General features: G+C 41.6%; 2 protein-coding genes across 5 annotated transcripts; both read right to left on the bottom strand.

Annotated features, from left to right (window-relative positions):
- Positions 1-11,948: 11,948 nt before the first annotated feature.
- LOC120533407 (gastrula zinc finger protein XlCGF26.1-like) lies at positions 11,949-79,392 on the bottom strand. Of its 4 annotated transcripts, none has more exons than XM_039760271.1 (3): positions 68,139-68,187; positions 19,893-20,323; positions 11,949-14,465 (listed from the first exon to the last, which is right to left on the bottom strand). In XM_039760271.1, exons 2-3 carry the CDS (start codon positions 20,251-20,253, stop codon positions 13,237-13,239), a joined length of 1,590 nt encoding a protein of 529 aa, XP_039616205.1. In that variant the 5' UTR covers positions 20,254-20,323; positions 68,139-68,187; the 3' UTR covers positions 11,949-13,236. The 4 variants fall into 4 exon arrangements, with proteins under 4 accessions (XP_039616205.1, XP_039616204.1, XP_039616206.1 ...); XM_039760270.1 differs by lacking the exon at positions 68,139-68,187 and adding an exon at positions 34,881-35,284; XM_039760272.1 differs by lacking the exons at positions 11,949-14,465; positions 19,893-20,323 and adding exons at positions 50,794-54,043; positions 79,226-79,392 and having other exon boundaries at positions 68,139-68,598.
- A 9,944-nt stretch (positions 79,393-89,336) lies between these two features.
- LOC120534726 (gastrula zinc finger protein XlCGF7.1-like) lies at positions 89,337-92,530 on the bottom strand. Its single transcript, XM_039762311.1, has 2 exons — positions 92,524-92,530; positions 89,337-91,507 (listed from the first exon to the last, which is right to left on the bottom strand). The coding sequence occupies exons 1-2, from the start codon at positions 92,528-92,530 to the stop codon at positions 90,903-90,905; spliced, it is 612 nt and encodes a 203-aa protein (XP_039618245.1). The 3' UTR covers positions 89,337-90,902.
- Positions 92,531-138,801: the final 46,271 nt, after the last annotated feature.

Here is a 138,801-nt window from a genome sequence, read left to right on the forward strand (position 1 = left end):
GAGGTTTTTGCAAATTTATTAAAAAAAACTGAGAAATCCCATGTCCATAAGTATTCACAGCCTTTGCTCAATACTTTGTCGATGCACCTTTGGCAGCAATTCCAGCCTCAAGTCTTTTTGAATATGATGCCACATGCTTGGCACAACTATCCTTGGCCAGTTTCGCCCATTCCTCTTTGCAGCACCTCTTAAGCTACATCAGGTTGGATGGGAAGCGTCGGTGCACAGCCATTTTAAGATCTCTCCAGAGATGTTCAATCGGATTCAAGTCTGGGCTCTGGCTGGGCCACTCAAGGACATTCACAGAGTTGTCCTGAAGCCACTCCTTTGATATCTTGGCTGTGTGCTTAGTGTCGTTGTCCTGCTGAAAGATGAACCGTCGCCCCAGTCTGAGGTCAAGAGCGCTCTGGAGCAGGTTTTCATCCAGGATGTCTCTGTACATTACTGCAGTCATCTTTCCCTTTATCCCGACTAGTCTCCCAGTTCCTGCCCCCCACAGCATGATGCTGCCACCACCATGCTTCACTATAGGGATGGTATTGGCCTGGTGATGAGCGGTGCCTGGTTTCCTCCAAACGTGACGCCTGGCATTCACACCAAAGAGTTCAATCTTTGTCTCATCAGACCAGAGAATTTTATTTTTCATGGTCTGAGAGTCCTTCAGGTGCCTTTTGGCAAACTCCAGGCGGGCTGCCATGTGCCTTTTACTAAGTAGTGGCTTCCGTCTGACCACTCTACCATTTAGGCCTGATTGGTGGATTGCTGAAGAGATGGTTGTCCTTCTGGAAGGTTCTCTTCTCTCCACAGAGGACCTCTGGAGCTCTGACAGAGTGAACATCAGGTTCTTGGTCACCTCCCTGACTAAGGCCCTTCTCCCCCGATCGCTCAGTTTAGATGGCCGGCCAGCTCTAGGAAGAGTCCTGGTGGTTTTGAACTTCTTCCACTTACAGATGATGGAGGCCACTGTGCTCATTGGGACCTTAAAGGCAGCAGACATTTTTCTGTAACCTTCCCCAGATTTGTGGCTCGAGACAATCCTGTCTTTGAGGTCTACAGACAATTCCTTTGACTTCATGCTTGGTTTGTGCTCTGACATGAACTGTCAACTGTGGGACCTTCTATAGACAGGTGTGTGTCTTTCCAAATCCTGTCCAGTCAACTGAATTTACCACAGGTGGACTCCAATGAAGCTGCAGAAACATCTCAAGGATGATCAGGGGAAACAGGATGCACCTGAGCTCAATTTGGAGCTTCATGGCAAAGGCTGTGAATACTTATGTACATGTGCTTTCTCAATTTTTTATTTTTAATAAATTTGCAAAAATCTCAAGTAAACTTTTTTCACGTTGTCATTATGGGGTGTTGTGTGTAGAATTCTGAGGAAAAAAATGAATTTAATCCATTTTGGAATAAGGCTGTAACATAACAAAATGTGGAAAAAGTGATGCGCTGTGAATACTTTCCAGGTGCAGTGTATATATATATATACTGTATACTGTATACACACACACAGTGGGTATAGAAAATATTCCCATTATTTTTGCTTTGCAGCCTTAAATGAACACACACAAACTAATTTTTTCCAGCTTTACTTACTCAATGCAATCTGTAACATCCAAGTGAAAGACATCACAGCTACAGTTCAGAAAAATTATAAAAAAAATCAAAAACAAGACCTACTGAGATTAATAAAGGACCCCCCAATGTCAATGTCATTTTGTTGAACCCCCTTGTGCTTTAATGACAGCCTTGAGTCTGTTGATTCTTCTCTATCAGCTTTGCACATCTCGATTGAGCCCACTCAATATTTTCCCCCCACTCTTCTTTACAGTTTAACTGTTCAAGTTCGGTCACATTGGATGGTGAGTGTTGGTGGTCTGCTATCTTCAGATCTTTCAACAGATTTTCACTGTGATTTAGCTATGAGCTCTGGCTGACCACACCAGGACATTCACCTTTTTCTCCTTCAGCCACTGTGTGCTCCATTTTGCTGTGTTCTTCAGGTGGTTGTCCTATTAAAAGGTGAACATTCTGCCCATCTTCAGCTTTCTGGCTGAGGGTAGCAGGTTTTCCTCCAGAATTTGATGGTATTTTGCCCCATCCATTGATCCTTCTACCCTAACGAGAGCCCCAGGCCCCCCACAACAGGATGCTGCCCCCTCCATGCTTTACTGTAAGTATGGTGTGTTGTGGATGGTGAGCTGCATTGGTGGACTGTTTGGTGTTGAGGCCAAATAGTTGGATTTTGGTCACATCTGACCATAAGACCTTTTTCCACTTGGCATCAGAATCTTCAAGGTGCATTCTTGCTGTAACACGAATGTAAGTTTAATGTCACTGTGCTCTGTGTAAGAAATTGTTGTATAGATTCATCACATGTGCAGGCAGAGCTAGGCACTGCATTTAGGAACCACTAGTCTACCAGTTTGGAGAATGAAGGGGACAACTGCGAGGGTAGGCATTGTGCTATTCCTGTATTTTGGAGATGGGGTTCCTTTCCTTGTTTGGAGACCAGAGAGGGGCCTGCACTTGGAGCAGACAGTATAAATATGATGGAAGAAGTCAAACCCTTCGAAGCCGATGGATGGATGATGTCATCCGTCCAGAAAATCCTTTCAGCACAGTGACGAAAATGACAAACTATACACAAAATGTTGTCATGGCTTCCTTTCATCTGTTATGCCGCGTAAATCATCATTAAAGAAAGCTAAGTTATTCAGTGATTTTTACCACTGTATCACTATGAGAGGGATATCGCCTTTTACATTCTATCTACTGTATATAGTTTTTGGTTACTTAAAACACCACAATTGAAAAGAACTTATTCCAATTAGGGAGCTTTTGCTTCTAAAAGGAAACACTTGCAAAGCTCAAACGAGCCTTCATGTGGCCTTTCTTGAGAAGTGCGACCCTCCTGAACAAGCCACAATGGTGGTGCATTCACACAATGACCACTCTCTGCCACAAAATCTTGTAACTCCTTCAAAGTGGCCATTGACCTCTCAGTAGCCTCTCTTACCAGTTTGCTCCTTGCTCTTCCATCCAGTTTGGAGGGACGGCTGGATCCAGGCAGGGTCCTAGTAATACCAAACACTTACCACTTCTTTATGATGGACTTTACTGGGCTCCTTGGGATTGATTAAGCCTTTGAGATGTTTTTTCTCCATCTCCTGTCCTATGTCTGTCCACAACTTTATCCCTGAGATCTATTCAAAGTGGCTTGCCACCCATAGTCAGTTGCTCTACCAAGCAAGGGAATGAATGGACCAAGAACAGCTTCGCTAATCACACTCATTACAACTGATCACAGGTTTGAGGAAGCCAGTAACCGCAATGGAAATGGTGGGCACTGACACCTGATGGAGTTTAAGGGGGGTGGGGGGTCCTTTATTAATCTCTGTAGGTCTTGTTTTTCATTTCTTATAATTCTTCTGAACTGTAGCTGTGATATCTTTCACTTGGATGTTACAAATTGCATTAAGTAGGTAAAGCTGAGAAGAATTTTTTTTTGTGTGTTTTCATTTAAGGCTGTAAAGCAAAGAAAATGGGAATATTTCAAAGAAAATTTCATAGAAACGAATCCCACCCCCCTTTGAAATATTCCCATTTTCTTTGCTTTACAAATAAATCCCAGACACATCTACCCTCCATACAAGTCCCAGGTTTTTCCTAGATCGGACGATTTTTTCTTGCATTTCCCCCAAGCAAGATTTGTCCTACTCCTCTTTTACTTTCATATTTCATACAGATGTATGAATGTTTTTCTATCATGCAAAGAACCGCATACATATGAAATAAGTGAACATGTAGTGTGGTGTGCAGCGCGACTCTGGGCACCTTCAGATTTCAACTTGATGTCTTCATGTATATATATATACACACATACAGTGGGTACGGAAAGTATTCAGACCCCCTTCAATTTTCCACTCTTTGTTATATTGCAGCCATTTGCTAAAATCATTTAAATTATTTTTTTCCCTCATTAATGTACACACAGCACCCCATATTGACAGACAAAAAAAGAATTTTTTAAATTGTTGCAGATTTATTAAAAAAGGAAAACTGAAATATCACATGGTCCTAAGTATTCAGACCCTTTGCTCAGTATTTAGTAGAAGCACCCTTTTGAGCTCATACAGCCGTGAGTCTTCTTGGGAAAGATGCAACAAGTTTTTCACACCTGGATTTGGGGATCCTCTGCCATTCCTCCTTGCAGATCCTCTCCAGTTCTGTCAGGTTTGATGGTAAACGTTGGTGGACAGCCATTTTTAGGTCTCTCCAGAGATGCTCCATTGGGTTTAAGTCAGGGCTCTGGCTGGGCCATTCAAGAACAGTCACAGAGTTGTTGTGAAGCCACTCCTTCGTTATTTTAGCTGTGTGCTTAGGGTCATTGTCTTGTTGGAAGGTAAACCTTCGGCCCAGTCTGAGGTCGCCAGAGGGTGCCTTAAACCTCGTGGGACCTGGAAATAGTTACTTCCGCCACACTCGACAAGATGGCGGAGGAACCTGCCAGGGATGCCAGGAGTGCTTCCGGTGCAAAGGGCAGCACTTCCGCCACACCAGGAAGTGCTGCCGGATGGACGTTGTGAGCACATCTGGGCAGGAATAAAAGGGGCCACCTTCCAGCAATCTGGGAGCTAGAGTCAGGAGAGGGAGCAGGACGAAGCTCCCAGAAGGAGATTGGCGGCTAAGGACTGAGAGAAAGAAAGTTCATTTTGGGTGATTATTGCTGTGTGCTTTGTGTTGTGTTAGGAACTGTCTTTATTTATGTTAAATAAACGTGTGGCTTTTATAAAGATGTGGTCTCCGACTGGTGGTGTCCGAGCAAGTCTCACAATACACACACACATACATTTTATATATTTACTAGCAAAATACCCGCGCTTCGCAGCGGAGAAGTAGTGTGTTAAAGAAGTTATGAAAATGAAAAGCAAACATTTTAAAAATAACGTAAGATGATTGTTAATGTAATTGTTTTGTCATTGATATGAGTGTTGTTGTCATATCTATCTATTTATATATATATATAGCAAAATAGCTGCGATTGGCAGCGGAGAAGTAAAAAGAAAAGGAAACATTTTAATAATAACGTAACATGATTGACAATGTAATTGTTTTGTAATTGTCATGAGTGTTGCTGGCATATATATATATATATATATATATATATATATATATATATATACACACACAGACACATATAAAAACATATATATACATATAAACATATATATATATACACATCTATACACATATATATATACAGTTATATATATACATATACACATCTACATATATATATTAGGGGTGGGACTTGATTAATCGTATGTAATCGCACACGTAAATTTGCCCCAAATCGCAAATGTTTTTTTTATTTTTTATTTAAAACGGTTTTAGTGGGCGACAGAATCAAATAATAGACATGGACATGAATATTGTAAACTGAAGCTGTTTTAATTTCTGAAAAAAAGCTTTTAAACTGCATTTGAATTCAAAACAGAAACAAAAATATCATCCCTGGTTAAAATTGAGTAGACTTAAAAATAAAGTGGTAGTTTAAGTACTTTAAGTACATTTTCAGAATAGTATTGTCTTTAAATAATAATAACCAAAATTTCACCATAAAGTGCAGTTTTTCTTCTTAAAAAAATAAGTCAGAAACATAAAAGGTAATTTGACCAACTTACTCTTTAAACTCTGAGTAACCTTAGCCAAAATTATTTTGTACATTAGGCTAAAACAGTGTGATCATTGAACATTTTGTAATTAGATGTAATTAGAATTACTAACGGTCACGGAAGTCCAATGATCCCCAGTAAGAGCCACAAAGTCCGCTTTCTGTAATGCATCTAATTTTGCTTGCTTTTCAGTGTGCACAAAACCATGCTTTTATCAAGGCTTCTCGGGTAGTCGAAATGATCAGTCGTAGGAACGCGCTTTATTCCGACTCTAACATTTTTGTAGCTGTGATGTGTGCATCAGTGTAATGGATGTACCAGGAAATCATGCATTGACAAAAGTTCCCGTTTGCTTGGAATTGAAAGTGTGATTAAATGCGTTATTTTTTAACGCGTTATGGAGTACATGCATCGAAGCTTCTCAACTGTGCTTGTGCTAAGAAAGGGAAAATTTTAAAAATAACGTAACATGATTCTGCGTTAACCTAATATTTTTTCATACGTCCCAAACCAAAGAGATGGGAAGGTAAAATGAATCAGTTAGCGCGCGTACATAGTCAGTACATCCCCTCTCGGGAATCGAACCTTCGGCGTTAGAGGCGAAGACTCTACAATTGCGCCACCGCTTGTCTATGCTAAAGTATTTATTGTAGATCGAGCTATAGATATACATTTATATATATATATACCCGTGTATCGCAGTGGAGAAGTAGAAGTCATGAAAAAGAAAAGGGAACATTTTAAAAATAACGTAACATGATTGTCAATATACAGTAATTGTTTTGTGAGTGTTATTGAATGTTGCTGTCATCAAGGATTTGATTATCATTATTTCTTTCAATCAGGCTCGTATTTGTACGATGTGTTCAAGTTACATTCCGTGTTTGTCAATCGTTGTAAAGATAAGAGGTTTCATTCATCGATTAGTTCCTTACTGCATCAATAAACAGCTCGTCTTCCTTTTTATCTGTGATGTGACAAACTGCATGCACGGGTTTTTTGTTTTTTTTTACACTGTCTTCCTTTAGCGGGACATTCACTTTTTCCACCGTGTGCTTTGTTTCCACAGTAGCTGCATTTATGAATATGCTTATCAGACGCTTCATATTTTTGCTGCCTTTTCAATTGTGTAATTCGGTTTTTGTTCAGCGCTCTTTGGAACTGTTGCCTTTTATCTGTGCACTGCGTCAGTTCACGTGAGCCACTCGGTGTACTTGCATCGAAGGTTCCCAGCTGTGCTGGTGCCATCTCGTGCTATGTCCATAGCTTTATTTAATGTTACCTTAGTCCTGGCACTTAAAACTTTCTCTCGCAGTTTCGCTGAGTTTGTGTCAAACACCACCCTGACCATCTCATCTTCCTCTCCATAAGCACAGTCCTTCACCCGTGAATATTTACCCGTGGCAGTTTGCTATTGGATTGCCGCTGACGGACGGCCTTATATGGGCAGGCACTAAATTACAAACGCCAGCGCAGCCTGTCTATGAACTTAATTTAAAGTGTAGGTTTACATCGTGCTTTGTTTCCGAAGTAGCAGAACTCATGAATATGGTTGTATATGTCACTCGCTCACTTCTTATTGTTTCGCTGCCTTCTCAATTATATAATGCATGTTTTCTTGAGCGCTTTTTGAGGTCTTCCTGGTTTTCTATGTACTGCGTGATTACGTGGGAGGCGTGATGATGTCACACGAAACTCCGCCCCACGGCGTTGAAGCTCATCTCCATTACAGTAAATGGAGAAAAACTGCTTCCAGTTATGACCATTATGCGTAGAATTTCGATATAAAACCTGCCCAACTTTTGTAAGGAAGCTGTAAGGAATCAACCTGCCAAATTTCAGCCTTCCACCCACACGGGAAGTTGGAGAATTAGTGATGAGTCAGTGAGTGAGTGAGTGAGTGAGTGAGTGAGTGAGGGCTTTGCCTTTTATTAGTATAGATATATATATATATATATATATATATATATATATATATATATATATATATATATATATATATATAATGTATGTATGTGGTCAGGGATACCAGGGGCAACGACCCGGCTGGGACGCCGTGAGGGACCGGATGTGAGTCTGCGCCCACCCTGGATCACGTGGGGGCCACCATCCTGGTTGCTTTGGGGGCCACGGGTTGAGGGCATGGAAGCCCCACCCTGTAGGGGCCTGTGGTCACCGCCAGGAGGCGCCCCAATGCCTTGGGGACCTGTTACCTGGTGTGGCGGAAGTGCTGGGGGGAAGATTTAAAAGGACACCCAGAGAGCTGCCAGGAGAACAGCCGGCACTTCCGCCACGCTGGGGGCGTGGCCAACAGGGGAATGCCGGGAATCACCTGGAGCTCATCCGGGGACTATAAAAGGGGCCGTCTCCCTTCATTCAGGGCTGGAGTCGGGTGGAAGAAGGACGAAGCAGAAGAGGTGTGGAGGCGGCCCGAAGAAAGGCATTGTGAGGCCAGGACTGTGTGTTGGGGTGTGTGCACTACTTTGGACTCGGTCTTAGTGACCATTCATTGTAAATATAAATAATAAACACGTGGTGGTGATTAAGAACATGTCCGCCTGTCTGTGTCTGGGTCGGCTCCACAATATACACACACACACATTATATATATATATATATATATATATATATATATATATATATATATATATATATACATACATGCTCGATTACAACGTTCACAGGTTGAATCTTGCCCTGGACACATTTTGGACAATTTCAAATGAAATAGATGTGCTTGATATAAAATTTTTTTTTTTTTTATTAATTTTATTATAATCAATACATAGTAATCAAGTTTTTACAAAAAAAGAATTATGCTAAGAACAGATCGATCCCCACCCTTGAGAGAGAGAGCAAGCCAAACGTGTAAAATTTAAGGCTTTTAAAAATACCTAAATCAACAAATTCTCTGTGCTTTATAAACTCATTTCAAAATATTACTGTTAGATCCTGCCATGTTTTGAAAAAGTCTGCACAGATCCTCTAACTGAGTATTTGATTTTTCCAATTTTAAATAATATAACACATCAGTTTCCCACTGACTTAAAAGAGGAGAGTTTGGGTTCTTCCAGTTTATCAGAGTAAGTCTGCGTGCCAACAGTGTAGTGAATGCAATCACAATTTGTTTGTCCTTCTCCACTTTAAGACCCTCTGGAAGAACCCCAAACACAGCTGTTAATGGGTTAGGAGGGATTGTGAGTCCAAGACTGTCTGAGAGGTAATTAAAATTTTTGTCCAGAATAATGTTAATTTGGTGCAGGCCCAGAACATGTGACCTAGTGAGGCTGGGGCTTGGTTGCAACGTTACAGGTTGGATCATGCCCTGGAAACATTTTGGAGAGTTTTAGTCGAGACAGATGTGCTCGATATATAATTTTGAGTTGTATAATTGTATGCTTTGCATATGGAGCTTGAGTGAATTCTCTGCATTGCTACTTTCCACTCCTTTTCTGATATATTAATTGAGAGGTCATTTTCCCAGTGTCCTCTTGGATCTTTGAAAGGAAGGGATTGTAAAAGGATTTTATATATTGTAGAGATGGAGTCTAACTCCTTGAAATTGAGCAATAATTTTTCCAGCGTGGATGAGGGTGCAAGATGAGGAAAATCTGGAAGGTTCTGTTTAACAAAGTTCCTGATTTGAAGATAGTGAAAGAAATTTGTAGCTGGAATGTTAAATTTGGAATGTAATTGTTCATAGGATGCAAAGGCGTTGTCTATATAAAGATCTCTAAGCAAGTTAATTCCAAATTTTTCCAGATATTAAAAACTGCATATGTTTGTGAGGGTTGAAAGAGGTGGTTCTTTTGCAGGGTGCCACAGAAAGAAGCTTCTCCGTCTTAAAATGCTTTCTACATTGGTTCCAGATTCTAAGTGAGTGGAGCACAATTGGGTTATTAGTGTATTGCCGATAGCGTGTGTTTATTGGAGCAGAGCAAGGAATACAAAGAAGTACTGCAGGATTTTACTTCTATTGCGGTCCATGCCTGTGTATGTTCTTCTATTTGTGTCCAGGTTCTTATCGACTGTATATTTGCCCAGTAATAAAACTGGAAGTTAGGTAGAGCCATGCCACCTTCTGCCTTTTGTCTTTGTAGGGTCGCTCTTTTGATGCGTGGATGTTTAGAATTCCAAATAAATGAGGTTATTGTTGAATCTAATTGCTTAAAGAACGATTTATTAATGTATATTGGTATGTTTTGAAATAAAAAGGAGCTTAGGAAGAATATTCATCTTAACAGTGTTAATTCTTCCAGCTAGTGTGAGATGAAGGGTTGACCATCTATGCAAGTCTTGTTTAATTTTTTCCATGCAGACGACGAAATTTTGTTGATAAGAGCTTTATGTTTACTTGTGATGTTTACCGAGGTATTTAAACTGTTCTGCAATGATAAAAGGAAGGGTGTCTAATCTAATATTATATGCTTGCGAATTCACGGAAAGAGTACACTTTTATTCAGATTAATTCTGAGACCAGAGAGCTTTTGAAATTCTGTGAGTGCTGCTAAGACTGCAGGCACAGAATTTTCTGGGTCCGATATATACAGTACCATGTCATCTGCATATAATGAGATTTTCTGTTCCAGTCCTTCTCTGCTAATCCCCTTTATCTGATCAGTATTTCGACAATGTATTGCCAGTGGTTCAATGGCAATTGCAAACAGCAGTGGTGACAAAGGGCATCCTTGTCTTGTGCCACGTTCTAGTTTAAAGTAGTCTGAGCAAATGTTATTGATGCAAACTGAAGCTTCTGGGTTAGTATACAGTAATTTAATCCATGCACAAATGTTGGGCCAAACCCAAACTTCTCCAAAATAGTAAAAGGTATTTCCATTCAATCATGTCGAATGCTTTTCTGCATCCAATGATAATAATATTTCTGGGGTGTTTGATTTAGTTGGTGAGTATATTACATTAAACAGGCGTCGAAGATTTGAAGATAAGTGTCGGCCCCTAATAAATCCAGTTTGGTCTTGTGATATTACTGAGGGAGCACTTTCTCCATCCTTCTAGCTATGATTTTAGAGAGTATTTTAACGTCGTTATTCAGAAGTGAAATTGGTCTGTATGATGCACATTGTAATAAGTCCTTATTTTGTTTTGGAAAGACAGTGATTAGTGCTTGGTGAAAGGTTTGCGGGAGAGATTGGTTATCTCTGGCTTCTGTAAATGTTGCTAATAGGAGGGGAGCTAGCTGAGCGGAGAATTTCTTGTAAAACTCTGCAGGGTAGCCGTCAGGGCCTGCTGCTTTTCCACCTTGGAGTGACTTTATAGCATCCAGTAATTCTGATAATGACAGAGGTTTATCGAGTTCCTCCACACTAAAAGCGTCAATTTGTGGTATCTGTAATTTATCCAGAAATGCATTAGATTGTATATTGTCTTCTTTAAACTCAGTAGTATATAGGGATTTATAGTAGTCTCTAAAAGTGTACATTATATTTTTGTGTTCGATGATTTTATCTCCATTCGTGTTAGTAATTACGAGATTGCGTTATGTACATCTTGCTTGTGAATTTGTTGCTAAAAGCTTATTAGCTTTCTCTCCATGTTCATAATAATGATGTCTGGATTTGTAAATTAGTTGTTCGGTTTCTTTAGTTGTCAAGAGGTTTAATTCTGAATGTAGAGCCTGCCTCCTCTTATGTAGAGTCTCGCTTGGTAGTCTGGCATGTTCTTCATCTATTTTAGTAATTTCACTTTTTATCTCTGCTACTTTCTTCGCTTCGGATTTATTTCTGTGGGAAAGATATGAGATAATCTGTCCTCTTAAGAAGGCCTTAAGAGTTTCCCAGATATAAGATTTTAAGTTGAATAATTGCATGTTTTGCTCATATGGAACTCGAGAGAATTCTGTGCATGGCTGCCTAATCATATATTTAAGACAGAATCAAGCTAATCATGCCATTGAATTTTGATGTCTATGGTGAGCACCGTTCTCATTCTGCTGATGTACTCTTTGACAAGTATTTGTCTTTGTGATGTATATCTGCACATTTACTACTTATCATGTACTTAAACAGGGCGGCATGGTGGCGCTGCTGCCTCGCAGTTAAGAGACCCGGGTTCGCTTCCCGGGTCCTCCCTGCGTGGAGTTTGCATGTTCTCCCCGTGTCTGCATGGGTTTCCTCCCAAAGTCCAAAGACATGCTGGTTAGGTGGACTGGCGATTCTGAATTGGCCTTGGTGTTTGGGTGTGTTTGTGTGTGTCCTGCGGTGGGTTGGCACCCTGCCCGGGATTGGTTCCTGCCTTGTGCCCTGTGTTGGCTGGGATTGGCTCCAGCAGACCCCCGTGACCCTGTGTTTGGATTCAGCGGGTTGGAAAATGGATGGATGTACTTAAACATTTCTTCTGGATCTAAATAACTGATGATACACTCTTGATCAAGATCGATCATTTCAGTAATATTTTTTCCCCGTTGATGAAAGTTACTTTGGCACATTTGTTGAGCCTAAATGTCATTCTAAATGGTGTCTGCCAGTTCTTTTAGCGAATGTGTCTGAAGCCCCACAACTTACTGGGTTATGGAGCTGTGTAGCTTAAGGGCGTCTATAAACACAAGGCAAGTGGCTATCTGTGGGTCAGCAAGTGCTGATGTTGAATCCATGACTGAGGTTATTAAGGAGGTTTAATGCCAGACAGAGCAACAATGAAGAGACCGAATCCCCTTGAAATACTCCTTTCCTTATTTTAATATTTGGAATTGTAATCTGCCATTTGTCAAAGTGAAGCTGCAGGATTGTTTGCCAGTGTGGCTAAGTGGTTCTGTTAACATGTATCAGATGAAGAGCGGATTTTGCACAGTCACAGGCATTTGAGGATCCAAAAGTGTGCCACGCTATCAAAGGCCTTTTTGGTTTTTTTTGTAATTTGATACTGATTAGAGACATGGACATGGCAAGTAAAGGGTGTTAGGCCTCCAATTAAGACTTCACTGCCCTGGCCAGGCCTCCTTTGTCTGCCTGGAGGCCTCACCTCCAATGGCCTTCCCTCAGGAACAAAAGGTATTTTAGCATCAAAAACAAACTTAAACATCCCCAAAATATATCAAAATGTAGGAGGGTAACCGTAAACCTCAGCTTGTGTACAGAAGGACAATGAAGAATCTTTATAAATCAAGGATTTGTTATTAGAAAAAAAAAACCACTCCATTGAATGAAAATGTGTAAAATGTTGTACCCAAAATGGTTCTCCATAGCAAACACAGTCCTGAATCAAAATCCTTAAGACAAAACCAAGAGATCAAAACAAACAGCTACTATCCAATACAGAATCAGTAAAACTCAAAGAGTCCATCCAGCCAAAAAGGAATGCTTGACTGCTGGATCCTGCCTCTGGCTCTAAACATAAAGTTAGGAGACATCATCAATACCTACAGTTCAGCTGTTACTGTTATATGCGGGCTAAGACTTGACACAATCTCTCTCCTTCCATGTAGGCTGAGCAGGGTCTTCATTTTTTTTTCTTTCCCCGTGTGAACTCTGGTATGTTGCATAAGACTAAACATAAGTTAAAATTCTTTCAAGCCATGGGAATTTCTTTGAGCCTCTGAAGATTACGGTTTTCTAAAAATGTTGGCCACACTCAGAACAGCGGTGGGACTTCTCTCTGTGTGAAGTTTTGCATGTTTCTGTAGACCGGCGAGTCGCGTGAATTGTTTGCCACATTCAGAACAGCTGTACTGCTTCTCTCCTGTGTGAATTTTTTGGTGTCTCTTAAGATTGGTGATGCGCGAGAATTTTCTACCACATTCAGAACAGCAAAATGGCTTCTCTCCAGTATGAACTAGCCTGTGGCTTTGAAGAGAGCTCCTGTCGGAGAATTGCTTGCCACAATCAGAACAGCAATACGGCTTCTCTCCCGTGTGAACTCTTGTGTGGCTCTGAAGATTCCTCTTGTCACTGAATCGTTTGCCGCATTCGGAGCAGCAGTATGGCTTTTCTCCAGTGTGTGTTCTTATATGATACTTAAGACTGCTAGTCCGTGAGAATCGTTTGCCACATTCCAAACAACAAAATGGCTTCTCTCCAGTGTGAATCCTAATATGCTTCTGAAGAGTACTTTTCTGACAAAACTGTTTGTCACATTCAGAACAGCAGTATGGCTTCTCTTCCATATACATTTTTTTGTGCTTCAAAAGATTGCATCTTCGTGAAAACAGTCTCCCACATTCTGAACAGCAATACGGCTTCTCTCCAGTGTGAATTTTTATGTGGCTTTGAAGATTACAGCTCTTCAAGAATTGTTTCCCACATACTGAACAGCGATGTGGCTTCTTTCCCATATGCATGCTTTTGTGGCTCAACAGACTGCTCCTCTTCAAAAACTGTTTCCCACATTCACAACAGCAATATGGCTTCTCGGCTGTGTGGATTGTTGTGTGTCTTTGCAGATTGTTGATTTGTGAGAATTGTTTGCCACATTCTGAGCAGGAGTATGGCTTCTCTCCAGTGTGAATTCTTATGTGCCGATTAAGACTGCTAGTGTTTAAGAATTGTTTGCCACATTCCAAACAGGAATATGGCTTCTCGGTGGTGTGGATTCTAATGTGCTTCTGAAGACTACTCTTGTCACAAAACTGTTTCCCACATTCACAACAGCAATACGGCTTCTCTCCTGTGTGAATTTTTCTGTGTCTCTGAAGATTGGTGATTAGAGAGAATCGTTTGCCACATGAAAGACACCAAAATGGCTTCTCTCTGGTGTGAACTCTTATGTGATCCTGAAGGTTTCGACGATGAGAAAATCGTTTGCCACATTCTGAGCAGCAGTAAAATTTGTCTCCTAAATGAAGTTTAAAAGGAAAAGGAAAATATTATTTTCAATCTGCTCTCCTAGTATTTAAATTAAAGTCACCATTTAATAAACTTGAATTCTGGAACAACCTTTTTAAAACATAAACTAGAGTTTCTCAACCTTTAAGTATTTGTGACCCGAGTTTTCATAACAGTTTTAATCGCACCCCCCTATTGTTTTTTTGAAAGACGCCCACCAATACCAATTTGTTCTTTTTTAATTAATGATATATCACAGATGCATATTTTATTATACCTACTTAACTTTTATCGACATTTATATATCTCTGTATTTAATTTTCTATTATCAGAATGTCATTTAAGTTAATTTGGTTTCAATAGATGTATTTTTCATATTTTTGATTCTCGTTTTGTTTTTTGCACATTTTCGCGCCCCGCCCCACTGACATAAGCAATCGTGAGACTTAAGTTGCACATTTAAAGACACTCAGCATAGTTAACTACTCAACAATCACTGCAAACTAAACAGATCACGTGTGATAGGCATAACTGACAAAATGATTGAATCATAAAAACAGCAGGAGAGATATTTTTCTGCATGCCTTCATTTCAAGCTGCAAAGCATGAAAATGTGAATATTCTGAAGAGGGGATTCCTTTCTATACCCACTGCATTTACTTTATTCATTCCCTCTCTCTTGTTACTGTGGGGGACCCCTTAACCGAACTGACCAAGAGATGCCATTGGTCCCAGCTTCTCTTGGACCTGAGGATGCCACTTCCTCCTCTACTTCTCTCTACGTCAGTTTTTTCCTTCTAGTGAAGCAACACCTGCACTCACTGCCAGGGTGGCATGGTACCAACATTCAGACTTTACAATGCTTGCTAACCACGTTTTCCTTGAGCTTTGCTGAACTTTTGTCCTTCTACTTCAAAGGTCATTATCCCATGTCTCTTCCCTGTCCAGGACACCTTCTTTTTCACTTGTCCAGTCTCACGATTAGTCAGCGCCCATTGTTTCAGCGGACGACTTTCATTGGAATAAACCGGAAAGCCCTAAACAGCCATGTGGGCCCCACCTCTGTGCTGTGCCAACCATATACGTGGTGAGTCAGCATATCGTACTCTCACAGTTTTTAAAATGGTATAATACCAGCTTTTCGTTAAGAAGATGGCTGCATTAGAGGCTTGGCAGAGCATCACCAGAGAAGACCCCCAGCACCTTCTGGTGTCTATGAATCACAGACGTCAAGCAGTCATTGCATGTGAGGGCTATGCGACAAAGCCCTAAATATGAGAACAGCTTTAATAAACCCGTCAACTGCTGTGTCCTAAACATTATGGTGTATGACTGACTGACCTATTGGGTCAGCAATTTGTTTAAGCCACGGGTGTCGAACTCTGGGCCTGGAGGGTCGCAGCGGCTGCAGGTTTTCATTCTAACCCTAATCAGTGACCAGTTTTCACTGATAATTCACATTTTAATAACCCTGTTAGAAAGATTCAGTCCTCTGGTGTCTATGAATCACAGACGTCAAGCAGTCATTGCATGTGACGGATATGCGACAAAGCCCTAAATATGATAACGGCTTTAATAAACCCGTCAACTGCTGTGTCCTAAACATTATGGTGCACTAAAATGTGGGGAGCGTGAAGAAGAAGTGTTGTACGACTGAAATGTCTGCAAATCCCCTTAAATGAAAGTCTGCAATGTGTGCTTTAATCACGATGTCTAAATTGTCTGATTTGTTATTTTAAACTGTGGAGCAGAGGGGGGAAATCAAAGAAAAAAAATGAGATCATCATGGAGGGCAGTGTAGATACAAGGAGAGTCCCTCGAAAGAGGCCCCAGATATTCTTTAACAACTTTCACTAGGACAGAGCAATCTGAACGAAACAAACATGCCATGTGTTCCTCAGCATATGAAGCTTCAAACAAGTTGAGATGCCACGGCGTCAGAGCGATGAGGTAGGCGCCGCATAGCCATTTGTAACTTCAGGGTGCATACGGCCCGTACCCCTTCACTCTGTCATTTCATCAGGATGGTGGCGTACAATATTGAGCAGCGCATCTTCATGGTATGAACTTATTGGAGGGCGGCACAGTGGCAAACTGGTAGCTCTGCTGCCTCACAGTAAGGAGACCTGGGTTTGCTTCCCAGGAACTCCCTGCGTGGAGTTTGCATGTTCTCCCCGTGTCTGCGTGGGTTTCCTCCCACAGTCCAAAGACATGCAGGTTAGGTGCACTGGTGATCCTAAATTGTCCCGTGTGTGTCCTGGGGTGGGCTGGCACCCTGCCCCCAGGTTTTGTTCCTGCCTACTGCCCTGTGTTGGCTGGGATTGGCTTCAGCAGACCCCCGTGAGCCTGTAGTTAAGATATAGCGGGTTTGACAATGACTGACTGACTGACTGACTGACTGGCCTATTGGGGCAGCAATTCGTTTAAGCCACGGGTGTCGAACTCCAGGCCTGGAGGGCTGCAGCGGGTACAGGTTTTCATTCTGACCCTTTACCTAATCAGTGACCTGTTTTCACTGCTAATTCACATTTTAATAGCCCTGTTAGAAGGATTTGGGCCTCTGAATTGATTCATTTCCTCATTAAAATGCAGCCAAACAGAAATGAGACGTGAAACGAGCCATCAGATGACCGGCTAAACTGGGGCTTCAAACTCCAACCAGTTTCTTAATGAGAAGCCAATTCTTGCTGTTAATTAAACTGGTTATTTAATTCCACGGCTTGTTGTTGCTCTCGTTCTGCCAAAGCTGACATTTCAAAACTGTTGATTTTCTGTTTTTCATAAGAACATCGTCAAAGAGTTTGGGTGAGTTGAGAGATCAACCTTACTGAGACCGTCACCTTTCTTTATTTTCAGATATTGTGTGATGTGGTGGCTTGTTTTGTGCCTCATTGTTGTTTGGCTGCTAATTAAGGAAAAAGAAACAACTAAAGTCCTGAGTCAAGTTAATTAAGAGAAGTAATCAGCAGCAGAAACTGGTCACTAATTAAGAAGATGGTTAGAATGAAAACCTGCAGCCACTGCGGCACTCGAAGCCTGAAGTTCGCCACCCCTGGTTTAAGCGATGTCAGAATCAACTGGATGTTCCCGAGTTAATAAAAGGTTAGTGCCAGCAAGATGGAGCAACGGGTCACATATCAGCAAGGAGGGTGGCAGACATCGAGTCCTTCTTCAGCAACAGGGTCATTTCAAAGGGGGCTTTGGCAACCACGGTCACTGGATCGGACACCACCAAACTTCTTCCTTCAAAGGAACAGTCAATCAGAAAAGGCCTCACATGGAAGTTTTCAAGGAAATCATTCAACGTGAAATTTCTGCTATTCCTCCCTGAAGAGACGCTTGCCAATACAGTGGAACCTCGGTTTACGAGTAACTTGGTTTACGAGTGTTTTGCAAGACGAGCAAAAATTTTAATAAATTTTGACTTGATAAGCAGCGATGTCTTGCAATGCGAGTAGTATGGATACACTTTGTCTGCTGAGTGTCATGTGATCACAACTGAGCTGATGGTTCTTCTCTCTCTCTCCTTATCTCGCTCACTCGCTCGCCCAGCGCGTCTCTCTCTCTCATCTCACTCACTCGCTTGCCCAGCGCGTCTCTCTCTCTCTCTCTCTCTCTCTCCTTATCTCACTCACTCGCTCGCCCAGCACGTCTCTCTCTCTCTCTCTCTCTCTCTCTCTCTATCTCACTCTCTCTCTCTCTCTCCCAGCTCTCTCTCTCGATCTTCTTATGTCGCTCGCTCGCTCGCCGCCGCGTCTCTCTCTCTCTCTCTCCTTATATCGCTCGCTCGCCCGTCTCTCACTCTGGCAATCGTTTCCTATTCTCCATCTGAGTCTGTTTGCCTCACTCATATAGTCATCATCCGTACGAGCGTATACTGTTTACTACAGCATTGTGACTGTGTGTGTGTGTGCGCGCTGTGAAGTGCGAGTCCCCATCTTGCGCCACAAAACACGAAGCTGAGTCTCAGTACTTTAACAACACCAGCCGCCTTCAGCTTGAAACAGCAACAGCGCTGTTATTTATTGCAGCGGGATGTTTATAATGTTCCTTGTATAAGCCCATTGACGGCAGGCGCTTATAGCATGTCTGTGATCTTTTTAAATGTGTTTATACGGCGAACTGCTACAGCGCTGGGAGACTGCGATTGCTTTGGGACGCTATTCCGCGTGTCGCCCCGTTGGGTGGAATCCCGCATGAGTTTAGAAACTCACACCAGCCATGATTCTTTTTAAAGGTAAAAGTGCAGGTTAATTTGTATTATGTATTTTACTTTATATTTTGTCTTAATCATTTTTATATGAATAGTTTTGGGTTGTGGAATGAATCATCTGAGTTTCCATTATTTCTTATGGGGAAATTCACTTTGATATACGAGTGCTTTGGAGTGCGAGCACTTTCTGGAACGAATTATGCTCACAAACCGAGGTTCCACTGTACATTCAGGAACATGGAGCGCCGCATTGAAATGTGTCTGGCAGAAAATAGAAACCACTTCCAGCATCGCATGTAAGGCAATCGATTACACAGACGTCAAGATATAGAGCGGACAGCCTAACAGGAGTTTCAACAGTATAATATTCAGGGTCTCTTTCGAGTGAAGCTCCCTGTGTAATGTAAACTGGTGCAGACTTACCGATGAATGGAAGGTTCATGCATGGGGGCTGAGGAATGAAGCAACCGTAGGACAGGTGTGAGGGGTCTGCTGTTTGCTTCAGAATTGTTCTGGTACTGGTATTGGGGTCCAAGAGTGGAGTTTACAGTTTTTATGCTGATCCAACACTAACCTACTTGCTACTGTATTATTATCGGCAAAAAAAACCAAAAAAAACGGGTCAGCTAATTTCCTTTTTTTCCATATCAATGATTTCATTTCAATCCAATCAGTTAGCATTTTTTGCAGTGTTTTGCTTTTACTTTGCTTTGCTATGTGAAGATCGGACCACGTTGATAGGAGGAATTAACGGTTAAAGGGTTCACAGAGTTTGTCTTGCAGCTGTATTTTTGTATAGCCGAGGACAGGAGGACAACAGTCGCACAAAGAAAGAAAAGCAAACTGCTAACCCTTATAACATTAACACGCAGGAACTATTAAGCCACATTAAGAATTAAAAAAAGCACATCAATTTCACAAGTTTTTCAAAAAAAGATCTCACCTTTGAAGCCCCTACAGATTTTATTTTTTATTTTTTTCTCCAGCCTCCAGAGTTTTTTTTTTTGTTTCTTCTGTCCACCCTGTCCATCGGACATTACTCTTATTCTATGTTAATTAATGTTGACTTATGTTTATTTTTTATTGTGTCTTCTATTTCTCTATTCATTTTGTAAAGCACTTTGAGCTACATTTTTTTGTATGAATATGTGCTATATAAATAAATGTTGATTGATTGATTGATTGAAGCCCATAACTCTCAGCCTTGCACAGTTTTATACTTACTTCCTCCATACTTCCTTGTAGATGGTGGCTGATGTTCCCGAGTTTCCTCAGTCGTCTTTGTGTCTGGCTGTGAAGACTCAGAATTCTCCTTGATAGAAAGCTGCGGAGATGAACAGTCCCTGATTTGAGTAGAGACAAACCCGCTCACCGCTCCATCCCGACACCCACAATGAAGGTCGTCTTCCTCGACACTCTCCCCACTTTTACGCTTGTGTGCCTCAAAGCTGACAGATTCCTCTTCTTTAATGCCCACTGGCCCCGGTTCACAGTCCTCATCCTTAATGCAGAGACTCTCCTGTGTCGGGTAGACAGACTCCCATTCACATTCCTCTTCCTTAACACTTATGGGTCTCTGCTCCATGATATTCGTGTCGGCCTCACATCTTTCATGTCCCTCTCGGTTTTACGGTAAATAGCAGCAGCTTTTCTCTCTGTGGAAAGAACAGGATGTTATTCCATCAAAACTGCACTATTCAGATACTAAAGACATTAAAATTTCATTTTCCTACACCTCTTATGTCAAGTCAGACAGCACGTTGACTGTAACTAAACCCTGGAGATGCTGGAAGCTGTTGGGGAGAACAGGACGTTGGCAAAGCTGGATGTCATCATGAAAAATGCCCACTAGGTGGCGCTCTCTCATTTGGAGCACTTATGAGCCACAGGCTCATTTCACCAGTCTGCTAAGAAGCATCTCTGGGGGTCTTTTCTGCCCACTGCTTCAGTGACAAATTCAATGCTTCTTCCCAAAGTATTTGTTAAATAAATACATAAATTAAAATAAACATATTTATTTATGGAGCTTGCATGCTCTCCCCGTGTCTGCGTGGGTTTCCTCTGGGTACTCTGGTTTCCTCCCACAGTCCAAAGACATGCAGGTTAAGTGCATTGACGATCCTAAATTTCATGAAGTGTCTGGAAAGACTGGTCCTCAAGTACATCAAGGCTGCTCTCCCACCCACTCTAGACCCTCACCAATACGTGTTTGGGTCCCACAGGTCAATAGACGAGGCCATTTCTGCTGGAAGAGCAAGGGACATACACATGGCTGCTGTCTGTGGATTACAGTACTGCTTTAAACACCATCGCACCCAGCAGACTGTATTCCAAGATGTCCCACCTAGGCCTCCACCATGACATCTGCCTATGGATACAGGACTTTTCAACCAGTTTCCTCCCACAGCCCAAAGACATGCAGGTTAGGTGCACTGGCGAGCCTAAACTGTCCCTAGTGTGTGTGTGTCCTGCGGTGGGCTGGCACCGTGCCAGGGCTTTGTTTCCTGACTAGTGCCCTGTGCTGGCTGGGACTGGCTCCAGCAGACCCCCGTAACCCTGTAATTAGGATATAGTGGGTTGAATAATGGATGGATCTTATTCAGCTTTGAAAGTCACTAATTTATTATTCGGCCTCTAGGGGGCAATCTCACCACAATAACCGTATCTGTTTTTTCCGGTCACCGGTGACCTTTTGTTTGTGCGTACTGCTTTTAGCAGAGGACAAATCCAGCAGAAGGCTAAAACGTTAAAAATGAAACAGTGGCTGGCCGCAATAAAAAGTAGGCAACGGAAATACTCGTAATGTAACTGACAGCAACGAAGATGTCACGGTAGTGGAAACCGAATCCACCGCTGAATCCGATGAGCCATCAAAATGACATGCAGCGAGCGCGGGATGTCGTTAATGTACTGTATATTAGCTGGGAGCCAATCACGTGGTAGGCCGTGCGGCAAAAAGGTAGGGGGACCGGGGGCGGCCCTTCTGCCTTGAAATGAATCCTCTGTTAATGGAAATAAGGACTGAAACCGCCAAAAGGAGAGGTCAGTTTCGAAAGTTCCTTACGGCATAATGGAGAAGGAACTGTGATGACTGGTACATAAAATACGGGTTAGCTTTTATTGTAGTAAATGGCGAGCAACGTCCACAATGCGTTATATGTTCTGAGGTACCTGCAAATGTCAGTCAGTCTGAAACCCGTTAAATTAACAAGACGCTTGACTACGACGCACCCAAACCTCAAAGATAAACCCGCTGCCTTTTTTCAGGATCAGGGTTGACAAGCCAAAAATGAAAACTATGCTCAGCCAAACCACCGCCCCGGCAGTTTAAAGCACTGACGGCTCCATTTGAAGCGGCGTATTTGCTTGCTAAAGCGAAAAAAAAAAAAAAAACAAATACGATTGCAGAGGTTCTAATTCGTCCAGCAGCGATGGCGATTTCTAGAACTTTGCAAGGAGATATTGAGAAAATTCCACCAGCCGGTAACACAATTAGAAGTTTTCCATTCTATCGTACATCAAAAGCAAGTGCGGCTCACGTTTACTAACCGTGGAGGGCAATTTCAGACTAGCTGTGTCCGTCTTTGAACCCCGAAGTCATAAGATGATGTGTGTCAGAAACAAGCGTAACCATCTCGCTGAATAAAGTAAGTTCTTGGCTTAAATCATTTGATGAATATAAACAACCTGCCTTATGAACTCGTGTGTAGCGTGGATAAGCCGATATTATTATGATGTGGGCATCCTGATGATTGAGGGGAAGGGGGGCTCGACTCCAAAGTACACGCGAAGGGGTTTGAAAAGCCATGATTCAAATGACCAGTTCATTAAGGATTACTCCATAAAACTCTAATTATGTAATTACCAGTAACGGCGCACTGCATGATAACGTGCAGTCAATCCACTTGACTTGAACATTCCTAGTTTTTCCTCCTCTTTCTTTCTCTGTACGTTTTCCATTCGTTTGCTCAGATGTTGATGCGCTTGCTTCTTCTCTTCTAACGTCGGCATCTTTTCGCGTTAAAACTGATTAAGTCAGTGTTTGTGTTGCAATTACTTAGTATTTTTTTTATTTTTCGCTTAACCCGTTGTAGACAATTGTCATGAAATCGCTTCAAACCGCTTCCGGCCTGAACGCAGCGCCGAGGTGGCGTATGTATACCGAAATGCCAGTTAATGCGTATTCGATACGTACCAAGGATCGTATTGGAAGCGCCAGTCACGCCATCTAGCAGTCATAGTGGGAAAGAAATCCTCCTGATAGAATTAAGCGAAGTTTTGGCGTAGCCGTGCACGTGGATTTTGGTTGCTAATTTCGAGAAATCGTCCAAATTTGAGGTACGCTGTACTACGATAAAAACACGTACCAGCTTATTGTTTGCTTGTGTGTTATATTCAAATTAACAATCTCCACGCATCTGCTTGACAGCAAAAAACACATTTCTTTTTTGAAGTTATTGTAAACTAGCAAAATACCCGCGCTTCGCAGCGGAGAAGTAGTGTGTTAAAGAAGCAATGAAAAAGAAAAGGAAACATTTTGAAAATAACGTAACATGATTGTCAATGTAATTGTTTTGTCACTGTTGTGAGTGATGAGTGTTGTTGTCATATATATATATTTACACACACACACATAAACATATATATATATATATATATACATATCTATACATATACACATATATACATACATATATATATCTACATATATACACATACATATACATACACACATACATACATACACACACATATATACACACAAATACATATATATATATATATATATATATATATATATATATATATATAGCTATTTCGTTTCAGTGCAATACGCTGCTTGTTAAAACGGATAACTCCCGCTCTTACGTGCAAGTCTGCGTGGATATTATGAACTATCAGTATTTGTTCAAGTTCTATTTAAATTTTAAATAGAAGGAATTTTTATTTAGTCGACAGAAATATCTTTGGTAGGAATGGTAAAACAGACAGGAATATTATTCGTGAATAAATCAACTCAAACCTTAAACAACTTATAATATTTTGCTCTCCATAAAAATATATCCTGTCTAAATTATACAAGTTAGAAATAAAGTAAACGTTAAAAGAACAAACATTCAAATTTCTTTACTCTTACGTAATTTTATATAAAAAATAAACTTAGATTTTAAATATCCCAAAAGATTTTGCTCTCCATAAAAATATATCCTGTCAAAATTATACAAATTCAAATATGAACATGCTGCATAACAAAACCTGGAAATATAAATAAAATGTGTTCCTTTCAGCAATAACAAATCAAATCATTCAGTTGTCTTTGCTCATATGTCATTTTAGAGCTGGACGCCTGGCATCTTTTTTTGGCCACAAGTTCGTTTCTGTTTGGTGTGAGGTTCTTTGTTGTGGAGATTCTCAGGATGGACTGCAGGTGCTCATCAGTGAGGCGACTCCTGTGTGCTGTTTTGTTAGTCTTTATCACTGAGAAGAGCTTCTCACTATGGCAAGCCAAATTAACATTTAGAGATATCTCAAAATGAATTTTGGATATCTTAAAATGTAATTTACTTTTTAAGATATCTGAAACTCGCTTTGAGATATCTTAAAACAATTTCCTTTACATTTTAAGATATCTGCAATACATTTTGAGATATCTCAAATGTATTTCAAGATATCTCAAATACAGTTTCAGATATCTCAAAATAATTGTGTCTGCATTTCAAGATATCTCAAATGAATTTTCAGATATCTTAAATTGACCTTTCATGCATTTTAAGATATCTTAAATGCATTTCAAGATATCTCAAAATCATTTCCTGTCAAATTGCCTATTATTTCAATGGGACTACTTGTTTATTATAAGATATCTCAAAATGTATTTGAGATATCTTGAAATGTGCAGGAAGTCATTTTAAGATATCTTGAAATGTATTTGAGATATCTGAAAATGGACAGGAAGCTGTTTTAAGATATCTGGAAATGTATTTGAGATATCTTAAATTGTATTGTAGATATCTGAAAATGCTATTGAGATATCTTGAAATAATTGAGTGTCCTTTTAAAGATATCTTAAAATGCATTTTAGATATCTTGAAATACAATTTGAGATATCTTGAAATACATTGTTAGATATCTGAAATGGAGCAGAGACCCATTTTAAGATATCATGAAATTAATTTTAGATATCTAAAATGTATTTCAGATATCTGAAAAAAAAATGAATTTCAAGATATCTTGAATGCTTTTTAAGATATCTAAATTATATTTCGAGATATCTCAAAATAACTTCCTTCTCATTTTAAGATATCCGAAATGCATTTTCAGATATCTTAAAATGACTTCCAGCACATTTCAAGATATCTCAAATACATTTCAAGATATCTTAAAATAACTTCCTGTGTATTTCAAGATATCTCAAATTCATTTTGGGATATCTCGAAATAGACAGGAAGTCCCATTGAAAGAATAGGAAATGTTACAGGAAGTGATTTTGAGATATCTCAAAATGTATTTGAGATATCTTGAAATGCACAGGAAGTTATTTTAAGATATCTCGAAATGTATTTGCGATATCTCAAAATGCACAGGAACGTATTTCAAGATATCTCGAATTGCATTAAAGATATCTTAAAATGCATTTCAGATATTTCAAAATCTACAGCATATCATTTCAAGATATCTTGAAATCTATTTAAGATATCATAAAATGCTTTTAGATATCTTAAAATAGATGCATTTTAGATATCTGTAAGTCAATTTGAGATATCTAAAATGCATTTCCAGATATCTTAAAATTCATTTTGAGATATCTCTAAATGTTAATTCGGCTTGCCATATTCTCACACAGATATGTGCTACCAAACATGCACAAGGTTCGAGCCGCATGTAGACGGACTTTTTTTGTTCTTCAAAGTCACCAAAGTGCCGTGCAAACTCAGTGCGCAGTGCGCTCAGTTTATCAGCAAAGTGCGTATTTGGGAACACCGTAGTGACGACTTGGTTTAACATTACTTGGCAACAGGGAAAGTGGGGCAAGTTGCACTGGTGCATTTGTGTCTCCCATAAAAGCAGCTTCACTTGAAATCACTTTGTGATTGTGCACGGGTAAAAACGTCCGCTGAAGTGTCAGGTTCTTATTTAATTCTTCTGCTTTCTGTATCTTCTGCATTGCATTCAGGTTACCCTGATGTTTTGTCTCATAGTGCCGTCTTAGATTAAATTCTGTAATTACAGCCACATTAGCTCCACAAATGAGACACACGGGTTCAGTAAACATATACTCAGCCTCCCATCGCTTTTTAAAGGCTCTATTTTCAGAATGAACTTTTCTCTCCAGCATCGCGTGAGCTAGCTTCGCAATAAGTGTTCGGCAAGGCAGCTGAAGCGCTGCATTATGGGATCTGTAGTTTATTGTGTTACCAGCGCTTCATATACCCGGGCTTTAATAACAATAATACAGTATATAAAATGATCTCGCGGGCCGGATATAATTACACGCCGTGCCGGATGTGGCCCGTGGCCCTTGAGTTTGACACATATGGACTAAATAGAACTTGAAAAGATATATTTTTTCAAATGTGATCGCGCAATTCAGATAGAGTTGACGCGCACTACAGCCTGCATCCTCCCCTCGCTCTTACTTTTTTACCGTTCATCTAATGAATACACTGAGTATGGCTTTACCAAAACAATCATTGATGGCGAATAAAGTATCCATTATTCGAGTATGTAGATCGGGTTATATATATATATATATATATATATATATATACCCGCGTATCGCAGCGGAGAAGTAGTGTGTTAAAAAGCTAGAAAAGAAAAGGGAACATTTTAAAAATAACGTAACATGACTGTCAATATACAGTATTTGTTTTGTGAGTGTTACTGAGTGTTGCTGTCATCAAGGATTTGATTATCATTATTTCTTTCAATCAGGCTCGTATTTGTAGGATGTGTTGTGTTCAAGTTACATGCCGTGTTTGTCAATCGTTGTAAAGGTGACAGGTTTCTTTCATCGATTCGTTTCTTACTGCATCAATAAACAGCTCGTCTTCTTCTTTATCTGAGACCTGACACACTGCATGCACGGGTTTTTTACACTGTCTTCCTTTATCGGGACATTGACTTTTTCCAACGTGTGCTTTGTTTCCGCAGTAGTTGGATTTATGAATATGCTTGTATGTATCAAACGCTTCATATTTTTGCTGCCTTTTCAATTGTGTAATTCGGTTTTTGTTCAGCGCTCTTTGGAACTGTTGCCTTTTATCTGTGCACTGCGTCAGTTCACGTGAGCCGCTCGGTGTACATGCAACGAAGGTTCCCAGCTGTGCTGGTGCCATCTCGTGCTATGTCCATGGCTGTATTTAATGTTACCTTAGTCCTGGCACTTAAAACTTTCTCTCGCAGTTTCGCTGAGTTTTGTCAAACACCACCCTGACCATCTCATCTTCCTCTCCATAAACACAGTCCTTCACCCGTGAATATTTAGTGGCAGTTTGCTATTGGATTGCCGCTGACGGACGGCCTTATATGGGCAGGCACTAAATTACAAACGCCAGCGGCAGCCTGTCTATGAACTTAATTTAAAGTGTAGGTTTACATCGTGCTTTGTTTCCGAAGTAGCAGAACTCATGAATATGGTTGTATATGTCACTTTCGCTTCTTATTGTTTCGCTGCCTTCTCAATTATATAATGCATGTTTTCTTCAGCGCTTTTTGAGGTCTTCCTGGTTTTCTATGTACTGCGTGATTACGTGGGAGGCGTGATGATGTCACACGAAACTCCGCCCCCACGGCGTTCAAGGTCATCTCCATTACAGTAAATGGAGAAAAACAGCTTCCAGTTATGACCGTTACGCGTAGAATTTCGAAATGAAACCTGCCCAACTTTTGTAAGGAAGCTGTAAGGAATGAACCTGCCAAATTTCAGCCTTCCACCCACACGGGAAGTTGGAGAATTAGTGATGAGTGAGTGAGTGAGTCAGTGAGTGAGGGCTTTGCCTTTTATTAGTATAGATAAATTTAGGCAACAAAGGGTTAAGTCTTCAATCTGCCTCAGGAATGATTTAAGATATGAAGTGATGACGAAGGTGGCAGGGAATGAGAACGGCGACCGTACGCATGCGCCGCACTGCCGAGAGTTGATTCTGCAATAAAATAAAATAAAAATAAAAAGAGGAATAACCTTGGAGGCCAATCATCACCCCGATAGCGGACAGTAGAGGTCACGTATGTGCACCAAATTTCAGGTCAAACGGTTTGCGAGCTACGGGTGATTTAAAATCCTGGACAGACAAACGGAGAGTTTCGGTAGCGGATTATAGAAGAAGATTTAGCACTTAACAGACTCTCTAGCGTGCGTGTCTGTCTGCAGCACACAAGTAAAAGAAAGAGAAGAAAAGGACTGGGCTTTGGTGCTTTAAACTGTGCTGTTCCAGGTGGGAAACGGGGGAAGCGTTTCCCACGAGAGACTAAAGTGTGTTGTGCGCTGCATTTGTGCGTCTCTGCCTGTCCGTGTCTGGGTTTCGGGGCGGCTGGAGCGCCGCTGGTTTGCGCGGATGGCAGACATCAGGAAGAGCTGGAATTCGACTTCACGGGTTTTAACAGAAAGCATCAAAGGAGTTTCACGAATCAAACCCTTAATTTGTGTGCCCTTCTTGAGGCCAATAAATTACTTACATGGCTGCTCACTACGACTACGGGGGGTTTACCGTCACTGTCACGGAGACGAGTAATGAGATCTGCACTTTAGTGACCTGACGGCAGCCTGCATGTAACTGAGCTGTTCAGCACAGGGGAGCGGCTTCACAAGAATACAAACCGCCGTGTATTTATGAGTATTTCCAACCTCAATCATTAAGAACTAAAACACTGCAATGGAGTAACAAGATCTGTACGTTAGTGAAGCGATGACAGCCTGCATTTCAAAGATAAATTTGGAATTTTTCAAGTTGCAATTACGCCTTTACATTTATTTTAATTGGCTGACGCTTTTATCCAAGGCGACTTGCAGCATTTATGATACAACTGGCGACATTTCTTTGGGTTTTCCCAGGCGGGTGAAGTGACTTGCTCAGGGTCACACTGGGTTGTCAGTAGTGGGATTTGAACTCACAGCCTCGGGGTTTGAAGCCCAAAGCCTTCAACACTACACCACACTGCCGGCTACAGTCATGTTTTGACCAGTTTGCCACATGAAACGGTGCTTTATAGTGCAGCACATTTTAATATACTAACTATACCCTGCCTGACCAATGATTTCCGGGTTCAACAAAAACACTGGGCTGTTCAATGAGGCAGGACCCCCACACCGTAACTGAAGTCAAAGGACTTCATAATAAAATCCATTTCTGAATTTCCACGCCAAGTCAAAGAGAACTAAAACATGGAAACGTGTGTAGTAAGGCACCCAGTAAACCAGCACCATGGTGTAGTTTTGATTATTTAATGTAATGTTGTCTGACCCTTTAATCCAATTTTTTTTTTTGGTTTGTATCCGGGCGGCACGGTGGCACAGTGGGTAGCGCTGCTGCCTCGCAGTAAGGAGACCAGGGTTCGTTTCCCAGGTCCTGTTCTGCGTTTGCATGTTCTCCCCGTGTCTGTGTGGGTTTCCTCCCACGGTCCAAAGACATGAAGTTTAGGAGCACTGGTGATCCTAAATTGTTCCTAGTGTGTGCCCTGCAGTGGGATTTGTTCCTGCCTTGCACCCCATGTTGGCTGGGATTGGCTCCAGCAGACCCCCCGTGACCCTGTAGTTAGGATATAGCAGGTTGGACACTGACTGACTGTTTGTATCCACAGCCATTTGAACCCCGCAGTTTGAGCATTCACAGAAGGTCACTTATAACAGAGGAGTTGTGTGTCTGCTCAAGGTTTACAAATAAAACTGCCTGGATAAAGTCACTTAGTGACGGAGGATGGCAGTGACGTGATAAGGAACTTAAAACAAAAAATGGAAGACTTTGCTTTAAATTTTGAACAACAGGACTTCAGCTTCATTTACAACAACTGAACACAAGATTTCACCTCGTGGAAGTAAACACGGCACACAAACTCACGACGCCTTCCGTACTTTTATAATCAGCGCAATAATAAACTCCTCTTAAACCGCAGCTCCCCTCAGTGTTGTGACCTTGAGGTGGTGGAGGCCCCGTGTGCCTCGGTCATCCATTTCACTCCACCAACTGAAGTTTCTGTGCTCCTCTTTGACCAGTGCACCATGGGAAATCCTAAGGGGAGGAGCCACACAAAGAACAGCCAATGATTGAAGCTCATGAATATTCAGATTGAATCAAAGACCACCTGGCACAAAAGAGGAAAGCCAGGCCTGGGTGTGGTGGGGTACATGGAGGTGACCGACACAGCCTGTTGGGTCCAGCACAATAGCAGTCATAGTACGATAATGAGCCTCCACCATGGTGCAGTACAAAACCAGCATAAGAAGAAGTCACTGTGATATGGGAAGAAACCCAGAATGCCAGTGCAGGAAACAGCTAAAGGCCCCCATAGGGTCACTCATTCTTGGGTCTACGACTACACGGAGTCAAGTTAGATTCATCAGTCCAATACACCTGTGCATCTTTAATAATAATGCTTTACATTTATATAGAGCCTGCGGTGGGCTGGCACTCTGCCCGGGGTTTGTTTCCTGTCTTGTGCCCTGGGTTGGCTGGGATTAGCTCTAGCAGACCCCCGTGACCCTTTAGTTAGGATATAGCAGGTTGGATAATGGATGGATGGATGGCTTTATAAAGCGCTTTTCTCACTACTCAAAGCACTTTGATATTGTGAGTTAAGAGCCACTTCAACCACCACTAATGTGCAGCATCCACCTGGAGGATGGGACAACAGCCATTTTTGTGCCAGTATGCTCACCACACATTAGCTGTTAGGTGGTCAAATGGTGAGAAAGACAGCCAATTAAAAGAGGGGGAATAATTAGGGGTCCAGAATTACCAGGCCATGATGGGCACTTTAGTCTGGATATTGGGATACAATACTGCACTTTATGAAGGGATCTTGTGCGCCTCCGTGCCAACAGTGTTGTTCCACGATCTAAAAATTTGTGCTCCTCTTTTGACCAGTGTGCCATGGGAAATCCTATGGGGAAGAACTGCCCATTTATGACCACAGAGTGCCAGGCCCTCGGTTTAACACCTCATCTTAAGAGTGTGTGGTGAGGGAAAAAGAATAATAAAAAAAGCTCACAGGGCACAATGAACACTCCACACAGAGAAGCTCAGATTCGGTCTACTGGAGGTACGAGGTTGTAACGCTGACCTCAAATCTCCATTCATTTCTACTCATCAACATGCACTGCTGCTTTGGGCTTTAGCACTGAAACATAAGAGTTTTCCACATTTGACATTGACTAAAGGAATACAAAAATAAATAAAAAGTTCCACTCAAGCAATTCATGTCAAGGTGTGCTATTGAAATTGGATTAAGGGCGTTTTACAATGTTTGACGGTGTAACTGTGTAACTCCACACATGCCGATGATGATGGCCAAACATAATATTCAGTTTACAGTTCCCGGGTGGAGTTAATAAACAGAAGTCATAAGGGTACATAAGGGTAGTCTGTCAGTTCTGCGATCCAAATTCAAAGAGTTAGGTACCAAGCTGAGGAGCAGAACTGACAAGGTAGTCTTCTCCGAAGTTCTGCCTGTGCCACGCGCCAGTCCAGGTAAGATTGAGGAGATTAGAAGGCTTAACGCGTGGCTCAAATCTTGGTGCAGGGTAGAAGGGTATAGGTTTATGGGGCATTGGGACTCCTTTTGGAACAGATGGGACCTGTTCCGCCGTGACGGGTTACATCTGAACCGGAGGGGCACCAATGTATTGGGGAGGCGTATGTGTAGGCTAGTCGAGGATTGTTTAAACTAGGGAATGGGGGGGCAGGGAGTTTAGGACAGGCCAGATTTAGATCTATACGTGGAAGAACAAACAATGGTGTAGAAATAAAAATGCATAGTAATGTAAATTTTAAGCAAACACGTAAAGATAGAAGGATTAACACATTAAAAATAGCTTGCCTTAATGCTAGAAGTATCAAAAATAAGGTAAGTGAGTTGGAGTTGTATGTAGCAGAGCATAATTATGATATTATAGCAATAACGGAAACCTGGCTAAATAACAAAGATGGGGATGAGTGTAACATAGAGGGATACACATTTTTTAGGAAGGATAGACAGAACAGAAAAGGAGGTGGGGTTGCTGTTTATGCCAAACAGGAATTAAATGTAAGTCATCTTCAGTTGGATGATGAGCCCCATCTTAGTGAGGACATGTGGCTTCGCCTGGAAAATATTAGGGAAAAGGTCTCATTTTAGGAGTGTGTTATAGACCACCCAATTCAGACAGTAATTTCAACACACATCTTTTAGTAATATCAAAAGGCAAGTTTACAGGGGATATTATAGTCATGGGGACTTTAATTATCCAAATATTAACTGGGATAACCTTACAGATGGAGGAGCACAAGAGCAGGAGTTTTAGAAGTAATCAGCGACTGTTTTTAACACAGCATGTTAAAGCACCAACAAGGGGTGAAGCCTGTCTGGATTTAGTATTCTGTAATAATCAGGATAGAATTGAGGGTGTAGAGGTGATTGAACCACTAGGGTCAAGTGACCATAATGTAATACAATTCTCAGTATTTTGTAAGAGTACAGATGCAAAGACTAAAATTGTTAAGTTGAACTTTAGTAGGGCTAATTTTGAGCAGATGCGACAAAGTCTAAGTAGGATAGACTGGGATAAGCTTTTAAATGTGGAGACAGTCGAGGAGCAGTGGAACAGGTTTAAAATGTTTTACATGTAATGCAGGACAGATACATACCTAAATTTGGAAGTAATAGGAAACTAAAAAACTCCACGATGGATTAATAAAGATTTAAAAAGAAGTTGCAAAGGAAAAACTGCTGTATAAGGCATATAAGACTAATGACTGCAAAGAGAACCGTAGAGCGTATGAGAACATGAGGGCAACCATTAAGAAGGATATCAGAGAGGCTAAAAGACAGTTGGAGAGGAATATAGCAGATAAGGGAAAGAAGACCCCAAGAGATTCTTTCAGTATTTTAGTAGTAAAAGAACAGTTAAGGAGGAGGTCAAGTTCATCAGGAATAGTAAAGGGAATTAAAAGATACAGACAATGAAATAGCAGATGCCCTAAACTTACATTTTTCTGAGGTGTTTACAAGTGAGCAAGTGGATAACCTGCCAGAGGTAAACACAACTACTAAGGAGGTACTGAGGGATTTGGAAATTGTAGAGGGAGAAGTGCTGCTCAGATTAAATAAGATGAAATCAAACAAATCACCAGGCCCAGATAATATTTATCCTCGTGTTCTTAAGGAGGCTAGTGAGTACATATATAAACCCTTGACACATATTTTTAGGAAGTCACTGTGCACTGGAGAGATTCCAAAGGACTGGAAAATGGCAAATATCATCCCATTATATAAAAAGGGTGACAGGGCAGATCCAAGCAACTATAGGCCAGTAAGCTTAACAAGCATCACAGGAAAATTAATGGAAGGAATTATTAAGGATAAGATTGAGCAACACATGACAAGGACAGGAGTTATTCTGAACAGTCAGCATGGGTTCAGAAGGGGAGGTCGTGTTTTACTAACATGTTGGAATTCTATGAGGAGGCAACAAAAGGATACGATCAAAGTGGAGCTTATGATATTATTTATCTGGACTTTCAGAAAGCATTTGATAAGGTGCCACATGAGAGGTTGGGCATCAAGTTAAAAGAAGTGGGAATTCAGGGTGATGTTTTTAGATGGGTGCAGAATTGGCTCAGACACAGGAAGCAGAGGGTGATGGTGCGAGGAACCTCATCAGAACTGGCGATGTTAAGAGTGGTGTTCCACAGGGGTCAGTGCTAGGGCCGCTGCTATTTTTAATATATATAAATGATTTAGATAGGAATATAAGTAACAAGCTGGTTAAGTTTGCAGATGATACCAAGATAGGTGGATTAGCAGATAATTTGGAATCCGTTATATCATTACAGAAGGACTTGGATAGCATACAGGCTTGGGCAGATTTGTGGCAGATGAAATTTAATGTCAGTAAATGTAAAGTATTACACATAGGAAGTAAAAATATTAGGTTTGAATACACAATGGGCGGTCGAAAAATCGAGAGAACACCTTATGAGAAGGATTTAGGAGTCATAGTGGACTCCAAGCTATCAACTTCCAAACAGTGTTCAGAAGCCATTAAGAAGGCTAACAGAATGTTAGGTTATATAGCACGATCTGTGGAGTACAAGTCCAAGGAGGTTATGCTCAACCTTTATAATGCACTGGTGAGGCCTCATCTTGAGTACTGTGTGCAGTTTTGGTCTCCAGGCTACAAAAGGACATAGCAGCACTAGAAAAGGTCCAGAGAAGAGCGACTAGGCTGATTCAGGGCTACAGGGGTTGAATTATGAGGAAAGATTAAAAGAGCTGAGCCTTTACAGTTTAAGCAAAAGAAGATTAAGAGGTGACATGATTGAAGTGTTTAAAATTATGAAGGGAATTAGTACAGTGGATCGAGACTTGTATTTTAAAATGAGCTCATCAAGAACACGGGGACACAGTTGGAAACTTGTTAAGGGTAAATTTCGCACAAACATTAGGAAGTTTTTCTTTACACAAAGAACGATAGACACTTGGAATAAGTTACCAAGTAGTGTGGTAGACAGTAAGACGTTAGGGACTTTCAAAACTCGACTTGATGTTTTCTTGGAGGAAGCAAGTGGATAGGACTGGCAAGCTTTGTTTGGCTGAATGGCCTGTTCTCGTCTAGATTGTTCTAATTCTAATTCTAATTCTAAAGTCACACTTGTCTCTCTTTCTGTTTATTTGTATTCGTTCTCAGTTCTTATCCATTCCGACTCTCCTTCAGTAGCCTACGTTGTTCTCTTTTACTAATCAGACGTGTAAAGCCTCGCTGCTCTTTTAACGGTGATCACCAACGCCGCTCCGGTCTTTCAGCTGAACTCCTCGAGAAGGGCGCCGCCCAAGGCGTAAACGGAATGGAATGGATAGCTGGTGACAACGGTGTGTTTGGGCGATTGTTTAGCATAAATGGGATTCGATAACGTGAAGTGAATCAGGGGAATGCAGCCGAGCTTAGTCCGGTGGATTTGTTAACGGACACGAATACGTCTTGGAGCGAATGAAAACTGTCACATCCATAAAATGCCTTACCCTTTCTAAAGTCGTCCGCACTCCTGCCCGATTCCCTCGAGTGCAGCCTCTCCTTTCATGCCCTGCCCAGTGACAGGCGGCAGCGTGAATTCACAACCCGTCGCTCTTGATGACGTCTCGCGGCACTCGCCACAGGCACCGCCTACCCAATTTGCATGCGCATGCAAAAACTGGCATTTAAACGCGCCGTGACTTGCAAGTGCAAAGCCGTGTAAAGGGATGTTGAATATACTAAGATGCTGTATGTATGTGTGGATATGACTGGGGAGCTACCAGAAAATCTTGAATGTCTATCTGTATCTGTTTAATAAGGTCAGTCTTCGAGGACGGATGTGTGGTTTATGGTTCTGCTGCATTTCAAGATTAAAATGTCAGTCAGTCAGTCATTGTCCAACTCGCTATATCAGGGGTGTTGAACTCCAGGCCTGGAGGGCCGCAGTGGCTGCAGGTTTTCATTCTAACCCTTTTCCTAATCAGTGACCAGTTTTGACTGCTAATTAACTTTAATAGCCCTGTTCTTAAGGATTCATTCCTCTGAATTGATTCCTTTCTTCATTAAATAGCAGCCAAACAGAAATGAGGCATGAAACGAGCCAACAGATGACCAGCTAAATCGGGGCTTCAAACTCCAACCAGTTTCACACTGAGAAGCCGATTGTCGCTGTTAATTAAACTCCTTATTTAATTCCATGGCTTGCTGCTGCACTCATTCTGCCACAGCAGACATTTCCAGAACTGCTGATTTTTTTTTTTTTTCTCTAAGACCACCCTCACAATGTTTTGGTGAGCTGAGAGATCAGCCTTACTGAGACCTCCACCTTTCTTTATTTTCACATATTTTGTGATGGGCACAGGTGAGCTGGTCATGTGGATTCTTGTTTTGTGGCTCGTTATTGTTTGGCTGCTAATTAAAAAAAAGGAAACAACTAAGGGGCCTGAGTCTGGGTAATTAAAATTAAGGCAAAAGAAGGTATCTAGCAGCAAAAACTGGTCACAAATTAAGATGGTCAGAATGAAAACCTGCAGCCACTGTGGCCCTCCAGGACCGGAGTCCGACACCTGTGCGCTATATCCTAACACAGGGTCACGGGGGTCTGCTGGAGCCAATCCCAGCCAACTCAGGGTGTAAGGCAGGAGCAAATACCGGGAAGGTTACCAGCCCAACGCGGTGCACACACACACCAAGCACACACTAGGGACATTTTAGGATCACCAATGCACCTAACCTGCATGTCTGTGGACTGTGGGAGGAAACCCACGCAGACACGGGGAGAACATGCAAACTCCACGCAGGGAGGAAGCGAACCTGCAGGTCTACTTACTTCAAAGCAGCAGCGCCTTCCACTGCACCACAAGTTTAAAATGTTTAGAGGTAATACAAGCACGGCACTAAGAATGTGCGACGAGATTCTCCCCAGTTTCAGCCATATTGTTTGAAATGAGAGAAATATCGGCACAGCTTCGCAAATTGCAATTAATGTTGAAATATTGGAACAATTTAAGAGGGCATGGCAATAATCATTTCCATGTGGTGAATGATTGTTGGGAATATCACAAAAAAGTATAATTAGCTTTGGACTGGTAGGATCATGTCATGCAGGAAGTGTGGGTCACCTGTAGCTTTAGGTAGAACACCACCATGGTTGTCTTCATCACCAATAGTTGATCGAAATTTGTGTGATTTAACAAAAGAAAATCAATTTGTTATACCACAATGGAAGATAGTTAATCAATATATTAATAAGAAATTTTTGGAACTATTTCAATTTTTACAGATATTTCTAAAGAAACTACAACTGGAAAGGCTGGAGTAGCTGCTTATGTATTAAAAGAACTTAAAATCATCAGTCTGTATATACAGTGCAATTGGTGGCTGTCTTTCTAGGTTTGCAGTGGGTTGAAGAAATGATGCCAAATGCAGTTGTTATACGTTCAGATTTATATGCAGGACAGGCGAGTGCAAAATGGACAGACTAATTGTAGATTGGATTTGTTATTGGAAGTTAATCAGATTTTTGTTTCGCCTGCAAAATATGTGGTTTCCTTATGCGTTCCTGCACATGAAAGCCTTGAAGAGAATAAAAGGGTGGGCGGCGCGGCTAAAGAGGCTGTAAAAGGGTCTGAGGTGGATTTAGATAACTCAGTAAAGCCGAAGCTATAAGGATCGATAAGATCAAGAATTATAGGATTATGGCAAAGCCTATGGAACAATGGGAGTAAGGGGAGGCATTTGTAGGAAATACATACAACGTTACATTTGTGGGAGAAAGTGGAAAAAACAAGAAGGGAAATAAATGATTCTGTCGCGATAAAGAATTGGATACACAAGGCTAAATATTTCATTATATCGAATAGGAGAACACCTATTTGGATTTTGAAGGTATACTGTGATCAACAAGGGCGCGATGGTAGCACTGCTGCCTCGTAGTTAGGAGACCTGCGGGTTCGCTTCCCGGGTCCTCCCGGCATTGGAGTTTGCATGTTCTCCCCGTGTCTGCTTGGGTTTCCTCTCACAGTCCAAAGACATGCAGGTTAGGCGCACTTGTGATCCTAAATAGTCCCTAGTGTGTGCTTGGTGTGTATGTGTGTGTGCCCTGCCTGGGGTTTGTTCCTGCCTTGCGCCATGTGCTGGCTGGGATTGGCTCCAGCAGACCCCCGTGACCCTGTAGTTAGGATATAGCGGGTTTGACAATGACTGACTGCTCAGCAAGAAACTTTAGAACATACTTATAATTAATCATTAATTAATAATTAAACAGATTTATAGTCATATTTCACTGAGAAGGAAACAACTTCAGGCAGCAATTCAAGAAATGATTAATAGTTTTATCCTGTAAGGTTTGATCAATTATGAAAGTGAACCGTAGCTCGTGTCATAGCGCGATTTTTCCGTACTTAACAACTATGGGGCTTTATGGCTAATTTAGTTTGTGTTCTAAACCAAGTTTTTTCCCCCTCATATTCTGCACCACACTCCAGGGCAGGCAGTGGCAGTAATGCACCATAAATGGGTCTGCTAACGCCATAAAAAGACAAAAGAAAAAGAAGCGCACAGCAAATCGGGCTAGTAACGTGCGTCGTATAATATCACATATTGTATTTGTAATTTTGTACTTGTATAATTGCGAATAAAAAGTATTAAAAATGTAAATGAAAAATACATCTTTCCAGGATCGCCGAAGCGCATCATCCTTTGTACTCCCTGTCCTCATCATCACTTTCACTTTCCTAATCTTCTTCGTCTCCCACAACCTCCAAACCCGCCTTCCCCCTCCTCTTCTTCTCCTTCTTTGGCCAACAGTAGCCCAATTTTTGCCAGCACCTTGTTGGCTAACCGTACCGGTCGCAGCCGATGTTAATCCGGGCTTCGACCGATCCGGTATGAAAATCTGTGTTGGTTTCCACGTATTGATCGGGTAAAGCTTACACTTTATGCCCTTCCTGGCGTAACCTTCCCCATTTCCCCGGGCTTGGGACCGGCAAGAAGAAACACACCGGTTTGTGCTTCCCCCTTGGCTGGGTGCGTGCAAACTGAGCGGTGTGGCATTTTTATGATGAGGTGGCTCGGGCATTTGATCAGGATGGCTCCTGGACGCCTCCCTGGTGAGGTATTCCGGGCACGTCTAACCGGGAGGAGGCCCCGGGGAAGACCCCTCGCTGGAGGGAATATGTCTCTCAGCTGGCCTGGAAACGCCTCCGGGAGAAGAGAGGGAAGTCTGGGCATCTCTGCTCAAGCTGCTGCCCCCGCGACCTGATCTCGGATAAACGGAAGAGGATGGATGAATGGATGGATGGTATTTTTTAAGTGAAAAGAGAACGCATGCGCGATTCAAAAACGCCCGGAGGCTCATCAGCGGCGGTAATTCTACGCGCCCGCCATAACGGAGCGGTCAGATCCGCTTGTAAACCTTACAGACAAGTATGGAGATTTTCTGATGTTAAATTCAGTTGTAACTTTATTATTTCTCGACTGATTTTCACATAAGTTGTGTCAGTTTTCTCGAGAGAACGTGCACATAGTAATTTAAGACCACATTCAGCAGACTGTAACGTAGGTGCCGTGCGCCGCAATGAATGGAGCCTCTGCTCTTTACATGGCTCTTTGACGTCATTTACTATCCTTAAAAGGACTGCTGGCCTTTTCGGAGTATTAGTTGCAAAAACAGGAGACTTTGCAGGCTTGCCTTTTAAATAAGCACCCCTGCCACTGGTCACATAATGCCAGCTCATAGTTGGGTGACGCATCTCTGGCTGATGTGACTTGTCAGCGACGTTACAATGCAAAATAGAGATACCTAATATACAAAACACATAATAATAATAATAATAATAATAATAATAATAATAATAATAATATGAAGAAGAATACACTACAGGTCGCAAAATAAATACACACTCACCTAAAGGATTATTAGGACCACCATACTAATACGGTGTTTGACCCCCTTTCGCCTTCAGAACTGCCTTAATTCTACGTGGCATTGATTCAACAAGGTGCTGAAAGCATTCTTTAGAAATGTTGGCCCATACTGATAGGATAGCATCTTGCAGTTGATGGAGATTTGTGGGATGCACATCCAGGGCACGAAGCTCCCGTTCCACCACATCCCAAAGATGCTCTATTGGGTTGAGATATGGTGGCTGTGGGGGCCATTTTAGTACAGTGAACTCATTGTCATGTTCAAGAAACCAATTTGAAATGATTCGAGCTTTGTGACATGGTGCATTATCCTGCTGGAAGTAGCCATCAGAGGATGGGTACATGGTGGTAATGAAGGGATGGACATGGTCAGAAACAATGCTCAGGTAGCCCGTGGCATTTAAACGATGCCCAATTGGCACTAAGGGGCCTAAAGTGTGCCAAGAAAACATCCCCCACACCATTACACCAGCACCACCAGCCTGCACAGTGGTAACAAGGCATGATGGATCCATGTTCTCATTCTGTTTACGCCAAATTCTGACTCTACCATTTGAATGTCTCAACAGAAATCGAGACTCATCAGGCAACATTTTTCCAGTCTTCAAACTGTCCAATTTTGGTGAGCTCATGCAAATTGTAGCCTCTTTTTCCTATTTGTAGTGGAGATGAGTGGTACCCGGTGGGGTCTTCTGCTGTTGTAGCCCATCCGCCTCAAGGTTGTGCGTGTTGTGGCTTCATAAATGCTTTGCTGCATACCTCGGTTGTAACGAGTGGTTATTTCAGTCAAAGTTGCTCTTCTATCAGCTTGAATCAGTCGGCCCATTCTCCTCTGACCTCTAGCATCAACAAGACATTTTCGCCCACAGGACTGCCGCATGCTGGATGTTTTTCCCTTTTCACACCATTCTTTGTAAACCCTAGAAATGGTTGTGCGTGAAAATCCCAGTAACTGAGCAGATTGTGAAATACTCAGACCGGCCCGCCTGGCACCAACAACCATGCCACGCTCCAAATTGCTTAAATCTCCTTTCTTTCCCATTCTGACATTCAGTTTGGAGTTCAGGAGATTGTCTTGACCAGGACCACACCCCTAAATGCATTGAAGCAACTGCCATGTGATTGGTTGATTACATAATTGCATTAATGAGAAATTGAACAGGTGTTCCTAATAATCGTTTAGGTGAGTGTATGTCCAGTTCTATTCTGATTTTAAGCAATTTGTATTTATTTATTTTTTTGTTTATTCATTCATTCCATGATAAGCTGATGGCTTTATCATTAGTATTATTTATTTAGATTTTCTTTGCCTGATATCACAGCCTGCGTTTGTTTGTCCTGAACTGCTGGTTATTCAATTAGAATTGCGAGTCTAATGTAGAATTCACCTTAAACTCAAATCGCTAGGACGCATTTTACATGTGCCTAGTGTCCTAACAAATGCATAGAAATGCGGTCTGTACTCAAGGATTAAAATATCACACTATCATAAAAGGTCTTACCCACAAAATTGAAACAAAGTAAAGTTGAGCATTAGGTGAGCGCGACAGTGACGCACGTTCATAAAGAAAGGTCTTAGTTAATCGCTGTGCCCTCAGGGGTCTGACAGCTATACCTGTTAACATCACTTGGCATTAAAATTCGCGTTAACTTTGCACTTCTTTTACTTTCTCTTACCGTAATGCTTCGTGTATCCTGTATTATTTAAGTATTTCTTTCTAATGTTACATATATCCTGCTGTTCTTCCTGAGACTTTGTGATGCAGCTTGAGCATGGGAATGGCGCTATATATGTAAAATGCATTATTATTATTATTACTATAATGAGTGTGACATTTGTACCTTTATAATAGCACACATTTTGTACCCGAACTGTAGTACACTTCCCATACCCCCTGACTGAACGACGCAAACAGCGTGCAGTGGAAGACGAAAGAAGCACAGCGTCGGTCGGAGGTCCGAGTCTTTCCAAGGAGCTGTCAAACGTGCGCGTCAGAGGAACACATTCCCGGCTCAACGCAGGTTGGCACTACCCAGTAGTTGTGAGAGGGTGCGTTGTCGCTAACAGCCTTGTCTTTTTTTCGGCAAGGAACATAACCCCGCCCCTTCCAGCCGCACGAATCGTCAGTACACCGGACTTAAACCTTCAGCCATTCAAACGCCACATTGACAGCAGACGCTTCAGATGTCCGCTCCTAATGATTGATTTGGAGTTTATAGAATTTAGCAGTCGTCGCTTCGCAGGGTCATTCTGGCTAACATTTTCTTCCACTCTTTGCAGACACGCGCCGTGAAAACTTTGGGCACGCGCGCGAGCTACGGGACGCCCAAGTCAAGCAAAGCATTTCTGAGGATGATTCTCCAATCAAAACGCAGCACCCGCTAGAGCCCGCCCTCTCAGCTTTGACGAGTCAAAGTGACAGTTTTAAATTCCAGTCGCATGCGTTTGCAGGAATATTATGAACAAAAAATTAACTTAATAAATAAGCAACAACAAAATATTCCGTGACACGTTTATTTATTTGCGCTTAAATTTCATGCACTTTTTCTTTATTTGTTATCACATTTCACCGCACTTTTATTTATTTTGTCTCAAATATTCCTCCATACGGTCAAAACGATGCACCTTTCAAATGAGAAATCGACCTTTCTAACATGGCGGCTCTACTGACGTGCCTGGCTGCAGCGAGTGACGCTTCCGTGTGTAAAGATCTATGCGCGTAGCACCGCTACCTTCTCACACACAGGTTTCTTTCACAATAACACAATTTTCTCCTCCACTCCGCCCAGGTGAGTTTTGTCCTACTCCTCCCCTTCTATCACAGAAATGTTTGAAAGTTTTCCTTCACACAAAGAACCAAGTAAGTGACCAAGAATTGTGGTGGACAGTACAGACAGTGCGCGTTAGGGACCTTCAGATCTCCACCCAATTTTTTTTTTTTTTTTGGACAATCACGGTGAATTGGATGGACGAGCTTGTTGGACTGAATGTGTTCTAATATTGTTCATGTAGTTCACTTCTTTTGATGACCTCAACTCTCCCGCACATTTATTGTTCACATGGAAAAGAAGAAGGTGGGCGGTGGTCCGAGTACAGTCTCAGAGCTTCTTCTGTTAACTGAATCTTAGCATCTTTCGACCTTGAAGGACCTACGTAGAATCAGACTGACTTGCTTTGTGTCCCTGCAGTGTGCCGATGAAACTAACAGACTCAAAAGTGAAAAAAAGGACCTTTCAGATAAGTTAAAAGTTATTCATTCATTTTCCGATCCTCCTCATTTCCACATAGTCAGTCTCTTGCTGCTCTATCACATTTCATTTTTTCTTTGTTCCTTCATTCTATAGGCCCACATCCTCAATGTCCTCTTCGCATTCTGGTGCAGCACCTACTCAGCTCATTGCAGAAGGTGGCGAAGATGGCACAGCATATTACTGACACTCAGCTGCATTTTCTTCAGGACATTTCGACAACTAGGTGGCGCCACTGAGCCTAAATCCTGGACACAAACACAGTTCAAAATAGAGGTTTGTATTATAAAAGAACTTCACAAAGGCTGCACTGTCGCTTGTCTTCTCCCTCCAGTAAATGTTGCCTTCTTTCAGTGTTGCTGCCCTCTGACTCAACTGGAGGAGGCTGGACGGCTTCCTTTTTTGTTGGACCTTGGTGTATTTCTGCTGCCAGGACATAAACCAATGAAATCATTTCCAGATCAAGTGGAAGTGTCAAAGAACTGGGATCATGACTCCCTACTGCTCCCTCTGGTGGCACCCATGAGACCCACTAGGAAAGATTGATGGTGCTACAATTCCCATCATGCTCTGCAGGTGACAATATGGTTATTGAGGTGCCTGGGATGCTGCCAACTAGCTTATAGGGGATAAACATATTCCAGAGTAGGAGCTTTCCCTCATTGATCCTTTGTTTTGTCCTCCCATCCAGGTAAGGGTCCCATACCTATCCCCGGCTGGGATGCCAGTTCATTACTGTTCTTCTGTTCCAACCTAGCTTTTCAACAAGGATCCCACCTGGTATAGGGTTACTGGGTCCTCCTCCTGAAGGTACGCCATGGGGGAGTGCCCGCAGATGAGCACCTAGCAGCCAGGCATGGCATGGAGCTGAGTGAAGAATAGCCCAAAATCACAACATGGGACTGCCCTCCTTTGTGTCCACTACTGGAATAAGGAATAGGGTCCAGGTGTGATGTGATCTGAGTAATGGTCAAAGGCAGAGGTCTTGTCAGAACAAACTTAGTCACGCAAACTGAATCCTGGGAAGTGGAATGGCACCACTCTTGGTTGGAAGAAGCTGAAGTTGGTAAGGAGGAGGAGAGCTATCAACAAGATATACTTGAGCTCATGTCTGCAGACCGACCCGACTCACTTGATTCTGGAACCAAACCTTTTGAAAGAGGTTGGACTCTCCTTTACTCTGGAGTTGCCCAGGGTGAAAGACATCAAGTGAGTGTGGTCTTCTTATTGAACCCCTGCTTGGTCGATATCATGTTGAAGTTTGTTTTAAAGAATTATAGGGCCGTGTTTGTGTGGATGAAGTTCATGGAGGGGAGGACTCTGACTGCTGTTTGTGCTTATGCACCAAATGGCGACTTGAACTACCTGGCCTTCTAGGAGCACTCAGGTGGAGACTCCATAGTTCTGCTGAGTGACTTCAATGCCCATGTGGCTAATGATGGGAAGACTTGGAGAGGTGCGACTGGGAGCAATGGACTACCTTATCTAAACCTGAGTGGCGATTTGTTATTGGACTAATGTGCTAGGTAAGGTTTGTTCATTATGGGCACCTACTCAAACATAAGGTGGCTCATAAGTGTACTTGGTACCAGAGCTCCTTAAGGAAAAGATCTAAGGTTGATTTCATAATCACATCATCAGATTTTCATCCATATGTTCTGGACACCTGAGTGTCGAAACAGACAGAGCTGTCAACTGATAACCATCTGGTGTTAAGTTGGCTCAGATGGACAGACCTGGAAAGCCCAAACAAGCAGTGAGGGTGGACTGGGAACATCTAGGGCAGTGTTTCCCAAACTCAGTCCTGGGGACCCCCTGTGGCTGCAGGTTTTTGTTCCAACCAGCTTCTGTTATTAATTGAACTCCTGGGCTAATTAAGTGGTGTTATTTCCCAAGTTCTGTGTTTAGGGAACAATATAGAAATTAGGAAACTAAGTTTGCTAAAAAAAAAAAAAATATTAAAATGTACCAAGCAGTTATATGGGAATAATATATTCTTTTTTTTTTTTATTATTTTCATCTTGATTTTCATTCTACTTTTCAAGGTATTCTAATTGTTTAATTAATCCATTATTTACTAATTAGTGGGTCTGACGCTAAAGTAGTTGCAGCCTTTGATTGTTCAGTGTTGTTTGCCTGGGTGTCTGTTCTGCTCATTTTTAATTGTGATCAATAAGATACAACGAAGGGGAAAAACTGCACAAAGAAAGGGCAAAATATAATGAAATCAACAAAAGAGAGTTAAGCATTTAAATCTATAGCAAAAGCAGAAATATTTCTAAATGTCTTATAAATGTAAAAATAATGCTGCTGTGCTTTTCTGAATGTAGAATAAAAGAAAAATAATCCTAGCTAATTCATTAAATTAAATGAGATCAGTGTTATCAGGTGTTGTCACTGATTAGGAATCTGGTTGGAACAAAAACATGCAGCCACAGGGGGTCCCCAGGACCGAGTTTGGGAAACACTGATCTAGGGGATGCTCCTGTCCAGAAGACTTTCATCTTCATCCTCTGAAAGAGCTTTTCACACATCCAAGGGCAGGCCTAGGACGAGTCTGAATGGGTCTTGTTCAAAGCCTCCATACAGCTGTCAAGAGGTGCCCATTGAGATGGAAACCCAAGGAACCCAATGGTGGACACCAGAGACAAGGGATGCTATCAGGTTGATGGTTATGGTTAGCATGGGAGTCTCATGAAGCAGCAGAAGGGAACCTAAAAGCCATAAAGCCTACAGCTTTGGCCATCAATAAAACACCATACCGGGTACTTGAGGAGTTTGGAAAGCTATGATTGAATAGGCTGAAAGAGCTTCTGACAAACAAATCAAGTGACAAAGAAGGTGAAGGCAGAGCTTCATTGAGGCTGTTCTCAGCAAGAGTGGGGAAGTGCTGACCTAAACTGAGAATGGAGTCTGGTGGCATTAGGAACACTTTGAGGCTCTATCCTGGGTCCACTGCTCTTTTCGATTTACATGCTTCCGTTAGGTCAGATTATCTTGGGGCATAACGTGAACTACTGCAGCTATGCTGACGAGACACAGCTGTACTTATCAATAGCACCTGATGACCCCGACTCTTGATTCACTGACGCAAAGTCTTACTTCTGTTTCTGAATGGATGAGTAGTAATTTTCTCAAACTAAATAAGGAGAAAACATAGCAAAAGTTAGACCTCTTATATCATTGAAAGATGCTGAGAAATTACTTCACGCTTTTGTTTTCAGTCGACTAGATTACTGTAATGCTCTCCTCGCAGGACCACCCAAAAAAGACATAAATCGATTGCAACGAGTGCAGAATGCAGCTGCTAGAATCTTAACTAGGAAAAGGAAATCCGAGCACATTTCTCCAGTTCTGATGTCACTACACTGGTTACCTGTGTCATTTAGAATTGACTTTAAAATACTGCTTATGGTTTACAAAGCCTTAAATAATCTGTTCCATTTTATATTTCAGAATGTCTCTCACCTTACACTCCAAATCGTAACCTTAGATCTTCAAATGAGTGTCTGCTTAGAATTCCAAAAGCAAAACTTAAAAGAAGTGGTGAGGTGGCCTAAAATATGGAATAGCCTGCCAATAGGAATTCACCAGGCTAATACGGTGGAGCACTTTAAAACACTGCTGAAAACACATTACTTTAACATGGCTTTCTCATAACTTCATTTTAGTGTAATCCTGATGTTCTGTATATTCAATTAGTTATCATCATCATCATCATTCCTGGTGGCTCTGTAATCCGTACTCACCCCTACTTTCTCTTCCGTTCTTTTTCTGTGGTGGTGATCTGTGCCCCCACCACCTAATCAAAGCACCATGATGTCCCTACATTAACGGATGGAAGGCCAAATGTCCACATGACCGTCATCATCAAGTTTTTCCATGTGAACCCTGAATACCATTAAGACTGACTGAGGTCATTTATGCGAGGTAGAATGCCTAGATGGGGCTGGGAGGTCTCATGGCCTTGGAACCCCTGCAAATTTTATTTTTTCTCCAGCCTTCTGGAGTTTTTTTTTTCTTTTGGTTTTTCTGTCCTCTCTAGCCATCAGACCTTACTTTTACTCTATGTTAATTAGTGTTCCTTAATTCAATATTTTAATTTATTTTGTCTCTTTTCGTTTTCTTCAACATGTAAAGAACTTTGAGCGACATCATTTGTATGAAAATGTGCTATAGAAATAAATGTTGTTGTTGTTGAGGAGATCCAGAACCTGACAGACATGCCTTCTTTGGAGGGGGCAAAGCCAGAAGCCGATGGGAGATCAATACCCAGTTCCCCAAGGGAGGTCACGGAGGTTAGTTAAGTGACTCTGCAGTCGCAAGGCCCTTGGGGTGCAGGAGTTCTACTCAGAAATGCTGAAGGCTCCCAACATTGTTGGACTGTCATGGCTGACATGCCTTTTCAGTGTTGTGTGCTCATCAAGAACAGAGCCTCTGAAGTGGCAAACCAATTGGTCCCAATTGTTTTTTTTTTTTTTTAAAAAAAGGGGCACTAGATGGTGTGCTCCATATATCACGGGAAATCACACTCCTCAGCCTACCTGGAAAAGTTTATGCCAAGGATACTAAAAAGGAGACTCCACTCAGTCATGGAACCTCAGATCCAGGAGGAGCAATGTGGAGTCCGTTCAGGCTGTGGAACAGTGGGCCAGCTCTTTACCCTAATGAAGATTCTGGATTATGTCCAATTGGTTTACATGTGTTTCATGGACTTAGAGAAGGCGTATGACCGGGTTCCTTGTGGGATTCTGGGAGCACTATTAAGGGCTATTAGGTCCCCGTATAGTCACAGTGAGAGCTGTGTTCACATACTTGGGAAACATCAGCACCATTTGCAGTAGGTGTAGGTCTCCCTCAGGGCTATCCGGTTTGTGATTTTCATGGACAGGATATCAAGGCACGGGTGGGGGTCCAGTTTGATGGCCTTAGAATTGTATAAGCGGTTTATGCAGATGACATGGTCCTGTTGGCTTCATTGTGCTGTAAACTGCAGCATGTGTTGAGAAGTGGCAGGGAAGTGGATCAGCACCTCCAAATCTGAGGCTACGGTCCTCAGTAGGAAAAAAGGTGGAGTGTCCGCTCTGAGTTGAGGATGTGTTACTGCCTCTAGTGGAGGAGCTTAAAATACCTCAGAGTCTTGTTCATGAGTGAGGGGAACAGTGATGGTGAGACTGACAGATAGATATGGGCAGCAGGTACAGTTAGGCAGTCAGCATATATCGATCAGTAGTGGCAAAGAAGGAGCCGAGTCAGAAGGTGAAGCTCTCGATTTACCAGGCAATCTACGTCCCTACCCTCAGTTATGATCATGATCTTTGGGTAATGACTGAAAGAATGAGATCATAGCTGCTTTAGGGGTAGGTCACCCCACACTCTCCTCTAGCATTTAGACTTTTATTAAATGAACCAGAACAGAATCCCAACTATGGTGCCCATATGGTTACAGTCAGGGCTGACTGCTACTCTAGCGGAGTACGTCTCTTTCTTTAAAATTTAGAACTTGTAGGAAGTGAGGAGAGATTTAACTCAATAATCCATTTTGCCCTCTGCAATGCCAGTAGTTAATGAAATAATTCAGTAAGGCTCCTACTTTCTTTACATTACCTTTCTGTTGTATGGGGAGGGGGTCTCCAGCCATTAGGCGTGTATCAAGAGAACTGAAGTACACTCTAAGAAACAGAACAACAGAATGCATTGTGTCACACACGTGCACATGGGAGGCAGCGAGGTGCACGGACTTTTTCTTTCAATCCTCTGCAGACCATTAATGGGAAATCCCACAGGGTTCCAGCACCCGTGATGACGCCACTTCCTGCCCAGACTGTCACTTCCGGGGTTCTTTTGATGCCCTAAACCACCTTGTGCCGAGTCTACTGCTGTCTTATACAATCACGATTAGGCGTTCATCCTTTGGTCTAATGAGCCACAGATGGGTAAGTTCTGAGTCCACATGAGGCTGTTGGAAGAAGGTGGCACACTTCTCACTATATTGATATTGATTGACTTCCCAATTTGTTTCATTTTGCTGATATAACTATGATTTTTTTTCTTTCTTGCTGCTTAGAGTATTGTACTGTTCATCATCTTTGCACAAGATGAGGGAGTTTGTTACTTTCTCTTGTATCCGGAAGAGCTGAACTAGTTTAATTATGGATGACGTTTGAGGCTTAAATGGTGAACTATGATTAGTACATTTGAGTCCTTGCAGTTCATGGTGTAACTTTTTATTCCAATTACTGATTATCTGTAAGTGTAGTCAGTTTCAATTAGACCCATACCTCCTTCTGATCTCTGGACACTGATTCCTGGAATGGAGTTTTGGAAATACATTGGTAACACATGCAGCGATTTTCCTGTTTTGGTGTCCTGTTTATGGAGCTCACTTTGTGGTCAGCTGATGATACCACAACTGTAAGACAGGACAGGGTTTGCAAATTCATGAATAGCTTGCTTTCTGTGATGTGAAGTGAGGGAGGTCTAAGGGCTCATTTATAATTCTCGCGACGCATGCTGCAGCGGACGCTCCTGCTACGCAAGCGTTGAAGTGTTTATACTTGCGCGCGTACTTTACGTAAATCTGGAGGAGTCCACCAGGTGGCAGTGTGAGATATTATCATGGTGAGAACATGTTTGGCTTCTCTGTGTTGTGAATTGCCTAAAACACCTATTAAATTCCGATAACACCTTACCGCAATATCTGTGATGGTCAAGGATGTTTATTGATTAAATCCATCAATCCAGGGATGTGTCCATTCCAACAAGCATTGGGCACGACTGAGAAACAATCCCTGGACGAGGTCTCCGCTCATCGCAAGGTGAATACAAGCACACATACACTAGCGCCATTTTAGCGCACCAAATCCCCAAATCTGCTTATCTTTGGAAGGAAACCGAGCACAGTGTGGAATACAAGCAGGAAATACCAGCAACGTAACTCCCTGCGAGACAGCAGTGCTATCGCTCCGCCACCGTGACACCCACATGTGTGTATTTATTAACAGTATTCATTATTTAAACGAAATTATATGTAAAATGTAACATGCACACTTTAATGCATTTCATCATGAAAGTGATATCAAGTATGAATCTAAAGATTCTAAATGTGCAGAGAGTTGGAATATACATTTCATTTGTTCTGTGTGGTGATCTTTTGCTGCTTGCCGCAGCTGTCAGGTCCAAGAAGCTCGTAGCGGTTAAAAACTGGGATGACGTTACTGACGGTCTGCTTTAATGATAAAGTAAACTACTACGAGGTTAAAGTGGACAATTCGAGATTAAAGCGAAATTTCCACTTTAATCACAAAATAAACGTTTTCACCGTGTCCTTTATTTTTTTCTCAGTGGTTCAAATATAACGCTATACATTATGTTGCTGTTGTTAAGTTGCAAAAATAAAAAAATATACGGCACAAAAGATGGTATGTGAGACTTTTAAAATGTTATCGTGTTATTACATTCGGGAACTATCTACATGTGACAGAAAGCCTCTATGCCGATCCTACGGGATGGATGCTTCGATGTGGTGAAGCAAAATGCCGACATACAAATGCATTCGTGGTGCTTTTATATTCAAGCGTCGCATATTCCCGATCGTAATGACACGATACATTTTAAAAGTCTCAGTGCCGTCTATTTTTTTTTTTTTTTTTTTTTTTGCAACTTCACATCGGCAACATAATGTATAGCGCTGTATTTGAGCCACTGAGAAAAAAATAAAAGACACGGTGAAAACGTGTATTTTGTGATTAAAGTGGAAATTTCGGCTTTAATCTCGAAATGTCCACTTTAACCTCGTAGTTTACTTTATTATTAAAGCAGACCGTCAGAACGCTCATCCCAGTTTTTAATCGCTACAAGCTTCTTGGACCTGACAGCAGGTAAAGTAAAAAAATAAAAAGTAGACGGCACAAAAGATGGTATGTGAGACTTTTAAAATGTATCGTGTCATTACGATCGGGAATATGCGACGCTTGAATATAAAAGCACCACGAATGCATCTGTATGTCGGCATTTTGCTTCAACACTTTGAACCATTCATCAAACAGCAAAGCGCGCACATCGATCCCCGAAGGATCTCCATAGAGGCTTGCTGTCACATGTAGATAGTAAACAGAGACTCTGACGCCACGCTCCGACTTTTAGCACACCGCGCCCGACTTTTGCTGGTACTGCAACTCGCGCACGCGTCACGTTAATTTCTGAGGTCCTGCTCAGAGGACGCGTGAAATGAACGCTGGGAACGCGTGGCAGCCATGATGCGGACGCGTACGCGTTCTGAGCGTGAAGTATAAATGAGCCCTTAAGGATTGTGTTTTATTCTACCGACGTGTTCCTTGACAGTCTGTCAGAGTGTTTTGTGATTTGTCATGAATGTCCAGGTATTTGTAGAACACCACACTCCTGTTTGAAATTGAAGTTTGCAGTTGAGGTTAGCATTCTGTTGATGAAGGTGGCCTTGGCACACTTGCCAATCCCAAATGCCATTCTGATGTCATCTGAAAACATTTTTACTAAGTGCAGCTTCTCCTTCAGGTCCCGGCTGCAGGAGCCATACAGCTTCAACCTGTCAGTAAATGGGAGGTAAGGGACTATCTGAGGTTCTGGATCATCATATTAAATCTATGGCTGAGGTCATCGAGGAGGGTGCTTAATGGGTTTAATGCTAGGCAGAACAGTAAAGGTGATAATGAGTCTCCTTGACAAATTCCTCATTTGAGTTTTATGTTGGGGATGGTGACCTGTGCCTGTTCTTGGTGAAGCTGTAGGGTTGTTTGCCAGTGCTTCGTGGTAGTTGAGATGATGTTTATCAAAATGGCATGGACTTTGTAAGAATCCAAGAATGAGGTATACTGCAAAATGCTTTTTGTAATCTCTCCATACCACACTCAGGTCTCTGCCTTTTTACCCCAACATTCCATGATGACTTTGTTCAACAGGAGCTGGTTTTTGGTTCCATAAGACTTTCTCTTGTTTTTCCTTTGTTCTTCTGCCATCAAGCTATTCTGGTCCAGGTGTGTGTAAATTCACTCTGCGTCGATTGCTGTAAATAGTTTGTAGATGGTGGGAAAGCAGGTTGTAAAGGCAGTAACTTTTTGGAATATTTGGACTTTGGGAGTAGGAAAGGAATCTCCGTTATAAGCCACTCTGGTGCTGTCTCTGGATTCTCCATTATTGTATTTTTGCAGTCGGCCTTATCCTGGTGCAGGGATGTTAGGTGCTCTATCCAAAAATTTGGTACACCATCTAAATCAGGTGCCTTCCAGTTAGCAGCAGTACTTCCTGTGTTTGTTTGTCACCTCTTCTGCAGTTAGTTCACTCCATGGCATTTATTTTGCTCAAATGATTTCTGTTTCCATTTCTAGTTTGCTTATCTGTTTTAAAGCTGATTATCACCATTTTTTTCTCCAGAATTATTCATCTATTTTTTTGTCTTGTGCTCGAGTTACTTTCAGAGGGTCTTACCCACTTAACATTCTGCAGAGCATTTTTTGGGGTTTTCCTTAAATAGTCTGTTCTGTACCCCCTTTGTGTTTCTGATTAATATTTTCTTAGTTTTTGTGCTTCTACCAAAATTGTCTGCAATTGTGAAGGTGAGGTCCTCGTATGTTCATAAGCAATTCTGTAATTTCAGCTGTTCTATTTTACCAGAACTTTGTGATCTCACTACTGTAGGCTTTAATTAATGCCACCTCTTTGCGTGAGGTCTTCACTTTTTCTTCAATTTGCTCCATCCAAGGAGGAGTGTAGTTTTGCTGTTCCTTCCTTACTTTTATTTATTTTTTTGTGCTGTTACTTTAGAGGTGATGAGTGTTGCTGCACAATACTGGATCCTGTTTACTGGATCCTCTTTTACTGTAGTTAAGTCCATTTTGTGCTCTTGGTTCTGCTTCATCTCCAAAATGTCCTTATTCACCTTGCCTATTAAAGATTGTACAGTTCGGTTTAGTGCTCTTCTTGGTCACCGCTCTTTTTTAGAGACTTCTATGTACTTCTTTATGTTGATCTCCTCCTCAGTTTCTTGAATGCCTGTCCTCTAATGATGGTGTTACGTCTGTTTTGGTCATTCTTTCTCATTAGCTTGTTTGCTCTTCTTTGAGTTTCAGGAACTTTCTGTTGGTGTTCCGTTTATTGTCTCCTCTCCCTCTAACATTGAGGATGAGTTCTCTTTAGACTTTTATAGTCTATTCCAGTTTCCATTACTTCCACCCCTCCCAAAAAACCTCTCTCTTTGTTGTTAGAATCTCACTATGTAAAAATCGATTGTTTTTCTTAATTTTCTACTTTTGACTGTAAAGAATTTTTCAAGTATTTCCATTCATTTTCTGGTGTTTGTTTCTGGATTTGTTTACAAATGTGTCCATTCTCTCATTGTTTTTAATAAATCTGCCTGCTGAAGCTTTAAAGTTGGTGTACCTACTGCACCATACAAGATCCCTCCTTTTCTCATCATCTCAGGTCTTCTCCCTTTTGGTTCTCGTACTGATTTGATCTTGACCTTTCTCACATATTACTTCTTCTTTTGCTCTTCTTTGCAGATATTCTAATTTCTCCCGAGTTATTTTCTTACTTCCTTTAATATATCCAATTAGAGACCTTAGGTTTGCGTCTGTTATGTTATTTAACTTGGAACTTGAGATTATGTTTCTGAATTGCAGTTTTATGCGAGCCCTCCTGGTATATCCCATTGTTGGAAATTCAGGGTCTGTTGCATAAAAGTAGCAGTACATAATCTCCTCTTTATCTTCGATTGACCACTTGGTTGTATCAAGTCCTCTTATTTTTTTGGTCAACGTACAATCTTTTGGCCTCATCTGTTCTCTTGTGTGAATTTTTGAGTGGCTCCGAAGATTGCTCTTTTCACTGAATTGTTTGCCACATTCCAAGCAGCAATATGGTTTTTCTCCAGTGTGTGTTCTTTTGTGGCGTACAAGACTGTTTGTTCGTAGGAATCGTTTTCCACATTCCAAACAGCAATGGGGCTTCTCTGTACTGTGGATTCTAGTGTGGCTCTGAAGACTACTCTTGTCAAAAAATTGTTTGCCACATTCAGAACAGCAATAGGGCTTCTCTCCCGTATGAATTACTTTATGTCTTTGAAGATTGTCGATTCTCGCAAATTTCTTTCCACATTCAGAACAGCAATAGGGCTTCTCTCCTGTGTGAAGTCTTAAGTGTTCCTGAAAATTCTTCCTGTAAAATATTTGTTTGCCACATTCCAAGCAGCAATATGGTGTCTTCCCCGTGTGAATTCTTTTGTGGCACTGAAGATTGTGAATTTGAGAGAATCGTTTGCCACATTCCAAGCAAGAATATGGCTTCTCGGCAGTGTGGATTCTAGTGTGGCACTGAAGACTGCTCTTGTAACAAAACTGTTTGCCACATTCAGAACAGCAATACGGCTTCTCTCCGGTGTGAACTCTCAAGTGTCTTGTAAGATTACTCTTGTAAGAGAAGTGTCTGCCACATTCAGAACAGCAGTGAGTTATGTCACCTGAATGAATTTTAAAAGGAAAAAAAGAATGTCAATAGTAGGGAAGCCGATGGAAAGTAACTCCTAACATTAAATAAATGCTGGTTGAAATTTGGAACAACATTTTAAAAGCATAAGCAATCAGAAGACTTAAGCTGCACATGAAAAAATGCTTACAGTGATAATTAAATATTCGGCACATGCGTGCAATCATTGAAACCAAGGAACTAAAACAGTAAACTAAACAGATCACATGTGACAGACCCAATTTACAAGGAAAGTCACAGGTGAAACCAGTTTTGTGACACGTTAGTATCATTTATAATTTCCAGTATAATGTTAGTAGATGTGTACTGTCGTGATTTTTCTAAGGTAGCCATAGTAAAATTTGCAGTTTTACTGCAATTCTGTGAAACAGACTGCATTCCAGCTTTCTCCACCCAAATCCAAGTGGTGGCTCTGACAGACACATGGATTCTTCCCAAAGACACAACCACACACCAACGGGACTTTTCTCAACTTCACCTACACCTGCCGTTCCACTGGTAGGGTTTGGAGTGGCAACTGTCCTTGTGCCAAAGAACTGGAGAGTCTCTCTCCTGGACACAGCATGCAACAATACTACCTTTGAAAACCACCTAATTACTGTTATTTATAGCAGGGATGGCCAACTCTGATCCTGGGAGGCTGCAGTGGCTGCAGGTTTTTCTTCCAACCAGTTGCTTAATTAAAAGCCAATCCTCACCATTAACAGAACTTATTTAATTGCATGGCTTGTTAGTGTTTAAAACTCTACCATGTCAGTTCATTCTTAAAGGACAGATTTTTTTTTTTCCTATCATACCTGTATCATCCAAGTGATTTGAAACCTAAAACGGAGGAGTCATTTTCAGTTCTTCACCTCCTCTTCAGTTTCTTTCTACATACTTAATTAAACCAAATAGTGAATAATGAATACACACGGGTGGAAATGGAGACCAGCTAGATGGAGAACTGCTGGTTTGTTTGTCATTTGCATCTAATTGGTAAGAAGGAACAGTTAAAGCACTAAATTCAGCTGTTTAAGACTATAATAAGCAATTAAGGGTTCAAAATCTTAAGCGAGAAGACTAATATAAAGTAGAAAAATGTCACTTTGAGGAATACCTGCTTCATCAGCAACGAATGATTTCTTGTGAAGCAGTTGGCTTGGAACAAAAACCTGAAGCCACCAGGATAGATGTTGCTCAGCTCTGATTTAACGGCTCCGAGTCTTAACCCTTAACCGCAACCGGCTATATTTGGTTCCCAGTGCAATTTACCAGCACGCCACAGCTGATCAGTCCATGCTGTACATTTGTTGAGCAGACCCTCATAACCACTGTCCAGAACCCGAATGAACAGCATCACTGTCCTTGGGATTCAGCTGTTGCACTAGACTAGCCTGTTAGCATCAGTGTTGACGATTTACTGAATTTCATCAATGGCGTCACTTACACCTTGTACAGAGAATAATAGATTGTTGCAGTAGTTTTTACAGTTTATTGGCAGTGTGTAAAATGATCAGTGTTGCAGTAATTGTGATGCTCTTGGCATGGAAAAAAAAGTGTGTTCCATTAAAATTGCACTTTTTCTTGGTGAATTGTGACGTTTATTTTAAAAGTGCAGCAAAACGTATTTGGTGTCCGGGAGTGCATTAACCCCCAACATGTGGCAGTTTAAATGTTAAAAGTTAATTAGCAGGATAAACTGGTCACTAATTAAGAAAATAGTTGGAATGAAAACCTGTTGCCAATGTGGCTCTCCAGAATCGGAGATTTACAGCATCCCACCCTGGACAGTCACCTTGACATGGTTGATGGCGCTTGTGCACCTTAATGATGTTCAGAGATAGAGCATCTGGAGCTTTGTGCTCCTAGTAGAGTCTCCTTAGATCAGGGGTGGGGAATGTCAGTCCTGGACAGCCGCAGTGGCTGCAGGGTTTTGTTCCAACCAAGTTTCTTAATGACAAGTCAATTATTGCCATTGAAGTACTTACTTCTTAAGTGACATTTTGAGGCTTCATTTTAGTGGTCTCGCTTGTTAAGGTTCCCCACCCTTAATTGCTTATTTCACTCTTAAACATCTGCCCGATTTTCCTCATCTCCCACCTTCCTCTATGTTGGAAAAAATATTGCTCAGTTTTGAGGACAGCATTTCTGCAATATACAGTATAAAACTATTTTACAGTCCCTCCCTTTCAAAGATCCAAGAGAACACTGGGAAAAGGATCCCTCACTGAACATCTTAGAAAAGGAGTGGAAGGTAGCAATGCAGAGAATTCACTCGAGCTCCATATGCACAAAGCATACAATTATTCAACTCAAACTTATATATCAAGCACATCTCACCTAAAACTGTCCAAAATGTTTCCAGTTCCAGCCTCACTGGGTCCCATGTTTTGGGCCTGCACCAAATTAACATCATTCTGGACAAAAATCTTCAAGTTCCTTTCAGACAGCCTTGCGGTCACAATCCCTCCAAACCCATTAACAGCTGTGTTTGGTGGGCTCACAGAGGGGCTTAAAGTGGAGAAGGACAAACTGATTGCATTCACTACACTATTGGCATGCAGACTTATTTTGCTAAACTGGAAGAATCCTCACTCTCCTCTTTTAAGTCAGCGGGTAACTGATGTTATATACTATTTGAAATTGGGAAAAATCTAATTCTCACTTAGAGGATCTGTGCAGACCTTTTTCAAAACCTGGCAGGATCTAATCAATAATATTTTAGAATAAGATTTTAAAGCACTGAGATAGCAGATTCTCTCCCCGTTTCTTTTTCTTCTCCATTTATCTTTATCTGCCTATTAAACTCATCAATTTATTTAACTTTTACTAGCTTTAAGTTTTACTCCATTGGCCTCGATCTCTTTCTCAGGGGTGGGGGGGTTGATTTGTTTTCAATCCTATTTTTTGAAAAAATTGATCTATTTGTATGGAATGATTACAATAAAATCAATAAACTAAATAAAAAAATAAACATCTGCATTCCCGGTTTTTAATTGCTCCTTATTAGCAATAAGATGCAAATGATAAAGGAGCCAGCAGTTCTCAGTCTAACTTATTTCCATTTACACCCATGTGGAGTCATTATGCACTATTTGGCTTAGATATAAAACACTTAATAGAAAAATGTGACTAACTGAAGATGATCTGTTTCAGGCTTCAGATCATTTGGATGATACCCTTGAAAAAGAAAAAAAAATCCACTATATAAGAACACAACATTGCAGACTAGCAAGCTATAAAATTAAACAAGATTTGAGGATTGGTGCCCAAATAAGCAATTGGGTTGGAACGAAAACTTGTAACCACTGTGGTCCTACAGGACTGGCATTGCTCTCCCTTGCCTTACATGAACAGGTTTGAGCTGAAAGATCAGATAAAGAACTGTTCAACATTGATCCCCGTGAACATATAAATAAATAATTAAAGAAACAGTGTATCCTGCCCAGGATATGGTTACGGAGACCTGCTTCTGGAGCCAAACATTAAGATGGTGCTTGCTGGCAAGTGTCTGGTGATTTGGCATCTCACATAACCCAACCAGGTTCAGACCAAAATGGCAATACAGAGCCATTTTTTGGGCTCATCGTGTGCAACACAGAGTGAAAATAGACCTAGACAGACTAGACCCTGGTAATGACGACTGGCTTTGGGATCTTGGAACCTTACCTCTCCAGTAGGGAAGGAGTCTGAGCTCATGCAGGTGGTGGAAAAGTACCAGCTAGATTTAGTTTGCACCACCGGGTGCATATAGCATGGATTCTGGAATAAAGCTTCTTGATTGAGGGTGGTCTCTCTCTCTCTCTCTCTCTCACTCTCTCCTACTCTGGAGTTCCCATGTGCTAAAGACCTTGGGTGGGTGTTGGGATACTCACAAGCACCCACCTGAAAGCTGCAAAAAAAATAAATACTCTGTCTATGTGTACACACCAACCATCATTCAGAGTATTCAGCCTTCTTAGAGAGGGTGGGTGAGGTGCTTGAGTGGGAGCCGCTCACTGACTCGGTAGTCTTACTGGGTGACATCAATGCTAACGTTCTACCTGGAGGCGTGTGACTTGGAGGAATGGCCTGCCAGATTTGAACCAGAATGACGAGAGTTTGTTAAGTGTCTGTGTTAGTCATGGATTGTCAATAACAAACTATGCTCAAACACAAGGAGACTCTTATGTTTAAATTGGTTACCACAACACCTTGGGGTGAAGGACGACGATTGGCTTTATAGAGATGCCATCTGACTGGAGGCCAAATAATTTGGACACACTGCAGAAGAGAGGAGCAGAGCCGTCAATTGTTCACCATTTAGTAGTTAGTAGGATTCAAAGCAAGTTATGCTTGCAGTTAAGGTTTCCTGGTTATGTTTTGCGATAAGTTAAACTCCTCCCTCTGAAAGTGCTTTTCTCATGTGCAATGCGAGGTCTGGGACATCCAAGTCCAAATGGGTCCTGTTTAACACCTCAGTTGTGGAAGCGGCTGCTAAAAACTCTGGTCTTAAAATGGTTGAAGCATTTAATGGTGGCAACCCCAGGACCCGATGGTGGATACCAGAGTTGAGGGATGCTATCAGAATGAAGGAGGCAATCTTCAGGGAAATGCTCTTTGTGGTGTCTCTTAACTTGGTCCCGAGGTAGTTTCTCGGGGGGCTGGGGGTATAGGACTGCTGCAAAAGTGCTTGTGGAAGCAGATGATGGAGAGTTGATAGAGAAAGAGTATGGCTTTGACGTTATTTTGGCATGACCTTGACCAGACTATGTTAAGCATGGATGGAGAGGTGCAGACCTCTTCCTACCAAATTGTCGAGCAGTGGAAGGAACACTTTGTGAAACTCCTGTCCCCAGTGGACATGCCCTCTTAACAGAAAGCAGCATCGGACATGTCTGGGGGAGAGTCCCATAGGTGTTGTGGTGGTCGGAGGACTATGTGGTGGTAAGGCTGGTGGGGTAGATCAAATCCGACCGGAGATCTTGAAAGCACTGAACATTGTTGGCATAGCGTTGATAACATGTCTATTCAATGTTGCGTGGAAGGTGAATAAAGCACAATTGGAATAGCGGACTGGTGTGGTTGTCCGATATTTTAGAAAGGGGACAGAGGGATCACACTCCTCACTCAGTCTTCCAAGTACAGCATATGAAATAGTGCTGGATGTAAGAATCCATCTGATAATTGAGCCAAAGAGACATCAATGCAAATTTAATCCTGGCTGTGGAACAGTAGATCATTTTTTCTCCCTGGCGCAACTGCTGGAGGGTGCACTGAAGTATGATAACCACAAATGCACGTGTTTTGCAGATTTGGGAAAAGCATATGACCATGTTCCTGAGCATGAGTTGTTAGAGAGATACTTTATTAATCCCAAGGGGAAATTCACATTATAATTATTTTATCATTTTATAGGAAAAAAAGTTTATGGAGGATTTGCATATTGAATCTCACTGTACCATAAAATGACAATAAAGGAATTCAATTCAATAGAAGAGAAGTGCGTATTTACAGATCATGACGACTGGCTTCTAAGTCAATTTGTGATGTCCAGGAGTCATCCTCATTTAGCTGTGCAGTGTTAGAATACTAGAATGTAAACTTTATATCATTTTTATGATGAAATCCATTAAAGTATACAAATTATATTTTACAGATAAATTATTAACTTCATTTAAATAATGTATACTGTTAACAAGAGAAAGTGCAGTGAAGTAGCGGTAGCAACAAGCTGGCGTCCCATGCAGGGATTGTTCCTGCCTCACGCTTGACGATTGCTGAGCCTGGCACAACCCTGGATTGATAAAACAATTAAGCATGTATAACAATGGTTTTTCAATGTCCCATAAAAGTTTTGAAGAATCTGCATTCTAAGCTTACAGCTTGTTTTACATTTATTACAGAGCTTATTGTGTGCCGATTGGATACTTGGATAAAGAAAATGGAAAGACAGGAATTGGGTGTGGGTATGTTTGACAGAGCCAGTGCTGCTGCATTTAATTAGTCCATTTAGGGTCATGTGTGTCCCAGCAAGTATCTTACAGGAGGCAGGAACAATCCTTGGACGGGGGAGGCAAGAACAATCCTTGGATGGGGCATCAGCTTATTGTTACCACTGGGCCACCGTGCCTTCACCTGTTTAATTATTAACTGTATATTACTACAGTAGTTAAATGAAGTACATAGATTGGCTCCAGCAGACCCCCCGTGACCCTGTGTTAGGATATAACGGGTTGGATAATGACTGACTGACATTATTTAAATGAAGTTAATGATTTATCTGGAAGAAGTAAAATGCATACTTTAATGGATTTCATCATAAAAATGGCTCAACTGAAAAGGCTATTTATATTGATTTGCATATTCAAATATGCAAAATTCTGGTAGGAGTGGGGGTGGGACAACAGGCACATGCCTGTGCGTTACACTTCACGCTAAGTGGGATTAATGGAATGGAAGTTGGCTTACACACAGTTTTGTGCATCTGAAGTTTTTTTTGCGTGCATGCACATTTCCACTTTTGTCCGTACACCATGTTTTAGTGCGAATTCTACGCACAGCGTTATACATGAAGCCTCAGGTCCTTTTGTTTTTGTTATTTTTGAGTTAATGCAGAGAAATGGGGCTTTCCAATGTCAAGCAAATCAACACAGCCGCAAAAGCATACTGCAGCTTGGGCAGTGTTGTCAAATCCTTTGCGAGCAGTCTTCCTTTCCTTCCACACACCCGGCCAAAAAATAAAAACTATTTATAAACTCTAAAAACCAAATACGTTTTTAGTAAGTTATTAAGAAAAAAGAAAAAAAAAACCCACATGAAACAGATCAGGGGATTCCAAACTCAATCCTGGGGACGCACTGTGGCTGCAGGATTTTCTTCCAACCAGCTTCCGTTTTTCATTGGACTCTTAGCCTAAATAAGTGAGTCGTTATTACTCAGTTTCTGTGTTTTGGAGATAATAAAGAAATTGCAAACTAAGTTTGGTCATTTTTTTATTAAAATGTAATTAGCAGTTAAATTTCAACCTCATTTTCATTCTGCTTTTCCAGGTGTTCTGGTTATTTGATTAATTACTAATTGGTGAGTCTGACACTGAAGGAGTTGCTGCTTTCATCATCCTGGGTGTCTGCTCACTATTGGGGTTAAATGAAGTGAGCAAATGAAGAGGAAAAGGGGAAAATAATAGGAAAACAACTGAAGAGAGTTAGCTTTAGAAAAAAATAGAAAGATTTCGAATTGTATTATAAATGTAAAAACCATACTGTTGTGTTTTTTCTGAATGCTGAATAAGAGTAAAAAAAAAGACCAGCTAGTTAAATGAGATCAGTCGTTATCGATTATCACCACTGATTGTGAATCTGGTTGGAACAAAAACCTGCAGCCACAGTGGGTCCCCAGGATCGAGTTTGGGAACCACTGAAATAGGTCATATTTAACAAAAATAAAAAAAATAAAAAATAAAATCAGCTGTTTTACTTATCATTCCCTATTGTGATGTCACATCAAAGAGAGAGACTTGGGCAGCCAGAATTTGGCAAAGCATGCACTCCATTGTACGGTGTACACCACATGTGGCAATTAATCAAAATGGATGAATAGTAATTTTCTCAAGTTAAATAAAGAGAAAACTGAAATCTTAGTGATTAGCAATAATGGATACAATGAGGCTATTAGAAATAAACTGGATACATTAGGATTAAAAGTCAAGACGGAGGTAAAAAGCTTAGGGGTGATTGTTGACTGTAATCTGAATTTTAAATCACATATTAATCAGATCACTAGGACAGCATTTTTCACTTAAGAAACATAAGTAAAGTTAGACCTCTTATATCACTGAAAGATGCTGAGAAATTAGTTCACGCGTTTGTTTTCAGTCGACTAGATTACTGTAACGCACTCCTCTCAGGACTACCCAAAAAAGACATAAATCGTTTGCAACGAGTGCAGAATGCAGCTGCTAGAATCCTAACTAGGAAAAGAAAATCAGAACACATCACACCAGTCTTAGCCTCACTACACTGGTTACCTGTGTCATTCAGGATTGACTTTAAAATTCTGCTTATGGTTTATAAAGCCTTAAATAATCTCGCCCCATCTTATATATCGGAATGTCTGACACCTTATATTCCAAATCGTAACCTCAGATCCTCAAATGAGTGTCTCCTTAGAATTCCAAGAACAAAACTTAAAAGAAGTGGTGAGGCGGCCTTCTGCTGTTATGCACCTAAAATCTGGAATAGCCTGCCAATAGGAATTCGCCAGGCTGATACAGTAGAGCACTTTAAAACACTGCTGAAAACACATTACTTTAACATGGCCTTCTCATAACTTCATTTTAATCTTAATTTAACTTAATCCTGATACTCTGTATGTTCAATCTCCTCAAAATAACTATTCATGGTGGCTCTAAAATCCGTACTGACCCCTACTCTCTTTTCTGTTTCTTTTTCCGGTTTCTTTGTGGTGGTGGCCTGCGCCACCTCCACCTACTCAAAGCTTCATGATGCTCCAACAATGATGGACGGATTAAAAGGAAGAAGTCTATGTGACCGTCATCATCATCAAGCCCTTCCGTGAGAATCCTAAATCCAAAGAGGACTGTTTCATTTATGTTAGGTAGAATGCCCAGAGGGGACTGGGCGGTCTCATGGTCTGGAATCCCTACAGATTTTATTTTTTCTCCAGCCGTCAGGAGTTTTTTTGTTTTTTCTGTCCCCCCTGGCCATTGACCCTTACTCTTATTCGATGTTAATGTTGATTTATTTTGTTTTATAATTGTGTCTTTCATTTTTCTATTCTTTAATATGTAAAGCACTTTGAGCTACTGTTTGTATGAAAATGTGCTATAGAAATAAATGTTGTTGTTGTTGTAATCTGACACAAGGTGATTGCACTATTTAAAACCTGTCAACTTGCATATCATCGCCAAGTTTACAAGACCAATCAACAATAAAACAGAGAGGAAGGAAAAGACAACCTGAGGTGGCACAGCTGGGATGATACTTAATACGATAGGAGGATCCTACCGCTCCAGCTGGACAGCCAGAAACCGGTTTATCTGTAACTGGGCTTACCATGCCTGCTGTTGGTTACATTCATTACCACTTGATGTCTTTGTTGAGGGATTATGGTTCGCCACCTTCCCCTCCCTGCCACACATACACATACTTAAGATGGGCATTACAAGCGGCAGGTTCTACCACTCCAGCTAAACGGCCAGCTCCTAACAAAGAGCAAATGACCTGCAGAAACCTCTAGAACTTGACAAGGTCTCTGTCACTATGTTTAATAACATGGAAGACACAAGCAGGGCTGTGGAGTCAAAGTCGGAGACAATTTTGCCTACCTGGAGTTGGGGCAAAAAATGTACAGACTCCAACTCCTAATAAATTTAAATTGTAATTAAAAAAAATACAGCAAGTTCAAATGTCCCATTTCATAAACAATAGTCATAATTAAGTACTTCTCTTAGGTAAGAATAAAGCCCAGTGTATAGTTGTGTTACTACTAGGGTGAAGTTCAGCTGAGCTATTATACAGGGTGGGCCATTTATATGGATACACCTTAATAAAATGGGAATGGTTGGTGATATTAACTTCCTGTTTGTGGCACATTAGTTATTATTTTGAAGTCGGCCATTTTGGATCCAACTTTTGTTTTTTCAATAGGAAGAGGGTCATGTGACACATCAAACTTATTGGGAATTTCACAAGAAAAACAATGGTGTGCTTGGTTTTAACGTAACTTTATTCTTTCATGAGTTATTTATAAGTTTCTGACCACTTATAAAATGTGTTCAATGTGCTGCCCATTGTGTTGGATTGTCAATGCAACCCTCTTCTCCCACTCTTCACACACTGATAGCAACACCGCAGGAGAAATGCTAGCACAGGCTTCCAGTATCCGTAGTTTCAGCTGCTGCACATCTCGTATCTTCACAGCATAGACAATTGCCTTCAGATGACCCCAAAGATAAAAGTCTAAAGGGGGTCAGATCGGGAGACCTTGGGGGCCATTCAACTGGCCCACGATGACCATTTCGCTTTCCAGGAAACTGTTCATCTAGGAATGCGCGGACCTGACACCCATAATGTGGTGGTGCACCATCTTGCTGGAAAAACTCAGGGAACGTGCCAGCTTCAGTGCATAAAGAGGGAAACACATCATCATGTATCAACTTCGCATATCCAGTGGCCTTGAGGTTTCTATTGATGAAGAATGGCCCCACTATCTTTGTACCCCATATACCACACCATCAATTTTTTTGTTCTAACAGTCTTGGAGGGATCTATCCAATGTGGGTTAGTGTCAGACCAATAGCGGTGCTTTTGTTTGTTAACTTCACCATTCACATAAAAGTTTGCCTCATCACCTAACAAAAATTTCTCCTGCGGTGTTGCTCTCAGTGTGTGAAGAGTGGGAGAGGAGGGTTGCATTGACAATCCAACACAGTGGGCAGCACATTGAACACATTTTATAAGTGGTCAGAAACTTATAAATAACTCATGAAAGAATAAAGTTATGTTAAAACCAAGCACACCATTGTTTTTCTTGTGAAATTCCCAATAAGTTTGATGTGTCACATGACCCTCTTCCTATTGAAAAAACAAAAGGTGGATCCAAAATGGCCGACTTCAAAATGGCCACCACCCATCTTGAAGTTTTCCCCCTCACATATACTAATGTGCCACAAACAGGAAGTTAATATCACCAACCATTCCCATTTTTTTTTTTAAGGTGTATCCATATAAATGGCCCACCCTGTACCACCTGATATTCACATATTGTAATCTGGATTATGGTATATTACAAAAAGTGTTTTCATTTTATTTCAGATATAATGTGTTTAACAAGTTCATGTGAGTGTAAACAAGTGAAATGAGATAGGTGGAGGTGTGTGCTGTGGCCTGATGTCTATTCAGAGGTTCTTGTCTTTTGTTTAAACTGGCCAATACGCTAGAGAGTCAGCTTCCTAGCCAGTAGTTCTGTGGTTAAATGATGTGTATGTTTCCTTCGTTTAATCAACATGGAAAATAAGTTAGCATATTAAATAGAGGAGTTGGAGTCAGAAGTACCAGAAGCTAAGGAGTCGGAGTTGAAGGATTTATCTACCGACTCCACAGCCCTGGATACAAGAATGGGGTTTCTGAAAGGACAGAGTAATTTACCAGGCTCTAACATTTTTTTTCTGAGGTCTTGCCCCTAGTCCTCTTAGAAGGCATTTTTAAAAAGCCTTTTGATCTGTGACCCTATACCAGTCTGTGCTGTGCACTGACTGGTATGTACAAGGTTATAAAGTGATAAGAAGTGGTGCACGCAGGAGCAGATGATGTTCCGACTCCAAGGGTCCATTTGTCACTAACTTGCAAGGACATGAGAAATACGCAGTAATCACGTACTCTTGTAATTAACCGTGTATCATCAAAGGAAGACCAAGCATTATCAGGAAATCTGACAGAAGGATGACTGGGTAGCGGAAGATTAATAAAAATTGGGTAATGCAGTAAGACAATGAGCGGGAACACAGAAGGTAATCAACTAGGGCAGTGCTTCCCAAACCCACTGTTGCTGCAGGTTTTTGTTCCAGGTAACTGGATTCCTGGGCTAATTAAGTGATGTGTTATTTCACAAGTTCTCAGTTTTGGGAACAACAGAGAAATTAGAAAACTAAGTTTGGTAAAATATATTTAAATGTACCAAGCAGTTATATGGGAATAATGTATTTTTACCTTTTTAACAATATTTTAATCTTGATCTTCATTCTACTTTTCCAGGTGTTCTAATTGTTTAATTATTCCATTATTTACTTCTGGTGGGTCTGACGCTAACGTAGTTGCAGCCTTTGATTATTCAGTGTTGTTTGCTTGGCTATTTTTAAATTATTAATAAGATACAACAAAGGGGGAAAGCTGCACAGAGAAAGGGCAAAATAGAATGAAATCAACAAAAGAGAGTTAAGCCTCCAGCCTTGACTTTGAGTCCATTTCTCCTTTCCAAACCGGTTTATTAGTTCTGTGATGCCTCTGAAATTCATTCCTTGATTGGCTCTCTTCAGGTCAGGCCCCAGCATATCCATTGTTGTTGAACTCTGTACTCTGACCATTCCAGTACATCCATTATTATTCTCTTTAAGCCTTTCTCCAGTTCAGTTCGTCCCTAACTCGGTCCTGGTTGAACCGTGGCTTCAGGTTTTTGTTCCAAACCGATTCACAATCTGTGACAACACCTGATCACTCACCTACCATTTAATTAGTTGGTATTATTTTTCTGTTATTCTACATTCAGAAAAGCACAGCTGCATGATGTTAGATATTTATAAACTCTCTCTGCTTTTTGCTAGAAATTTAAAGGAGGGTCACTGGAGGTGAAGGGGGTTCACCCAGTTAGTAAAGACTAGGGGGGTCACAGACTGGACGGTGAACATTTAAACGACGTGCTCAGGGATGACGACTCTTTCGATACACTAACACAATGTCTTCCTGGTATTTCTGAATGGATGAATAGTAATTTTCTCAAACTAAATAAAGAGAAAACTGAAATCTTAGTAATTGGCAATAATGGATTCAGTGAGGTTATCAGAAATAAACTCGATGCACTAGGATTTAAAGTTAAGACGGAAGTAAAAAATTTAGGGGTAACCGTTGACTGTAATCTGAATTTTAAATCGCATATTCATCAGACCACTAGGATAGCATTTTTTCACTTAAGAAACATAGCAAAAGTTAGACCTCTTATATCACTGAAAGATGCTGAGAAATTAATTCACGCTTTTGTTTTCAGTAGACTAGATTACTGTAACGCACTCCTTTCAGGACTACCCAAAAAAGACATAAATCACTTGCAACGAGTGCAGAATGCAGCTGCTAGAATCCTAACCAGGAAAAGGAAAATCCGAACACATTTCTCCAGTTTTGATGTCACTACACTGGTTGCCTGTGTCATTCAGGATTGACTTTAAAATACTGCTTATGGTTTATAAAGCCTTAAATAATCTCGCTCCATCTTATATATCGGAATGCCTGACACGTTATATCCCAAATTGTAACCTCAGATCTTCAAATGAGTGTCTCCTTATAATTCCAAGAGCTAAACTTAAAAGAAGTGGTGAGGCGGCCTTCTGCTGTTATGCATCTAAAATCTGGAATAGCCTGCCAATAGGCTGATACAGTAGAGCACTTTAAAACACTGCTGAAAACACATTACTTTAACATGGCCTTCTCATAACTTCACTTTAATTTAATACTGATACTCTGTATGTTCAATTCTTCATAATAACTATTCACAGTGGATCTAAAATCCGTACTGACCCCAACTCTCTCTTCTGTTTCTTTTTCCGGTTTCTTTGTGGCGGCCTGCACCACCACCACCTACTCAAAGCATCATGATGCTCCACCATTGATGGACTGAAAGCCAGAAGTCTACGTGACCATCATCATCAGGTCCTTCCATGAAAACCCTAAATACAAAGAGGACTGTTTCATTTATGTTAGGTAGATTGCCCAGAGGGGACTGGGCGGTCTCGTGGTCTGGAACCCCTACAGATTTTAAATTTTTTTTCTCCAGCCTTTGGAGTTTTTTTTTTTTTCTGTCCACCCTGGCCATCAGACCTTACTTATTCTATGTTAATTAATGTTGACTTATGTTTATTTTTTATTGTGTCTTCTATTTCTCTATTCATTTTGTAAAGCACTTTGAGCTACATTTTTTTGTATGAATATGTGCTATATAAATAAATGTTGATTGATTGATTGATGACAAGTTGTCCAAATGTTTGTGTGTTCTTTTCTTATATTTGTTTGTTATTGGGATTTGACTGACGATCACACCACATTGATAGGAGGAATTAATGTAAAAATCCAGAGTATTCCAAAGGGCTCACAAACTATCTTGCAAGTGTACTTTTATATAGCACACTCTATCAAGGGCAGGCTTAAAGCTTTACAATTATAAGCAAGAACAACAAAGTGTTAAACCTTACAACATTAACACAGATGAACTACCTTAAAACACCAACAACACTACATTTCTAAGTTTCAGATAAAAAGCACAAGACCTCCCATAACCCCCAATCCTCAAACATACGCATATTTTTATTTCACACCTACTTGCTCCAGACTGATTTGAAGGTGGTGGCTGATCCTCCAGCGTTCTAACGGATGACATTTCCACACTCCTGTTCGTGTCAGACTGTAATGATTCAGACTTAACATCGATGGAAGGCTCCAAAGATGAACAGTGTGTGCTCTGAGAGGAGACTAACGCGGTCACTGCTCCATCTTGATATCCATAATGAAGGTCTTCTTCCTTGACACTTTCCACACTTTCATGTTTGGGTGTCACGATACTGACAGACTTCTCTTCAGCCTCCTCTTTAATGCCCACTGGCCCCAGTTCACAGTCCTCATCCTTAATGCAGAGATTCTCCTGTTTGAGGTGGACAGGCTCCCACCCACACTCCTCCTCCTTAATATGTACAGTCCTTTGCTCCATGATATTCATGTCAGACTCGCACGTTTCGTCTCTCCCATCCATCTAGACATTAAACAGATGATGTTCTCTCTCTCTCTGTGAAAACAACAGAAATGATTTCCATCAAAACTGCACCATTCATATCTAAAGACATTTGAATTTCCTTTGGCAACAACCTCACAGTTAGGGTTTACATCAAGTCAGACAGTTCATGGTGTGTTAATAATCACTTACTAATCTTCATATTACAGTATCAGAATTAAAACGGATGTGGGAGTGGAAAGAAGGTTCAATGAGCTGGCGGAAGACCATCTGGCACAGTTTTGGGTTAGCAGTATGAACAACTTGGATTGAACATGAGGTGTACAGAATCAGAATCTCTTTGTCACTGTAATAAATACAACAAAATTAGGTGCAGTCCATGCACTGTCAAAATTATAAATAAATATAATTACAAAAGGATAAGAAGAAATAAGGTAGAACACAAGCATTCAACATAAGTGAACATGAACACAATTGCACACTGCCGTGGACTGGCGCCCTGCCCAGGGTTTGTTCCTACCTTGTGCCCTGTGTTGGCTGGGTTTGGCTCCAGCAGACCCCTGTGACCCTGTGTTAGGATATAGCGGGTTGTATGATGACAGACTGACTGACACTATTGCACAAGATGTAATTTATTGCACTGCTGGAGGTGATTAGGTGGCATTCAGTGCCCTAATAGAAGCAGGATACAAACTGTTATTCAGTCTATTTGTCTTTGTTTTGATGCTCCTCTATCTTTTGCCTGATGGTAACAGTTGGAACATGTCATGAGTGGGACGTGAGGAGTCTTTCAAGAGGTTTTCCACTTTCCTGAGGCAGCGATAGCTGTGCAGTTCATCCATAGTGGGTACAGGACAGCCTATGATCTGCTGGGCAGTCTTTACGATCTGCTGAAGTGTTCTCCTCTGCGCTGTTGTGCAGCTGGAAAACCCCACACAGAAGCAGTTAGCACAGGATACTCTCAATACAGCAGTGATAGGACGACACCAGCGGTTTTTGGAGGATGTTATTTTTACTGAGGACTCTCAGGAAATCAAGTCTCTGTTGAGCCTTCTCCGCCAGCTCAGCTGTATTCACACCCCAGGATAGGTCTTCCATGATGTTGACTCCCAGGATGCAGAAGTCTGACACCCTCACCACACAGTCCCCTCTCATGTAGTATGGTGGTATGATGTCCGTTTTCTTTATCCTGAAGTCCACAACGAGCCCCTTGGTGTAAATTGTGTTCAGGAGCAGGTTGGTGTCACTGCACCACACTGTCAGCTGCTCCACTTCATCCCTGTTAGGCGGACTCATCCTCCCTAGAGATGAGCCCCACCACAGTGGTGTATCATCTGCAAATTTGACCATGGTGTTGCTGCGGTGGGCAGGGGCGCAGTCATGTATGTGCAGCGTGAAGGGCAGGGGGCTCAGCACACAGCCCTGAGGAGACCCGGTTCTGATGCTGCTGGCCGAGGAGATGTGGGGGCCCACTCTAACTCACTCTTTGTGCGCGGTCAGTCAGGAAGTCCCACATTTGTGCCATCATTAACAATGAGGAATATTTAAGCCAGCAGGGTTTGAGGACTGTGTTATGAAAGGGAGACATGTCAGGAAGGTGGAGATGAAAGAGGAACTGCACTTTGCTAGGACCATTCAGCCTGCACCAGGAGAGGATGAACAGGTGAAACACTGGGCTTGCTAGCTTGGGCCGACATGATGAAGCTTACCTTCAATTTTTAACTTTAAATCAGACAAAGACTTTTGCTTGGTAACCAATTAATACAATCATCAAAATTCTGCCCAGTCACCCTTTTACCTGCTGAGATAATCACAACGAGCAGATTATATACAACGCCTTGTTTCCATTTTAAAGTGTCTTATACCCAGTGTTCTCCCTAGCGTCTTTTAGCCGGGTGCTCCGCCCGGCTAATTTAGTTGAGCGCCCGGTTGTCATCTCGCATGACATTGTGAGATGACAGCTGCAGGCCTAATGATCTGCAGAGATGGCAAGGGACGAGCGGGTGGGTGGGCAAATATTTTAGAGGTAGGATCACAAGTTGCGAGGTGCTAAAGCTAATAGTGAGGACGAGGCGGAGCGGAGTTCACAAGCAAAGAGTATGGGGAGGTGGGCTTTTGAGAGGGGGGTGTACATGGTAATAGCAGGGGCGGAGCAGTTTAATTACAGTAGCAAGGAGTATGGGAGAGGTGGGCAGGCGAAAGGAGGCTGTACATGCTAATAGTGGGAGCGGAGCAGCACTTCACAAGCAAAGACTATGTGGAGGTGGGCGGGCGAGAGGAGGATTGATAAAGACTCGTGGAACCAGCCTATTAGATATCAGTAAAAGGGCGTCAGGAATTGACGTCTCTGTTCTCAGTGTCAGTACAGTCTGTGTAGTGCTGCTAAGCTTGTCAAGAATAAAGTTGACATGTTGACTTTATTCTCGTAGTTTGTCATTAAATGGTAGAACATCACAAACTAAACTTCATCTAAAAATGAATATTTTATTTACTAGATTTTCTCAAACCCCATCATAAATTATGTAGCGGATGAAATGCTTTGTGTTATCGTGTGATGATTGGTTATGCGGAGAAAGAAAAAGGAAGGGTAGGAACTGGGGTTTTGGTACGTCAGACAGACAGCACGCATGCAATAAAGAAAGCCCGCTCAGAAGAACATTCATTGAATTCCATGTTCGTGTCTCCGACCACCAGATTACGAAACCTAAATTTACACAATATTTAAGTTAAACCTGTGCGATATCCAGTCATACATCCAGTTGTTTTGGAGCCTCGTCACACCTGCCATAAAGTTCTCTACACTGAACGTACACCTGGGGACCCCTACTGCAAGGAAGCAGCACTACCGCCACACTACCGTGCAGGTTTAATACCTGCTTTAATGCATTTCATCATGAAAATGATATCAAGTATGTATCTTAGCATTGTAAATGTTCAGAGAGCAGGAATATCATAAAGTGAATGGATTCTGTGCAGCAATCCCTCCCAGTGCAAGAGGAGGTCTGGTTAAGAAGCGTGTAGTGATTAACAACTCGGTCGGGGAACACAACACAAAGCATTTAATGCACTACACTACCTTATGACAGGGTTTGAGAAAATCTAGTAAATTAACCATTGATTTTTAAGATGAAGTTTAGCTTTACGACATTCTACTTTAATGACAAAATAAACTACGAGAATAAAGTGGAAATGTCGACTTTAATCTCGACATAAACGGCAAGAAAAAAGTGGAAATGTCGAGAATAAAGTCAATATGTTGAATTTATTCTCGACATAGTTTTTTTTTTCCTTCACTGTGGCTCTAATACGCTTCAGTAATTTTGTTAAAGTGACCCATCTGCCATTCCTATTTTTGTACATATCTTGCCCTGACATAGTGCAAGTGTGCATTGGATATCCAACAGGCTCTCACTTTCCCACTCAAAAGTCTTATTCATAGGTACATAGGTACTAACATGAGCAAAAAAAAAAAAGTGTTCAGAAAACAACATTGCTCTGTTGTTTCAGAAATGAGACGCCACAAACTAATGAAGGTGCAGCGTCAACTCCTCATGTGGCAATTTCAGACAAACACATTGCAGAGGCTGGTCCATCAGGGGAAATCTCTTCAGCACACACTCTGCCAATTAATAAATCTAAGCACCGCTTATCCGGATTAAAACAAACAATGGATTCAAGATTTTGATTGTTTAAATATTTCATGTACAATGAGCATCACATACCACGTTCTTTGACCATTAGCCAAACATCCCCCAAGAAGGGAGTTACCTTTGGTAAATGTGCCACGCACAAGAATCCTTCTATATAAAAGCGGTCGGGTGTCCTTCCGTCCCGTGAGTGCTACGCAGAAGCGGAGTTTCACACACGCCCCGTCCATTTTGCAATGCACGATGGGATTTGTAGTTTCGTTTTTCCAGGTAAAAGATGATTTTCTACTCCAGACTGTGCGATATCATCTTCTTTCTTACTATATAAAAGCGGTCGGGATTGTCCTTCCTTCCCATGAGTGGAAAGCGTAGCGGTATTCCGCTTATCACAGACTTACTACTTGCAGATTGCGGTACGAATCGACATGATGTGAGCAGAGTTCTGGTGCTCCCATTGTTCCCTTGCTTTTGTGCGCGACGCTCTGGAAAAATAGACAAAATGATGTCTCTGGAAATAATTAATGTTGATGGAGTACAAATGCCACACCGCGTAGTAAATATCAGGGGGGTTCAAAAGGGCGACCTCAAAATAGAAAAAAAGTTTAAATTTCATCACAAAATAACAGAAACTACGAGTATTAAAGTAATACCGCTCAAATGCAATATAACCAAATTAATGAGTTTGTATAAAATATCAAATTGATCTACATATTGAATTGCCTTAAGAAGTGGTCAACTAGGCGGGTGAGCCTAGTTGGAAAAAAAAAAAAAAAGCTTGTTGGACCATGAAAAAAGTAAAACGCACACTGAGTTTTCTGCTGACCTTTTAGGAAAGTGTGTACTAGAGCAAACTGGAATCAGTCAAATTGAATGATCTGTATCTCTGTTAAATATCTTGCAGAGAGATGCTTTTGTGGGAGCTTTAAGATCCATGTATTGGTTGGCAAAAAATGAGTTGCCACATACAATGTTGTTTGAAAAGCTGTTGGAACACTGTAAAGAAATGGGTTGTTCCTTTTCTAGGAAGAAAACAAAAATAAATATATAACTGAAGACACCTTTTGCATATGCAAGTTGGCTTTGAAGAATATTTCTTAATTTTTTTCATTGTTTTCACTTTTCTTCCCGACAGTGGCAATACTTGTGCCTCTTGGTTTTTGTCATAACAATTGTTATTTAAAACTGTTGTTAGGGTTGCAGGATCCTGAATTGGATACTTCTTAAATTGAATAAAAAATATTCTGGCACAAGTGTCAAACCTTAAAAAAGGAAGTCATATTGAGCAATAGAAAATAATTATTGATAATTATATAACCACCAAATTTCCCATTCTACCCCACCCGGCTAATTTTTCATGCCATCCGGCTGGAAAAAATTTCTGGGGGAGAACATTGTATCCCGTTGAACTGTATACTCCCCTGCCGCAGAAGTAAAAGCTCATGAACCTGACTTGAGTTCCTGTGCCATTCTACGTTGCACCACCATTACAGGGATGGACACTAAGGGCGTTATTTTTCAATAGGAGTCGCTAGCTCCCTAGTTGGAAATAGTTCTTTTTAATTGCGGCATTTTAAGTAACCTGAAACTATATAGATAAAATGTAAAAAGGTGATATCCCTCCCATAGTGATTTGGCGGTATAAAATCACATAAGAGAAAATAACAGCTTTCTTTAATAACGATTTACACGCCATTACAAGCGGAGGAAGCCAAATCGCAAAACTTTTATCAAGGTGGGATCTCGATGTATACAGCTCTGCCATTTTTCAAGGTGTTTGGCTGCTATCCAAGTCTTTTATGCTGTTTTCTCCATGTGCAGGCCCTTACTTAGGTTCCAAACAACTTTCATCTCTAACATACAGAAATACAGTAATCCCTCCTCAATCGCAGGGGTTGCGTTCCAGAACCCCCGCGATAGGTGAAAATCCGCAAAGTAGAAACCATATGTTTGTATGGTTATTTTTATATATTTTAAGCCCTTAGAAACTCACCCACACTGTTTATAAATATTCTCCGCACAGTTATACAGTAAACCCTCGTTTATCGCAGTTAATCCGTTCCAGACTCTACCGCGTTAAATACATTTCCACGAAGCAGGATTCTTTATTTATAAATTTAATATTTTCGCAGTTAGAGCATAGAAAACCTGTTTACGACCTTCTAAATACGTTTTTAACATTATTAGAGCCCTCTAGACATGAAATAACACCCTTTAGTCAAAAGTTTAAACTGTGCTCCATGACAAGACAGAGATGACAGTTCTTTCTCACAATTAAAAGGATGCAAACATATCTTCTCTTCAAACGAGCGTGCATCAGGAGCGGAGAATGTCAGAGAGAGAGAGAAAAGTAAACAATCAAAAATCAATAGGGCTGTTGGGCTTTTAAATATGCGAGCACCGCGATAAAGCAGCGGCAATGAAGGGATCAATGTGAAGGTAGTCTTTCAGCATTTTTAGAGGAGCCTCCGCATCTTCTAAGCAAACAGCCTCTGTGCAAACAGCCCCTCCGCTCACACCCCCTCCGTCAGGAGCAGAGAATGTCAGAGAGAGTGAGGGAGACAGAGAAAAGCAAACAATGAAAAATCAATACGGGCTGTTAGAGCTTTTAAGTGTGTGAAGCACTGTGCCGGAAGCATATCGTATATCATTGAGGAGTTTTATTTGATATGTAATACGTTCTCTGATTGGGTAGCTTCTTAGCCATCCGCCAATAGCGTCCCTTGTATGAAATCAACTGGGCAAATAAACTGAGGAAGCACGTACCATAAATTAAAAGACCCATTGTCCGCAGAAATCCGCAAAAAATCCGTGATATATATTTAGATATACTTACATTTAAAAACCGCGATGGAGTGAAGCTGCAAAAGTCGAAGCGTGATATAGTGAGGGATCACTGTATATAATGTCCATTTTTGTAGTTGTACCTTCTCTCTTCAAATGCTTGCCTAGCAGTTCTAAATGCTATGTGCTAACTTTGGCCTGGCCTGTACATGCGAGTGGATTTAGAAAATAATTTTTGTACAGAGCACAGTGACATTAAACTTATTTTCTGATTACAGGTGTTTTATAAGTAAAAGTGGCATAATGAAGGCCACCAGATTAGCTTCATGTATTAGTTATGAAACGTAGGTGTCAAAGGATTATTGTGAGAACAGAATAAGACCAGGAGATGATAACGTGAAGCAAACATTGAAGTTAGATGAGAAGCCAAAGGCAAGAAAAACACCACAAACAATAAGAGAATCAAAATGGAGATCAAAAAACCAAAAACGAGAAATGATGCTGGGGCTTACTTGATTAGAAATGAATTATAACAGATATCAAATTTCAAAAGTTCTCAAGTGATAATGTGCAATATAATCACCGTATTTATAGTGTTACATCAATACAATGATCACAGTCACGTGATGCATCCAACCATGTCATGCACAGAAAAAAGAAACAAAAAACAAATTGGAATAAAAAAAAATAATAAACTTTTACAATTCACTTGAAAATGACCAAATAACCTTAAAAAAACAGATTCTATGAGGTATAAAACCAAACAACAAACCAGAACACACATATAGAATGTCTTGTTACATTTGTTCTGATTAAAATGCATTCAATAAATTTGTGTGATAACTTAATGGAAATAAAGCACAGCAATGCCTCTTTTCCCAATAGAAGGTGTTCAAGAAAACAGGAGAGCAAAGTTTCAGTTACAAGTGGAAACTCCATCACCTTCAATGGAGAAAATAGCCCCCAAAAAGCCCAAGTCTTAATCTTTAGTCATTCAGCTAAAACAGGCCACCAATGAGTTCTCCATTAAATGAACTGCTAAACATTTAAAACCTTCTGAAGTCATTACCGAGTGCGCGTGTGAGACAGATGCAAGTAAACTCAACAATGCTAGACAGTATCCAATAACAATTACAATTTCTGTTTACACAATAATGTTGTTTGGTTTTTAACTTTGAATTTTTGTCTCTCATTAAGGCCTTAGTAGCTTTTGGATTTTATCATCTTTGGACGTTTTCTTTTTTTTGTTTTGTCATGAGCACCTCCCAGTCTTCTCTCAAAAGTTCCTATCCACAACAATATGGAGTGCTTGTGGTCACAGCCATAACAGCCATTTGGACCTTCTCGATTAAAGACTCAGGGAAGGTCATGTTTAACAGAGGCATTAGGTGTCACCGGAGGGTTTACAAATAAAAGTGCCTGAAACAAGGGGCTGGGTGACGGTGGGGTTTGGGTTGTGGGTTAGGTTGAGTGGACAGTAGCCACATGAAACGGGTCTCTCTACATGTTTGCAGATTTTACTTTAAAAACATAAAAACTACAATTTCAGCTCTACTTTCAAAAACTCACAACAAAATTTTAACAAATTTCATCTTGTGTGTGTAAACATTGTACCCAAAGACACAACATCATTAATAATTTCATATTTAACACTGTGCTAAACCCCAGCTGTCCCCAGTATTGTGACCTTGTTACGGTGGGCCCCTTGTGCACCTCAGTCATCCATACATCTCTGCTGTCTGGAGTTTTGTGCTTTTCATAGAACAATTTGCTATGGGAAACCCTAGAGGGGAGGGGCCAGAGAATGAACAACCAATTACTGACCCTCATGAATATTCTAATTAAACCAAAGAGGATCTTACCCAGAAATGAGGTGTCAGGCCTTCAGGTGATGTTCATCTAACATACAGCATATGGGGCGTTACGACCAAACACAGCTTAGTTGTGCTCAGCAGAACAGCCTGCCATCACATAGGACTGATAAACATATGATAAATAAAAACAGAACTCACGTGACAAAAAACAGAGTACTGTACTTGTACAGGGAATGAACCAACCATCATTATCATCAGTAGCCATAATGTGGGGTACATTCACACTCAAGTCTATGACCAAGTCAAGGGGCATCGTCAGAAAGTTCACACACACAAAAAAAAAAAACAACCAGGGTGAGGTTCGAATTTAGTGTGTTCTCCAATAATCATTATCAACAGGCATTACTGGCTTGATAAGATTTAGCATATTCAGAACAATTAAAAATTAACTTTCTATCCAAACATTGTTTGTGAATGTCTGCTATCTACATTAGATTAAGCGGATTCAGAATGTTAGGTCGTGTTACTACATAAATACATATAGATGGATGATGGACAAACTTTGCCAATTAAAATTTAAATTACAGCTCTAACAGAGGACTTACACTGTGCCTCTACACGTTTACCTCCCTCTTTACATTTCTATTCGTTCTCTGCTCGTATCTGCTCCAACTCTTCTCTGTTGTCTTCAATTCGTTGTTCTCTTTTACTAACCAGACTGACTCGTCGCCGTTCTTTTAATGTCTCGTCTTTAAACTGTCCACTGCGGACTGAAAGCAGAAATCAAAGTGCTGTGTGCGCGCCGAACAAGCGACTCCTCAAGGTCAGCAATTTGACAAGAAGCCGACTTGGGGGGAATAAACTGAAACGAATTAAGTTGAGGAACATTCGGTTTGACTGGGCGATGAGAAGCGGAAATGGCACCAGTTAACGTGAAGTGAACAACAAGCACCAAAGAGCAGTAAAGATATCCGGAGGTAGGGGATTCCCTCGTGCAGCGGGCTGACGGACACGAACGCGCTGCTTGATTCTCATTCAAGTTTTGTGCAGTAAACTCACACGTATCTGTAAGTGTCGCCCCGATCCTTTCCGAATTTCCCGCCCGTAACGCTCTTATTCTTCACAGTTTTTTTTTTTTTTCTGGAGGTTGTGCAGACCAACGTTAAGTTGCGTTACCGCCACCTACTGAGCTGGAGTGTGAAGCAGAGACTCATGAAGCTCAACAAGCGGGGATGGTGGGGCTTGGAATGCCTCACCTCAGATGCAGAACATTCCAACAGTATCTGACTGTTGCAGGATAAATGCGTTGTCTGCATATCTCTGTATGCTGTTTATTTATTCTAAACAATGAATAATTTAAGTCTGTAATTAACGTAATATTGACTTTCTACCTCCCACTTCACTCTTTTCCCCCCCAAATTCTGAAATTCATATAAATGTCTCCCTTTCTCGTCTTTCTACCAGCTCTTTTAGCAAATTGATTTAACTGATTTTTTTTTTTTTTTATTGAGGCTTTTGCTTACCAATTATGCAAGGGCACCGTTATATTTATATTCTTAATACGGAGTGACTGCGTAGCTAAATCGTCAGGAATCTCCCAAATTACCCACATACGCCATTAACAGCTTCACAAAGGATCTTCAGTTTCCACAGATGTTGCTCTATTTCTATTACTATATCTGACCCACATTTGGAAACTCCCGATTTAATCCTTGATCCAGAGTTAATAAATCAGAACAAACAAGTACGTGCTCTGGCGGACCTCTTCGACTCATTCTAGGGCAATAATTATTGCCACCATTTCGGAGCTGAATACGAACAAGTTATCTGACAGACTTTTCCAAATGTTAATTTGGAACATACGCTGAAGCCCCAATCACTGGACCCTTCGGGCCACCTGTATAGATCTGCAAGAAGCCATAATATGGTCTTTGGACGTATAGATTGAACATTTGCACAAGTGAAATGCATTCTGCCTTTCTTTCAGTTTTTCTCCCAAATATTCAAATCCACCACAGATTACCGAATAAAACACGGAAGAACCACAGAAACATGTACACTGGAACCAAGATCACATTTAAATAAAACAAGTTTTTTTCCCCCCTATTCATTTCATAACCGTCCAAAACTGACTACTTTATTACGCTACTGTTACCGGACGTCTGCCATTATGTCCGCTTACATTAGACCAGTAGACCATTTACGTAAATACAAAGGTAACTCTACTAATACAGCTGATATTGGAGGTGCCTTCATAGCACCATGAAATATTCTTAAAACCGGAGCTTGAATCGTATCAAGGGATTTGAAACGACGCTGAGACACATACAAAACATTATAATCAATTGCAGTCTTAATGAACGCAACGTACAACTCACCCTCAGCTAAACAAACGAGAACTTTAAGAGCATTCTAACGCTTCTCTAGAATTTTACTCACATGTTCCTTCCGTGTTATTTTTTTTCCCCCTTCCACGTTCCTAAGAAGTTTTATCACCGATTCTTGTTTAAGAGGTAAACCACACAGCCTCAGTCTTTGAAAGGAATAGTAAATCTTTCGGAGCCCGCCACGCTTAACCACAGAAGCTGCCTCTAGTGCGTGCTCAGTGTAGACGGCGACGAGGCTTCAGTGACGTCATGCGGCACGCGCCACAGGCACACGTGACCACAGATGGCCGATCACAGAGGTCGTACTGCCCGCGCTGACGCGGCCGCCATAATGGTGCGGTCAAATCCGCGTGTACAGTCACAGACGGGTATGGAGACGTGCCGACTTCTGATATTACAATTGTTAATTATAACATTATTGTTTCTTAACCGATTTTCGCAAAATTTGTTTTGTTATAATTTCTAGATATTTCTGCATATGTATAGCCAGCTCTCTAATTTACGTGGTGTATTGCTTGTAAAATATTTATTATTAATAACTGCAAGAAGTTGTAACGGTTAAAGCAGTTATATATAAATAATAAATACATAACTAATATGTTGAGTTTTCTCGAAAGAAACGTACACATAATAATGTGACATCTTTTCAGCATACAGAACGGGTAGATCTAAAGTATAGTACACATAATACAACCGCCAATATTGCTTATAATAATAATAATAATAATAATACAAAGCTAGCTTCAGGTCACGAAATAAATAAATAAAATCCCTCATTAATTAAAATAGATGTTGCTTAACATAAACACTTGTTTCCCCCATGTTGGAAATAATCTTTATTCAACTATAAAAATGTTCTGTACAGCACAATGGAAATAGTCTGCTTTGCATAATTCTGGTGCTGTTCTAATTGTATGCAAGTTTAATTTCTTTTCTGTTTATTTATTCCTTCATTGCATGACCAGCCACTAGCTGTGTATATTATTGTTGTTGTTGTTGTTATTTTCTTTGTCTGATATTTGAATGCATTTCACTCTCCAAGTTGTATTTTGATGTTGTTGACTGTATTCTGCCTGGCTGGTTGATCATTTAGGACGATGAGCCTAAAGTCAAAATTCATGAAAGAGTATTAAGTAACTGGACACATCTTATACATGCTCTGTGTCCAATAAATTAATACAAATATGGAATGCAAAGAAGAAGGAAGGTAGGAGATTTGGAGCCTCAGCCCACCTTTAAGCATTAAAATTCACAATATCACAAAGGACCAGGGGCCTCGTGTATAAATGGTGCGTACGCACAAAAATGTTGTGTGCGAACGTTTCCACACTCAAATCGTGGCATATAAGACCTAAACTTGACGTAAAGCCACACACTTTCCACGGTAGCTCATACCCTGTCATACGCAAGTTCTCCACTTGGTTTTGCAGATTGGCAGCACCCAGCGTCAAAGCAGTGCTACTGTTCCTGTGTGGTTTCCCTTTCATTTTTAGATCCACATCCCTTTATAAATACACTGAAATTAACCAGATATTGTTTATTAGTTTAATGCATCTGATTGTAATTAACCAGTAACAATATAATGGTCCATGAACTGGTCAAACTATTCCAAATACCATAACTGCTTTAGTGTTGTTACTCTCACTGCACCTTCTTCTTCTTCTCTTAGCTGCTCCCGTTAGGTGTTGCCACAGCGGATCATCTTTTTCCATATTACTCTCACTGCACCACTCAGTGTATTTATATCACTGTATCTGAGTGGGGAATCACAGCTCCACAGTAGCTGATCGGAAAGACAATTATCAGGATATAGCATCAAGCACACGCTGCCTCAGCCATGCTTCCTATTTAAACTGCTTCTCACACGGCAAACGCTTCAAAACCTTTCCTGTACGGACCTCGCAGTTCAGAAACAGTTTCATCCCAACTCTAAACGCACTCAATCAGTCCATCAAGTACTCCTTGTAGAACTGTTAGTACTTATAAGTGCAATCCCTTCACTGTAAACTTGTGATACAGTTATAATATTGCACAACCTGGTCCACTTTATAAAGCGCATATTTATATATAATAACGATATCATTTTTAAGATGAAATGCAGCAAAATGTTTATTATATTATACAGATAAAACTTTAACTTCATTTAAATAATCTATATTGTTAATAAAAAAACATGTAAGGACACAGACACCGATTGTTCCTGCCTCACGCTGTATTCTTGCTGGGACTGGTGCGACACTGGAAGGATAGATGGATAGAATAATTAAACATGTACTACAAAGATATTTCAATGCTCCTTAAATGTTTTGAAGAATCGGCATTCTAAGCTTACAGATGGCTTAACGTCTATTACAGAGCTGATTGTGTGTCGATTGGGTATTTGGAGAAAGAAAAGGAAGGACAGGAATCGGGGGTTAGTATGTTTGAGAGAGACAGTACTGCTGCAATAAATTATTTCATTGAAGGTCACGCATGGCGCAGCAAGCATTTTGCGTGAGGCAGGAACAATTACTGGACAGAGTGGCAGCTCGCCACTATCTCTGCATCACTGTGTTCCCATGTTTAATAACATGTCTAACTCCTATCATCATGAAGATGATATCACGTATACTGTACATCTCAGTATTGTCCTGTCGGAGGAAGAGAAAGCCTGTTTAAGAAGCATGTAGTGATTCACACACAGAGCACATAGAAGATCAAATACAAAACAAAGCATTTAACTTGCTACTTTAGTTACGATGGGATTTGAGAAATTAGTAAAGGAAATGATTTAAAGATGAAGATTATGATGTTCTACTTTAATGACAAAATAAAACTACGAGATTAAAGTGGAAATTTCAAGATTAAAGTTAACATTTCATGCTTTTTTCTCACTGTGTGCCTATTATTTTTTCTTTGTACCCTAATAAGCTTTCATATGACACTCAGACGGTGGGCTACGACTCGCCTTTTCATGGCAACTTTGATATTTGACAACTTCTTTTTTATTTCCGGCACTGTGCGACTTTGTGAACTTGAGCTTTCAAGTTTTTCCAGCACTCTATGTAAATCGATCAACTTCCTTTTGTTGTTTGTATCACTGCTTAAAGCAACAAATAGTACGTTTTTCTTTACCTCCACTTGGTATTTGCTGAAATTCTCCCATTTACCCTCATGCTTTTGTCATTGTCTTTTCACTGAACGCTGAGATTAAGGGTTATTTATATTGATCTGCATATTCAAAGAGGCATAATTCTGGGAGGAGTTTGGGGAGTGGCAGCAGGCACGTGCATGTGCGTTACTTTTCACGCTGACCGGGATTTATGTAGAGGAAAAACGTGGAAGTTGGCATTCGCACAGATTTATGCATCTGGATTTTTTGTGCTTACGCACATTTCTGCTTTTGTCCTTTCGCCATGTTATAGTGTGAATTCTACGCATGCCGTTATGCGTGAGGCCCCTGCTCACAAAAATTGTAATGTACATTTCTTTCATTGTAAAACTGAGCATTAAATCAGTGTGGCAGTGACCCACTATCACAAATAAATATTACAACTTGTCACTCGGGGGGGCTGAGCAGGGCCGGATTTAGACTTGATAAGGCCCTAAGCTATTTGAGACATGGGACCCTTTATAAGTCCAGATAGTCTATGTAAGTGCCAAATATGATTTGTTTTGGGGGCCCCCAAGAAGGCGGGGGCACTAAGCTATAGCTTGTGTAGCTTATACATAAATCCTGCAGTGGGGCTGAGTGGTGCACAACTGGCATGGTTACAATGCTATTCATTTTGTCTGTCTCTATGACCTCAATACGTCCACACAGAAAAGAAGGAGCAGGTGAGTAGTAATGAAAGTAGCATCTTTTGGCCCTGAAGGGTGTATGTTGAATCAGACTGAGCTGCTTCGTGTCCCTGCAGTGTGCTGATGAAACTCTCAGACTTAAAAAATGGAAAAGAGGACCATTCAGATATGTTAGAAGTCATTCATTCATTCATTCATTCATTCATTGTCTAATCCTCCTCATTAACTTGGAGTCCGACCCTCAATTCTCTATCACATTTCATTTTCTGTCCCTCGAGTTTTCTTTCATATTTTTGAACTTCAAGAAAAGAAACATCGGTTGCACATCCACATGCTCAACACATCCGCTCTTCTGCTTGTCATCTTTCATGTCACATGTACAGGAGAATTCTAGTCATTGCAGACTGACAACACTCTTTTCTCTTTGTCAACATCTTTTGTTCTCTTCTTCATTGTATACAGATTTTTGTTTTACACTTTATGAGAAAAAAACCCTGAATTTCCTTTAGTACACCATTTACTTTCCACATCTTGACAACTTCTCTAAAACTCCATCTGTAATCTTAAAAAATGCTTCACCTTAGATTTGTTGATTTCGTCCTTTGTTTTTAATTTATACTCTATAAACATTTTAGGGTATTTTTAGATTAAGTCAACTCTGTCAGAGATGTGATGAACACACCCCATTGTAATGTACTGGGATGGTAATATCACTTCTTGAGAAGCCTACCAAATGAACAAACTGATTAAAAGGGCAGGCTCAGTTATGGGACACCTTTTGGTCCTGCTGGTGGTAGTAGCGGAGCAGAGAATGAAGACAAAAGTGAGTGCTATTCTGAACAATGCTGCACCCATTTCTGTGACATACCAACACCAGGGACTTCAGCAGAAGGGTGTTGAGAAAGTACTGGGACTCCTTCATATTGTGTTGCCCTAACCCCAACACAGACTGGCAGGACACAGGTTCAGCACACAGCACACACTTTATTTATACAGTTGACTTCCCAGCACACAAGGCACAGTCCTTCCTCCTCCTGATTCTGGCCATTTAGTGGCGGTGACTGGCTCCTTTTATAGGGCACCTAGAAAGAGTGTAGGTGCTCAACGAGCTTCTTTCGGCAGCACTTCCGGGTATGGTGGAAATGCTGCCAAATAGGGCCCTGTAAATGTCCAAACGGCCCCTGGTGCTGGCCACGGGTCCCAACAGGGTTGAGCTTCTATAAGTTTCCATGACCCGTGGCCCTGTTGGAAACCACGGGGGCTACCCTCTGTTGGTCTGGAGGAGAAACGGTCTTGAAAACATTTTCTCCACCCAGTCCTTTCATAATCAGGGCGTCCTTGCTGAGTAAGGGCCCTGGCCGTCCAACACAATATCTACAGCAATACACCTTTATAGTGTCTCACCAGTGCTATCCTCTTATACTTGGATGAGTCAGAAGGTTTTTTTGCATGTCTTTCATGTGTTTAAGGAGGATTGTTGTTATTTGTTTGATTTTGATTTTGTGGTATTTTATAAGGAAGTTGGGAGTGGGAGAGAAGTATGTAAGAGTTGTACAGGATATGTACGAGGGAAGTGTGACAGTGGTGAGGTCTGCGGTAGGAATGACGGAGGTGGGATTACATCAGGGATCGGCTTTGAGCCCTTTCTTATTTGCAATGGTGATGGACAGGTTGAAAGGTAAGATTAGACAGGAGTCCCCGTGGCCTATGATATTTGCTGATGACACTGTGATCTGTAGCGATAGTAGGGAGCAGGTTGAGAAGACCCTGGAGAGGTGGAGATATGCTCTAGAGAGAAGAGGAATGAAGGTCAGTAGGGACAAGACAGAATACATGTGTGTAAATGATAGGGAGGTCAGTGGAATGGTGAGGATGAAGGGAGTAGAGTTGGCGAAGGTGACTGAATTTAAATACTTGGGATCAACAGTACAGAGTAATGGGGATTGTGGAAGAGAGGTGAAAAAGAGAGTGCAGGCAGGCAGTGTGGAGTGGGTGGGTGGAGAAGAGTGTCAGCAGTAATTTGTGACAGACGGGTATCGACAAGAGTGAAAGGGAAGGTCTACAGGATGGTAGTAAGTCCAGCTATGTTATATGGGTTGGAGACGGTGGCACTGACCAGAAAGCAGGAGACAGAACTGGAGGTGGCAGAGTTAAAGATGCTAAGATTTGCATTGGGTGTGACGAGGATGGATAGGATTAGAAATGATGACATTAGAGGGTCAGCTCAAGTTGGACGGTTGGGAGACAAAGTCAGAGAGGCGAGATTGCGTTGGTTTAGACTTGTGGAGTGGAGAGATACTGGGTACAGTCATGGACAAAATTATCGGCACCCCTGAAATCTTCCCAGAAAATGCACCATTTCTCCCAGAAAATTGTTGCAATTACAAATGTTTTGGTTTCCACATGTTTATTTCCTTTATGTGCATTGGAACAACACAAAAAAAACAGAGAAAAAAAGCCAAATCTGACATCATGTCACACAGAACTCCAAAAATGGGTTGGACAAAATTATTGGCACCTTTTCCAAATTGTGAGTAAATCATTTTATTTCAAGCATATGATGCTCGTTTGAACTCACCTGTGGCCAGAAACAGGTGCTGGCAATATAGCAATCACATCGGAAGCCAGTTAAAATGGAGAAAAGTTGATTCAACCTTTCTGTTTTGTGTCTGAGTGTGTCACACTAAGCATGGAGAACAGAAAGAAGAGTAGAGAATTGTCTGAGGACTTGAGAACAAAAATTGTGGAAAAATCTCAACAATCTCAAGGCTACAAGTCCACCTCCAGAGATCTTCATGTTCCTTTGTCCACTGTGCGCAACATAATCAAGAAGTTCACAACACATGGCACTGTAGTTAATCTCCCTGGACGTGGACGGAAAAAAAAAAAAATTGATAAAAGACTGCAACGAAGGAGAGTCCGAATGGTGGATAAACAGCCCCAATCAAATTTTAAACATATTCAAGCTGTTCTGCAGACTCAGGGTGCAACAGTGTCAGCTCAAACTATCCGTCGACATCTGAATGAAATGAAACGCTATGGCAGGAGAGCCAGGAGGACGCCACTGCTGACACAAAAACATAAAAAAGCCAGACTGGAATTTGCCAAAATGTTCTTGAGGAAGCCAAAATCCTTCTGGGCGAACGTCTTGTGGACAGATGAGACCAAGGTAGAGCCTTTTGGTAAAGCTCATCATTATACTGTTTACAGAAAACCTAATGAGGCTCATGAAGAAAAGTACACAGTACCTACAGTCAAACATGGTGGAGGTTCTAAGATGTTTTGGGGATGTTTTGCTGACTCTGGCACTGGATGCCTTGACTGTGTGCATGGCATCATGAAATCTGAAGACTACCAAAAGATATTGGGGTGCAACGTAGGGCCCAGTGTCAGAAAGCTGGGTCTGCATCAGAGGTCATGGGTGTTCCAGCAGGACAATGACCTCAAACATACCTCTAAAAGCACCCAGAAATGGTTGAAGACAAAGCGCTGGAGAGTTCTGAAGTGGCCAGCAATGAGTCCGGATCTAAATCCAATTGAACACTTACGGAGAGATCTCAAAATTGCTGTTCTTAGAAGTCGCCCTTCAAATCTGAGAGACCTTGAGCAATTTGCAAAAGAAGAGTGGTCGGAAAATCCAGTTGAGAGGTGGAACAAGCTTTTTGATGGTTTTAGGAAGGGCTTGATTTCAGTTATTTTTTCCAAAGGGTGTCCAACCAAATATTAAGTTGAGGGTGCCAATAATTTTGTCCAGCCCGGTTTGAGTTGTGTGTGAAATGATGTCAGATTTGGCTTTTTTTCTCTGTTTTTTTGTGTTGTTGCAATGCACATAAAGGAAATAAACGTGTATACCAAAATATTTGTAATTGCAACAATTTTTGGGAGAAATAGTGCATTTTCTGGGAAAATTCCAAGGGTGCCGATAATTTCGGCCATGACTGTATATTGGCAGAAGGATGTTAAGGATAGAGCTGCTGGGGAAGAGGAAAAGAAGAAGGCCTAAAATAAGGTTTATGGATGTGGTGAGAGAGGACATAAAGGTGATGGGTGTTAAAGAACAAGATGCAGAGGACAGAAAGATATGGAAGAAGATGATCTGCTGTGGCAACCCGTAATGCGATCAGCCGAAAGAAGAAGATAATGAACAAATAATCAAAACAAGGGAGTCAATATATATTGAAGAAACTGAAAATATTTTTATATACAACAAGACCGATCACAATACAATGAAATTGACTTGGTTTAAACCTTGAAACGTGCAGGTGGTGCTTCCTGGGTCTTCTCTATTTTCCTTGCCTTGTGGGATTTAGATTGACTGCAATTAGAAAATTATTTTTCTTACCTTTTGTTCCCCCTCTTATTCCTTTTATTTGTTGTGTATATTATAAGAACCTGCTTCACCGTAGTTGACTTTTTCTTCAGCCGGTTCTGGTACTCAGTCTTGTTACCGGAGGGCACAGCTAGAAAAGGTATGTAACATACGAGGACTATAGCAGCAATTTAAGGACATCTTGTTAAATTCGACATAATTAAAAGTATAAAGACGAGAATAGGGTCACCCTAGGACCCTATAGCAACAAGTACCAAACCAAGCAGGAGAGAAGATGTACACTTTTATTCATACCGTTTACAGGCAGCACAGTGTATCAGTTAAGGTTTTGGTGTGGAAAACGCTTTCCTCTGTTTTCAAAGAAGTCATTCATGGAGACCAGACGCGAATGCAGGACAATTCACATGAACAAATGTGTCGGTCCATGGAGTGAGCAATCAAATATACAATCCATTTCCTTATGCTTTTCTACTACCATTACCTCATCTAATACTGTACATCCCATCATCTGACTCTTAATATGCATAGTATGCAGAACTTTATTAATTCATTCAGTTAACCAGTGCCACCAGTATTTTCAGACTCCTTTTGACTCTCTCATTTATCTGTAAGATGTCCTGTTGAAGCATCGGGGTTGCAGGTATTGGTCTGTCCTGCAAACCTTTTTATGGATTTAGTGCCGCTTCATAGGCGGGAGTCTTTGGGCTTTCCCATTAGTTTATCCTCACTTTCTAGAGGGGTGTTTGTTACTCATTTACCTCATTCTAACCTTGGAAAATCCAGCTGGTGGTTTCTCTAAGATGAGGCAGACCTCAAGCTTTGAGCCACGTTTAGTTAACCCTTTAGTTAAATGCAGTCCTTTTCTTTAGGTTTTAATCATTTCATTGTTACAAATTCATTTAAGTATATACTTGTAATAATTTGTAAAGATTCCAAATTAACTAAACATTACACAACTTCAAACCTGTAGGCTGTGGGTTCAAATCCCACCGCTGACACTGTGTGAACCTGAGCAAGTCACTTGACCTGCCAGTGCTCCAATTGGAAAACCAAAAGGGACGTAACCAATTGTATCATAAATGTTGTAAGTCACTATGCATAAAGGCTTCATCCAAATAAATAAATGTGTTATATTAACTTCAGATTCCTAGACATGCCCTAAAAGAAGCAAATGAGTGTGACAACAGAATAGTAATACAACCTGGATAAGCAGGTTTTTAGAAGTCTAAACATCCAATATGGGCGGCACGGTGGTAGCGCGGCTCCCTGTGTGGAGTCTGCATTTTCTCCTCATGTCTGCGTGGGTTTCCTCCCAAAGTCCAGAGACATGCAGGTTAGGTGCATTTGCGATCCTACATTGTCCATAGTGTGTGTGCTTGGTGTGTGCCCTGCGGTGGGCTGGCACCCCGCCTGGGGTTTGTTCCTGCCTTGTGCCCTGTGCTGGCTGAGATTGGCTCCAGCGGACCCCCGTGATCCTGTGTTAGGATATAGTGGGTTGGATGATGGATGGATGAGACCTTAGGCTTCACTATTAGCATACATTTACTTTGATCTTATGCTTCCATAACACACCTCTTGCAACAAAAGGACTTCATAGTGCAAAGTCGACTCCCTTTGTTCAGGTACGATGTCTTTTGACCCGTTCTGCTTGGGTGCAACTTACATTTTTGAAAGCTTCTACCAACCCGGCCCTCTACTGCAGCCCACCCAGGCTGGGACATGTTTGGGCCTTGCCAGCAGAGGTCAGAACTTACTGGTTTTGATCTGGTAGTCTTTGAATAGGACACCCCTTTATCTGGGTAAGTATTAGTGGTTAAGAAGATCTTTTATCAATCTGGCCCAGCAGGCTTCTCCAATTCCCGTTATTGGTGGACTGTCAATTAATTCAAACTCCTGTATTAAAGGCTTTTATTTTTTAATTGATAGAAAAAATGGAATTATTACATGTCTGAACCAAATCAGACCTGAAAAGCCTTGGAATAAATATAGATTACAACAACTGACAATGCATTGGAGTTTCACCAGAAAAATACCAATTTGTACAGTCAAAAAAAAAAAAAATCACCGTCATGCTAAGAACGGGGGGTTCAGATTTTTAAAATAAACGTCTTTACCTTTAGTCGGAATCGGAAACTTTCAACTTTAATGTCTTTTGTTCTTGGGTGTGTAAAGGGAAATCTCCAAAGCACCGTATCAGAGAGCGATACCACTCCAGCACACAAGGTGGCACCATTGGTAAGGCCATCTCCTCTTTTACCCTCAGAAATGAAAGCATTGATGTCACGTCTGACTCCAACACAGAAGGTCCACTTCTTTCTTTCCTCATGTCCAATATGTACGACCCTGCAAAGCCAGACGCTGGTGTTAATTTTCGAAGCCACAAATGTGTATGTGAGATCAGCTCATTGGAAGCATTGGCTGAAGTCATCACTGGAACCTTCTTTTATTTTCTTCTTCTGTTGGCCTAGCCAGCTGATTATTAAACTGGCTTCACTGCAAGGTGCCCAAACTCTTCATCAATCTTTTGTTAATGCTTTTACATTGGAAACGTTTGCAACATCAACATTTTAACTTGGCAATCCTGGATAAAGCATCCATTTAGTATTCTGTTTGAAAGATTACAATCATTCATCTCCCATAAAGAAAAGATATTAAGGATTCCTGGAGGAGAATTCACCTGACTTCTCTGAACCTTTCTTGGCAATGAACGCGAGATGACCAAAGTGAAGGTGGTGCACTTGAGTAGAACTTGACCTCAATGAGTCCTTCACCGTTTTTCTTTTTCTTTTGAGCTTGAAATACGTCGTTAGACATGAACAAGGTGGACCGTTCACAAACTGAATCATTAACCAGCAAATGAGGGACACAATTCTAGTTCACTTCTCAGACGTATCCTGAGCTTTAATTATGTATTTTACTATATTGTCAAGTCTTGTGTTTTTAAACAGGAAAATGTAATAAAATGAGAATGATCAGCATGTTTAGCATAAAACACACACACACACATTAATTATGTATTGTCATGCACGTACACCTGAGGGTCACCATCCAAGCTCTTCCCAGGTATGCGATACCACCCCAGACCGAGAGGGGGCGCTGCTGCTGTCTTGACATTTTCTTCCCTCTCAGTGTTCTGTGAGGGCAACTAACTCTGCCCCTTATGGTCCCCAGGCTACAAAAGGACGACTGCCCGGAAAGAGGCATCACTTAATAGGGAGATCACCGACCTAAAAGTGAGGAGCCTCATAACAGTCAACCTAATTGGCAAAGGGGGTTAAACAAGCAGCCACACTTTTTACGTGGCGACTAATTTCTGTGGATTCTTTACGCCATTCAGGGTGGTCTTTTTTTTATGTATGTAACTGAAAGTAAACAGGGCGGGCCCTGTTTGGCACCCCAAAATTCTGTTGTCATGACCTTCACTCGGTTGAATGATTACAGAATGAATGATTTGTAATTTCTTTCAAAAGGGACCCCTGCACAAAGTTTTTTTCTGCCATCAGCTCTGCATCCTATCGATGAATCAAACTATTCTATTAATTGGATTCTGGATTCTGTGGATTCTACATGAACATAATCTTGGTTACTTTATTTAACACTAATCTCAGGTTGTGTTTTTCTATTTTGAGAATTTATCTTCAGTATGAATTCTTATGTGGCGCTGCAGGTGGCCCATTTGGGAAAATCCTTTTCCACATTCTGAACAGCAGTAGGGCTTCTTCCCTGTGTGAATTTTTGTGTGTCTCTGTAGGTTGTTACTATGCGAGAACTGTTTGCCACAATCAGAACAGCAATACGGTTTCTCTCCTGTGTGAATCCTTGTGTGGCTCTGGAGATTCCTCCGGTCGCAGAATTGTTTGCCACATTCCGAGCAGCAAAATGGCTTCTCTCCAGTGTGAGTTCTTATGTGGCACTGAAGACTGTCACTTCGCAAGAATCGCTTCCCACATTCGAAACAGCAATACGGCTTCTCTGCAGTGTGGATCCTACTGTGGCTCTGAAGGGTTATCTTGTCACAGAATTGTTTGCCACATTCGTAGCAGCAATAGGGCTTCTCTCCCGTGTGAATTTTTCTGTGTCTATGAAGACTGGTGAGTCGTGTGAATTGTTTGCCACATTCCGAACAGTACGGCTTCTCTTCTGTGTGAATTTTTTTGTGTCTTCCAAGAGTGCCCCTGTGAGAGAATTGTTTGCCACATTCAGAGCAGCAGTGAGGTTTGTTCCCTACATGAAGTTAAAGAGGAAAAAAGATAAAGGTTACTTTCAATTTGCTGTCCTACTCTTTACATTAGTAACAACATTAAATTCATGCTGGTTGAAATGATCAACAGCCTTTGAAAACCCATAAGCAATCATAAGACTTTAAGGTGCACATGGAAAGATACTCAACAACAACAATACTACATTTTACTTGATAATTACTCCCCACAAGAACACAATTACTGGAGTCAGGAAGCTGAAAAAGTAAAGAGATCATGGGTAATGGGCTTAACTGACAAAATGACTGGTTATATTTTGTACACATATATCAAAATGGCTTACTTAATCAGTAAAGCAAAACAGAGAAATGAGCAAATAGACGAGTCTGAGAGAAAATTAGAACACGAGGCAAACCAGAATCAGTGCAGTTAACGGTGTCTGCTCTGGATGGAGAGTGGCTGGTGAAATCAGCTTTGCGACACACTGATATCGTCGAGAATTTCCAGGATAATGTTAATAGACGAGTACAGTCCTAAGTTAACTATTGCAGGCCTGTCTCTCTCTCCTTTCTTTTCTTCTCCCAAAATACTTGAACATGCCATTTAAAACCTCTTCCTTCCTAATACAGTGGGATTAATAAAGTATCTATCTATCTACAAAATGGATACCAACCCGTCTGGCTTCAAGAGGAGCCACGCAATTGAGATGGCACTACTGACTGTGGTTGACCAGCTTTGATTTTCACAGCTACCGACATGTCATTGGTCCCGATTCTGCTAGATCTCTCCTCTGCTTTCGACACATTCAACCACGCCATCCATTTTGCCACCCTCTTTGACCTTGGCTTCATTGGGACTGCTCTCAGATGGTTTGAGCACTACATCTTGAGCAGGCGAGTTGTCAAGGGCGTATCAGTTGGTGCCCCCAAGGATCGGTGCTGGGTCCTCTACTTTTCAGTTTGTACACCATCTCACTGGGCTTGCAATCCATCCAATCCCTTTATCTCTTATCAGTGCTATGCCAATGACACACAGCTGTACCTGTCATTCCCACCGGAGGACAACATGGTATCAGCTAGAGTCTCTGCATGTCTTATCGATATCTCAACCTGGATAATGGAACACCATCTATAGCTCAACCTGGCAAAAAAAGAGCTTCTTGTGATGCCAGCCAGCCAGCCAGTCTCCCCAAATCTGTACAGCTTGGTTCACTGTCACTAGCACCTGCCATGTCAGTATGCAACCTTGGGGTGGTGACTGGCATCTTTTTCTGACCACATTTCTACTGTTTCTCGTTCATGCAGGTTCACATTGTACAACAACTGCAAGATCAGACCTTATCTGACAGACCATGCAGCACAACATCTGATGAAGACTTTGGTCTACTGGCATACTGTAACACACTTCTGGCAGAAGTACCTGCATGTGCTATCAAGCTGCTACAGATGGTCCGGAATGCAGTGGCCTGTCTTGTATTTAACCACCAACAATGAGGATCTTACAAGCCGGATCACCCTCGGGGACACGCGCCACATGGCCATAGTGCCGTAACTGACGCTCCCTCACAATGCAGGCCATGTGCCTCATGTGAGACTCCATAAGCAACCACTCATTCGACACAAAGTCAAACCAGCGGGACCCAAGGATTTTCCGGTGAGACACAGTACCAGAGGAGTCCAGTCTTCGTCTCTGGTCACTGGATAGCGTCCATGTCTCGTAACCATATAGCAAAACAGGAAGCACCAGGACTCTAAAGACTTGGACCTTCATCCTTTTGCATAGGTATCGGGACTGCCACAGACCCCTCTCCAGTGACCTCATGACCCCCCCCATATGCTCTTCCAATCAGTCTACTGACTTCATAGGAAGAGCCACCAGAGACATGAATGTCACTGCCAAGGTAAGCAAACCTCTCGAAAAAGTAAGTAACTAAACTCATTAACATAAACACAAGCCTCTGTAGTCCACTCATTCTACACATTTATATTCTACTAGCTGTGTAAGCCCGTGCTGTATAAAGCCCGGGGTCCTAGAAACTATTGAAATTGTCAGAAAAAAAATTGAAATGTAGAGATGTCAAGTAATTGAAAGGAACTACTTTGGGCGTCTCCGTCTAGTAGGATTCCTTTTGCTGACGTGCTCACCTCGCTTGTGTATTAGTGGCCAGAGGAAAAGTAAAAGGGATACCATTTGCCGATGTGTCGGCCTCGCTTCTCTATTAGCGGCTAAGCGAGTGACACTTTCTTCGGAGGTTTCATTTTGCCACCATGCACGCCTCCGCTTGTGTATCCTCTGAGGTGGAGCCCTTACCTCGACTCCATCTCTCACTTCCCAGGCTGGACGGACAGACAGACACACACACTTCCACGTGTAGACGTTTATATAGAAGATTGTACTGTATTAGAAAAAGAGATGGTGGCCACAATTTTGGTTTAGTTACAGGTTAACAACAGGATGGATGGATGGATGGATGGATGGACAGACACTTTATTAATCCCCAAGGGGAAATTCACACGCCTGCTTTTGACATGCCTGAATTGCCTGCTGACATGGCTGGCATCTTTCTTCAACTTGACAGTTTCCTGTAACCCTTTCAGAGCGGATATCGAGTTTTGTCAAAAATTCAGAGGTAAGGGACGGTAAACTGCAACAAACATCAACCCATCCCCGTTACATTTTAGTTCGACTCTTTTTGATAGAAGGAAAGTTAGCTTCATTGATTTGACCTCAATTACCTGCGCATGCAAGAGTAGCGTGGAGCAAACCACCTCTAAAATGGCATTGACATCTGGCAAGAAACCAAAGCAAATGCGCAAAGCAAAATACTCCATATGAATGACATTTTACGTATTATCATTAAATCAGACTCTGATTTTGATGCAAGTAATAGGAGATGGAGATCAAGAACGAAAGTCAGGCACCCAGCATGAGCTAATTGCGGTGCTGAACACGTTAGTGTAGGTCAGGTGCCTACAAAATTTTTCACCTGGGAGGACCACCACTTACAATGAGATGAGAGGTGCAAACCAGATTGCATCGCACTGTATCTACCACCGTCACCCACCTTCCACATGAAGACAGCCAGGCAGCCCACCTGCTGTGCATTCCTGCTGGCCATCGAGTCACCCCCACACAGCCGCCACTGCCAAAGACATCCAACTGGTGCCGACAGCAGCCACAGCAACAGACGTTTTATGTTCATTTGTGTGTGTCTTTCAGAAAACTGAGTTTTTTGGAAAAAATATTCAACCCTTAAACTTTAACCCTGTCATCGTCCACTGACATCATGGGAGGCATCAAATGGCCAGATCTCCTTGCGGTGAGCTCCACTACGTGAGGTGGAGAACGTGGTCCATGGAGACTCTTTGACTCTGGTGCCTGCCATAATGCAGTAGAAGCTCCTCTGGAGTTCACCTCATTCTGAACACAGAGACCTTCCCTTTCTGTTTCGGTTATCCATGTAATCCAGCGGAGTGCCAAGCACTGAGCAGCTGACTGCTTATGGCCCACTTTTTACACAAGCTTTTGCCATTGTCTTTTAACAAAATACTGAAGGAAAAGGGCTATTTACATTGATATGCATATTAAAATATGCAACATTCTGGGTGGAGTCAGGGTGGGCTTGTGCATATGCATGAAAATCCCTATTGATTGGGATTTATAACTTTACAGAACTTTGCTTATGTACAGTTCTATGCATCTGAATTTTTTGTGTGCATATACACATTTCTAGTGTTGTCCATATGCCTTGTATTAGTGTGAATTCTATGCAAGGTGTTACATGTGAGGCTCCAGGAGATGAACAAAGTCAGGACGAGGCAAAGTCAATACCAGAAGAACATCAGAATCTTCTTCTTCTGGCTGCTCCCATTAGGGGTTTCCACAGCAGATCATCTTCTTCCATATCTTTCTGTCCTCGTCATCTTGTTCTGTTACACCCATCACCTACATGTCCTTTTACATCACATCCATAAACCTTCTCTTAGGCCTTCCTCTTTTCTTCTTCCCTGGCAGCTCTATCCTTAGCATCCTTCTCCCAATATACTCAACATATCTCCTCTGCACATGTCCAAACCAATGCAATCTCTCCTCTCTGACTGACTATCTCCCAACCGTCCCACCTGAGCTGACCCTGTAATGTCCTCATTTCTAATCCTGTCCATCCTTGTCACACCCAATGCAAATCTTAGCATCTTTAACTCCGTCTCCAACCCATATAACATAGCTGGTCTCACTACCATCCTGTAGACCTTTTCCTTTCACTCTTGCTGATACCCGTCTGTCACAAATTACTCCTGACATTCTTCTCCACCCACTCCACCCTGCCTGCACTCTCTTTTTCACCTCTCTTCCACAATCCCCATTACTCTGTACTGTTGATCCCCAAGTATTTAAATTCAGCCACCTTCGCCAACTCTACTCTCTCATCCTCACCATTGCATTGACCTCCCTCTCATTTACACATATGTATTCTGTCTTGATCCTACTGACCTTTACTCCTGTCCTCTCTTGAGCAGATCTCCACCTCTCCAGGGTCTCCCCAACCTGCTCCCTACTATCGCTACAGATCACAATGTCATCAGCAAACATCACAGTCCACGTGGGCTCCTGTCTAATCTCGTCTGTCAACCTGTCCATCACCATTGCAAATAAGAAAGGGCTCAGAGCCGATCCCTGATGTAATCCCACCTCCGTCACTCACCTCACCACGGTCACACTTCCCTCGTACATATCCTGTACAACTCTTACAAACTTCTCTGCCACTCCCGACTTCCTCATAAAATATCACAACTCCTCTAGAGGCACCCTGTCATATGTTTTCTCTAGATATAGAAAGACGCATTGCAACTTCTCCTGGCCTTCTCTATACTTCATCAACATTCTCAGAGCAAACATCAGACATCACAATCTGTTGCAAAAATTAAAACACTAACAGAACTCCAAAAAACATAACTGGAGCTACATTTCTTAAACCAGGAAGACAAAGATCAAAAGATTTTGTTTGCACGCTGCTCCAGGCGTTATCCGCCATCTTGGATACCCTAGAAATGCGTGCACAGAACTCTATACTGCCAGCATGGTGATGCCATGTGTCTCACATTATGTGGTATGATTGTTACGGAAACACACAATGCATTTACACCCATAGAAAAACAATGAGGGCACCGCAGCATAATGCTACAAATATTTACTCTTTCCAATGGCGATCAAACAAAAAACTGACATTTTAAGAATTCCTTCAGTTCCAAAACCCCTAAATCAGGGATGTCGAACTCCAGGCTTCAAGGGCCGCAGTGGCTTCAGGTTTTCATTCTAACCCGTTTCCTAATCAGTGACCAGTTTTCACTGCTAATTAACTCCTGTTCCCTTAATTTTAAAAACCCTGTTCTTAAGGATTCGGTCCTCTGAATTGATTCCTATCTTCTATAATATAGCAGCCAAACAGAAATGAGGCATGAAACGAGCCAACAGATGACCAGCTAAATCGGGGCTTCAGACTCCAACCATTTTCACAACGAGAAGCAGATTCTTACTGTTAATTAAACTCATGATTGAATTCCATGGCTTGTTGCTGCTCTCATTCTGCCACAGCAGATATTTCCAGAACTGTTGATTTTTCTGTTTTTTCCAAGACCACCCTCACAATGTTATGGCGAGCTGAGAGATCAACCTTAGTGAGACCTCCACCTTTCTTTATTTTCACATATTTTGTGATGGGCACAGGTGAGCTGGTCATATGAATTCTTGTTTTGTGGCTCGTTATTGTTTGGCTGCTAATTAAGAAAAAAGAAACAACTAAGGGGTCTGAGTCAAGCTAATTAAAATTAAGGCAAAAAAAGGTAATTAGCAGCAAAAAAATGGTCACAAATTAAGAAGATGTTTAGAATGAAAACCTGCAGCCCTCCAAGACCGAAGTTCGACACCCGTACCCTAAATAGATGTATCCATGGTTACATTTTAGGTTGAAACAAAACAAAAAAAAAAAAAACATGCATCCATAACACTTCGACTAAACAAGTCAAGAGCATAAATTTCCAGACATCATCATTCTGTGGGCCATGCCAGCCCTCAATGAAATGGCAACACATTCAGTTCTAATCTCACGGTTAGCTAATTAAAGAATAAGGGCAATAAGGATGAAATCAACAATTCACAACAATAAAAACAATAAAACAGAATTGTTTTGTCTGTTTTTATACATTTTCTTGAAACAGAAATGTCTGTAGTACTAGGGTGTTGTGCAATTTAGCCGTTATGGATACAATGAGAAGTCAAGCAAAAGTATTGGCTAACTAAAAAGATTACAATATGCACGCTTTCGAAGCAACTTAGGCCCCTTCTTCAGGCAAGATGTAATCAATATTCTTACACGATTACCTTGTAATATAATTGTGTAAGAATATTGATTACAGTACCTCGTAACTGAAGAAGGGGCCCGAGTGGCCTCTAAATCTTGAAAATTGTAATCTGCTCAGTTAGCCAATAAAAGGCGTCATTTTGCTTGACTTCTCCTTGAAACAGAAACTAACAATTAGACAAAAGGACTGGTAAGAGAAATCAGAAAAGGAATTAAATAGGAACTAAAGATTAAATGCTCCAAGATTAAACGCTCAACTAACAAACAAAGCCAAATTATTATCCAAACGACGTAATGCTGAAGACAAAATAAAACATGAACAACAGAAAACACGTTACATAATTACCTTACTGGTTTAAGGGATGAAAAATAAAAACACCCAAAATAAAGAAATAGGTGACCAACCTCAACATTTGTAATCAACACAGGAGTCAATGGTGGGGAAGTCAAAAGAGGATCGATACAAGGGAAGCATAACGAGGCCTGCTCTGTTAGATGGGGAGCCGAAGGAGATGAAACAAAAGCAATAGTGAAGAGATGGAATAGCAAGAAGACTTTTATTTCCCTTCAGGTGACTGCAACTGGCCCTACTGAACAAACACCTGAGGGCCATTAACCAAGTGGATGTCTGCCCAAGTTGCCTCAAAACTGCATTAAAACCAGACAGAGGTGGGAAAAGGGGATTTAAAACCTTACAAAAAAATGGAGAAGAGCTGGAGACAAAGTCAAAAAGAGACTACGACAAAAGTAAACGTCACACCTTTAAGTAGCATCGGATCCACTAACTGGATTGCATTATAGGGAGACATAACAGACTGCACATACAATAAACCTAAATATGTGGCATCATGGAGTGTCAGTGCCTGAACCGTGTGATTGACCCACCCCTGCAAGAAACCACAGTGCAAAGCTTAGTGACTTCCACATTTCCCCTGAAACAAATGCTGCATTGTGAGCAGTGCTCAGCAGGCAGGCGTCTTCCTCGTTCCTCTACTTGACTGCAAACATTTTGCCTCTTTTTGCCACACACCTACTTGTGTACCATGGTGAACCTTCAGATAACTGAATTCATCGTCTCCATCAAGGCACAAATTTCACGATCTGTGTCAACCCTTGATGACCGATTCACGCTGCCATCCCTAACGCTTGGTTCAACTCATGGTTCAGTTGAAGTTTGTTCTAAAACTGGCTTTACTTACAGCTTCTTATTTACTCATCGTCTTTTGGTTGCAGGCTTTGTATCCACTCATGAATATTGGAGTGGCAAAACATCTAGAAAAATTCAGGATTTTTTGGTTACATAATGTCAGTTCGTCCACTAGATGGCAGTGGAATACTGTCCTTTACTGTTGTCACGCACACACGTACGCGTGCACTTCGGAGGCAGTCAACAAACCCACGGGTGAGTTAAAGATCGTGAGACGAAGGGCGACCGTAGGGTACTAACCTCTCTCTCTCTCTCTCTTTTCCTGCAGAAACAGAGATGAGAAGTAAATGTCTGTACCGCGGAGCCAAAATGGCCAACTTGTCCTTCCGTCCCTCCTGGATGACGTCATGAATGAATCAAGGCCATGATGTCACTTCCCCTTCTTAATTTCCTGTAGCCGCACACAGGTATGCACGCTTCAGAGGCAGTCAACAACCCGCGTGTGAGTAAAAGATCGTGAGGTGAAGGGCCACCGAAGTGTACTAACCTCTCTCTCTCTTTTCCTGCAGAAACAAAGAGGAGAAGTAAACTTACTTCTCCGGAAACCAGAATGGTTGACTTGACCTTCCGTCCCTCCCAGATGAGTTGGGGCCATGATGTCACTTCCCATTCTTAATTTGCTGTAGCCATGTTTAGTTCTGTCTAAAAAAAAACCCCTTATTTTGCGCTGTTATTTTGTCGAATGTTTGGTTGATCCCTATTTATTTATTTTATTTTGACCTGTCCACTGGACATTATATGGGACGGTTCCCCACAACTTTGTGCGACTGGTTGTCATATTTATTTATTCTACACTGTGTAAAGTGGATCACAGAACATTTCGAGCCAGAGTTCTGCTCAGGGTTACGGCTAAGGAGACTGGACTGTACCGATGTGGTGGTGTGGGGGTGGTTAGGTCGGGTTGCTTACTGTGACGTCTGTAATGTTTGACGTTTGAGGCCGATGTCAACAGCCTTTGACTGGAGTGTCCCATGATTTTCATCTCAGAGCACAGTTGCATTTTACCCCAGTGAGAATGTTCTATTTATGCCCACCTTCATCTGTAATTATGTCACCTACATGTGTGCTCCCCAGGTTCGGTCCCACTGGCTTCTCCGCATTTCACAGTCAGCAACTTAAGCCTGATTCATCTCATTGATTAATTAGCTCAGCATTTTATTCATATTCTGCAGAAAAAAAAGCACAGAACAGAAAGCCTGTCAATCCTGAAGAGGTTTGTAGGACAATTTTGTATGTAAGTGGAAACTTGTACCTGCAAATGCCTGTCAGCAGAAATAATCACCAAAAATTCAGGATGCTTTATTACTTATTTTATAGAAAATTGTTTAAAACTGGTTCATAAGTTGACTGTAAGCAATAATACTAAACTTTCAATCATAAATCACGAATAACTTAAACTAGAATGAACCACAATTATGGATGTTATAGAGCACTTCCTAGGTAGTGAGGCTGTACCACAGTTTCTTGAAAAATGCAAAACGTCGGCAGAAATACTCAACACTAAGTTACACAGACTTACACACTACTGCCAAAAGTATTGGGACACCTGCCTTTCCACACACATGAACTTTAATAACATCCCACAGACTTTAATATGGAGTTGGCCCACCCTTTGCAGCTCTAACAGCTTCAACTCTTCTGGTAAGGCTTTCCATGAGGTGAACGGTGAGTGCGTTTATGGGACTTTGTGACCAGGAAAGCATTAGTGAGGTCAGGCATTGATGTTGAATGAGAAGGCCTGACTCACCTGCTCACAATCTCCGCTCAAATTCATCCCAAAGGTGTTGAGGTCAGGGCTCTGTGCAGGCCAGTCAAGTTCCTCCACACCAAACTCACTCCTCCATTTCTTTATAGACCTTGCTTTGTGCACTGGTGGGTGTGTGCAGTCATGTTGCCATCCACAAACTGGTCCCACAAAGCTGGCAGCATGAAATTGTCCAAAATGGCTTTTGTCACACACGTGCACATAAGAAACAGCTAAAGGGCCTAAATAACAGTAATTCTACACCAGACCAGGGGGCAGCAGAGTGTGCTAACTGTCTCTCTCAGTCTTTTGCAGACCATTCCCGGGAAATCCCGTTTGGTTCACGTCATTTCCGGTCCCAGGAGACGTCACATCAGGTTCTAGTGCCAACGATGTCCTTTCCCATACTCTTGCTTAAAACAGCTATTTTGTCTAAAAGCCAGTCAGTTCTGCTTTGGACTCTGTTCTATGCACATCAGGCTTATTTCAAATCAATTTTTTGCAGCCAGGAAACAATACGGGTGGCTGCCCCAAACCTTTATGATGTCTATGACTCATTCTTATGACACTTTGTAGGCTGAAGCATTAAGAGTTCCTTTCAGTGAAACAAACGGGCCAAGCCCAACCCCACACCATAACCCCCCCCTCCACCAAACTGTACACTTGGCACACTGCGGTCAGGGAAGTCCCGTTCTCCTGGCCAGACTCTTCCATCGGATTGTGTGATTCGTCACTCCACAGGACACGTCTCCTCCGCTCTTGAGTCCAGTGGCGGGCGGTGGGCTTTACAATGCACTTGGTGATGTCAGGCTCGGCTGCTCAGTTTCCATGAAGTTCTCCCTGGGCACCCGAGAGTGACCCATTCTCTTTGTAGAGGTCAGCAGTCTGCATGCCAAGGGGCTCAATGTTATACACCCGTGGCCATGGAAGTGATTGGACCACCTAAAGTCAATGATTTGGAGGGGTGGTCCCAACAGTTTTGGCAACAGAGTGTAGACAATGCAAGAGCAGCAAATGGAAAAAAACTTACATTAACATTGATGAACTCTCAAACTACATTAAATGCACATTAAAAAAAAAAAAGAGTTGCTACATTTCTTAGTTTTTCATAAAATGCTCAAGACCTCCCCTCTAATGCCCATAACACCAACAGTATTTTTTTTTTGTCACACTTACTTTCTCCAGACTGACTTGTAGGTGGTGGCCGACATTCCCGAGTTTTAACAGATGATATTTCCTCCGTCCCCCTTGTGTCAGACTGTAACGATTCAGACTTCACATCAATAGGAGGCTCCGCAGATGAACAGTCCCGGCTTTGAGATGAGACTAATCCTGTCACCACTACACCACCACCACTTTGACGCCCACTGTGAAGATCTTCTTCCTTGACGCTTTTAAGTTTGCTCGTCTCAATGCCGGCACACTTCTCTTCAGCCTCTTCTTTAATGTCCACTGGCCCCAGTTCACAGTCCTCCTCCTTAATGCAGAAAGTCTCCTGTTTAAGTTGGACGGGCTCCCACTCACAATCCTCCTCTTCCTCCTTAACGTTTATGGTGCTTTGCTCCTTGATATTCATGCCAGCTTCACATACGTCCATCTAAATGTTACAGTAAACGGGTCCTTTTTTTTCCCCCCCTGTGGAAAGAACAGGATTGAATTCCATCAAAACAGAACTATTATCAGGTGAAATGAAGTTCAAAATGTCTTTATGGACACCCTCCGGTTTACGTCAAGCCAGACAACTGATAATGTGTTATGAGTAACTCACTGTTGCGTGTAACAAATTATGAGATGTAGTGAGAAGTCCAGCAAAATGACACCTTTAATTGCATCTTGCCTGAAGAAGGGGCCCGAGTTGCCTCGAAAGCTTGCATATTGTAATCTTTTTAGTTGGCCAATAAAAGGGGTCATTTTACTGGACTTCTCTCTACTTTCATAATGGCTAACACCGTACAACACCCTAGTACTACAAATTATGAGATATAAAACAAATGTGGGAGTGAAGTGAGAGTCCAGGTGGCTGAAACAAGACCACCACCTGCCCAGTTGTGACTGGGGTTACTCACTACTTGGATGAAACATTGTTGGAAATCCCAGACTTGTGTTATCAGTTATACTGGGGGATGTTTCAACAAAGAAGGTTCTCACAATTGTATTCAGAAACAGACAGACGTCTGGAAGGAGGAACTGAACGTGCTGAAAGCGCAGAAACCGACAACACTGGGTTTGCAAGCTCAGGCTGACATGCGTCACTGGTGAGGCTTACCTTCAACTTTTAACTTTAGATCACATGAAAGCATCTACCTACTGACTGATTAAAAGCAATCATAAAATATTCAGCCTAGTCACCCTTTAACCCACCGAGCCAGTCATGATGTTTTATAAAAACTCTTCCTCCCATCTTGAAATGCTTGTTCCGGTTGAACTGAACCCTTCATTGAGATGCTGTGGCAAGGACAGACGGTTTATAACATTTAAAAGTAAAAGTGCTGTGAAGGTGGTCACTGGATTGGTGTCATGGATTAGGTTTGACATGCAGGTGTTGGGAGACCTTTTGTGAGAACAGAACAGAACCAGGAGATGGCAACAAGAAACAACAAATCGTGGAAAGGGAAAACCAGAGAAGCAGAAAGAGACCAGACACCCAAAAAACGGGAACAGATGCTGGGGCCTACTGGTTTAGAAACTAAATATCACAGATGCGTGTAATCTAATCGCACTCCTAGCATCACATCCCATAATGTAATCAATGTGATGGTGGCGGCCACGTGAGACCTCCAGATCCGTTCCATAACCAAAAGAGAAATATAAAACACTTTTTCAAATCAAATTGAAATGATCACCCTCAAAAACAGGCTGTGCAAAAGGAGAAAGAGACGCAAAGCAAACCGAAATATACATAAATCTAAAATGCGTCATTAAAGTACCAGGGTGTCCTAAAAAGAATATCGGAGTTTCAAAGAGCTATATTTATTGAATTATACGAGCATATATAAAAACTGTTTCCCACCTTGTCTATAAATGTTCTCTGTGCCCCCCACGAGTGACTGTAACAATATCGAGGCGGTATTCAAATTCCTGCCAAACAAGTTTGAGGTCGCCCGGTGCTTTTACTTTGCAGATACACCCGGTATTCCGAAACTGCCGGTACCATCGCCGGATGTTATTGTCATTCGGAGGGCCAATCCCATATTTTTTTGACAAAATGCCCGCGGCACAGTAAAAACCGATTGAGTTCTGGCAAATTCACAAACGCAAAAACATTTTGTTGTGGCGCAGCCATAACTGCAAACGTAACTAATCGAAACAATACTCTGTTAGCTTTTTGATAAGCACTAGCGCCATCTACCGGCAACGAAATGAAACTAGATTAATTCCTCAAGACACCACTAGGTTGCTCTGCAGTCTCCGATGAATGGGCGCCAAGCTACAGCTTTTTAAAACTCCGATATTCTTTTTGGGACACCCGGGTACGGTAGTTCAACTTAAAACACATTCACTGAATTTCTAAAGCGATTAAATAGAAACAAACTAGTACTGTCAGTTTGTTATCCCAATGTTAGCCATTCCAAAAGTGATGTACAGTACTTTGTCAATCCCTGAGGTGAAATTGTCCTTCCACATAACCTTTGGGGTCAGTCAGCCCCACCGCCAGAAAATCTTGGGCCCCTGGAAAAAGCTCAACATCCCCCCCTCTCCCCCTAACCATCTCCATCCCCCCGGCACCGCACGGCGATAATTTTGCCTCCCCAAGCTGATCGAGTGACCTGCCTAAGCTACACTTGTGCTTAACGTCAATCACATTGAAATCTGGCGCATCCGTAATTTAAATTTCTAGAATATTGTATCGCATGTCGGGTCTGGTAGCTCTGAATTAAAATGACTAACAGTGTTGACGTATCTTTTTGCAATGTTTTAATTCCTGTCTGTGTACCTCATGATATCAATTCTCACAGTGCCCACCGTTGGACCTCATACACGTTCTTCACCTGAATCACTTCATCTTTCAAATGACGTGACAGATCCTTTGAATATTTTGCCCAAAAGGCTGAGATCTCCTCCATGCTCACGCTCCTAAAGTTTAAAATTGGACACAAAAAGGCAACATACATCGTTTAGGCTTTCAAAACTCCCAGACAATCTTGAAATGAAGGAATCCATCATCACGTGAAACGGACCTCTTCTGAATTTTACTTCTGGATCTTGGGATTCCTGATCATCTGCTTCTGCGTCAGATCCGTCGGACTCGATAAGACGTCTTGGTCTTTTGCGACGCCGACCTGATTTGAACACGGCAGGGACTTCCACTTCATTTGCCGCAGTTTGGGATCCCCAACAGGTTGTCATGGGTGCCTCCCCCTGGCGGCGGCTCTGGGTCAGAGCACAGGGCCAGCCATTGTATAGCAATTTCCAGGTGAAGGGCCTTGATCAAGGGCCCAGTGGAGTAGGATCTGGGGTAAGAACTGATGGCACATTTTCTAACAGAGGAAACCTGCAAGTCTTTACCTTCAAAGGAAGTTTGTTTTCAGCACATCCAAAGTCCCCCAACCAAATATCCCTAAAACACTCGTAAGTCATTTTTCACACTCAAACTCTGTTTGCTTTGTAATGAACCAGGGGGTGATGTGTTACTTCATGGTAGTTTCCTGTTAGTTCAGTTACATTCCACACTGCAAACTTTTATGCAAACTAAACATATCAATAAACACTTTGTGGGTGTATCATGGGCAGAAACACCCATGGGGAAAACACCATGGAGGATCCACGATACTTGTGTTCCCGCACAATTACATTTTCTTAATTATTTGGCTTATTTACCAAACACAGCTTTACGAGCAAAACACCTATTACTGAACAACTGGAAGAATTCTCGAAAATTATTCTCAATTAGAGGTCAGGCTGGGGAGTCTGAACTGGTACAGCGTGTTGCTGCACCCACCACACGACGAAAAAGCTCAGGATCCTGGATGGCAACCCCCCAGGCAGACCAATCCCACCCTCTGTAAATGACCCTCTATCGGCCACAGCCAGGTGTTACGCGGGCGTCCCCTTGGCCTGGTCAAGCCACTTGGGGCCTCATCAATGAGGATCTTACAAGCCTGATCACCCACAGGGAATCGCCTCATTCATAACTCCGTGAGCAACACAAAGTCAAACCAGTGGAACCCAAGGATTCTCCAAAGGAGTCCAGTCTTCATCTCAGGTCACTGGATAGCGTCCATGTCTCACAACTAAGCACCAGGGCGCTAAAGACTTGGAACTTCATCCTTTAGCAGAGATATCGGAAGCATCACACAACCCTTTTCAGCGACCTTATGGCCACCCCATGCTCTCCCAATCCATCTACTGACTTCACAGGAAGAGTCACCAGAGACATGAATGTCACTGCCAAGGTAAGTAAACCTCTCAGCAAGGCCAACATTCTCTCCGCAGACACACACACTGCTGATGGCCGTACCCAGGAGGTCATTAAAGGCCTGGATGTTGGTTTTTATCAGGACACTCGCAAGCCCAGACACTCAGACTCCTCACTCAGTCTCTCAAGTGCCCCGATCAGAACCTCTGTTGACTCCACAAAGATCAAAGCATCGTCAGCAAAGTCAAGACCCGTGAATCTTTCTTCACCAACAGATGCCCCACAGCCTCTGGACCTAATGACCTTGCCCAACACCCAGTCCATACAAGCATTAAACATAGTAGGAGCAGAACACAACTGAATCAACTGGGAAAAATGCAAAGGTCCTATCTCCACTCTGCACAGCACTCACAGTTCCAGTGTACAGGCCAGCCATGATATCCAGCAACCTTAAGGGGATCCTGTGAAGTCTTAGGATGTCCCACAGGGCAACTCGACAAACTGAGTCGAACGCTTTATGAAAATTGACAAAGGCTGCAAAGAAACTGCCGATATTCGCATTTGTGCTCCATGAGAACCCTCAGTGCCAGGATGTGGTCAATGGTAGACTTCTTAAGCATAAAAACCAGACTGTTCCAGTCGCTGGTAGGTTAGCAAGTGATCACAGATCCTATTTAGGATGACCCTAGCAAGGACCTTACCCGGCACTGACAGCAATCCAGGCGATCACCCTTCCCTTTCCAGATAGGGACAAGTCCCGTTTTCCAGTCAGTTGGGATGGTGCCCGTCTCCCAAACGGAAGCAAAGTTTGCTCCCAATGCTAGGAGGACAGCCTTTACCACCAACCTGGAGAAGTTCATCCTGGATACCACAGATCCTGGCATGGAACATCTTGCCTCTCCAGCTCAACTACTCATGGTAGAAAAGAACAAGTTTCAAGCAAATGAGTGTTTGACAGTAGACGTAGCGGGCAAGTTTCAGTTAAAGTGGGATTACAGGACGGATGGATGGATGGATGGATGGATGAATGATGTGCATTTAATCTCCTGTCTCCACCAGACAGACAGAAAGTATTTGGTTGAGTTGGCAGGATTACTAAAATAGATAGTTACAACATTATTTGTCCCCAAGGGGAATTTTTTACTTTTTACTGAAGCTCTTCAAATAAATAAATACATAAATATGTAGATAAGTGATCACGCTGTGAGGACGGCCCCATCTGTGCACATCACCTTTGTGGGGTAAGTTTAGGGGGTTAGATCATCGGTCTATTCATTTCAATGCACATGTGCATTTTGACAGACCTGATCATAAATGATTTTACCTCTACCCTCAATGGTACTGAAACAAAGAGTTTAGCAAAATTTGACAAAAGTTAATGGAATGGAGAAAAAAAAAAACTTTTTTTTTTATCCAAGCAATTATGTAAATGACTGCTGTCCACATTAGCTTAAGCGGGTTTCATTCACAGCGTTAGACGGTGTAACGTTATAAATACACACATCATGGCTAAACTTTATCACTTAACATTCACTTTATAGCTCTAACGGAGGATTAACACTGCAGTGCTACACTTAACTCTGATTTCTGTTTATCTGTCTTCAGCAAAGCGCTCTGTGTCTGCGTGCGGAAGGAGAGACTCGCCGAGGTTTGAGAAGGACACGCCTGAAGGAATAAACGGAAAGGAAATATTGAATGGAAGGAGTGGGCGGTGTGTCTGGGCAAAGGGACACAGAAATGGAGCTCAATAACGTGAAGTGAATCGCATACAATAATGGACAACAAAGCCACGCGAGGGACCACAGTGGGATTCACTCGAGCAAATTCTAAGTGGGCTGATGGACGTGAATGCGCTGCTCGCCTCTCATTCAAGTCGCGTGCAGTCACACGTATCTATCAAGTGTCCTCCCCAGACCCCGAGCACTTACCCCCTTTGCCTATCTGTATGTCTGTCTGTCTGTCTGTTTGTTTGTTTCTCGATGAGTCTTTCTAAACTCGACCAGATATTCTCCGCTCCTGCACTGCCCAGTGGCGGGCGGCAGGGTGGCTTCAGTGCCGTCGCTCTTGATGACGTCATGCAGCACACGCTCAGACTCACAATAGGCACACGTGACGATTTCGGCTGCGCGTTTGAAAAGTCGGACATGCGCAGTGCAAGACGCGAGGGCGAGAAGAGAGGCTGGAGGAATCGAAACAATTCATTTTATTCAACATGTGGAAATGTTCGACAATTGCTTTGAAGTGCCATTTGGTGGATAGATGAGGCTCGATAAAAACACTCATCCGACAGACAGACGGGATTTGATCAAATAAACTCCATGGATAAAACTACAAAATGAATACAGACAGTGTCGAGGAGATTCAAATGCCGGAGACGCCGTCAATAAAATGATTTCCTGACCTCGTGTTGTGTAAAGTTCGCTGTTTATTTAATTTATGGGAACTTTATATGGCAAACATCTGCGAACTCTTTCGTTCTTTTGATTCATTCATTCTGAGTATACTAAGTGTATATAATATACACGGTACGGTGGCGCGCAAAAGTATTTAATCCTTTTGAAAGTCATCATAAAGTCTAACTTTGGAGTTTTTCTTCTTCAGATAATTATCTACACAAATAAATCCAAAGAGGACTGTTTCATTTATGTTGGGTAGAATGCCCAGAGGGGACTGGGCGGTCTCATGGTCTGGAATCCCTACAGATTTTATTTTTTTCTCTCCTGCCGTCTGGAGTTTTTTTGCCCCCAACCCCCGGCCTGGCCATCGGACCTTACTCTTATTCGATGTTAATTAATGTTGATTTATTTTATTTTCTTATTGTGTCTTTTATTTTTCTATTCTTTATTATGTAAAGCACTTTGAGCTACTGTTTGTATGAAAATGTGCTATAGAAATAAATGTTGTGGTTTATTTGGACTTTAGAAATGTATTGTTACAGCGGAAGAGTTCACATTAAAAATACGGAATGGATAAATACGGGTTCAAATCTTTTGTAATGCAGAAAATTAGGATGATTTTCAAGGGGATTGAATAGTTTTGCACACTACTGTAAAAATAACATGAGCATATTTATGTGGTGATCTTATTTTTCAAAAAAAAAAAAATCACAAAAAAATGCTAACAGGTTGAAGTAACAAATGACATCGGAGTAAACTTGTTTTTTAATTTTTGCACTTTTGACGACCATGGAGGCCTTGAACTGTCGCGTTATCAGGAGACAATGGAGTTCTGTCACAGACGGTCATCTTGCAGGGATTGAGCTGACAGGTAAAACATAACATGAACGATCAACAATATGACAACTTGAAAGAAAACGTCGTCTTTATACGTGCAAAACAGTGTCCTTGTGGATATTTCTGGCGAGCAATACAAAACTGTTAAATAGTGACAAAATAAAAATAAAATAAGCTAAATGAAATAAAAACACAAATTAGAAAAATGGCAAAAAAAAAAAAAAATAGAATTACATAAAAACTTAAAATAAAAGAAAAAGTAAATCTAAAGAATATCTTGAAAGTAGAAAAAAAAAACCCACTGCTGCTGCCCCCCCAGTAAGGAGGCCGGGGTGGGTCCACGTCTTGGGGGTCCCCTTCTTGGAGTTTGCCTGTTCTCCTCGTGTCTGGGTGGGTTAGAGAAGCTGGCATTGTGTGTGTGTGCGCGTGTGCGTGTGTCCCGCCTCTCTTTCCAGATGTTGTGCCCCATGACTGCTCCGATTGGCTCCAGCTGCCCTCTGACCCTGACTTGGAGAAGCAGGTTAGGAAGAAGGACAGATGGACGCTGTGCTGAAAAGTTTCCACTCACTCATCTAACAGTCATGCAGGGCAGGGCACCCTTGGACTTGCAGTGACTTTCACATCTGGTGTTTCCTGTACCATCAGAGTGATTGCACAACACATCTTTATTAAAAAAAAAAAAAAATGAAATTTAGTTCACATTTTAATTTATTATGTTTTTCTAAAACCATCATAGGGTCAAAATTACACATACAAGGTCAAAAATATCCACGTAACACACATCATAATTGGTTAAATGTCTCATTTAGTTAGATAAACTGATTATTTTTTGCCAACACTCCCATCTGTACTTTAATTATTTTAGGCATATGATATTATAAACAAATGCGTAACTTTTTCTCCTGCCTGTTCCGGTGCTGTCTTGTTACCTGAGGTCGTGGCTATTGAAGGTGGTGTAACATATGAGGGTTACAGCAGGGATTTAGGGACGTTTCATTAAGGTCTGTATAACAAAAGTGAGAACAAGGCCAACCCAGGACTCTAACACAACAAACCAACAGTAAAGAACTAAAAACAAGCAGCAGAGAAGGTTTACACGTTCATTCATACCTTACAGAGTGTGGACACTAGAGGGCACTGTCGCCCCACTGACCCAACAGACAGCCATTGAGGACACAAGTTTAAAAGACTCGTTTCATTTGTGGTGGGCTGGCATCCTGCCTGGGGTTTGTTTCCTGCCTAGCGCCCTGTGTTAGCTGGGATTGGCTCCAGCAGACCCCCGTGACCCTGTGGTTAGGATATAGCGGGTTGGATAATGGATGGATGAAACAGGAGAACTTTGCTCTTCTGCTTTCCAAAGCATACTCACCGGTGACTGAATAAAGTCTCATTGATTGAACTACAAGTATACAACTTAGTACTGTAAATTGCTCAGAGAGCTGTAATCTCTTGAATGAAATGCATTCTGTGTGGGGATCACTGCCTGTGCACTCCCATTAATGTAAGAGAAAGCCAGTTTAAGAAGCATGTAACGAACGAGTCGGTGAACACAGGGAATGCAAAGCATTTATCGTGCTGCTTTGAGAAACTCTAGTCAATTAAATGTCGATTTTAAGATGGCGTTCCTGACATTCTCCTTTAATGATAAAACAGCATAATTTAAGTGGAAATTGAGAGATTAAAGTTGACTTTTCAACTTTATTCTCACCCAGCGGGCTGCGACTTGCCTTTTCACTTCGATTTTGATATCTGACAAGTTTTTTTTTTCTGCGAGTCTCTGGACTTGAACTACAGAGTGTGCCTTGGCCACACTGTGCGACTCCATTCATTTCCTTTTGTTGCTTATAACACCAAACAGTAGATTTTTACATTGCCTCCACTTCTCTGAGCATGACCTCCATTTTTCATGTCCTTTTTCCGCTATCTTAACAAAACCCTGAACAGAAGAGGCTATTTATATTCATTTGCATTTTCAAATAGGTGGAAGTCTGGGAGTAGTCAGGGTGGGGCTGTAGGCGTCAGCATTTGTGCATTAAAATTCACATTGATCGAGATTTATAAAGGGGAAGTGCAGTGTTTATGCATCTGAGTTTTGTTTTTTATACACACGCACGTTTCCAGTTTTATATGTTTTAGGTGAATTCTACACACGGTGTTATAAAAAGTGGCCCACCTCCATCAAGACGACCGGATAGGCGGCTGCGATCGTGTCGCCTGCCATGTTTCCTTGCTGTCTGACCCCTGGAAACCACTTTTGTGGTGGCAGTGTCCTGAAGTGGTCAGTGTGTACTAGTGCAGCCAAAATTAATGACATGTAGTATTCGTTGAAAAAAGAATTGCAATAGTAGAATCGTACGTGGGGACAGGTATCATCAAGGATATGAGGAAAATTTTCACCGATCAGTTTCCTCAAAGTAGACAGCCAGTTAAAACAAGCATCCAGTAGTTAGTGAAAAAGTGGCACACAACAGGTTCCGTCTGTAAAGCCAAGAAGAACAGAGACCCTCCTGTACGCACACAAGAATCGATCCAATGACGTTGCAAAAGAGTGTACAAGAACATGCTGAAACGGGCACAAAGGTCTATTGATGCTGTAATGAGTTCCACACAACATGGAAAGAGGTCTGGGGGCAGCCAACCGTATACTTGAATCTGGCTACCAAATGAAGCAAAAAGTTGTTGTTCAATGATACAAGCTTCTGTCCAGAACAAAGAACAAAGCAAACAGGCAAACATGATGGTTTTATAGTGGGGAACGGGAAATGATGTCCTCAGATAGGAACCGGACATAATGTCCTGAGGGGGGCCGGAACCGCAAGTGACGTCCTCAGAGCCAAGACAGGAAGTGACGTGGCTGGAGCCGGAAGTGACGTCTTTGGCCCGGAACCAAAAGTGATGTCATCGGACCCAAGTGGAATTTCCCATGATCGGACTGAAAAATGAAAAAGAGAACACAGAGAGAAAGCTAATAAGCTCTTAGCTCAACAAATACACAAGCAAGAAGTTCGCAATGCAATCCCAGTAATCATGGAAATAATGGAAATAAAATCATTGACCATAAAAATATAATGCACACATTTAGAGACTACTATACATCCTTATATTCTACTGAGTTTAAAGAAGACAATACACAATCTAATGCATTTCTAGATACATCACAGATACCACAAATAGACACTTTTAGTGTGGAGGAACTCAATAAACCTCTGGCGTTATCAGAATCACTAGATGCTATAAAGTGACTTCAAAGCGGGAAAGCAGCAGGCCCTGATGGCTACCCTGCCGAATTTTATAAGAAATTCTCCACTCAGCTAGCTCCCCTCTTATTAGCAACATTTACAAAGGCTAGAGACAATAAAATTCTACCTCAAACTTTTCGCCAAGCATTAGTCACCGTCTTTCCTAAACAAAATAAGGACTTATTACAATGTGCATCATACAGTCCAATTTCACTTCTGAAAAAGAGCAAGGAGTAGTGTACTCTGCCATTCGCTGGACTGGCGAGGAATTATCATCTTTTGAGCCTTTCAGCTGCCTCCCATGCACACGTGTGTGACAACACACAAGCAGACCACTTTCAGTATCTTCTGTAAATATAAGTACCACATTTGATCTCTTCACTGTGTAATGCAGTCATCTCGGTGGAGGTGGTCCACCCTGTATATGAGGCCCCTGGTGTTTTGGCCACCTGGCAGCTCAGGCTGATGGTACAAATCACTCATGCAATTCAAACCCCATTCGCCTGGCCTGCATTTCTTTCTTTTTTTTAATATTTTAGAAGCAGATAACATTCCATACAGTCAAGTCACATTTAACTAACCAAAGCAAAGTTCGACCCACACCCAAGAGAGAGAGAGGGAGGAGCCAACAACTGAAGCTACTCTACTAACACAGAAACTGCCCTGGTCAAATCACAAATGATCTTCTCTGGGCAGCTGACCTGGGATTCTCATCAATCCTTGTACTTCTTGACCTTTGACACCGTTTCCCATCAGATGCTTTTGAAACGACTTGCTAGTTTTGGATTCTGTGGCCTTGTCCTTCAATGGTTTTCTTCCTATGTCTCTGAGAGGAGGCGATCTGTTTAAGTAGAGAACTTTAAATCTGAGAGTGCAGTCGTTACTCAGGGAGTTCCACAGGGTTCTGTTTTGGGGCCATTTCTTTTTCTCATCTACATCTTCCCGATAGGTGATATCGTTTGGCAGCATGGTATTAAATTTCATTGTTACGCTGATGACATGCAGCTTTACTAATCCACTAAATCCACTTGTGTTTTCCCTCCAAATACTCTTATGGCATGTCTCCAAGACATAGAGGCAGGAATGACTCACAATGTTCTAAAATTATATAGCGATAAAACTGAGGTGCTCCTTATTGGTTCTAAATCTACACTCGCTACGATTAACCAATCTTCTATTTTAATTAACAACATTAATGTCAATGTCAATTTATTTATATAGCACATTTAAAACAACATAGTAATGCTGTGGCCAAAGTGCTTTACAATAATAGAATAAAAGAAAAAACAAAACAATTAACATAAAAACATAAATAGTAATAAAATATATGAACATAAAATAAGATAGATAATAAATAGAAGTAATGTTATATGATCACAAAGAGGAAACCATCAGTATTACTAAAGGTCACGGAATGCAAGTGAATAGAAATGAGTCTTTAATCTTGTTTTGAACAGTTCAGTTGTAGACGACTCCTTTATGTGATGAGGGAAAGAGTCCGACAGGTGAGGGGCAGCAGCTGCAAAGGCCCTGTCCCCCTTGGTTTTACATTTGGTATGAGGGACAACTGACCAGAAGATCTAAGCACTCTAGATAGCTGGTGTAAAACACACAGTTCAGATAAATAGGCAGGAGCAAGCCCATGTAAAGATTTAAATACTAGCAGCAAGATTTTAAAATCATTTTGAAAACTGACAGGCAGCCAGTGTCAAGAAGCTAAAATAGAAGAAACAGAGTCATACTTTCTTGCCCCAACCAGAAAGCGAATGGCAGCATTTTGGACCAGCTGTAACCTGTGTATCAGAGATTTGTTAATCCCAGAATACAGCGAATTGCAATAATCGAGGCGAGAAAAAATAAAAGCATGAGTAGCTTTCTCAAGATCTTTAGAAGATAAAAAGGCTTGATCTTACCTAATAGATGAAGTTGGAAAAAGCAACTCTTGACTACAGAATTTACTTGTTTCTCAAAAGAGAGGTTACTATCAAAGGTAACACCAAGATTGCGGACTTGAGGGTTTGCAAAAGACAGAGAAAGAGCCGAGAAGTCCAAGACCAATTTGGGCTTTAGCTGGTGGACAACTATAAGCACCTCCGTTTTATTTTGATTCAGATCAAGAAAATTATTTGCCATCCAGGATCTTAGTTCAGACAGACAGTTGTGGAGTTGATTTGTTGCAGAGTTGCAGACGGGAATATAAACCTGAGTATCATCAGCATAGCAGTGAAAAGAAATGTTAAATTTCCTAAAAATCGCTCCAATAGGGTGAAGGTATATAGAGAATAAAATAGGACCCAAAATGGATCCCTGAGGAACACCATATTTAAGAGAAGCAGTAGATGAAAGAGGAATTTAAAGTCACTGAAAAGTGTCTACCAGTTAAATATAATCTGAACCAGTTAAGAGCGGCTCCTTTAAGCCCAACAAGATGTTGGAGCCGCTTCAGCACTATTTCATGGTCAATGGTGTCAAAGGCAGCGGACAGGTCAAGGAGGACAAGGACTGCCGCATCACCTGAGTCAGTAATAAGAGAGTCGTTGAACACTTTCAGGAGTGCCGTTTCAACACCATGATAACGCCTAAAACCAGATTGGTAGATCTCAAATAAATTATTGGAGTTAAGGTGATCGACCAATTGATTATAAATACTTTTTTCTAGAATTTCAGCCAGAAATGGCAGTTGGGAAATTGAACGAAAGTTGGTTAAAACTCCAGGATCTAATCCTGCCTTTTTTAGATGAGGACGGACTGCAGCATGTTTAAAAAATGAGGGCACAAGCCCCGAACTAATAGAATCATTTATAATGGCTAGTAAAGATGGGCCCAACACATCACTAAGAGAGGTGGTGGTACAATATCGAGGGGGCTGGAAGCTGGTTTAAGGGTGTCAATAGTTCTTTTTAGCATTGAAAGTGAGACTTGATCAAAGGAATCTAGAACAATGTCATGATTAACAGTAGGAAGTTCATAGCCAGTTTGAACAATGCCACGGTGGATAGTATCAATTTTGCTGACAAAGAATGATAGAAACTGCTCACATGAATGAACAGTGCTATTTAATCCCATCGAAGAATGAGGGTGAATGGCCGCATTAATTGAATTAAATAAAACCCTAGGATTGTTTGAATGGCGGGATACTAAATCGGCAAAGAAGTCATGTTTCGATTTCTTAACTTCAGCCTGGAAATTGAAAACAGAAGACCTGAATATCTGTTTAGAGATAGTCAGTCCATCTTTTTTCCAACGCCGTTCAGCAGTTCGACAGGCGCGGCGCAGTGATCGCGTAGTTTCATTTAGCCAGGGAGCAGGTCTTACCTTATACTGTGTATCTTGGGCGGAGCAATTGCGTCTAAAACCGTTTCACAGGAAGAATTAAATTTTACGACAGAGTCATCGATATCATTATTTTGGTCATGCATATAAAGACTAGAGAAAATGGTTTTAAAATCAGATATAATGGAAGAATTTAAAAAGCGCGAGCAGCGTGGTGGACGGCTATTAGTCGGGAGATCAACAGTAATATGCAGATCCATCATTACAGAAAAGTGATCAGTGAAAGAAACATCACATAAATCAATACTATTCACTGAAATATCACGAGTAAGAACGAGATCAAGGGTGTGACCGAGAGAGTGAGTTGGCGTATTAATATGCTGTATAAAATCAAATGAGTCCAATTAGTGATAAAAAGTCATTGACCAAAGGTTTCGATTGACAACACACGTGAATGTTGAAATCACCAACAATAAATATTTTGTCATGGGAGAGGGTGATATCAGCCAGGAGATCAGAGAATTCAGAAATGAAAGTATCATTAATTACAGGAGGTCTATAAACCACGGCAAACAACAAAGAAGGGGAGCTGCACACTTCGAAAAGTTGAAGTTCAAAGCTGCTAAACGGATCCCTTGTAAGGCTCCGACACAAGAACATACTTTTAAAAACAGTGGCAATGACCCCCAACAACGAGTCAAACGAGGAGAGTTTAAAAATGAATAACCTGAAGGAACCAAGTCAGTAAAACATGACGAGTCACCATTTAAAATCCGTCTCAGTGGTGAAGAAGAAATCCAGTTTATTTGATGTAATAAAGTCTTGCAGAATAAAAGTTTTATTAGACACTGATCTCACGTTCAGGAGAGCAGCCTTGATAGAAGAGATGCAGGATGAGCACGGGTGAGTGTGCGAAGATTAGCAGCGTTTACTGCCCGATTGCACACCGAGGAAAAGTGATGCTGTCTTGAAATTCCGTGTCCAGCGCTCATGAATCACTGATGGATTCCTGAGCAAGAGAAGATGGGTCATGGACAACTCGCAGGCATCGGGAAACAAAGCTCTGGGACTTGAGTCGGCTCTTTTCCCACGACGGCGGCGGGTGCGTTTGCGTCTCCGAGGGGCATTCAACTCACTGATACAGGTGAACACCGGCGTCCAGGTGAAGAAGTCAGGAGATGAATAAAACAAAGGTGGAGGTTCACAAAAAATCCAATCAGAAGATGAAAATTGAGAGGAAAGTAGGCCAGAAAATATGTTTAGTAAAGACTCCCGATCATAGGACAGTGATCGTTGGGATGAAAATAAAACAAAGTTAAAACATGGACTAGAGAGACGAGCAGACGGCCAGCCACACCAGTCGGCGCCATAACGCAAACATCTCTACCCAGGTGAAGAGCTTGGGCCTCATTCTAGACAGTACCCTCTCTTTTTCCTTCCATATACGGTAAGTAACATTTCTCGGACTGCCTTCTTCCATCTCCAAACCATTTCTAGACTTCGTCCTGTTCTTACGCAAAACAGTACTGAAGTATTGGTTAATGCCCGAGTCACCTGATGTATAGATTACTGTAATGCTATTCTATCTGGCGTCCCACAAAAACGCATCCATCGTTTACAACATCTTAAAAATTCTGCTGCCAGGATAATAGTCAGTCAGTCATTACCCAATCCGCTATATCCTAACACAGGGTGATGGGGGTCCGCTGGAGCCAATCCCAGCCAGCACCGGGCACAAGGCAGGAACAAATCCCGGGCAGGGCGCCAGCCCACTGCAGTGCTAGCATAATAACCTGCTGTTTTAAATCCACTGAACATATTACATCTATTCTCTCCCAACTTCAGTGGCACCCTATTTATTACCGAATGCAATACAAAACATTGCACAAAAATTTAATTTTTACAGTGGTTTGTATTCGTACTTCTGAGGTTGCCAAACCAACAGATAAAAAGCAAATATAACAATCGATTCAATAAATTACTTCCAAAAAGATTCACTCTGGTTTGGTCCAATTTAAAACAGTTGAGCTTTCTAAGAAAGAAAAGTCGTAGCTGCCCCTCTCTTACTGATTTGTGCTGTTTTAAGATCAAGTTTGTACTCAATGGTTGTTCGCAGATCTTTGTGTTGCTCTACCATCTCCACCGTCTCGCCCCTTTAAGTAAAGCTGAGCCAGTGGATGGTGTGGAGCTCCTGACATCTACAACCACATCTTAGGTCTTTGAAATATTAAACTGTAAATAGGAGCGACCACACAATTGTGCCAACTCACCGACAACAGGGGTCTTCAGAGTCCAGGGAGGGGAATCCAAGTGTGTCAGGGTGGGCTTCAAAGACCCAGAGTTAAAAACCACACACTTGGATTGTAATATTATGGGCATTTAAGGTTATAATTTATTTTTTCTGAAATTTACAGTTGCTCATCAAATAGTAAAGTTGAGAAGAAAAAGTTATTAGCCAGTCCTTCAAAGAACTTGTTATTTTTGCTATTTATGGAAGTCTTTCATTTTTGCATGTGGAGATTTCCATTCATGTTTTGGCCAAAAACCCATACTGGCCGAGGAAAAGTTGCATCAATAGAGTAACTGAAAAAAAAAAAATAAGAATAAAATTTAGAGAATGTAAAATAGGCAGAGAAGAATATGTGTATTTTTCACTTTTTAGTCCATATCCTACTGTTTTTCTTGCCATATAACTTTATACAACTGTAAGAAGGTGAACCAAACAAGTGTGAATGCTATAAACTGAAGACAATTGAGATATTTAATTGTGGTGTTGTCCCGTGTTAGCCTTTTTATTATGAGTGAGAAGTCAAGCAAACATTCCATCTTTAACTGGCTAATTGAACAAATTACGATATACCAGCTGTCAAGGGAACTCAAGCAACTTCTTCATATCTTCTCATTACTGATATTTTATTAAAACATCCAAGCATTTTCAGGTTTTAGGCTGGATGCTCTTTCTGCCACAAACCTCCCCAATTTACCAGGCTTGGGACCGGCCAGGCAAAAGGAAAAGCGGAAGGCCAAAGAGGAGCTTTATGGATGTGGACATGAAGTCAGAAAATGATGTTAAAAAAACAGGGATTGACGGAGACAACATTGAGGATTGAGTGCATTTGTATTAGTTTTAGCGCTATTAGCTATTAAAAGTTTACGGCTGAAGCTGCTTAGAAGGTCAACATTTATTTTAGAAAAAAGGCTGCTGTCCTGCCTGCCTTTTCACTTGCTTTGAATTTCTGCGAGTCAAGGCTGTTGTGATCTGTGAGGGAGCCGATCGAGGGGAGTTTTGGTTTGGAAATACTGGTGCTGAGGCTCCTGTCCGACTGAAGACTAAACAAGCTTCCACAAGTGTTTTTAAGAAAACTAAGCAAGCTCTCATGTTAGAGCAATAAACATTTTATCAATACCTTAGGCAATCAATTAAAAGCAAAATGCATTGTGTTAGCTAGTTTGAGCAACGTAAGACTTTCGGAGTTGATTATTGAAGGCTAGGCTCCGTCTGTCTTATAAGTGGATGCCTGTGAGCCGAAGGCTGCCCCCGTCCATTCCCAGCAGCTCAGGCCCTGTGTGGAGAAGTATCCAGCTGCAGTCAGGACAGTTTTAGGCCGAGCACTTCAGACACTATGAGGCCCGGAACCTCCTTGTATTCATGTGAGAAACACGACAACGTTTATTTTTACCTCTTGTATAACTGCACAAGTAAATAATGTACGAACTGGATTCAGTAGACATTTTTAATGTGATGTGTTGCTTTACCTTGAAAATTGATTCATTGAAGTTTTTTTACACAAAAAAGTTACGTTGACTTATAAAAAAAATAACTATATATATATATACTAGGGGGCTTTTCCCCCTGTTCGCTTTGCTCACCCACTCCCTAACCCCCTCTCCAGAGTGCGCTACGCGCCAGCCACTTTGTGTCTCTGCCGCTCGCATTCTGAGGTGGGGGGCTGAACGCACACGAAGGAGATGTGGTCAGATCAGCGGCCGAGCTGCATGTTCTGCATGTCTTGCTGTGCGTCCGTCATTTAAAAGCCTGTACAGAAGCTGTCCTTTTGTCTCACTGCCTTGTCTCACAGGACGTTAAAGTGTCTCCAAGAAAATCATGTATCATCTCCTTCCAAGATTTTTTTTATAATTATATTTTGTATATATATACTGTATATATATTGCTCAAAAGAATTAAAGGAACACTTTTTAATTAATCAGAGTATAGCATAAAGTCAATGAAACTTATGGGATATTAATCTGGTCAGTTAAGTAGCAGAGGGGGTTGTTAATCAGTTTCACCTGCTGTGGTGTTAATGAAATTAACAACAGATGCACTAGAGGGCAACAATGAGATGACCCCCAAAACAGGAATGGTTTAACAGGTGGAGGCCACTGACATTTTTCCCTCCTCATCTTTTCTGACTGTTTCTTCACTAGTTTTGCATTTGGCTACAGTCAGTGTCACTACTGGTAGCACGAGGTGATACCTGGACCCTACAGAGGTTGCACAGGTAGTCCAACTTCTCCAGGATGGCACATCAATATGTGTCATTGCCAGAAGGTTTGCTGTGTCTCCCTGCACAGTCTCAAGGGCATGGAGGAGATTCTAGGAGACAAGCAGTTACTCTAGGAGAGCTGGAGAGGGCCATAGAAGGTCCATAACCCATCAGCAGGACCAGTATCTGCTCCTTTGGGCAAGGAGGAACAGGATGAGCACTGCCAGAGCCCTACAAAATGACCTCCAGCAGGCCACTGGTGTGAATGTCTCTGACCAAACAACCAGAAAGACTTCATGAGGGTGACCCAAGGGCCCCATGTCCTCTAATGGGCCCTGAGCTCACTGCCCAGCAGCATGCAGCTCAATTGGCATTCGCCATAGAATACCAGAATTGGCAGATGCACCACTGGTGCCCTGTGCTTTTTACAGATGAGAGCAGGTTCACCCTGAGCACGTGACAGAAGTGAAAGGGTCTGGAGAAGCCATGGAGAACATTATGCTGCCTGTAACATCATTCAGCATGAGCAGTTTGGTGGTGGGTTAATGAAATATATATATAAAGTATATATATATAGAAGCGGCTGGCCCATTTTGGGTGCAGGTTTCACCTTACCCAAAAGTACAGCCGGATGTCGGCAATAAAAGGGAGCCAGCGACCACCACTCAGCAGCCAGAGTTGGGAGGAGGACAAAGCTTGAGGAGGAGGAGTGGTGGCGGTGGAAGAAGAAGAAGAAGAGAGAAATGGAGTGTTGGTGTGGTGCTTACTGTACTTGGGACTGGGTTGTGGCTGGGGGGATTATGGGAAAGACATGCCCTCCAGCTGAAGGAAAATAAAATTTTCTTTGATTTTATATGTGCCTCCCATGTCAAGTCTGTGCCAGGTCGGGTGCACTATAGTGCCTTTCTTACAATCTATAGATAGATAGATAGATAGATAGATAGATAGATAGATAGATAGATAGATAGATACACAATATATATGTATAAAATCCAATGTTTGTATGTCTGCTTTTCACGACAGAACTACTTACCGGATTCAGATCAAGATTTTTTTCTAGAATTTGCTTGAACATTCCGGTTGATTTTGCAACTTCTCTCATCCATCCATTATCCAATCCACTATATCCTAACTACAGGGTCACGGGGGTCTGCTGGAGCCAATCCCAGCCAACACAGGGCACAAGGCAGGAAACAAACTCCAAGCAGAGCGCCAGCCCAGATTTCTCTCATTGCGCTTCCAATACCAATTTATTTGTGCAAATCTGAGAGAGATGAAGCAGGCCGAGTGGAGGGGATCGGGACCTCAGGAGTAGGGAGCTGAGGGTGGCCCTCCTCACTAACATGGCAGCCTTGGGGCATGTACCTTACCTCCACTTAATTAGCAAATGAGAGAAGTACTTAATGGATTTAGATTGGGGTTTTTTTTCTAGAATTTGCTTGAACGTTCCGGTTGATTTTGGGACTTCTTTCATCACGCTAAGAATCAAAGTTCGCTTGAAAGAGCGATATATTTGCGCTAATCTGAGACAGAGGCTGTGAGCCGAAGGGAGGGGGAAGTGTAACATCAGGAGTGGGGAGCTGGACGGGGCCCTCCTTACTCACACACCAGACTACGTTCAAGTAGCTGTACCTCACCACAACTAGCTAGTGATACATGTTTGAGCATTGATTTTTTTAGTTGTCCTTTTTCACTGCTTCTTGGGCAGTGCAGCAGGGGATAGCTAGTATGTATATATCTCCAATTACTAAAGACACATCCATTCTGTGGTTTCCCTTCGAATGCAGAACTGGGAGATCTCAATAGTTCAGAAGTTTAATAAATGCTGAATACACAGGCATCTAAACTACCGATTCTACAGGTCTGAGAGCAGGAACTAAAAGGAATTGAAACTGATATGACAGACATGCAATACAGCTGTCAGTACACCAGAAAAACATGGGGAGTGGCTCTTGGAAAGTGGGCGGAGTCAAATAGATGCCACTGATAGGTTCTTTTTCTTACGGTCCTCAGCATGTCTAAGGTTGCTGAATCGGTCTGAGGCTTCAGACTCTCTTGCCTTTGTTGGCAAATCAGAGACCGTGTGTGGCTCCATGTCACTGCCTAATTGTGTAGCTGCATGCATTTGTAGGTTTTTACATCCACCCACACACATATATATATTTTAGACAACAATTAAGCTTAAACTTCAATGCTTCTTAATGAATCATTATAATAATACATCAAGTGACAGTAAAATGTATTAAACTAGCTTAGCTTTATAAGAGTTGATAGTTAAAGGCTTGTATTTTATCTTTCTTCCAAGCAGTCAGGTAGCACCACACTTGCCTGCTCAAGGCCGGCTGCAGATGAGCCCTTATCAGCGAAGCTGCATGTTGCCACTTACCGACACAGCTGCCTAGGATTTTAGCCTTAAGGAAGGTTGGGGCAACAAGTAATTATTAAACTTGAGTTCCACCGAAGGTGACATCCTATGCATACAGTCAGTCCCCTCCACAAGTGTGGGAAGAGCGAGGCCAATGAATTTGTTTTCTTGCTGTGCACTGAAGACATTTGTGTGTGAAAAGATGAGAAGAGAGAGCAGAGTTTCAGCTTTTATTCTCCTTGGCACTTACATCTCCATATGTTAAACAACAAAGAACAGAGGACATTTTGTGTCAAACCACCCAGTTCAGACCATGACAAGCCAACAGGTATTCCCCAGGTGTGTCACATAAGTCGGACTGTTTAAGCCTGAGGTAGCCCTGGATATCGACTTTCAGATTAAACTTCGGCTTTCACCTGTGAAGACAGTACTTGTAGGTAAGGAGGATACACCAGCATGAAGACCAGAGAGCTGTCAAGAATGTCATTCTGAAGCTTAGAAAAATGGAGGGATATGGATTGGAGATGCACGTGAGGCATTTCAAAAACATTGGGCATAGTACTGCAATTTGAAAAATGTCCTGAAAAAGGAGGAAACCACTGGTGTACTGAGCAACAGGCACTGAAGTGGTCATCCAAGGAAAACAACAACTGATGACAGATAATGGTGTGAGCAGTCAAGAAAAGACTTGAAAACACCATCATGAAGAACCTCCAAAGGGCAAGGGTGGAAACGTGATAGTCCACTGGTTGAAGGAGATGTAGAGAACAACAATATGGAGGCCATACTGCAAGATGCAAACCACTCAGCAGTATAAAAAAAAAAAAATCAGAAACTCAGATTGAAATTTACAAAAAAAGTACAGAGATGAGCCACAAACTTTAATGGACCACTAGGACAAACATGAACGTCTACCAAAGAACGGAGAAAGAAAGGATCTTCTCGTGATCTTAAAACATACGAGGTCATCTGTGAAACACCGTGGAGGTTGTCTCATGGCTTGAGTTTGCATGGCTGCTTTTGAAACAGGATCAATCATTTGAATTGATGATGGAACTCGGGGGTCCCCAACTCCAGTCCTGTAGGGCCCCAGTGGCTGCAGGTTTTCATTCTGACCTTTTTATTCATCAGTGACTTGTTTTTGCTGCTAATTAACTTCTTCTGAATTAATTTGAATTGACTTAGACCCCTCCATTGTTTCTTTTTCCATAATTAGCTGACAAACAATGAGATACAGCATGAGCCAAAAAATGACCAGCAACCTGTGTTCATCATATAATATCTGAAATTAAAGAAAGATGAAGGCGTGAGGAATGGTGATCTGCTGAGGTCAGCAAAACATTAACGGAACTGCTAGAAAAGAGAAAAGCAACAATTTCAGAAACAATGACAGCAGCAACAAGCCATCAAAGAACGGGTTTAATAAACGACAAGAATCGGCACGTCGTATGTGGCAGGGCATTCAGACAATTACAAACTACAAGCCCAACCCACAGAGCAGCGGTGGCGATGACTCCCTACCGGATGAGCTGAACAACTTCTTTGCACGGTTTGAGGAGCAGAACAAAGAGCCTGCGAGAAAAGCAACACCTCCCTCCACTGACCAAGTACTCTGTCTCTCCATAACTGACGTGAAGAGGACTCTATCCAGAGTCAATCCACGCAAGGCTGCAGGACCTGACAACATACCTGGTCGTGTGCTCAAAGAATGTGCCAATCAACTGGCTGGTGTCCTCACAGACATCTTCAAACACACCTCTGAGCCAGTCGTCAGTCCCAGCATGTTTCAAGTTGACCACCATCATACCAGTGCTGGAGAAGTCATCAGTGACATGCTTGAATGACTACCAACCAGTTGGACTTATGCCAATCATCATGAAGTGCTTTGAAAGGTTAGTCATGTCACACAAAGACTAAATCGCCCTGCCTCCCTTGACCCTCTTCAGTTTGCATACCTCTCAAATAGGTCAACTGAGGATGCCATATGCTCTGCCCTTCACCTCTCCCTGACACATCTGGATAAAAAAAAAAAGACACACACGTCAGGATGCTATTCATAGACTTTAGCTCTGCCTTCAACGCAATTCTCCTTCAAAATGCTGGTTGTAAAACTGAACAGGTTGGGCCTGAACACCACCCTCTGCAATTGAATCCTGGACTTCTTGACAGAGAGGCCCCAGTCAGTTTGGATGGGCTGCAACACTTCCAGCAACATCACACTGAGCACTGGAGCACCGCAGGGCTGCGTGCTTAGTCCACTGCTCTTCACCCTGCTGACACACGACTGCACAGCCATGCACAACACCAACCACATCATCAAGTTTGCGGAGGATATGACGGTGCTGAGACTGATAAGCAGGGATGATGAAGCAGCATACAGAGAGAAGGTGGAACAGCTATCCACATGGTGTGAACACAACAATCTCTCTCTCAATGTCGAGATAAAAGAGATAATCGTGGACTTCAGAAAACCACATCCTGCCCACATCCCACTCAGCATCAACAGTTTAGATATGGAGACTGTTAGGAGTACCAAGTTCGGTGTGCACATAACTCAAGAACTTACATGGATGCATAACATCTCATCACTAATCAAGAAAGCCCAGCAGAGACTACACTTCCTGAGGCGACCAAAGTGAGCAAGTCTTCCTCCTTTCATCCTCACCATGTCCTACAGAGGCACCATTGAGAGTGTTCTGACCAACTGCATCACTGTCTGCTAAGGCAACTGCAACATATCCAACTGCAAGCGCCTGCAAAAGATAGTGAAGACAGCAGAGAACATTATTGGGGTGCCTCTCCCTTCACTACAGGACATATTTTACAAACGCAGTGTCCGCCAAGGCCTGCAGCATTGTGAAGGACCCATTACACCCCTCACATGGACATTTCACACTTCTGCCATTCAAGAGAAGATACTGCAGCATCAGAGCCAGATCTGCCAGGCTGCAGGAGAGTTTTTATCCCCAAGCTGTCAGACTCCTTAACACCATGCTGCCCCCTGGGATCTTCCACACGGCCTCAACCACCTACCTCTAAAAACAGAACTTTTATACATGAAAACCACTGTCCTACAAAGACAAGTGTACATGTAGAAAAAGAACTGAAAATCTCATACTGACCTTTAAGGATTTTCACACTTTTGATATCCTTCTGTTGTGAAATACTCTGACCGGTCATTGTTTACAAGTCTTAAACAACTATTATCATACACTGATAATTTCTGTATTGCTTCACAATTTCGTCTATCTGTATACTTGTATAGGGTTGAGAATTAAAAGTTAGATTTAGCAGGAATTACTAACTCTGTGTGAAATCCAAGCAATCCCACACTGAATTCCAGGCCCTATTTTGGCCGACACGGGGCTGGAGCAGGACGCGTGTTACTTTCAGTTATATTTGTGGTCTTTCCAAGTACTCTTCCTCTTCTGCTGCTCAGTCCTTTTCTATTCTTGTTTTCGATATCCAGCCAAATTGGGGGAGTCTGTCAAGCCTTTGTTTCTTCTGAATGTTTGTTTGAGCCTTAAAACGGATGTTGATTTGCTTTATGAAAAGTACCTTCTGAATGTGCCGGTATGTTGAGTAGAGAAGGAATGTCAGAAGTCCAACGATTGCAGCCCTAAATAAGTCATCCATTTCGATGAGCCCCATGTGGGATGCCTTTATTCTTGTACACTGACTGGTATGCATAGAGAAGTTCTAACGTTATATCCAGTTTATGTGGTCCAGTCAGGGATGGCACAGCTGTAAGATAGGATGGGAATGGCAAGCTGGTTCATCACCAGGATTTTACAGCATGCAACAAGGCGAGTTCTGAGAATCACCTGTGTTCAACACATGTACGAGGTGTGACAATTTAATTCCCAGAATGCACCTTTAAAAAACATACATGTGCAACTGAACACTAGTAGCTACTGTTGCCTTCAAAGTTACTCCCCTTGTACACTGACTCAAACGTTGTTCCCATTTTTGGAAGCAGTCCTGGAACTCATTTTTCAGGAATACTGTTGAGCAGCTGTCTCACATTCTGTCAGATATCAGATATATTAAAATACCTTCGTCCTTTTCAGCGCACTCAAACACACTCGACGTTTTCATAACATCTTCACCTTAAACCACTTGCAACAGTTGTAACATTTCAGTAGCGCATTTGCTGATCCTCATACAAAATTTAATTAATACATAGCTCTAAATTTCGATCACCATCTTTTACGCCAAAGCGTACACTCAGATATCCATTACCTTCCCAAAATCAAACTAACAACTAGCTCTATCAGCTAGCAATTTACGCACGTATTAGTTCAAACATAATCAAACACGAAGATTCAGCCAATTTCGGTACAATTACATCACGGGCAACACTATGCGTCCATTCCAGGAATTAAATTGTCACACCTTGTCCTCTTGTTGATGCTATATTTCTGTACCTTCATTTACTCAGAAATTTGTTTATCCTGAGTTTAGGTATCTGATGATACCCTCCTCATCCAGCTTGATGTTTTCACCATTTCTGATTATTCAGTTAATGGCCGTTGCCTCAGTGCACATATCCAGTCCAAATGTCATTGGGATGTCTTGTCTGAATTTCATTACAACGTGAAGCTATTTCTCTAAAGGTGAACTCTGGTGTGCCTCTTAAGGTTACACTTATGCAAAAACTGTTTGTCACACAGAGAACAGCAATACAGCTTCTCCCCTGTGTGAACTGATAAATGTTTCCGCAGACTATTCCTGTCAAAAAATTCTTTGCCACATTCATAACAGCAGAACGGTTTTTCTCCTGTGTGAACTTTTGCATGGCTCTGAAGATTCATTCTGTCAAAGAACTGCTTGCCACAATCAGAGCAGAAAAGCGGCTTCTCTCCAGTGTGGATTCTACGGTGTCTCTGAAGTGTACTCTTGAGACCAAATTGTCTGCCACACTCATTACAACAATACGGCTTCTCTCCCGTGTGAATTTTTCTGTGTCTATTAAGACTGCTGATTACTGTGAATTGTTTGCCACATTCATTACAACAATAGGGCTTCTCTCCCGTGTGAATTATTCTGTGTCTATGAAGACTGCTGATTCTGGTGAATTGTTTTCCACATTCTGAACAACAATACAGCTTCTCTCCCATGTGAACTGATAAATGTTTCATCAGACTATTCCCATCAAAAAATTCTTTGCCACATTCAGAACAGCAGTGAGGTTTGTCTCCTGAAAGAAGTTTAAAAGGAAAAAGAAAAGTTTAGTTTCAATTTGCTTTCCTACTATTAACATTAAGTTACAACTCAAGTCTTATGATTGCTTATGCTTTTAAAAGGTTTTTCCAAATTCCACCAAATATTTAAGTTAAGCTGATAAAAAGACATTCAATTAAAAAGGGAACATGAACAAAGCCTGTTAACTCTGCCGCTGTAATCCAAAGTTTCTGTAGGTTTTCATTACTCAAAGACATGCAGCTTCAAATAAGTTGGTGCACTTGAGACGCATCAAAAGATTCTCCTACTAACATTAAATGGCAGGTCTCTTATCTTGACAGTTTCACTTAACCTTGGCATCCTCTATCGACTTGTTGGGCTGCAGTCATGACAGGCACTAAATGGCCAGAACTCCCTGAAGTGACCTCCATTACTGAGGTCTCCAGAGCAGTCCATTCACAACGGACGCCTGTCATAATAAAGGAAAAGCCACTCTGGAGTCTAACATTAAAACAAGACCAGCAGAAATATGATCAGCTTGTATATAAAAGCATCCACAACGCCTGGCACACACTTGATGTTTATACTGCGCTTGCTAATGACATCTTCTTGGAGTGTTGACAAGCGTGGATCCTCTCACTTCACTTAGGCAGATGGCCTTCATTTGTATTGACAGACACACCTCTTCCTGTATCTGATCGCTGGTCAGCGCCAAGACAAAAGAGGAAGGCGGAACATCAGAATGATGAGCTCTGTTGTCTATTTTACCATCACCTTCTAGTTAAACAAAGCATACACAAAAGGATGTGACAGATTAAAAGACATTATGACTTAAAAATGCAAATTTAATAGAGGACACACAAAAAAAAAAATCAATATTTTGATTTGATTCACTTTATTAATCCTCGATTAGAAATTGACTTTTCACATGACCTTTGGGGGTCAGAAGAGAGCAGCTCTGGAGCAATTTTCAGATTACAATTCTTCTTCAAGGGACCAATGGAGGATTAGTATCTGAAGCATTTCAATTTTTAGGATTCATCCATTAAACACAAGGGATATTTCAGTCCAAAGCTTTGCTCACTTTATGCCCACCACACTCACAGACAGCAAATCACTCATATTGTTAATGATAAACCTACAAAATCAAGGTGTACACAAAATGGAGACGAGACTTTTACAAGCAGAAGATCTGACAGACAAAGTTCAGAAAATTAGGAGGTCCAAAGATACACATAATAAATCAAAATAAAATGTCAAAAAAATACGGAGCAAAAAGATCTGAACTGAAGTAAGATGAATCAGCAGTCATAACCAAAGAGCTGCCAAAAAAGATCTCTCCAGAAATATCCCAAAGCCGCATGCTGGACATCTTCTCCAGTGTGCAATGTAACAACAGATCACATGACATGCTAGCAAGGGGCATAGCAGATTAAGGAAAATGGCTACAGCCGAGAGAGAGAGAGAGAGAGAGAAATGGCAGCAATACAGAAAAAACAAGACTTTAGCCAAACAAAACACAAGGTCACAACACATTTGACCCAGGAAGTTACAGACTCAGACATCTCAGGAATTCACTGGGATTTGTTTGTTCTCACATGAAACTCAAATCCCTGACACAAAGGGGGCAGATTCTAAAACAGGAGATCCAAGACCAGCAAAATGCAGCAGAATTCTATTGTTTAATCTTTGTGAGCAGCAAAAATCAAGATCATGGTTTGTTCTCTTTTCTCAGGTCATCCATATTTATTCTATTAAACTCATTTTGCAAAACTTACTTGAATCAGAAGGCATTGAAGCCGGCACTATGCTACTGCATTATCACCAATTCAACATGAACCTCGCTTTCCACCAGGCAGCTTCAGAGACACTAAAGTCCACTGATCCTTTTGCGGACAAATGAACTGTTTGAACGTGTTTCTTGTACACGCACAGCTCTGACTTTACAGAACTCTTTCATTTAACAATATTTTGTCAAAAGGTGCATGGAATGCTGTTAGCATACAAGTGTATGACTTGATTCTTCCACGGGTGTGTTTAAAATTTGCTATTTTCCAGTATTGGTCTCCAGATAGCAATTATGTCAGAAACAGCAAGAAAATGTTCTTCTTTTTTTCAGGCATCAGTACAGACCCCATGGGTTAAGAAACACATTTTAGTAGAATTTGGGTGGAGTTTAAAATTACAGTTGCAAGAAAGATTTTGTGACACTACAATGCTGCATGTGCGCCTGATGACAACACTTCAATTAGGTCACAATTACACACCAAACAACTGGGCTGTCAATGCTGAACAAATTGTTGAAACAGTCACAGATTAGACTGGATGTGATTTGGATACTGACAGAGTCGGCTCTTCTAAAGAAAGACCCGTTCACATGGACAATGAAATATCTGAAGATCTCTGTGGAAAAGTTTGAAAAGGAGACCAAAGAATTTTGTAAGGGTGGAGTGTTCATTAATCCACCAGATGATAAGCTGTCTACAAATGGAGGAAATTCAGTACTGCAGTGGGCTTTGTGCAATGAACAAAGTGCTGAGGTGAAAGAGGACCATGAGGGGAACAGCAAAAGAACGACATAAATCTCTAAAACTTCACAAAGGAAAAACAAGAATGGCATTAATAGAAAGAAACAATACAGGAAACCAAAGCAAACATTAAAATAACAGGCTTTCAATAGGCCATCTTGTTGCTCCACATTGAACGATGTTCAATGGAGAAATGAATTCAAGAGGCAAAAGTTTAACTTTGGCAAGAGAAAAAAAAAAAGAAAAAGTGCTACACACCAATACCAAAACCTCATAGTACAGGGTGGGGCATAAAGATCTCCCACATTTTGAGAGAGAACTGTGCGGGCTATAGTGGGGGTAGAGAGGTGGGGTAGGTCTCATTCGGTAGGTTAGGCTCTACTGCTTTCAGTCCCTATTATGAGTTGGACTGGGGCTGCTGGTCTTCAATTATTATGAGAACAACCATTCTGTGAGAGAGATGCAGAGAACATTCTGTACACGTTTCACGCTCTGTCGAAATGCATCTGTACCAGATTGGAAAACGATTTTGTTATGGATTTTTCACCTTCGGGAAACTGGGTCCATCCTGAAAGGAAAAATCACCTGGCTCACTTCCATATCAGTGGGGCCATAAACAAGCAGAATTTGCTACTGGGCTGAACATAACTCCACGGAACTCATGAACTCCACGGACGACCGCTCCACTCTCCTCGTGTAACGATTTTGTTGTGATCGGAAAGTGGTTTCAACAATAACTGTGACCTCCGAATGGTACGTTGAAATGGAGACCTTTCTATGCCCCAAATTGGACGATGTGAATACAGAACATGTGTGAATTCAACAAGATGGGGCCACAGCTCACACAGCATGACGTTTGCGCAGAGTGTTGAGGGAAATGTTTCCTGGGTATTTGACCTCTTTAAGGAGAGACGTGGAGTGGCCAGCACGGTCACCAGATTAAAGCCCATGTGACTTTTTCCTTTACGGGGATACCTATAGGAATAGGTTTTCAAACGTTTTCAACGTCCTTGATCTCTTGAAGATTTAAAGGAAAGGATCAGACAGGAAATTGCCGCCATTCTGCTCGAGATGACCCGGAGAGTGATGGAGAACTTCTGGGAACGTCTTCAGCAATGAATTACCAACACTGGCCTCCATTTGTCTGATAGGATTTTTATAACCCATTAAAATAAAAACTGTTTATCACATACTTTTTAAAAATATATACAATTTATTTTAGATAGCTGCTTTCATTTTTTAAGACCCCTTCAAAATGTGGGAGATCTTTATGCCCCACCCTGTAGAGGGAGCACCAGGTTGTGCTTTGTCAGAGCACAGATGGCTTACTATCATCAAAGTTATTAAGAAATCTGGCAGATGAATGTCAGGGTAGAGTAACAGAGAGATCCAACAAGATGAATAGTCAAAACAAAGGAAGAAATAAACAAGAAGGCGGCTTAACACTAGAATTACCAACGCCTATGAAAAAAAACTTATAAATCCGGCACACCTTAAATCCCTTCGCACTTCTCAGTCAGCGTCTTTTGTCTTGTAAATGTGTCGTCCAAGACAAGCAGCCTACTATTCCTTCCCACCACCGTGGCAGAACGGCCACAAAGTTCTCCCATTTGCAGCCTTCATCATCTGGGAGTGAAGTGCTGGAGTTTTAGAATGGAAATAATAGACCGTTATTTGGAACACATGCATTTCATGTGTGTTCCATTTCTACAATAATCTGTGTAGACACACCGTTAAAACAGAAACGTTTTCATATTTTAGTAATAAATGACAACATGTAGACAAACTATATAATGTGTAAAGCCTGAAGTGCAAAGATCAAATGAACACTTTTACAAAAGGTTCAAGGATTATGCAACAGCTTCCGTAGCACAGCAGTAAGAATTGCTGACTTGTAATCAAGAGTCTCCGGTTCGATCCCGACTGCCTCCTATATTTGCCGTTTTGAGTAGTGAGCTGCTCTTATTAATATTATACAATAAAACACATATATTTGATTTGCATTTGTAACGGCTGCTGTAAACGTATAGTAATTGTAAAAGTTACTGTTGTTTTCCTTCACTTTTATTCTCTCAGTCATGATCACGATACATACTACCGCCTCTCCAGGGATCTGACGCTGTTACTTTTTATCTGAAACTGGGAAAAACTGTAGATGTGAGTGGAGTTTTGAGGCAACCAAACTGGAAATTCTCTGATTTAGATGGATAAAAGCTGACACACAAAAACTGGCGAATATGCCTTATTCGTATCTTTTTGTCACTTGATTTATTTTTATTCAGTTTTATTGAGTGTTTCTGCTTACGCTGAATTAGTATGAGCATTGAGTCCATGATGTCAAAGCCGCACTGACAAACAAAAAATACAGAGACATAGGTATTTACGTATGTCTCTGCCACTCCTGACTTCCTCATACAATACCACAGCTCCTCTCGAGGCACCCTGTCATGTACTTTCTCCAGGTCCACAAAGATGCAATGCAGCTCTTTCTGGCCTTCTCTAAACTTCTCCATCAACACCCTCAGAGCAAACATTGCATCTGCGGTGCTCTTTCTTGGCAAGAAACCAAGTGTGGAAAGGAGGAATGAGCAAAAATTCAAGGCTGATCATATAGAAAATGTAATACTTCAAATTGGTAATCCCTATGTACAGTGCACCTTGAGACACGAGTGCCCCAACATATGGGTTTTTTGAGATATGAGCCGTCACTAGGTCGATTTTTTGCCTTGAGTTACGAGGCAAAATTCGAAATATGATCCATCAAAGAGCTTGTCGCCGCAGATTCCGAGGAAGTGACGATGGAGAACTTGACGGAACTACAGACGCGGCAACATACAGAGGTTCTGCAGGAGATCAGTATCACAGAGGAGGTTCTCTCTTAAAGTGAGATAAAGGAAGTGTTTGCAATGTGGGAAAAAGTTTTGAACTTTAAAGAAAAGAAAATTGAAAAAGTTATAACTGGTCGTGCAGTGGCGCTATTTAATGACACTTGTCTAGCATTTGACTTCATTGAAAAGAAACCCTGAAAAAGTTGCAACTGCTTGTGCAGCGGCGCTATTTAATGACACTTGCCTAACTCATTTCAGAAACATTCTAAAGGGGAAAACTAAACAAAGCTCCTTGGACAGTTTTCTATTGAAACACCTTGAGAAAGTGATGAAAGCGTGGCAAAAAAGAAAAAAACAAGTGAAGAAGAAAATTAAGTTAAGCAAAAGTGAAGTGAAAAAAACATTACAATACGCTAATCGGCTTCACCAACACCTGTTTATTTCTTTAGATTCTCTTTTATGTATTAGGTTTTATTTTGTTTGTATACAATATTTGTTCATTATAAATAGATTTTTCATATGTTGAAAACATTTAACAAAAAACTGGGGTGGTTTTTGGGGGCTGGCACGAATTAATCTCATTTCAATTAATTTCAATGGGGAAAATTGATTTGAGATACAAGCATTTTGACTTACGAGCTCAGTCACGGAATAAATTAAACTCGTATCTTAAGGTATCACTGTATTAGAGACATATGATAAGCACATAAGAAAAGTAGGGACTCTATTTTACTAAGAATTAAGAGTTAGGATTAAAAAGACTAATTTTTATTATTCTCTATGAGCTAGAAACCACCAATAGTTTATTAAGCCAAAGGCTAGGCATGCAAGAGAGCTGGAGAAAGATGGGACCCTCGCTAAGAGAGGGACTGTGAATTCTTTATTATATAAATTATAGCAGCAAGGAAGAATATTCCTTATCAAATAGAAAAGACAGACAGAGCGAGGCTTGACACCCCCTTAATTAAGAATTATTAGTAGAATCAACAAGAGGCAGGACTAGTTCAGTGGAATGCTAGAAGTCAGAGGAGGAAGAATAATGGCTTAAATGATAAGAATGTGATAAAAGAAAAGGGTCATCATTTTTCCATCTTAAGTGAGTCTGTATGCACGCCATACGATAAAGCCTAATTCTGCTGCCTGTTCTGAAGTGTCCGAGTGCCTTCATTGGGGCTGAGGGCGCCCCTGCCATGTCAGCCTGCTTCAACAGTCAACAGCTACTTGAAACAGTGTAGGTCACTGGATCTAAAGGGAGGTCAACCAGTTAATAAAGACAGGGGGTCAGACAGCAGACTGTCAATGTTTAAGCAATGTGTTCAGAACTGACAAGAAGTCCAGTTGTTTGTGTGCTACTAGATTGTGATGGTCTGTTACTGTGACTTAGCTGAAGATCAGATTGCACTGTTTCGAGGAATTAATGCAGAAATCCATTAACGGCCAAAAGGGTCACAGTCTTTTTTCTGCAACTGATCTTTTTGTACACCAAGGATGGGCTCAGAGCACTGACACAAATTTACAACTATAGTACAAGAAGAGCAGCAATAATTAAGGCGAAGGCACCTTGAACACTCAACCTTTTAGCCACATTTCTTAGATTCTCATAAAAACCACAAGACCACTCCCTTTCAAGCCCATAACTCCCAATTCTCAAACCTACACATATTTTATACTTACTCTCTCCAGACTTACTTGTAGATGGTGGCTGATCTTCCAGAGTTCTAACAGATGATGATATTTCCTCGCTCCTCCTTGTGTCAGACTGTAATGATTCAGACTTCACATGGATAGAAAGCCCTGAAGATGAGCAGTGTGTGCTCTGAGGAGATACCAACCCCATCGCTGCTCCATCTTGACACCTGTAATGAAGGTCGTTTTCCTGGACACTCTCCACACTTTTATGTTTGTGTGTCTCAATGCTGATAAACTTCTCTTCAACTTCTTCTTTAATGTCCACTGACTCCAGTTTACAATCCTCTTCCTTAGTGTGGAGATTACATTGGTTAGGGTGGGCAGGCTCCCATTCACAGTGGTCCTCCTTAATATTTGTGATCTCTATCTTTATGATGTTCATGTCAGCCTCACACATCTCCTCTTTCACATCCATCTAGAGATTACAGTAAATGATAGCTTCTCTCTCTGTGGAAACAATAGGATTGAATTCCATCAAAAGTGCACTATTATTATTTAAACACATCTTAATTTAATTTTATAACACCCTCTCAGTTATGGTTTATGCCATGTCTGATAGCTGATAGCATGCAGTCAGTTACTCTTCATATCAAATTATCACAAACAAAACAAATGTTGGAGTGGAGTGAAGGTTCATCAGACTCGAACAAGACCATCTCCCACAGTTGGTGGCCAGCAGTATTCACTACTTGGACTAAACATACGGTGTTCATGGGGAATTGTGTTATGAAGTCTGGTGATGAATGTTTAAGTAGGGTCACAGGATTGTGTTTATAAATAACTAAGAATGAGAGGTTAAGGAGCAGACGCTGATACAGCGCATTGCTGCACCCACCACATGACAAACCAACTCAGAATCCCAGGACCCGAGTGCAGCCACGCAACGGGTGACATCTCAGCACCACACTAGTTCAGATGGAGTGGAACACTGGGAGGTTTTATTATTGTGGATGGAGTGCCAATTCTGCCACCGACCCCCAGGTTTTTCTCAGCAGGTTGGAGGGCCTACATGCAGGGCTGGATGAAGATTAACGTCATACCCAGGAAGGAGCAACTGCAGGTTAAGAGCCTAACAAAGTAGAGTCACCTTTGGCATATACAGGACTCAAACCGGCAACCTTCTGATTACCAGTGCTGATCCCTAACCTCAGAGCCACCACTCTGCCCAAAATAAAGGAGAAAGTAGGGTGAAATGACACCTTTTATTGGCTAACTAAATGGATTACAAATGCAAGCTTTCGAGGCAGCAAAGGCCCCTTCATCAGACAAGGTGTAACAAAGAAACTGAAAAGTACTCTCGCTTATATTGGGACAGCAAAGTGTTTTTTTCTTTCATCCTAACAACCTTTTTGTTCAACTGTTAGCAAAATGAATACACCTCAGATGAAGATAACCATCACTAGAGAAAGTCCTATAAGGTTTTTTGAAGTGCATTGTCTGTAAGATAGCCATAGATTGATGCAGGAGAAAGTAGTGGCCTAACATGGTACAACACTCTACGCTACAAAATAAATAAAATAAATAAATAAATAAATAAATAAATAAATAAAAAAGCAGGAAGGGGGAGAGGAACGAGGAACTTATCTGTACCAGAATAATATGTTGTCCTTGTGACGATGTGGGTTCTGGCTCCACACTCCCTTTGATGTTTGGGAACCCTTGAACCCAACACCGTCGATAATGTTACCGAGTGAGCTAGTCAATGGAGGCAAATTGAGCATCTGAGCAAGGGGATGGTTGAAAGTGCAACAGTGCTTTTATTAAAACAGTCAACAAAATAAAGTGTTCATAAAGTGCAGTTCTTTCTTCATCAAACAAAATCCATAAAATGAAAACGTGGAGGTTAAAACAACAATAAGAAAAAACAATCCTTTAAAACCAGAGGTTAAAATCTTCTCTAGGAAGCAGTCTTAAAAACAACAGCAAATCCGGTGCATCGTTTATTAGCGTTTCACCTGCTTATCCCGTTTGGGCCAAGCAGCAGGCAAGACGCTCTCTGCAGCTGCCCTCCTCTACACTTTCGCGAGACTGGAGACTTCCCGATCCCTGGCTCCGGTATGGCACTCATCCCAGTCCCCGAGACTTGATGTCCACCAATGACCAGGACGCACACATTAGGGACTCCACCACCAAGCCTCCCGACTTCCGCTGCCTTTCCGCGGCTCGTCGCTTTCACCTGGTCACTCCAGCTACATGGTCGCTCAGCGGGAGCAACCTCAACTCAAACACCTGGGTGTCGGCCTAACACCCAGCTTCCTTGCAGCTGCCCTCGAGCGCTCGATCGCGTGCTCACCACACGCACGCACCGCCTGCTTCCTTGCTCCCTGTAACCTCCGTCCTCTTTCCTCGTCTCCTTTTTTTTTTTTTTTTACACCCCCCAACCGACTCGCGCTTCTTTATAAATAACCAGGGGCCATCACAGCTGTAGCATTAGCCACGGGAGCAATCACGAATGTGGGCAGTTCCTCACCTGTGCACACGGTGAGAAACGCCCACATCGACGACTGCCCCGCGGCTCGCTACAACAACCCCTCACGGCCGCCTCGGTGCGGTGATTATTTAAAAATGGCCTTTGCTCAACGAGCTGTGGACCCATAACACCACAGTCCTGCAAGAGTAGATGAGCAGGTGAAATATTAGGTTTGCTATCGTACACGAACACGTGTAATTACTGATGCTTACCTTCTATTTTCGACATTAGGTTACACAAAGATCTTTGTCGAGTAATTAAAACCAACCATAAAGTCATCAATCACCCTGTTATCTGCTGGGCCAATCATAATATTTGATTGTAGTAACAGATTTTATAAAACCCTTTGATCCCATTATACATTTTAAAGTGCTTTGTTCTTCTGAACTGTGAATGTCCCTGCTACTGAAATTAACAGCTGACTGACCCGACTTGGAGACATCCTTCAATGTACTGTCACGGTGGGGATGGACACGAATGTTTAAAAGTGACATAGAGAAGTTGATTGGATTTGCTTAATATATTAGTTTAATTTAAAACACACACACAATTGAATTCCTCCGTTATCCCAATACAAGTTGTTCCTGAAAGCATCAGATAGAGGAAGCCTCCATGCCATTGCCTTCAATGATAAAAGATGAATGTGTTCCCTGCAAAACCAAATCCCCCAAATTCCACTAAACTAGTCCCAATCACCTACAGAGCAGTCTGCCAAGGATTTCTGCATAGAATAAAACACTAAAGACTTAACACTTAGTAAACTCAGGAGTGTGTCTGTCCGTGTGTAGTACACTCAACAGTAGAGTAACAGGGAAGAATTGGGTTTTCCTTCTACGCAGCAATTAACATGTACAGTAATTTAACCACTTTAGCGTTAGCCTCGAGTATTAAACTAGCATGAACTGGACAAGTCGTATGCGGTGCGTAAAGCCTTACACACAAAAATTTAAATATGTAGGGAACACTACCAACTTAAGAAATCACGTTCGCCATTTCCACCCTGAGTTGCCAACAGCAACACCGGCCAGAAAAATCCCAAACCCAGCAGAGCCAAGAATTTACGTGACTCTGTCCACAATACCACCCAACTCTGAGAAAGGGAAGAAAATAACCCAGGCTGTGGCAGCCTTCATCGCGAAAGATTTACGGTCCGTTGTGGACGACGATGGGTTTCAGAACCTGTTAAAGACACTGGAGCTGCGGTACAAGACCCCATCGTGTAGCCACGAAAAGCAGGTGCCTGCATCAGCTCATCAGAGTGCTGGACACGCTCGGGCAGTCGATGCGCCAATGAAAACGTTTACCCTGGGAGGATTGCAATGACATCAATGTGTGAGAGACGAGCTAGCAACTGGACT

Source organism: Polypterus senegalus, chromosome 8 (genome assembly GCF_016835505.1).
Source record: "Polypterus senegalus isolate Bchr_013 chromosome 8, ASM1683550v1, whole genome shotgun sequence".
NCBI lineage: Eukaryota > Metazoa > Chordata > Cladistia > Polypteriformes > Polypteridae > Polypterus > Polypterus senegalus.

Excerpts from the sequence above, each read along its gene's own strand:
- LOC120533407 (XM_039760271.1), bottom strand. The coding sequence starts at position 20,253 with ATGGAGCAGAGACCCATAAGTGTTAAGGAAGAGGAATGTGAATGGGAG. Across the intron at positions 14,466-19,892 it reads TACAAGGAAGTATGGAGGAA|GAGACAAATTTTACTGCTGC; the intron begins GTAAGTATAAAA and ends AACTTCATTTAG.